General features: G+C 43.8%; 1 protein-coding gene across 1 annotated transcript; it reads left to right on the top strand.

The window, feature by feature from the left end:
* The first annotated feature begins 27319 nt into the window (after positions 1–27319).
* STC2 (stanniocalcin 2) lies at positions 27320–116994 on the top strand. The gene is made up of 4 exons (XM_069244657.1): positions 27320–27587; positions 98307–98449; positions 108279–108490; positions 110662–116994. The coding sequence occupies exons 1-4, from the start codon at positions 27425–27427 to the stop codon at positions 111050–111052; spliced, it is 909 nt and encodes a 302-aa protein (XP_069100758.1). The 5' UTR covers positions 27320–27424; the 3' UTR covers positions 111053–116994.
* Positions 116995–144179: the final 27185 nt, after the last annotated feature.

The following is a 144179-nucleotide window of genomic DNA, read 5'->3' as shown; positions in this document are numbered from 1 at the left end:
GTATCTCAATTCTGCTTTGGTGTAGGATTCAAGTCTGTTCACACCAATAGTTCCTTTAATAAGCTCACCCACTTCCATTCCTAGGCTAGTATAGTTCTAGTACTCTTCTCCCCTAGGAGCACTTTGCAGGATATTCAGCTTATCTAATCATTCAGTCAATTGTTGGACAGTCAAGCCTTGCAGCAAAACGTTGTTGAGCTGAGTACTTGGCAATGGCTGTACATCTAGATTTGGAGACTGCGGTGTCAGTAACTTCAGGCTATGACTGATGTTTGACACTGTTCCAGTACCGAGGAACTCCGAAGGGACTAAGGTCTAGCAATGATCCTGTTCTGTCCCACAGGAGAGATTACTCTGGTATTCTCATTGAGTCCTCCCCTTGTTGAATTCTGACACAGGACTCCTTGTCCATTTGTATTGTTATTTCTCTGGGCAAACAAAGGTATGACTGGACGAATGGTATGAGGTACAGACACGACATCTGGACTAGGTCTAACGTTCGAGTTCTGTGGGTGCATAATTCCTGTATTCTGACCCATCAGTACGGACATATCTGTCTTTGTCCCTTTATAGGAGTGTACTTTGGCATTGCTTGTGACTGCACTTGAGGCAGTAAGAGTGGAGTTGGCTTTGCCTGAGCCAAAGTTTGTTTCGGGAAAACCTGTCCTGTTGGCACTATTAAGTTTGTGGCAGTTTCCACAATGGGCACCTCAGGGTAAGTTATTGGGACATTCCGCTGTGGCAATGGATTTTGAGCTGCCGATGTAGTAGGCAAGTTAAGGCTACTCTGCATTGGGCTCTGTGTCATGCTAGGATTAATCTGCACTGGACTCTTCGTCATGTTAACCGGTGTCGGTGCCGAAGGGTTTACACTAGTGCTTGGATCGTTACCTTGTGCTGCATATGGTGGGGGACGATTTCTCAGTAACTGTAAAATAAACTCATCATCATCTGACTCTTCATCAAGTGTTAAAGATCTCCTGGACTCTTTTGATCTCCACTCCCTACTCTCGGAGGGACTCCTGTTTGTCTTTCTGGTAGCTTTCCTTTCTTCTCTCTCGTTGTCCTGTGTAATTCCAGGAAACAACTTAATTCCCTGTAAAGTCTTGGTTCTCCAAAATGTCTGCACGCTGTCCAATCTAGCCTCCGCTAATGTCTTTTCTGCCTTTCTCATTCTACTCTCAAACTTCTGTTGCTGTTGCTGTCTGGTTACTAATTCCCAGATTGCTAATGCCTTGAACTGTGCTGGTCTCAGAGGGGGTTTCAAATCATATAGCACCCTCCTCAAATTCCTTAAGTTCCTCAAATTAAATGTTCTGTGGGCAGGAAACTCTAAACTCCCATCTTTCTCTGTCACTTTGCACCATTGTTTCAGCCAAAGACATGGCGCAGCACCCTTTTCTTTGATTACAATGTAGGCAGGCGTATCTTCTGGCTGTGCAATATCTCCTATACTCATTGTACTATACGTATCTCCCCTAAAGGCGCTCTTTAGAGCTTTGAAAAATGTATTTTCTATGACCTTTATGATAGTCTAAATCAAATCAGGAAGTGACTTTCAATCCCAGAATCCTTTTCACCAACCTTCTCAACCAATTGCACTTCACGGTTGTTCGCCAATCCACGCGTGACCCTTCTCACTAACCAACCAATCTCAGCGTGGCTCCAATGACATCACACATACAGCGGCTGACAAAGTCTTGCGGCTTGTCATCCTAAACTCAGATTCACACTCAACTAATGCAAAATTGTTGCGAGCACTAAACAAAATCAAAACCCAATTTGTCCATTTACTACAGGTAAGGTAACACAATCGCTTCAGAAACCTTACGGATTTTTCACTGACAGCATTTTGCTCTAGCACCTACTCTTTCTTCCTCAGTTTCCCTGATTTGCAAGCAAAATTCGACCAGCAAATTTTACTCTCAACTGATCGGTGGGTCTGTCCTGGTGTACATAGGACTCACCAGATCTCAGTTGAAAATTCTTTCACTCCCTTTGACTCACACTCTGACTTGTCGACCACGCCCAATCGACCTACTAAACCAGACAAATTACAACAAAAACCAAGTGTCTAATACACTTTTCAATATGCTCCGGAGTCTTAGACCTCGCAGGGCCTGTATACCAACAGCCACGTGGACAATTGTTTAGCACAAAGCGCCACACACATGAAGTTCAATGACTTCCCTACTCTCACACTTCGGAGTACGTAAAGTCCCTCCACAACTTCATTTGGAGTACGCAAACTCCATAAATCCTCACAAACATCACAATTCACCTGCGATTTGCATAAGTTGTGCAAGCGCAACACCTATTTCATTCACACTGTCATTAGAACACCGGGAACATCCTCAGAAAATCATTAGCAAGCTCCAAGGTTCGGGGAAAGTCATTCTAAATATTTAGGGATACATTTTCTCTCCACCTTGTATCATCAAATAAGAAAATCCAAACTTTCTGCAAATTATTTTCTCTTTAGGGGACAAACTATGTTCCGGGCCTTAATGATGGGCTCCTAAGGAGACTAACCATCCTCTGCTACCATCACTGTTAGCGCGTCTAAACTTATTTGGTTACTTATCATTAGCTTATAAGGGGACACGTTAAAAGTTCGATGGACCTTTTGACTGCGCTTAGAGTAGTTCCCACCATAATTCTCAGTTCCAGTGCAAATCAATAGCAATATCAATCAATAACATCAATAATCCTGGGAGTCAATAATTTCCATGCACCATGACCCCTTGGTCATGAATAACCACACCTTTATGTATCAAGTTACAATGTTTATTTCCCTATATTAACAATGCCAATATCACGTAACTTAGTCTCAAAATCAAATGATAAGCATACAGAAACAATCCTCATTACCCAAATCTTCTAAAGAATCTCAACTTAATCAAAGCTTGGATCACTACACATTCTAGAGTTACTGTACAAAGTAATAGCAAGAATAACTGTGCAATAGAAATGGCATACATTTAGATTCAGCAAAGAAAACGCATCAACTGTTGTTACTATTTAGCAAGCATCATCAGTGAGTATCCTAACTAACCTTCTGATTAGAATAGCATGTTTGGGCTTCATGCAAAACAATTTAGTCAGCACATATTTGAAAAAACATTTAAATATGTCTCGATCAAAATTAGCGGTTGGTACCTAAAAACAAAAGCAAATAGATATAGCAATCAGTAACATTGTCTTATACCTTGCCTCAATTTGGTTCAGCAAGCTGCGACGGTCTTCGTCAATTGGACATCTTTTCAGTCAGCAAAACATCGGAATACAGCAATAAAGTTCAAGATAGAAATATCTCTTCATGCAATTCGGAAAGAACAATGGCTAATGGCGCATCTCCTCTCGGGGTGGTTAGGAAAGAAAATGGGGGCCCTCCCCTCTTGGTGCAGCCTGGCTAATTTAGATTCCCTTAAACTACTTCCCACTTTGCGATAGGTCAAAGAATCATACGTTTATGTTTAGTCCAATGAAAATAGAGCCTTAAATCTAAGAGTTTACTAAACCATCATTCACATGTTGATGATTGGTTCCTCTTCTCCTGTTCCCATCATCGGGCTTGTCAGGTGACAAACTTGTATCAGTTTATCCACCAGTCAGTACATCCATTGTTAGTTCCCGGGAACTTCGCCTTTACACACACACAAAGTTTTACAAAGTATCAGTAGCTAGTACAACATATTCTAGCAAGCAGTTCTCATAGGAAAGAATTCTAGCTACTAGCATGCAGTCAACACAATGGAAAATTACAATCTAATTCTCTAAGCAGGCATTTTATGGTTTGTCTAAGCATTGCAACTTGACCTGCAGCTGTGAAACTAGGCCCAAGACCTCACTAAATTAAGGCCTATGATTACTAAAGCAAATACATAAAACTTGACCATTAATATTACATACTACTACATTAATCCAAACATGAGCACGAGATTTCACATTAATAAGCCGTTAATAAGTACACTTCGTGATTATCGATGGTCGCTCAAGTCGGCACATTTTCAAAGTTGTGTATTATTTCTCTGTGTTAACTCATTTTCTATGCAGATTTAACATTCAGAATACATTAATATTCATTAGTAAAATATCAGAGTTATCAATAGCGTCAGGTTCACACTGGCAAAGGCACTGCCTGAATAAACCTCTGACCTGGTGGCCCCACTGCCAAGGGACTGCCTAGCCACAATAACATTCAGCTAGCCATTTTGGAGGGTGGGTCAGCTATCAATCATTTTCCCTGTTCGAGAAAGCGGGAATGAATACGAATCTGCATGGCAGACACTGGATTTTCTTTATAGAAAACAACCTGCTTGTTTGGGAGTTTGCCAAGTACGTGCTTTAAACATGGCACACACTGGGCAAACCTTCAGTGCTGTGGAGGGAGTCGCCACAATGATAGCTCCCTTCACAGCACCTAGATCCTTGACAGACAGGCATGGATTTCTAAACACTGTGGACAGTCCTCTGCCAGGGAGCAGAGACGCCTCCTGGCAGACACATGGACTTGTTCACTAGGGTCAAAATGAGGCCCTTAGTACCTTTTCTTCAAGTTATTTCACATCACTCGGTTTTCAATTTATCTCTTCTCCCACTCCCCCTATAATGGTTAGATTTATTTCTGTTAATTTCTCCTAAACTATTTATCTGACAGTTTCTATTTTCTGTCCTCACATGCTCCTCACGTCTCTCCTGTCTATTACTTGCCTTACCGTCCTGTACCATCTTTTCTCTCCTGTACTCTTTAGCCTTTGCTTCTTGAGTGCCTAGTTTCTAGTGAAATTTCCCACTGCCAGAATGAGCTGTTTTTAGATTAAGGGGGTCATTCTGACCCCGGCGGTCATGGACCGCCGGGGCCAGGGTTGGCGGGAGCACCGCCAACAGGCTGGCGGTGCCCCCCAGGGCATTCTGACCGCGGCGCTTTGGCCGCGGTCAGAAGAGGAAAACCGGCGGTCTCCCGCCGGTTTTCCGCAGCCCATAAGAATCCTCCATGGCGGCGCAGCTCGCTGCGCCGCCATGGGGATTCTGACACCCCATACCGCCATCCTGTTCCTGGCGGCTCTGCCGCCAGGAACAGGATGGCGGTATGGGGTGTCGTGGGGCCCCCGTAAGAGGGCCCCATTTTGTATTTCAGTGTCTGCTTTGCAGACACTGAAATACGCGACGGGTGCAACAGCACCCGTCGCACATTCCCACTCCGCCGGCTCCATTCAGAGCCGGCGACCTCGTGGGAAGGTTGATTTCCAGTGGGCTGGCGGGCGGCCTTTTGGCGGTCGCCCGCCAGCCCAGTGGAAATCCCAGAATCACCGCAGCGGTCTGACGACCGCGGTGCGGTGTTCTGGCGGGGGGTACTTTGGCGGGCGGCATCCGCCGCCCGCCAAGGTAAGAATCAGGCCCTAAGTTTGGGTCTAAAGATCGAAGGGCCCACATGAGAAGCTCTAGTTGTAAAGCGCACAAAACAGAGGCCTGAAGGACAGATATGATTGGCAAGTTGATTTGACTTTTGACAACTTTCTCCTGTGCTAAATGTACCTTTTGGAAAGATAAAGGCATTGGGCTTAGAGACAAAGGTACCTCTAGATTTAAGCTACTGAGTGCATGTAGTGGAGGCTGCCATGCAAACCAGCCATTAAGCAGGTGATGGGAATCCTCCTCCTGCACTAGTCCTCAGACAAGTGAGGGGCCTGGGGGACCGGATCCCCCTATCCAAATCCGAGGCTCCTTCTCCTTGACTGACCGCTCTGGTGCTGTGCCTGCTTTCTGCTTCTGCCTCAGTCTCTCCAGCGGTGTTCCTCTGTCTTTTTCTCTCGCGCTATCTAAGCTCTCTGATCTCTCTAGCTCTGTTTTTATTCTTTGATCTCTCTAGCTTTGTTTTCTGGCTTTCTGACCTCTTTTGCCCTGTCCTTATCTGCTGATCTCTCTCGCCTCAGCTTTTGTTCTCTCTTGCTCTGTTCTCTGTATTCGTTCTCTCTCTCGCTCTGCTTTTACTTCTGCTCTTGATCTCCCTTTTTGTCTTTGATCTCTCACTCTACTTTGCTCTCCCACACTCTTCGCCCTTTTTACCTATTTCACTCTCTCTGCTCACGCATATCGTTTTGCTGTGCCTCCTCAAACTTTCCCTCTCAGTTTTTGTGCCCGTTTTTTTCTCTCGTTTCTCTCTGTCTTATCTGCTGCTGCTTCCTGCTCATTTTCTTTTTCCCATTCTTCCGTTTCCCACCTCCCAGTCTCCCACCCGTGCACCCCTCCCAGGACCTATTTAATGCGGCAGCAATAAGGACGTGCAGCAGTTGTGTGCAGTGAGTGCACCACTGGCACACCGAAGGTGCGTCAAAGGCAAGCTTGTCTGCGCCACTCTGCATCTGATCTGCATCCAGCACTGAGAACTCTAGTCTTCTTCCAACCCACCACTATCCGACTGTGCTCCTACATGCCCTCAACCTGGGCTGCCGATCTGCACTGTGCACAACGGCACACAGCACAACACAGAAGGAGCCTTCATCTGTACCTCCTGTCACCACACCGGCACCACCCTATCAGCCATACAAACACACACTACACGCTGCTCATAACTACTTGAACAGGCCAACACCAGGCATCGCAATATCATGCCTCCTACTCAACACTCGCTCCAGACCTCCTCAAGGAAACATGGCTCAACCCAGCATCACCCCAAGACATTGCAGTGGCCATCCCTGCTGAGTACATGATCATCGGACAAGACTGACAACACGAACAGGGGGAGGGTCTGTATTATCTACAAGGCTCAAGCAGAAGCACGCCTTCCATGGACACAGATACTAACTACATGGAGCACCTCATCTTCCAACTTTAGGTCAACACCATCTTCATCCTCCACAGCACCCTTATACCCGGGACCATGAGGCAACTTACCAAAACTTCTGACATTATTATACCTCTAATAATCAGATCAAACACCTTCATCCTTCTAGGAGAGTCAACTACCACATACAAGATCATTCCAATCCCAACTCATCAGACCTTTTGAATAGCTCAAGAACCTCAGCCCCTCCCAAACCATAACAAGACCCAGGCACACCGCTAAACACATTCTAGACCCCATCTTCTCCAACCTTCCCAAACGTTTCATCAACACACCCAGTACTATCACCTGCTCATACCACACACTTGTAACCCTTAAGATCAGCCATCCAAACCCCAGGAAAGCAGCCATTGGAACAAAGCAACAGAGGAAAACTGAGTAGCCATCCTTTCTGAAAATCCTCCCAACCAAACAGGCAACCTACATTCGACATTACAAACTTCAATAAATGGATGACTGCATATGCTAAAACACTGGCCCCCTTCAAACAAAACAAAACTACAAGATCACAAACCTGGGCCTGCTGGAACAGAAGAATTCAGGAAGTACAAATAACACCACAACCAGCTGAAGAGAACAATCAACCCATAATAGCATGGAAAGAGGCAAATCTGCTGTGCAGAGATGCCACCAACAGATCTGAGACACTAAAAGGAAATACCTTTCAGTCTGCATCTACCCAAGTTCCAATAGACGCAAGGAAATATTCTTTCGTGTGAAGAAATTCATCACAGTCGCCAGAAGTAACATCATCCCCTCCCTGGACCTCTGCGATGACCTCTCCAAATTCTCCAACAATATAATATTGTAAATTTGTTAAAGGGCTATGTATGTATTATAGATGTCTTGATGTGAATTAACATGTAGTTAAGATAAATAATCAAATGTATGTAAGGGGTCTATGTAAATGGTATAGCGCATATAAATATTGTATTGTTACATATGATACAGGAGGGTGACCAACTGATTTACTGTTACTGCTATTGTATTCCCCCTGATAGGGTTGCCATATCATTTTTACCAGGGGCCCTCTCTTTGTACTTCTATGTTTTACACTCAGTCCTAACCTGTTATCTGCACGAGAATGGCACCCAAGGACAAGCACTCCAGTGGCTTTTCCCCTTTATCATCTGTAGAACTCAGTCAACTTGCTTCTATATACATCAGAGACCTCTGAATTCGTCTGTTGGGTACCACAGGGCTCCTCTCTCAGCCCTACACTCTTCAATATGTACATGATCCCTGTGGCAGGCATTATTAGGGCCTACGATGTCAACATCCAGTCTTACGCGGATGACACAAAACTCATCCTATCCCTATGGGACAAGACAATGTACGCAATGGACAGACTCAAGTCACACATGACTGAAGTGGCCAACTAGATAAGAGACAACTGCCTGAAAATCAACACTGACAAAATGGAAGTGGTTATCTTTGGGAAGAAAACCTCACTTTGGGATCCCACCTGGTGGCCCTCAGGTCTCAAACCTACTCCCATCCACAGCCCACAACCGAAACAACCACTAAATCATCATCAACAACATACTCAACGTAGCAGTACCGGTCAATGCAGTCACCTTGCCCTATTTCCACCTGCTGAAAATTCTCAAAAAGATCTTCAAGTGGCTCTCCTACAACACCAAGCAGACATTCACCTTTGCCCTCTGCAGGAGCAGACAGGACTGTGGGAACAGCCTATATTTCGGTGTCCCAAAACCACCCACAAGCAGACTACAGAACATACAGAACACCGCAGCTTGTCTCACCCTCAATGTCTCTTGATGAGAACATATCCCACCACACCTCAGAAAGCTCCAGTGGCTACCAATACACAAAACAGTAACATTCAAGCTTCTCACCCACACATACAAGGCTCTCCACAACCCATGACTGGGATACCTCAGCAGTTGCATCCACTACCATCAACCCTCAAGATACTTCACCACATTCCTCGTATCCACAAAATGAAAAGCTGAGGCCAGACCTTCTCATACATCACCACCAAAGCCTGGAACAACCTTCTTCTACGCATAAGACCTTACTTTCACTCCTCGACTTCTGCAAGAAGCTGAAGACCCAGCTCTTTGACTAAATACCCCCAAAGTCTAGTACCACACCAGATCAGCTCTGGGATAACCTCACAGGTGCTGGAGCACTTTACAAATAACATAGCGTAGGTGGAGGGCACCGCTGCTCATTTTTGAAGGCCAGAGAATATTTTTCATCATTAGACTTTGACACAATGCAAGAGAGAGAAAGGAAGGAAGGGGAGAAAGAAGGAAGGAGGGACAGGAAAGCAATTTCAAAGGGATAAAGCAGGAAGTGGAGGGTAGGGGAAGAAAGAAACATGAGACAAAATCAATACTATGCTCCCATGGTACCCAGTTACCTTGGTATTCAGAAGCACCAGTGATGGGTTCTTAAGAAAAACTTTAGGCCCCTCATTTTTTTATGTAGATCAAAGTTGTTATTAGACCTGTCAGCCTTAGGGCGGTATTCTCCAAACTTCTTGCCTTCCTCTTAGATTTTAGCTGATCATGTTTTTGCTGGCCTTTGTACTCTGTGCACTTTAACTGCTAATCAGTGCTAAGGTGCATGTGCTCACTCCTAAAAACATGATAGCATTGGCTTATCCCAACTTACTAATAAGCCCCTAGTAAAGTGGTACTACATGTACTCTCGGTCTGTAAATTAAATGCTACAAGTGGGCCTGCAGCACTTATTGTGGCACCCACTTAAGTAGCACTTTAAACACGGCCTGCTATTACAGATTGGGTGTGTAATTTTAAACTGCCATTATGACTTGGCAGAATAAACCTTTTGTCAGGCCGAAACCTTCCTTTTTAATACATATGTGTTACACCTATGGTAGGATCTGGACAGCTCAGAGGGCAGGGTGTCGTGAACTTAAAAAGTAAGATATGTAACTTTCAGTTTTACATGTCCCGGTAGTGTAAAACTCTTAAATTTATGTTTCACTACTGCATGGCCACCCTCTCCCATATGATAACATCAGAGTTAACTTGTTACATTTAATAAGCTGTAACTGCCAAATGGGAACACGTAACCAGTTCATCTTTGGTGTCTTTGGAATTGAAATTAAAAATATTCTCTAATGGTAAATTCAAATGGTAAATTACAATATTGAAAATGCCACTTTTAAAAAGTTGCCATTTTCTTGCCTTAGCTTTTTAGTTCCTGTAGACATTCTCTGGGTCACATGACTGGGTGTAGCTGAGAGTTGGGCTTTGTGTATTCCTCCTAGACAGCCACACATAATAGAGCTTGGGTGTGCCTGGATGGGCCATCGCTGTTGGGATGGGAAGGCAGAGTTGGGCATAGCCCTATGTACACTTGAATAGGATGTGTCCTGCCTCCACACAAGAGGCTGCATACCCTTAATCTGGAGCAAGGGAATGGAAGGCAGGGTGCATGTGGACTTCAAAGGGAAACCTCTGGAAGCTTCTCCCACTTCAAAGTCGGAACTGGGTATAAATATTGTACCTCAGACACCAGAACTGCTGTCTGCTGTGCTAAACTGCTGCCTGTTGCCCTCTGCCCTGGGTGAGACAGACTAGACCTGCATCTGTTGAGCCCAGTACCCCAGAGTGACTCCAAGGGCTAGTTGTCTGGCCTCCTGACTAGAGCCTCAGGGACAGAAGGCTTCAACAATCTTAAGACCAGCACCTAGACTCTTCCATCGGTGAGCGCTACCTGGCCAAGCAGTGCCACCCATGTACTGGACCCTTGGAAGTGGGCCTGCAGAAGCGATGCATCACTCCTGCTGCACAGCACAATCCCAAGGAAAATCAGTGAATCGCTTCTGTTGAGAGAGTTCTCCCAGCACAAGGATTCTGCATCAACCTTGCACCCCGCATCAGAATGGTCACCAATGCAGGTTGTAGAATTGTAAATTTCTTGTTGACTGCAGCCTTGACATTGACGCCAGTGTTCGCATCACAGCCTTGCAGCTCTTTGGATCTGATGCATCGTCTCAACTCCGTGATGCACCCTGGACACCGGACTATGCATCGCAAGCCCTCATCAACAGAGTCCACGATGACGATGCAGGATCTCACAGCTCAGCAGTTCCTTGTAAGCGATGCATCTCCTTGGCTGTGCAACATATCCTCGACATGAGAGCTTCCAAAGCTCTGCAACCAGGATTTAAGGGAATCTTGTTCAGCAGGCCTAACTGGGTCCCTTTAGCCGGCCTGATCTCCATTGCAGCCGGCATGAACTTATGACATCGTTCTGGTTCGGCAGAGCCAAATATCTACAGTTAACTCTTTGTGCTTTTTGGTGCTATTTTCACTGAAACCTTTAAAACTGCATATCTCCAGTTCTACTGATTGTTTTTTGTCATTTTGATCTTGTTTTGTTTACTAAAAATTACTTTATTTTTTTAATTTGGTGTGGGATCCTTTTGTGGTGTGTTTTCACTATGTTACTGGTTGAAGTGCTTCAAAAGTACTTTACACAGTGCCTCTGAGCTAAACCTGACAGCCCTGTTCCAAGCTACTACTGGGAGAGCACAGATTAATTTAGGGTTTGCTTTTGACTTTACCCTGGCAAGAAATGTGGTTCCTGCTTGCGTAGGGTTTCAACCCCCTCAACTAGTAAGCCAATTTCTTACACTAGCCCTTATAGAATGGTTGGTGAATGCCTGAAACTGTCCCACATCATGAATGGCGATGACTAAATATTATCAAAATTCGACATGCATTGGCAAAAAAAAAATAGTTCTCAGTCTGAAACAGAGATAAAGCTGCTGACTATCAAGATGCGAATTCTTTTGGGAGAAAGAGGGAACCACAGCCAAAAGCAATGAGGAGGTTCACACACATAGGAAAGATGGAGCGGTGGAGGGTTGAAATGATATACAGACACAGGAACAGGAAAAAGAGGAAGTTGTTCTCTCCCACCAGGTGCTCAAAGTAAAATGGTATAGAAACATGCCAAAGGAAAAAGTTTCCTGATGTCAGCAGAGGAAAGATATAGCTAATCCAGTAAGAACACTGTGCGATCACAACAATCTAGGGTGGGACAAACACAGGAATAGAAAGGGATGACAATGAATCAGGATCAGAGAACTCAGACAGACAACAAAGCCATCCAATCATGAAAAAGGGGCTGACCCAAAAACCCACTGTCAGTATGTGCAATGTATTGAAAACAATATGTCTGTCAACAGATAGCTAAAGCTGTCTTTAGCTGAGACCAAACAATGTATCTTACATACACAAGTGTAATTATAACGTGAAAAGAAAGATAGAGCTGGAGAGTACCTAGGGCCTACACAGTTAAAGAATATAGACACATAGGCAAGCAGGCCAATCCTGGGTCAGTGCTTTATTTGAGCCAGTGTTTTCTGATGCTGGGTACCACCACTTAGATATCGACACCTGAGCTTTTTGATAGTCTGCCACAAGGTGCACGGTCTGGCTAATTTACAGATGATCACAACAACAGTTGAATATGAATTAAATATACATTAAAATTACTATTACCTCCGGCCCAAGCGATTCTTATAGCTTTTGGGGCCTTTGAATAGTCTGAATTGTTTCACTTTTAGGAGTAAGCTGGTTAGTAGCTGTGTTTTTACTATCAATGGAAGCATGGCCATGTCAATGTGTAGTGCAAGCTACAGTGGCCTCCAGAAGAGAGCCCTGGCACTTATGTTTTTTTTTTTACAAATTAAGCACTGCCTAGGGCCCTTGCTTGAGTCAATTATATTCCATCTTCAAAGATTACATCATTTAAAAGGTTTTCCTGGTCTTATAACCACCTTGACCATTTAATGTATTCTGAACCAAGCACAGCATTTGCCCTCAATCGCATCTGCAACCAATTAAAAAACGAGATGGTGGACAAGGGACTAAAATAATACTGAACGATGCTAAAATGTACTCATTTGTACACACAGTGGAAATGCCTGCTGGAGCACTTGGCAGCAAGCCTTAATAATGCGTCATCTCCTGTTACCCCGGACAGGAGCCTCTACTGTTAGTCTGGCAGCGCTGCGCACTGTTGGAGCAGTTTGTAATCACACTTTGGCAGCACTTTTGCTCTGCAGAAAGAAAAGCCTTTTGATTATTCGTAAGGACAATCTTCGGCTAGCACGTGGCACAGCAAGACGTACAGTAGAGTCAGTGAGCTGGTCTGTGACACATCACAGGAAAGGGGCAACACCCTTGAGCACTGGTGGAGTTGTTTAGCTTCTTAACCGCTTAGCTGCTGGGACCACCCCACACCCCAATGCTGAGCACTTGTCTGGCTATTAGGGGTAGTTTGCCCTTAGGCCTTCATAACTTTTTGTCCACCTAAGCTATCCACACCAAATTTGCGTCCTTTTTTCCAACATCCTAGAGATTCTAAAGAAAACAAGTGTTTTTTTCCCTGAAAATGACATCAGCAAAGGGTTTGTGGTGCTAAAATCACCATCTTCCCAGCTTCCAGGAACAGGCAGACTTGAATCAGAAAACCGCGATTTTCAACACAATTTTGGCATTGTACTGGGACATACCCCATTTTTACTATTTTTTGTGCTTTCAGCCTCCTTCCAGTTAGTGACAGAAATGGGTGTGAAACCAATGATGGATCCCGGACAGCTAAACATTCCTGAAAAGTAGACAAAATTCTGAAATCAGCAAGGGGTCATCCTTCAAGGTTCTCCTACAGAAAGTAACAGCAAAAAAATATATATATTGAAATTGAGGTGAAAAAAAGAGCAATTTTTGGCCACGTTTTCTTGTGTAACTTTTTCCAGCTATGGCAGATTTTTGAAAGCAATATACCGTTATGTCTGCTGGACTCTTCTGGTTGCAGGAATTATTATAGGGCTTGTAGGTTCATCGAGAACCCTAGGTACCCAGAGCTAATAAATGAGCTGCACCTTGCAATGGGTTTTCATTGTATACGGGGTATACAGCAATTCATTTGGTGAAATATAAAGACTTAAAAATAGGTATCAAGGAAACCTTTGTATTTCCAAAATAAGCACAAGCTAAGGTGTTGAGAAGCAGTGGTTATTTGCACATCTCTGAATTCTGGAGTCCCCATACAAGCATGTGAATTACAAGGCTTTTTTTCAAATGGCTGTGTTTTTTACACACTGTCTTACATTTGGAATGAAAAAATGTAGAGAATGACAGGGGGCAATAACACTTGTTGTGCTACTCTATGTTCCCCCAAGTCTCCAGATAAAAATGGTATCTCACTTGCATGGGTAGACCTACTGCCCTTGACAGGAAACTCAACATGGACACATCACAATTTTACATTTAAATCTGACGTATTTTTTGGAAAGTGCCTAGATGTGGTCTTTGGCCTCTAACTCAGCCAGCACCTAGGGAATCCTACCAAACCTGTGCATCTTTTTAAAATAGACACCTAGGGGAACCCAGGATGGGGTGACTTGTGGGGCTCTCACCAGGTTATGTTACCCAGAATCCTTTGCAAACCTAAACATTTGGCAAATAAAACACTTTTCCTTCACATTTTGATGCTGCAAAGTTCTGGAATCTGAGTGCAGCAACAAATTTCCTTCCACCCAGCATTCCCCAAAGTCTCCCGATAAAAATGGTACCTCACTTGCGTAGGTAGGCCTAGTGCCCGCGACAGGAAATGCCCCAAAACACAATGTGGGCACATCACATTTTTCCAATGAAAACGGACATGTTTTTTGCAAAGTGCCTATCTGTGGATTTTGGCCTCTAGCTCAACCAGTTCGAAAGGAAACCTGGCAAACTAATATATTCTTGGAACCTAGACACCTAGAGGAATTCAGAATGGGGTGGCTTCAGGGTCTGTTACCCAGAATCTATTGCACACCTCAAAATTTGACAAAAAAAACACTTTTTCCTCAGATTTCAATGCTGCAAAGTTCTGGAATCTGAGAGGAGCCACAAACTTCCTTCCACCCAGCATTCCCCCAAGTCTCCCGATAAAAATAGTACCTCACTTGTGTAGGTAAGCCTAGTGCCTGCCATAGGAAATGCCCCAAAACACAATGTGGACACATCACATTTTCCCAAAGAAAACTAACCTGTTTTTTGCAAAGTGCCTAGTTGTGGTCTTTGGCCTCTAACTCAGCCGGCACCTAGGGAAATCTGGCAAACCTGTACATTTTTTAAAAACTACACATCTAGGGAAATTCAGAATGGGGTGACTTGTGGGGTTCTCACCAGGTTTTGTTACCCAAAATCCTTTGCAAACCTCAAACTTTGGCCAAAAATACACTTTATCCTCACATTTCGGTGTTGGAAAGTGCGCATTGTAACAGAAGGCCCCAAACGCACCGCCACACAGGCTTTTATATCAGTCAGCAGAGGACATCACCAAAACGTCTTTGACACAACAACTTTGCATCCCTTCCCTCCAGAAGTGTGGTCTCATTAAATCCCAGGGCACCGCATAGAGCATCGGCCCCGCTGGGGTACCAGAACACAGGCATAGCCCCCAAAAGTTCCAACCAGGCATCCAGGGCAGGTCAAGAGAGTCCAGGGCCACCGGCAGGTCAACCCTCCTCTCTCGCCAGCCCAGTGCCCACACAAACCCGCCTGCTCCAGGGTCAGTCCAGCCAAGAGTCCATATTCAGAGTATTCCCTGCTATTTCCTGAACTGAGGGACGGGTGGGTGGGTTCGAAACCTGACTTCGGCACGACAATGACTGTCCTTCTGGGATCGGAGGAGCAAGGAGGGCGATTCGAGGGTTCCAACCATTTGAATACCCTCCTTGCCCCGGGTCCCCTGCACCCCCTGATGACGCGCTTCCGGGTAGCAATGTTGCGTGTACTTTGCCTCAACGCCACCGCCATGGTGGGAGGGGGGAGAAGGACTCCTGCCTGTGATGCGACTTAGGGCGCCTCTCCCCAGGATCGGGGGGGCACCTGGTCTGAGCACGTACCACCAGAGCTAAGGTGTGGTCAGAGTCTATCCCATTCATGTGCATTATATGTAGCTTTACACAGCATCGAAATATGCTCCTCCACGTGCATTTCCTCCATAGTGCTCTTGGTGCTTCCACTCAAAGCAATAGACAGTTTGGCCAGGAGGTTCAGCAGAGACGTTTTTATTCAAGCTTAAAAGACCTGATACCTTCTTCTCTCTTCTTCTACTTCTCCCCTCTGCCGATCGACTGAAAACCTAGACACAAAAAAGAGAAATAAACCTTACTAATCGTGCGACTTCTTTGTTTACAGTTTTCTGCCAGGCCCCTCCCATTATTCATATAATGCAATCAGTCCGATCCAAGTCACAGGCTACACAAAACACATTTTTTTTTTTTTGTTTAAACAATAAACTAACAAAAGTGTACATAAGCTTGAGAGGAGAGAGGTATGGAATTCCCTCACTTTATGAAAACTCTCATGCTTGGAGGCAGGGACGCAAAGCTCCGAGTGTCATTAGAAACAGTTTGCTCGTTTGGCACTAGCTGGAGTACTACTTCAGATTGATATTGAAACCGATTATATGGACTAGGACTTATTGTTGTATCCTCTTTCACCTGTTTAGATCTAGATAGAGGCTGCCTTTCTTGATTGGTTGCCGGATCTATCCATAGAGTCTGCCTTGGGTCAGCTCCCTGCTCTATTGGATAGCTGTGCTGTCTGTCTTACTTTCCTACTCTTCATTCAATGACTTTCATCCCTATTCTTATGTTAGTGCTGCTTGGCAGCATTTCACTCTCGAATTTTTCTGCTTAGGTAAATTGTATCCTTCCACTACATACCTGAGCCCCAGGGCAGACTCTTTTACTTCCAACCCTTTCCTTCATGGTCCCACCCTCAACTGACTCCCCATGCTTAGTCACTCTTTTATCTCCTCCGTCAAAGACTCCACTATGCTGCCTACCCCACTGCTCCCCATCTGGGTTGACGTTTTTATTTTTACTTATTTAAAAAAAAAATCGCCAGGCGATGGAAAGCTCTGCCGAGCTGTTTTCACACTTTTTTGCCTTTGTATGTGCTGTTTAGATTTGTCCCGCACAGTGAAAATGTGTGAGTACTCTGGAGGGTAAAGGGAAATCCAAGCCTCACACGAACAGAGGCAGCTTGTTTTTTCCAAGGGCAGGTCAATCACATAGCTCATGAAGGTGAATACTTTCAAGGAGCGTAGCCCACAATATTCCACTGTCTGATCAGTTATCTCACTATAGAGATTATTTTTTTTGTAATTTTCATTGAGTGACTGAAACATGCAATCTGGCACTGGTACTACGTGAGTACTGACGGTGGGGCAGTTACTACAAGGATCTAACAACAGCTCGGACGTGAGAAATGACGCTAAGGCATCCTCACTGATACTGGGTGTTACCAGTGCTTAATGTGAGCCGGTGGTTACCGGTGTGGGGCACCCACACTTATTTTTGAGGGCCGGCACTTATTTTCCTGCCTCAAGCATTTACTGCGAGCAAAAGACAGATATGGAAAAGACGGAGGAAGAGAAAAACGAAAAAGTGTCACACAGGGAGAAAGCAGAGAGCAGCAAGAGTAAGATGAAGGGGCAGGGAGTGGCTGTAAATGGATTAAAAAGACCCAAGATGGCATCAAGATTGCACTGCCTTGGTATTCCTTGCTCGCACATTGAACTGCAGCAGCGTGTTTCAGAGGAGAGCTCTGGGCACCGCCACGTTTTTATTTACAAATTAAGCACTGGGTATTTACACATGGTCTCGGACAGTCACTGACTTTAGTACCGGCATGGGTAAGGGTGATGCACATGGTCTGGCATACACCCTGATTTAAGGGCTGTGTGCGTGCCGAATGATTGAAGGGATATAGCTTTAATACAGGTATAAACGTTTGTATGACCTAGGGGACTGACATACATTCTGACCTGAAGGGTTCACCCACATTGGCATTATTTTCTATTTTTTATAAGCAGTCCCATGCCTACGAGGATTAAAATAGAGTCAGCACACTTGCAGAAGTTAAGAAGATAAATATACTTCGACAGCACGATTGAGTTTACACAGGTAACTCGGGAGACAAGGTCTGCAAGGAGCAGCCAGGACAAGAGACATCTGCATGAACCTCATATATCTTGAAAAAGGTTTTCCTCTATTGACCAAGGTTACTGATACATCATTCTCCTTGGCCTCCTAAATCCATCTTCCAACCCCTTGAAAAAGGACACAAGGTAGCCCCGGGTAGACGCTGCTCTTTACTTCATCTTTCCAGCTTCCCCTTTACCGACCATCATGGACGCTGTTTAACCTTCAGGGTTGGAAGTAGTAAAAGTTACTCTGAAAATTACCACTGGGCGTTGAAAGAGAGGGGCAAGATGCAGAATCGGTGCTTGTTGTATGCCCACTCTCTTCTTGAAGGCACATAATGGTTTGCCAACATTACAGACAGCAGGATTGCTACCCTACTAGTGATCGACAGGGCACACCCTTCTCAGCAGAGTCGCTATACTTTTAGGAGGACAGTTTTATCAACACTTGGAAAGTACCAAATCCCTAAATGTAACGGAGCAGTCCCAGCACTTCCCAGTTGGGATGCTGTGCATTTAGTTGGGCAGTACTAACTCTTATCAGCATGTGTGCTACACTAGTAATGGACAGTACCCGTTTAAGTCACGCAGACATCACCAGGGCCAATAGTGGATAGTGCCAGCTTAAGAAAGTGGGCAAAATCAGAACAATGGATAATGCGGGCTAAAGTCATACAGACATCATCAAGGCCAATAATGGATAGTGCCAGCCTACGTCATGCCTGCACCACCAGAGCCAGTAGCGGATACTGCAGGCTTTAGTCAGCTAACATCAGCAGAAATAATAATGGGTAGTACCGGCTTATGTCAGGGACCGTCACCAGGCCTAATAATGGATAGTGTTAGTTTATATCAGCAGGAATCATCAGGGCTAATAATGGATGGTGCTAGATTATGTCAGCTGGCATAATCAGGGCTGATAATGGATGGTGCTAGATTATGTCAGCGGGCATCATCAGGGCTGATAATGGCTGGTGCTAGATTATGTCAGCGGGCATCATCAGGGCTGATAATGGCTGGTGCTAGATTATGCCAGTTTACCTCTGCAGTGCATGTACAATTTTAATGGGAGAGTAGCAGCAGTTTCCCCAGATCTGCAATACTTGTATATGACTTGACTAGTGTTTACCGGCAGCTACAACTGCGGCAAATATTAAGTCATGAAGTAATTACATCTGTTGCCCATTGTCGTTGCAAAGCATGATCCAACATGCACCACTCTTACAACTGTGTAAATATTACTTGTCAAAACTCAGGGTATAAGAGCAGAAAGCCTACTGTGGATAGTCCTCTTCTGAATCTATACTTCTGAGCACCCAAGGAGCCCCATGCTAGACATGAGAAGGTCATTCAGTCGGGTACTGGGGTAGTTACAAATGCGCTGATAGAACAATAACAAGCACCAGAATGCATCTGGGTATATTAGCAGTAGATAAATTACTCGTACCTGGAAGGGGGTAAATTGAGAGCTCATTTCATGAAAGATTCAGATCAAGAAACCGGGAGGGACCCCCATTTTGCATACTAACCCAAAATAAAACATTGCATTTAGATGAGGGGGTTGGGCCCCGGCTTTTGTAGTGGGCACTGTTACCTACAGTGCAGCCTCGGCTAGGGTCACATTGTCATTTATGTCAGTGGTGTTGTTCAAGTTTGAATACAGCCAAATCGTATTCCTCCATAATGAAGGCCGTGAGTCAATGGATGCTTGACTATGCCTCATGAAATACCCTTCGTTACGAATAAAATCTAAAACACTATTCGGCTTCATTGAACCGCCTCAAAAGTCAAGTCTATTGCGTCCTGAAACCAAACCCCTTCTCCCACTGTAACAGCCTCTTTTAGAAAGATTCTGCACCAACCCGACAACCTTCAAAATGGACCCCAGACGCCCCCTTCGTCACATCAGAGGGTCCCTTTGTTGTTGCAACTCATTGTAATCGACATGTTGTGCAGGATACACCAGAGCATGGTGTAGTCTGTGATGTTCACAGTAACTTATGCAACCACGTTGTAGCGTCTCTTTCATTCCCCTGACTCCCAACACTTATCTCTGAAGCAGTGATGCGCGACGTCTTTATTATAAAGAGCGTTGTATAAAGGGCTCTGTCACTCTTCTAGGTATAGCAGAGCAGTATCAAAAAGGGTCAAATACAAAATCCTGACAACTTTCCTACCTGTAGTTTGCTGAGTTCCCACTTTTCAAACAGTTACACCTTAATGTAGTTTTCCGCACAAACTAGCAATATTTCTGCACAGTGCTAGCTGGAGCTGAACGGGGATGTGCCATTTTCTTGCAGGTTAAATTTAACCCTGTTTGCCGCGACTTTGAAACTGGATGGATGTTAGCGAGCGTTATAAAATATGCTTGCATCTCAGTTGTAAGTTGAGCCCACGTGCAGAAAACTTTGTGAATCGCAGGCAGTAGTCTTAATATTTGCAAGAATCAAGCAGTTTTACAAGATACATTATTTTCAACTCTGCATACATTTATTTGTTGTCTTCCACAGCTATTGTTCGGTGCACCGTATTATGAAAGCTCTAAAACAGTTGACAAGACACAGTCAAAAAAATTACAAGATCTGACATTTAAAGAAGTGATGAAATATGTAACTACTCTTACTGCAGAGATGCTGGGGCGCGGGGTGAGTTGTAGGCGGGCTGAGAGATTCATTGATAGGAGGGGGAAAGGGTGGGTGAGCTATTGCATCATGCAGCACGCGCCCGGCCTGCTGCTGCTCAGGCTGCAATATTTGGTGCTCATGTAACTAGCAATTATATGCAAATCTATGCTAATTATAAATGCCTGTGCATGTCATTGCCGGTTTATCTCCACTTGTATATCCTTGCTTGCGCATCTGCACAATGTTGGGTACACCCCAGTATTTAAACAGGATCGTGTGCGCATCTCCAAGTTTCAACTCATACTTTTTCATGGGTGCATGCAGGTTTGAAATATGGACTCGTTTCTGGAATGAGTAATCGGACATGGCTCGCTAACTTAAGTGCATAGGGTATAGAACGTGATACAAAGATAATGGTTGTCTATATTCTAGGTGTCAAGGCTGCTCGTCAGTGTTATGTGTCTTCTGGCATCAAGCTGAAACAAACTAGGAATATATAAAGTTTAAGAAACTCTCATCTTCCAACACTAGTGGAGTTTTTAGGTTGGCACAGCTATCTGGTAGCGAAAGACATATCGTGGGCTTACCAATAACAAACAGGGGTTTAGAGCCCACCCACTGCTTGCAATTGGTTGGTTTTCCTGTCACTCTTTTTGAATGGTTCTTATTCATGTCGCATCTTGTCAATCTTGTGTTTGTCCCTCTCATGGAGAATAATCTCTTTAGCATCTCTTTTGGTTGGTTGGCTTTCATGCTTCCACTGATTGCTTTTCAAGCAGTTTTTATTTTGTGTCAAGCACTCCATAGTAGTGTATGTGTTTTTCAGCTGTACTTCTTTCCCCCTGCACTCTGTGTTGCTCTCTGTTATCTGTGTGGTAATACCCATCTCCTTCACGTTGAGCTCGCCCTAGTGTACTCCCCCATTTTCTCACCCATGCACTTGTTCTCCGCCTGCTCCATGTTGCTATGTTTTGCCCGTTTGCTTCCTCAAGCACTCTACTTTGCTCCGTCTCCGCACCACTGTGTTGCTTCTGCTTCCTACCAGTAACCCCATGTGTTGCTTCCTCTTCCTGCGCAGTGTTAATTCCACCCAATTACTTATGCACCCCCTGTTGCTTAGCCCACTTCAAAAGCACAAAACAACGCTTTAGCACGTTTTCTTTATGTTTGATTACCAATTCAACTTGGATCAGTAACTTCAAATGAAAAAAAAACAATTGTGTCATTTTCTAGGTGCATGCCTATTTAATCCCAACTCCTACAAAATAACATGGTGGGCAACGTCAAAGGCTTTTTTATTAAACTTCTTTGACCATGTTGCAGAGCATTAGGAATGCTGATAAGCATGGCTAAAAACATTGGCAAAGCCTTTTGTTCCCAAACGCAACACTTATTGACTTTGCCAAAAAGTTGTAAAAATGGGTGATGAGAGTCTGTGCTGCAATAAAAATGTTCCTGCAGACACACAGTACTAGAAGAGCGCTGCTCGGCAGAGGCTTACCATAACTGTACCATGTTGCTGCACATCTCTCCTTTCCCTGCTGCAGGAAATTCCAGGATGGAACATCCAGCAGCTGTTGGGTTTCCCACGATCACTCAGTGACAGCAAGGAAACAAAATTTTATGTCAGGACTGAAGACTTCTGTTTATGTTTCTCTGTATTTACTACTTAAAACACAGCTGCCAATCACGTTACAAAACAAAATCATATTGACTACATATCCCATGAGTCACTGACCTATCATCGCACCCCCACCACCACCAATCATGGCCTATAGGCCCCTATAAGACCTGTTGTCTATGTAGTCCTACCTTTTTCTTTGCTTCTGAACAGCCACAGATAAGTGCTCCTTGTTTACTTATATTTCCCTGTGAAACAACCCATGCTAATTGTTCATAGTTATCATCTGTATTTGTTGTTTTTCCTTGACATTGATAATCGATTCTGGAGACGTCAGTCTCCATCAGAGGGCTGACGTGGAGTGGAAGGAGGCTTAAAGTGACACGTGGGCGCTCGATCCAGTGTGAAGCATAGTCCTTTTCCTGTTGCTGATTGCCGAGCATGAGCAGAACACCCGTGCTCATTTTCAAGATGGCTCGGTGTCAGGTCCCCACGTGCCAATATGCCCAACGGGCTGTTTATAAATGCTAGACAGGCTTTGTCATATGGGCTGTAGGTTGCCCCCTCCATAATAATTTTACAGACAATATAAAACGTTTAATTAACCTGCTCTGGGCCTCACCCACTCTTTCTTCTGCCTGAGAGATCAGACTAGGTGTATTGCTCCACAAAGGCACACGTTCTCCTCTGGGGAACTTCCATACAATTACCAGATAGAAGAAAGACTGCTGGATGCGCTGAATAATTCAGTGCAGGAAGCCATTAATAGAGCGCTAATTAACGTACTTCACCCATTTACTCAGCCCTTGAAATGCTATGGGCAAAGAAAGCTGGGAACAGAACACCCAGATACCCTTCCTGGAGGTAAAGTTGGTGAAATCCTCTGGCCTTCCCTCTCTGTAAAGAACCTTCAAATGTCTGCATTCTGAGGCCATGGAGAAGGTTTCCAGTTCTGTCGTTTTAGATCACTGATATGGGGCCATGAACATGCTTGGACCTTTGGGGTCTGCTCAGAGAGATGACTCTACCATGGATGACTCCTCCTCTCAGTCATCTAATTGTGACCTCAACAGACGGCAACTAAGTGCAAGAGAAAGTCGAATCATGTGTGGAGAATCCCGCAGAGCTCCAGAATAGAATGCTGGATTTTGATCCAGAGTATACTGTCCATCTGCACTCAACCTAATGGTCTCCTAGCTCAGAACTAGTGGAGTATGTACAAGCCAGTTTGCGCAAAGGATATGAAAGAGAGGTCCAAGCTAAGCTACTAGTCGAGTGCTCCAGTCTATTGCCAAAGGAAAATAGCATGGACACACCCATACATCATCCGAACATCTCTGTCTTCATGAAGAAATATTCCTGAGACCCAAAGAAAGGAATTGACCATCCATGGCACGCCTCCCAGGATGAGCTGCTTGGTCTTTCATGCTTGATCACTAAGATACTGGAGATGACAGTCCAGGCAAAATAAACAAATGCTCCTATTGACCTAGAATGTATGTAGGGTGGACCCAATGAGCAGTATGCCTTCTCAGCAAACCTAACTGTGCCATTTCCCCAGAAAAGCACAGATCACTGTTAATGCACATCTATCCTAAACTGGCAACTTTTGAAGCCAGTCCTATGGCCACCGGCCTCCTTTTTAGAGACATGTTTGTGAAGGAGCTCAGAAAGTATGTTGCTACAATTCTCAACATTGGATAAGGCCCAACCATTTCTCAGGAAGGTCTTTAGAAGTGCCCTTTTTGCTAGAGCCAGAAGCTTCTGACGTTGAGCAACAAGCTGTGGTTTCTACCAGACCTCCAGCTGCAGCTTCAATAACTCAGGTAAAGGGCCTGGTCCAATACCGGAAACAGTACTTTCTACCTTTCCAGGGCTCAAGGGGACTGTGACCAATTTCAGAGGAATGACTACTATGGTAGGAATGTTGTCCCATACTACAGGTATAAAGGCAAAGATTATATCAATTTTTGATGTGATTTTGGGCAGAAGAATGAGGAATTTCATCGGCAAGTGGGAAAAGATCATGCACAGGGCATGGGTATTGGAGAGGGTACAGTGATACAAGTTGGAGCGCTATGGGTTCACAATTAGGAGATATATCGGCAGCAGCAGATTGGTCGTTCGAGTCAACATTTAAGATATTTTATCACAAACCAATGGTAGATGTAGCCTCAATGGTGGTGGCACAACATTAAACAAGAATAATCTGAAGCCTGTTTTTCCTGACATAGAAGAATGCATTTACAAGATGATGCATCAAGAATTTTCAATTCTATTAAGGACACAGAGATAAGGATTATACCACCCTCGTGTATGCTGTATGCTTCATGACAACTATATGAAAGTTATTATGCTGATGAAATAGTTTGCCCACTCTTTGTTTGATACATATGTTTTTGACAGATATAGAGTCATTCTTTGCACGGGAACTCCTACCTTGCATCTCATTAAGGCAAGGTAGGTCTCCACTTCCAGAAAATGACTTTAACTCCATAACTTTGGCGCTAGACTGGTCTAGCACCAAAGTATAAATATGGAGTTAGTTTTGCACCGAATTAGAGTTAAAACAAATGGCGCTAATTTGGTGCAAACAGAGTATAAATATGCCCCTTAGTTTTCTGGAAGTAGGCAGTGGTTAACGGAGGGACTTCGGGACATCTCACAGGTCCTTAGGCCTGGGTCAGAGCCAGACATGTTAGCCTTCAGGGAAAAAATGCGAGCGCATGTAATGACGGAGTGTCTGGCAGATGAACAGGGCAGGTAGGACTATCATGTACCGAAGGATGTAGTGACATGGTGGGGCTTCAGGTAAATGGAGGCCAATGGCAGGCCGGTAGAGCTGGGGTCAGACACAGGAATATGTTGGTCTCCATGAAATGTAGAAATTACAGGGCATCATAGAGCATCTAATTAAAAATATGTTCGTGCTTTCTTAATTATTTGTATTTCAATTCATGCCATCCTGAGTTCGCCTCAGAGCGCTGAGAGTGACAGGAGAGTGAAAAGAAGCCCAAAAATAGCACAGTGGAAAGGGCAGTGCACATGGAATGATTAAGGATGCATATGAGCGGAGTGGACTTCACAAAGAGTTAGGATATCACCAGGAGAGTAATAGTGCCTGGGCCCTTAGGCATCTGACCAGCCGGGAGTGAGAGAGTGGCACAAGGGGAGATGTGGGCTGCAGTGGTAGAAGAGAACATGGTAATAGAAAACAGGGGCACATTACGGAGCGCAATTCATAAGGACTGAGGCAGAGAAGTAATATGACCAAGCTCACGCGATTTGATCAAGTTTTGATGCTGGGATTGGAGTTCAGGCTAATAATAATAATAGCAGTAATGATGGTGATGGCGGTGGTGATGATAATCCCAACACTACCAATAATAAACCGTATGATAATATATTAATAATTCAATACCAGAAACAACTATTTTTACACCGTTCTTAGCAATGTGTACATTAAGAATATGAATAATTAGATTAACGGTTATTATTATTGTTAATGTAATTAAACATGTGAACTAATAAGAATAGAAACAACAATAAAGATATCGACTTTTCACTCTGACGTGCTCCATCGGCAGTTTTGCAGCTAGCAAAAAAAAAACGCATACAGACTATAATCAAATCCTCTCGCGAAAGGTTACAAGGCACATGTTGTTTCACAAGCCCGCAAAAGCTCCTACAAAAGATGCTGGAAAACATAGACAGGGAGATAGGCGCTGGGCGAGCATTACCTATGATGCTACATGAAGCCCTGTTTGGAGCGCCCTCTCATCGTTGGTTGGGTAAATGACAAGCCCTCAGGCAGTACCATGCCGAATGCTGCAGCCACTTCCCCGCTAAGCCCTGCCGAGAGATGCTGTGTGCATGCTTGAGCCTGCCCTGCACCCGCAGGATGTAGCCTTGCTTCCTTCCATACACGTGTGTGCCGTGCCTCTGCGCCCCTCACCCCGAGCAGTCATGTGCGCGTGCGCGCGAGCGTCCCGCATCCTCTAGAATGCAATGCGGTGTGTTTGCGCTTGCCTGCCCTGCCGCTACTCCCAGCAGCGTACACAGGGCTATGTGTAGGGGCGCGTGTTCTCTGCGTTCCCTTCAACGCCCCAATTATCGTGAGGCTTGAACGCATTTAGGTGCCCTGTTCCTCCGTGCTAACAGCCGCTAGCATGCACTGTTATGTGCAATAATATCTGTGCCCTGCACGTGCATACATCCTGCACGTCCCGCCAGACGACACTGTTTGAAGGCACATGTGGTGCACATGTGGTCATTGTCACTTTAATATTGTAGATGGCGTTCAGAGGTCAACCGCAGACACTTGAAACACTGATATACCACAGCTGGTAGATTGGTCTGCTGAACAGGGTTATGAATGTTAAAAATGCAGGCGAAGCGCTAGCGCCTCTTGGCTGGGCTGACCCAGCCGTTTATCATTCGGGGGTCGACAGAATGAGAAGCATTGGGTTAGATAAAAGTTAAAACTTGGCATTCTGTTTTAAAAGACTGGAAATGTTAACACAATATATGAAGCGGCGATAGGAGTGCGAAACAAAAGGAGTAGACTCAGCCTTAATTGGTGAAACCCTCTCCGCCACCCTTATTTGCCATCCCCTCCCGAGCCCCACCCGAATCCTCTCCTGGGCTGCAGAGACTGTCTTTCAACAGAAATCGCGTCGACATCGGTAGTTATGTCAAATGTGCCTCAAAAACAAACCAAGGACGGTTGAAGCACACTCCCAAACCCTCTGAATATCCGTATTTAGCGGTGCTTTCGGGCAGGATACGGCGCTGGATGTAATTACATTTTCCCCCAACTACAAGGTCTTCACAGTACGCGATGGGTGTGCGGCATGAGTGGAACGGCTGGTGAGTGAGTGGTAAACCTGTGCTAACAAGAATGTGGCAAAGATATCGTGGTTAGGGTGGGAAGTCAATATACGTAAAGTTAATTTTAAAGGTGCAACCGTGTGTGATTGAGTGAGAGCGTGTGGCAGGGATGTAGCACGCGTTAATGCAAGCAAGGGAAATGTGCACCACCAGCATGTGGCGTTAGCATGAGGGTTTCGGCGGTGAACGTAATCTGGGTTTTGGGAGGGTATGCTGTGAATGGGGAGGGGTGGGAGCCACCATATCTCCGTGAGGAGTGTGTAGCACGTCCCCCGCTCTCTGATTGGCCATTTCAGGGACAGCACCTGCCCGAGCCCCTCATGGGCTGACACCAGAGCCCCTCACTATTTCAGGCTCTCGCGCGCCCGTAACTCAGTCTTTCCCTGGAGCCCTCCTGAGTGAGCAGCGAGACCACACTCCTCCATTACTCTAGCCTCCATCAACATGCGCGTCCAGGCGCTGTGCACTCTAGCTCCCGTGGCGCTGCTGCTGTTGGCCGACATGTACCTAGTGGGAGGCACAGACGGCACCGACTTGCCTGAAAGCCCCCTGGAGAGGGAGAAAATGACTATCCAGCAGAAGGGGCGACTTTCGCTGCAGAATAGTGGTGAGTAAGTGAATGAAGAATTTCAACTTTTATGTAATGCTCTCTACCAGTCCGGCAGTCTCGATGCACTAGTTTCTTGATAGGTCGCCCAGGCGCTTTACTGATGGAACATGTACGTATATATTCACGTCTGGGGCATCTCAGTCAGGCATACTGATTGACGCATACCTCAACAACAACAACAGACCGGTGCACAAGAACAGAGAAACCAGGGATCGCAGGCAGCACCTGCTGAATAAAGGGGGCGGTAGTGTGTCGGGGCATGACCACCACAGGAAGAGCACGAGTGATTTGTTCTTAAATTGCTAAATTTTGGGGGAAGAGGTTGTTTTTGTGGCGCGGTAATACGACGCCGAGGTACAACTTCCTTTGGATATGCATCCATACACTGGAGGCTCAGAGAGTACGGGTATTGTATTTATCATTCATTTCCATGAGCGTATCAGGCAGTTAGTGCGCAGGGCGTTCAATTATTCAGGACAGTCAAAAAAAAACACAAACCCCACTCTTAACATATGTTAGAAGTCAACACGCATCCCCCCCACCCACCAGAGACATTAAGATGCTCGGTGAGGTGCGGAGCGCACGTGCGTTCTGCTGTAGCAATTTGGTTTCGTGATCTCCCAGCAAAACATGAACACCGGAACACACTGGGTCAGTTGAATCGATACCCTCAGTCGCCGAATACCAGTCTAGCATTTCAGTTAAATCGCAACCTGTACTTTTTCCAATTCATTGTATAACATGCTCCGTGTAGCGCCAAGACGCAATCGAGCTCGCATTAAAGTGCTTCATTGACTGCAAAGTACAATAGCAACTTACACCTCTACACACCTCTCTTGCTCTTTCTCCGTCCCCTCGCTGTCTCGCACGTTTCCTAGCTCCTTCGTGCCCTCTCTCTTATTCTCTCATGCTCCATTTCTGTCTCGTTCCTTACTGGATTCCTCCATTCATATAACCTGCTCATGCTCGTATTATGGTTCTTTGTATAGCGCACACAATGCCGCTAGTGCTGCACCGCAGCGCTGTCGAAGTGCAGGGCTACCCAAACAATCGCAAGGTCTCCATTGGCTGATTCGGTTCGTGAAAGCGTGATTATCAGTCTCCTGGACGTATGTATCAATATTTCCGTGTAAGGTGAATGTGTCAACTTCAGTGAGTTGTGGGTGTTTCACGGGTGACATCGGGTGGCTGTACTGAGTCGCTTAATCATGCTCAAGGGCCAGTCCCTAGCAGAAGTGCAGTTTGTTAGCGCTTTGGACCTTAGTAAGTAAACTTACAAGAGGGCGCGAATAGGTCTATGAACCTTTTGACTTGTAATTAAGATGTTCCCACCATAACTCTAGTACATGCAGATCAATAATCAATAATTAATCATCAACACCAGTAATCAATGACATTAGTAATCAGTAGGAGTCAGTAATTTTCACCCAACATGACCTTTCAGTCATGAATAACCACACCTTTTAGTAAAAGTTAGAATATTTATTTCCCTAGATTAGCGATGCTAGGCCACATAAAATAATCTCAAAATCAAATGATAAACATACAGAAACATAACTGGTTGTCCAAAGCAGCAAAATAAATGCAATCTAATCAAAGCTTGAACTACTACACATTCTAAAGTTACAATGCAATATTAATAACAAAAATAATTTGCAAAGGACATCACATACATTTAGACTCAGCAAAGAAAATACATCAAATGTTACTCCATTAAGTGAACTTCATTAGTGAGGATCCTTATCTAACATCAGATTAGCATCAGCATGTTCAGCTTCATGCAAAACAATTTAGTCAACACAAATTTGGAAAACATCTAACTATGGCTCTATCAAAACAGTGCAGTTGGTACCTAGAAAGAAAAACAAATAGTCTTATCCTCTTCGCTGCCAGGCCTTTTCGACCTCAGGTGCAAGGGATTTTTTTGGCTACTTGGAGCAGTTTGCGCTTAGGACCTCATAACTTTTTGTCCCCATAACCTACCCACGCCAAAATTGCGTCCTTATTTTCCAACATACTAGGGGTTCTAGAGGTACCCATAGTTTGTGGGTTCCCCTTAAGGAGACCAAGAAATTACCCAAAATACAGCGAAAATTTCGTTTTTTTAAAAAAAATTGAGAAAGAGGGCTGCAGAAGAAGGCTTGTGTTTTTTCCCCTGAAAATGGCATCAACAAAAGGGTTGCAGTGCTAAAATCACCATCTTTCCAGCTTTCAGGAACAGGCAGACTTGAATCAGAAAACCACATTTATCAACACAAATTTTGGCATTTTACTGGGACATACCCCATTTTTACTATTTTTGGTGCTTTTAGCCTCCTTCCATTTAGTGACAGAACTGTGTGTGAAACCAATGCTGGATCCCGGACAGCTAAACATTTCTGAAAAGTAGACAAAATTCTGAATTCAGCAAAGGGTCATTTGTGTAGATCCTACAAGGTTTTTCTACAGAAAAGAACAGCTGAAATAAAAAAATATTGAAATTGAGGTGAAAAAACAGAACTTTTTCTCTACGTTTTACTCTGTAACTTTTTCCTGCGATGTCAGATGTTTGAAAGCAATATTCTGTTACATCTGCTGGACTCTTCTGGTTGCGGGGATATATAGGGCTTGTAGGTTCATCAAGAACCCTAGGTACCCAGAGCCAGTAAATGAGCTGCACCTTACAATGGGTTTTCATTGTATTGTAGGAAACTTTTGTATTTCCAAAATGGGCACAAGATTAGGTGTTGAGAAGCAGTGATTATTTGCACATCTCTGAATTCCAGGGTCCCCATACTAGCATGTGAATTACAGGGCATTTCTCAAATAGACGTCTTTTTTACAGACAGTCTTACATTTGGAAGGAAAAAATGCAGAGAAAGACAAGGGGCAATAACACTTGTTCTGTTATTCTGTGTACCCCCAAGTCTCGCTATAAAAATGATACCTCACTTGCGTAGGTAGGCCTAATGCCTGCGACAGTAATCACAACATGGACACATCACATTTTTACATTGAAAATTGACATGCTTTTTTGGAAAGTGCCTAGCTGTGGATTTTGATCTCTAGCTCATCCGGCACCTACAGAAACCTACCAAACCTGTGCATTTTTGAAAACTAGACACCTACGGGAATCCAGGATGGGGTGACTTGTGGTGCTCTCATCAGGTTCTGTTATCCAGAATCCTTTGCAAACCTCAAAATTTGGCAAAAAACCCCACTTTTTCCTTACATTTCGGTGACAGAAAGTTCTGAAATCTGAGAGGAGCTACAAATTACTTTCCAAATTACGTTCCCCCAAGTCTCCCAATAAAAATGGTACCTCATTTGTGTGGGTAGGCCTAGTACCCGCAACAGGAAAGGCCACAAAACACAACATGGACACATCACATTTTCCCAAAGAAAACAGCTGTTTTTTGCAAAGTGCCTAGCTGTGGATTTTGGTCTCTAGCTCAGCCGGCACCTAGGGAAACCTACTAAACCTATGCACTGTTGAAAACTAGACACCTAGGGGAATCCAAGATGGGGTGACTTGTGGGGCTCTGATCCAGGTCTGTTACTCAGAATCCTTTGCAAACCTCAACATTTGGCAAAAAACACATTTTCCTCACATTTCAGTGACAGCAAATTCTGGAATCTGAGAGGAGTCACACATTTCCTTCCACCCAGCTTTCCACCAAGTCTCCAGTTAAAAAAGGTACCTCACTTATGTGGGTAGGCCTAGTGACCATATCAGGACATGCCTCAAAACACAATGTGGACACATCACATTTTCCCAAAGAAAACAGAGCTGTTTTTTGCAACGTGCCTAGCTGTGGATGTTGGCCTCTAGCTCAGCTGGCACTTAGGGAAACCTACCAAACCTGTGCACTTTTGAAAACTAGACACCTAGGGGAATCCAAGATGGGGTGACCCAGCGTTCCCCCAAGTCTCCAGTTAAAAAAGGTACCTCACTTGTGTGAGTAGGCCTAGTGCCCGCAACAGGAAATGACCCAAAACACAATGTGGACACATCACATTTTCCCATAGAAAACAGAGCTGTTTTTTGCAAAGTGCCTAGATGTGGATGTTGGCTTCTAGCTCAGCTGGCACCTAGGGAAACCTACCAAACCTGTGCACTTTTGAAAACTAGACACCTAGGGGAATCCAAGATAGGGTGACTTGTGGGGCTCGCACCAGGTTCTGTTACCCAGAATCTTTAGCAAACCTCACAATTTGGCAAAAAAACACTTTTTTCCTCACATTTTGGTGACAGAAAGTTGTGTAATCTGAGATGAGCCACAAATTTCCTTCCACCCAGCGTTCCCACAAGTCTCCCGATAAAAATGGTATCGCACTTGTGTGGGTAAGCCTAGTGCCCGCGACAGGAAATGCCCCAAACCACAACGTGGACACATCACATTTTCCCAAAGAAAACAGCTGTTTTTTGCAAAGTGGCTAGCTGTGGATTTTGGTCTCTAGCTCAGCCGGCACCTATGGAAACCTACCAAACCTGTGCATTTTTTAAAACTAGACACCTAGGGGAATCTAAGATGGGGTGACTTGTGGGGCTCTCACCAGGCTCTGTTACCCAGAATCCTTTGCAAACCTCAAAATTTGGCAAAAAAACCTATTTAGGTGACAGAAAGTTCTGGAATCTGAGACGAGCCACAAATTTCCTTCCACCCAGCGTTCCCCCAAGTCTTCCGATAAACATGATACCTCACTTGTTTGGGTGGACCAGGTGCCTGCAACAAAAAAAGGCCAAAAACCTGTAGAGATTGGGGGGATAGTACGGTAAGTTGATAAGCACATATATTTCTTTTATACATCTTTAGGCTGACTCTGCTTTGGGGGCCCACACAAGTGAGGTATTATTTTACTTGGGACTCTGAGGGGAACACTGGGTGGTAGGAAATTTGTGCCAGAGCGGTGATCCTACAAAGAAAAGTGAGGAAAATATGTTTTTTAAGCAAATTGTGAAGTTTGCAGAGGACTCTGGCTAAGAAAAGGTTGGGGGATCCATGCAAGCCACACCTCCCTGGATGCCTTGGGGTGTCTAGTTTAAAAAAATGTCTGGGTCTGGTAGGTTTCCCTAGATGAAGGCCGCACCCAGGACCAAAAACATAGGTGTCCCTCCCCCCAAAACACAGGTAGTTTTGTAATAGATCAAAATTGTGAAAAGAAACGCACTTAGGTAATGTTAAACAGACCCCTCACTCACCAACCAAGTTGGTGGCATGCTTCATCATCGGGGTCCCACCTGAGACACATAGCATGTCACAGGTGTGCTGCAACGCCTGATTACAGCGGCGCAGGTTTTGTCATTTTTAACACATACTGGTTGTATTCGGCACGAGGGTGAGTGATGGTTCAGTAGATCACATTCTATTAACAAGAGATTTCACAAAAATGAAATGCACTGTTAATAACTGAAAGGCCAAAAAACTGAACCAATGACTCACAACTCGTGAGCTGTAAAGCCACGAAAAGACACCACCTGCTTTACAGTCCATTCACACACCCTTCATACATGACATGCAGAAGACCATTTGCACCGCCAGCCACGGGCTCAGCACATTACAACCCTCGCATCGACAGAAGCGCCACTCGAGTGCCCATCACTTGCATATGCCCATATGCCTGATACAGCAATCACACCAGCTGATGGGAGTGTGTGGACTGACGATTGGCTGGCACCACCAGCCAAGCACCACTTCACGCACACTGCCAGCCAAGCACCACACCACACCACACACACCGCCAGCCAAGCGCCACTCCACGCAGAGCACCAGCCAGGAGCCACCCTATGCACACCGCCAGCCAAGCGCCACCACCTGCACACCGCCAGCGAAGTGCCACCACGTGCACACCACCAGCCAAGCATCACCCCACGCACACCGCCAGCCAAGCACCACTCCACGCACACCACCATCACTTTTTTTGTTTTTAAACAACAAACAAACCATTAACTAATTATAAATAAGTACAAAACTACAAACACAAAGCTCTAACTGAATACATGACAGAAATGCCAACCGTGAAACTGAATATATGAAAATATAAAACAGGCAATTTACGCTCACAGTATTTCCCAGAAATTCTTTTTGGTGTGGTAACTCCTGAAACAGCTGGCCACACACAGCCCAGGCTTTGAAGGGCAATCAGGGCAGTACATCCGGCTCTCCTTCTGGATACCTATTTGGGCACAGACTCTACATTTCTTAGTGGGCAAGTCTTTTTTGGGAGTGGGAGGAATGTGATCAGGAAAGTGGCGATCTTTCAATCTAACCACATCCTCTACCACTGCTACTCTAGGAACTCCTGCTTGTTCCACCACAGTAAGGCTCTCTATCACTGACTCCTGAAATTTAACGAATTTCATCCTTAACTCAGGGGAACAATCCTTGAACACAATAAAAGCATTAAAAGTTGCCAAATGGAACAAATGGATGGGCAACTTTTTATACCACATGTGAGACTTACGAAGAGCAGTGTAAGGTTCCAACCTCTGATCTACTCTATCAATACCACTCATGTGCTTATTGTAGTCCAAAATGCACGCCGGTTTGCGCACTTCGGCAACCTGACCTCAAACTGTCACAAGGGAAGTATTCTCATCATGGATGGTAGTTAGCATGTACACATCCCTCCTGTCTGAAAGTGTCAGAGCTAGCAGCTCATCATTCCGCAAGGCACTGCACTGTCCCCTCTCAAGTTTTTTACAGACAAGCTCCCTTGGATAGCCTTTCCGGTTAGAACAGATTGTGCCACAAGGAACAGTGTCCAATCTGAACAACTCCTTGAACAACTGCACTCCAGTGTAGAAATTATCTACGTACAAATGATGACCTTTGTTAAACAGTCGTCTACCAAGTTCCCACACAATTTCTTGCTAACTCCAAAGGTGGGCAGACAACCAGGGGGGTCAATACTGGAATCCCTACCAGTGTAGACCCGGAAATTATACACAGATTCTGTGCTACTTTCTGACAGCATATACAATTTAATTCCATACCATGCCCTCTTTCTAGGAATGTACTGCTTAAAAACCAAATGCCCCTTGAACAGGACCAAAGACTCGTCCACACTTATTCCTTTGCCTTGAACATACACCTCTGAAAACCGATCTACAAAATGATCAAGGACAGGCCTAACCTTAAAAAGACAGTCACAATCAGGGTGATCTCGTGGCAAGGCTAAAGCATTGTCAACAAAATGCAGCATATGAAGAAGAAGCAAATAGCGATTATGAGTCACGGTTGCAGGAAATATAGCCGATGCCATCATGGGACTAGTAGACCAATAAGAAGCCAGCGACGGCTTCCTTGTCAACCCCATCAAAAAGTCAAACCAAATAACTTTTTCATCTTTTCCAGATTTGTGGGAACCCACTGGGTAGATCTAGACTGAGGCCTAAGTCTGGCAGCGTTGTCCCTCAAATACTGCTCTGCATACAAATTAGTCTGCTCAACAATCTCTTCCAAAAATACATTGTCAAGAAATTGACAGGCAAAAAGTTTTCCGTATTAACTCTACCCCCTGGGAGACCAGTAAAGGCAAGCAACTGTGGCTGATCCATGTTTGGGGCAACCCAGGTGTCAGGTCTTCCAAAGGGAAACCTTTCAGCCACAGGCTGCTGCACTGTTGGCACATCAGTGTCCTCCTCTAAAAACAGACCCTTCATCTGCACTCAGAGTGGCTTCCTCATTAGAAGATTCCTCTCGGACAGAAAACTCACTGTCAGAATCTCTCACTTCCTCCTCTGCCTCAGATATAGAGTCAGTCTCATAATCATGGTCAGAAGACGACTCAAAAAGCATACCAACAACCTCCTGAGCGGTCACTCGGCGGCTAGCCATGGTCCTTTCTAACAACAAATAGATTGCCAACAACAACCAGCACTGTCTAAAATAAGTAATAAACAAAGTGTGGCTTTATCACAAAGAATTATGTACTAAAAACTATACCACGCACTTGCCTGAAAAAGATAGACTCACCAGCAACTACTCGGCACAGACATAGCAAACACCCCGGTTAAGAAACACATTAGTAATAATATACCTCTCCTCAAATGGATCAGCAAGCTAAGGTAGTCTTCGTCATCAGGACATCAGTTCAGTCAGAAAGGCATCAGGTTTCAGCATCAGAGTTCAGAAAATGCAAAGTCTTTAAGCAGCTCGAAAGAACAGAAGTAAACCCTCAAGAAGAATAGAGAGAATGGCGAATGGCAAGTGGCAAAATGCTCTGTATCCATAAGTGCAGTCCGGCTAAGTTAGATTCCCTAAAACTACTTCCCAAGTCCCTATTGGTCAAGGGATTGCATGTTCACACTTTGTCCAATAAAACTAAAACATCAAATCTATAACTTCTACTAGTACGCCGTTCACATTTTGCTGATTAGCTTTTCTTGTAATGTCCTCATCATCTGGCTAATCGGGTAACAATATTGTTGTAGCTTATACTCCAGTCACTGTCTCTATTGTTCTTCTCCTGAGAAAGTCAGTCTTACACGCATTACACTTGCAATGTTACAGTTAGCAAGAACAGCATCATCTAGCAAGCGATTCTCATGAGAAAACCTTTGGCTACCAGCACATTTGGACAATACAGAGGAAAATCAAAATTTTTAATTCTCTAAGCAAATATTTCATTAATCGGTTTAGAAATACAGCTTGGCATGAGGCCATGCAACTAGGCCAAGACCTCCACTAACTTAAGGCCTTCAATTAATAAACTAATACATAATGCATAACCCTTATTATGATGTACTCCTGCATTAATCAAACATAAACTCCACATTTCATATTAATAAGCCATTAATAAGTATACTTCGTGAACATTGGCGGCCACTCATCGTGATCACATTTTCAAATGCGTGCATTATTTTTCTCTATAATATTACATTTTTTCTGCAAATCCATGAATCTGAATTCATGCTCATTAATAATTTTATTAAAACACCTGCTACAGCAATCCCTCCTCTGATCACTAAATGTGTCATCACACTAAACTATCACTCACAATTTTTTTTTGCATCAGCTAAAATTCTGTCAATTCAATCCCTTCATACTTTTGTTCCCTTTTCTAATTTTCCCTAAACAATTTTCCGTTTTCTCTTTTTCCCTCCTCTGATCATTCTTTGACTTCTTCAGTTTAATCCTTTTACACAATTTACACATTCCCCATTTTCCAGTTAGGCAAACCATAATAATCAGTATTCCCTGTATTATTTTCAATAAGATCCCATTCCAAATGTTGCTGAGCCGATTTCCCACTGAAGAAAAACCTTTACCAATTTTCTCCCAAACACCTGGTTCTTCCAATTCTTTCAAATCAGCACTTTCATTAGTCAAGTTAGTAAGTAAGCTCCTAATTTCTTTACTATTATCAGGAATGAACCAACAACAATGCCTAGAATTAACCATTCTACAAACTCCACCCTCCTTTGCTGAAAGAATGTCTAAAGCAAGGCGATTTTGAAGAGTCATAGCTCTTTCAGCAGCTAATTCAGTATCCATCAGGAGTATGGCCCCCCAAAAAATTGTCAGCATGTTATCCACACTAGTAGACAACTTTCAAATCTTTATCAAATTCAGACAACTCCCACTGAAGGAATTATTGCTCCAAATATATCTCCCAATATACCAGAAGGAGACTCTCTCCTCTGTCTAATATGATGTAATTCAGTCAATTTCTGAAACGTCTTCAAGTCATCCATTTGAAAAACCTTTGTGAAAACTATTCCCAAATACCATGTCCCATACCATCCTCTTGGAAGACGGTAATAAGCATTAGGACCACAGATGTAATATATCCCAGGAATCGCTGGGTCCCGTCCATTCAACATAAATGTCCATTTACTCTGAAACAAAAACGCATGTCTACATTCACTCGTTCCCACAAACAAAGTATCAGTGCAGGATTTAGGCCTATATACATAAAGTTTCCCTACGTGTTGCGCATCTAGAGCTAATTTCTCTTGCGTTTTAATTGCACTATAAGCATAATCATTCTTGTAAGCCCTTTTCTCCAAGCCTTTTTCTAAGTTCTCCTTCAAATTCTTTCTCCTGTCATCGGTGTGATCCAAAAAGTTATTCTCTAAAGATGTAAGCAGGCATGTTAGATTGTTTCTGTGAGTGTAAGCTATACCAAATGTTAATGTAGGTTCAAAGAAACCTTTAGGTACTCTACTCAAATACCTAATTATAGGGACAAACGAAAACACCATATCATAATTGGAGTAAAAGTACTGGCTGTACTCCTGGTTATAGAATCTTGCTAGTAGCAGACTACAACTTATTGCATACATTAGAGTCAAACTATGATAAGCAACTCCTTCAACTGATGAAGGAATCTGCGTACACACATAACAATTCCTTGCATCCATTGTCTCAACATACTCACTCAACAGCGATAGAAGACATTCGAAGAAAGTTCTCTTGGGCATTAGTACCCTCATGCAAATACTTCTCATCTAACCTGAACTTTTCTATTGCTGTTAGTGCAGTAGTTGTCTCAAAAGCAGAAGTGTGGTTGGCTTTGCTCTTATCAAGAACAGACATTCCCACAATCAATTCTACAAATAATATCCCACATACAATCGCCAAACCAATACTCTTATATTTACAGCACCTATTTTTCCTACCCTGCTGGCTAATATTATTCATGATCTGTAAAGTGTCAGAAAGCAGAAGAGAAAATTTGGGAAAAGCAGCAAAACAAAAACAAGACAAATTCTTCTTTTGACACTTATTTACATCTCTCAGTCTTTCTGCCAGGATCCCTTTATCAAAAATCGGTAAGCAGCTTGTCCAAATCAGGTTACAAAAGTCAAATCAGGTTATCAAGTCTTTTCCGGTTACTTTCAACAGTCTCTTCTCAATTTTTTTTTCTCAAATTGTTTCAGCAGTTCAGTTCATCAGCTTCCTTCAAGTGCCAAAATATTGACCCGGAATGTCTCCATCAAAACAAAAAGACAAAAATGATTACTGCCTTTCACTTGTAGTTCCATGTGCCCAACAGGACCCAAGTATCTTTGACTTGCTATTCTCTTTCTCCTCAATTTTCCATCACCATTCAATTCTCCTTCACTTAGATCTTCCCTCCTTGTTGTATCTACTTCTTCTTCGAATGTTGATTTGACAGCCACTTCCTTTTTCTCTGCTTGTGACTCCGGCCACTTATCTCCTTTCAGTGGACCCTTGGTCAGTGTTCTTTTCAGTGTTGAACTTGAAACATCTCCTTGTTCTATGGTGTCTTCTCTTGACAAACCTGCAACTGGTTCAGGAGGAGTCAAATCACAGTGACTTTGATCCACCTCAACTCCATCCCCCTCGGGGTCTGGCAATTGCTCTGTTTGTCTCTCAAAATCGTCTGCTTCTGGGAAAGCCCTCCTTTAACTAGGCTTTTCTGCTGCCTCAATTGAGATAGGCTCTCTGTCACCCTCCTGGAAGTATTCTCCTTCGTCTCTCACAGGAGTAGCTGACCTTTCCTCAATGGGCTCAGATCCAGTCTCAGTTCCTCTTTGTTCTCCTTCCGGCCCTGAGACTTGCTTTGCTCTTTGTTGGTACTTTCAACAACTCTACTTCTTCATCAGCCGGGCATATCACTTTCTTCGTGTAACTGGAATGGATCCAGTTTGAAATTCCAGTGCAATTCACAGCTGTGGTAGCTGTCAGAACTACCTGGAAAGGTCCTTTCCAACGAGGCTCCAAACACGTTTTCCTCATGTGCTTCTGGATCACAACTCAGTCACCGGCCCTCAGATTGTGCCCTGGGTGATGGATCGGTGGCAGTTTGGTGGCTTCCACTTGTTGAGAAAAAGAGCAAACTACATCAGCCAGACCTTTGCAGTAGTCCAACACCATATCATCTGTAATGTTGACAAGTGCATATGCAGGCACTGCCCCCAACCTCATGGCTCATCCCATAAGGATCTCAAGCAGCGACAATCCTGTCTTCCTGTCGGGTGTGTTTCTCATTGTCATCAGAACTAAAGGCAGTGCGTCGGGCCATTTCAGATTTGTGGACGCACACATCTTTGCAACTCTTGACTTCAAGGTACCATTCATTTGTTCCACTAGTCCTAATGCTTCGGGGTGGTAACTACAATGCAACTTCTGCTCAGTGTTCAATGCTGCACACAGTGATTTAATTACCTCATTGTTGAAGTGACTTCCCCTATCTGATTCTAAAGAGACTGGAAACCCAAAACGTGGTATCAGTTCCCTAAGCAGTAGTTTTGCTACTGTGAAACTGTCATTTCTTCATGTAGGGTATGCTTCAATCCAGATACTAAAGATGCACACAATCACCAACACATATCTCAAACCTCCACACACAGGCATCTCAATAAAATACATCTGCATTCTGCTGAATGGACCTCCTGCTCATCCAATGTGGCTCAAATTGACCACTGTCCCTTTTCCCGCGTTTATTTGCTGGCAAATGGCACAATGATGGCAAACTGCTTCAGCAACCTGTCTAAACCTTGGGTTGAACCAATCGTGCTTGAACAACTGAATCATGGCATCCTTCGCAATATGTGCTTGACCATGATAATAAGTAGCCAATTGAGACAACAGACTATTAGGTAAAACCGATTGATCCTCTTCTGCAACCCACAATTCATCTTTGTCATTGCACACATTTCATTTTGCTCCATGAACATTTTTCCTCCCTGTCAACAGTATTATGCAACATTTTCAATACCTCCAAGGTATCAGTTATTTTCAGTGCAAAACTTGGGCACGTTTCATCTTCTTCAGGTAACAATTCCCACTTAACTTTGAACAATATACAGTTCAACGCGCAAAATCTTGCGACTTGATCTGCATATCCATTTCCCAATGACACGAAGTCTTGTGACTTTAGATGTGCACTGCATTTCACCACGGCAGTCTTTTCAGACATTTGAATAGCATGCAACAGATCTTTAATTCTCTCACCATTTCTCACTGGTGTACCAGAAGAGGTCATTAAACCTCTCTGTGACCACAACTGGCCAAAATCATGGACTATTCCAAGTCCATACTGGCTATCCATATAGATGGTGACTCTTAGCTGAGCAGAAACATGTCATGCTCTAGTGAGGGCTACCAGTTCCACTACTTGAGCAGAATACACTCCTCAAAGCCCAAAAGGTTCCAGGATACCAGTAATTGTGCACCCGGCATATCCTGCTCTCAGTGTCCCTGTATTGTCTCTTAGACAAGAGCCATCAACAAAGATAATTTAGTCATTCTCTTCCAATCGGGTATCTCTAATGTGAGGTCTCGGTTTTGTGCACAAGTCAGTTACTTCAAGACAATCATGCTCAATGTCTTCCATCTTTTTAATTTCAATGTTTTCATTAGGAAGTAAGGTTGCCGGGTTCAGCACTGTACATCTTTTCAATGACACATTAGGTAACCCTAGAATACTCGTTTCATATCTGGTCAATCTTGCACCAATCAAATATTGGGTTTTCGTCTTTGTAAGTAGGATCTCAATAGAGTGAGGGACCATTATAGTCAAGGGATATCCCATCACAATGCCCTCACACTGTGTAAAGCTCTGTCCATCTGCTGCAATTCCACACAAACAACCTGGTAAGGCTGCTGCAACTGGGTCCAAAGTAGCTGAAAAATGTGCTACTGGGCGGTTTACACCTCCATGGACCTGTGTCAAGAGAGACAGAGAGCATGCATCACGCTCATGACAAAACAATGTGAAAGATTTTGTGTAATCAGGCATACCCAAAGCTGGAGCCTTGCACAGAATCTCTCTCAATTCAGTAAATGATTCCATTCCAGACTGGTCTAACATTAGGAGATCAGTGACTTGTTGTGGGTCAGCTTCTGCAATGGTCTCAAAATGACTGACAAATTGGTAATCCATTGGCAGGTAACCTACCATTCCTAGAAACATCATGACATCTCTCTGTGCGGTCAGGGGATTCATTTGCAATATGGTTGTAACTCTTTCTCTGGATATCTTTCTCGATCCCTTCTCAATCTGGTGACCCAAGGATTTTACTTCTTTCTGAAAGTATTGCAATTTAAGCGGGGACACTTTATGACCATTCTTTCCCAAATGGTTCAGTAAGGCAATAGTATTATACTTCCACTCGTTTCTTGTTTTGGACACAATCACCAAGTCAATAATATACTGTGCCAAGGTTGATTGGAAAGGCAATTCCAACAACTCCAACTTCTTTTTCAAGATCTGATTGAATATGGAAGGTGACTCTGAAAACCCTTGAGGAATTCTGCATCAACAATAAACTCGGTCCAAAAAATTGAAACAAAAGAGATATTGGCTGTCCTCATGAAGAGGCATAGAAACGAAGGCTTGCCACAAATTAATGACAGTGAGCCATTCAGCATCACATGGAATCTGAAACATTATCACAACTGGATTTGGTACCACAGGACAACATTTGACCATAATGTCATTCACTTTTCTCAGATCCTGAACAATTCAAACTTTCCCACAGGACTTTTGCAAACCCATTATCAGTGAATTACATGTGCTGCTCAACACTTCATTCGGAACCCCTTGTGTTACAAAGTCTGCAATTATTTGGGCAACCTTCATAAGGACATCTTGTGGCATGTGCTACTGGGGAATTTGAGGAAAACTTAATTCGGCTTCATGTCACTTTAACTGGTTCAACTCCCTTTATCAGACCTATCTCTTTTCCTGTTGAATCCCAAACCTTCTCATTAACCGTTCCCTGCAGGAAAGGATGAAGCTCATTCACTGTGAATACTGGAAAAAATAAATCAGAGGGTATTCCTCATTTGTTGTCTCACATTTTATCTCTGGGGCTTGGTCATCTTCATCGTCACTATTCGTCTGGATCTCAATCCCATCATTTTAACAAGTAATCGAGCATCTTGTTTTACACAGCAAGTCTCTTCCCAGTAGGGATACTGGACTTGAGTCTCAGAATACGAATTTGTGCAATCCCTGGAAGTTGCCTATTTTAACCTGCACTGGATCTGTAATCAGGTTGGTCAAATACTGATTCGCTACCCCTACAATCTGAACTGTGTTACCTGAAAGGGGCAAATTCGGAACTTCTGCACTTTTCACTATAGAGCGTGTAGCTCTGTGTCAACCAGGAATGAAACTCTGTGACCTATTACTTTTCCCTTCACATAGGGACCTCTCTGATCGACTGCTAAGGAGCTTACATGCACACATGGCTCCTCATCTGAACTTTCACTCCCCCAATCATCGTTAATTCCATTCTCACTATGTAACGGAAATTGGTGTACTGTGTTATTACTTTGGTTAAGCCTCTGACCTGTGGCCTGTTGAGAAAGCATCATTTGCTGCTATTCCATTGGGGCTTGAGGTATTCAAATTTGCTGTCTAGGTAACATGGGAACCTGCTGCTGCACTGGCTACAACTGTGTCATTTGAACACGTCCCATTTGCACTTGCTGCATTGGTTGAAAATTCTGCATTTGATTCACATTGTTTTGCAAATTTGGATTAGGGCCTCTCATTCTCGGTCCTCTCATGTTCTAGAACGAATTGATGTCATTACTTTGCTGAACAACACCTTCCTGCACTGACATCGGACACTCCCATTTCCAATGTCCAACGGCTCATCAAACGTGACAAGGCAACAATTTCTTCATTCCCTGCACATCATTCTGAACCAATACAGTACCCAAATCTGGACTGCGATTCACATTGCCTCCATGACCTCGACCTCTCATCTGGTGCTGAAATACCATGTTTCCCTGCTGCTGCTGTGGTAGCTGTTGTAGGAAATGTCCCTGCATGCCTGTCTGTGCAGCGTTAATCTGCACCACCATTGCCTTTTCTTTCAGCTTTCTCTGCTTCAACTCAATTTCATCACTGCAGTATTTTGCATACTGCAACGCCTCATCAATCGGCTTTGCTTGCAAGCGAATCAAATGACTCTTAATCATCTGACTAATTTCAGGTCTCAATCCTTCCACAAATCTGAACATAAAATTTATCATATCTTTCGCCTCAATAGTCTCTGTATAATTGTAATGCTTAAAAGCTTGTATTAATCTCTCATAATACGCATGTATTGACTCCTTTGCTTCCTGAGCTGTCCTGTCAATTCTCAGCGAATCAATGTTCTTGGGCGAAATTCTTGCTTTAAAAAATTCAATCACTTTATAGTAATATTTCATTACCTCGGGAGACGGTGCACCCGTAATTTTCTCTCTCTCTGGTTCTCTTGTTGGCCAATCTATACTCCTCTTACACTCTATCCACAGATCAGCTGGGACCACTATCTCTAATAATGAGTTCAAGTCTTCCCACAGGCACTTTGCAAGTTTCACAAATCTGTCTGTCATCTGATACAACTCTACTGGCTTTTCTCTCAATTTTGGATAATCATTTGTGAATGATAGAATGTCACTTCTGCTGCAAGGGACATGAAAAAAATTCCCTCCTGGAATCTCTCTTACTGGTCAAATATTCACTGGATCTTGGTCTTTCTCCACATTTGCAGTCAACTCCACAGAATCCCTTTTTCTTTTATCTGTTTTCTTTACCCATCTGCCTTCCCACTTGTCTAATGGTCCCCAAGTCTGGGCACATTGAAGTAACTCCCTAAGGTGTGCCTTCATTCCAGCAGATCTCATGTGTTCAAATTCTTTAGTCTCAAAATCTAATCTGTAACTCCTTTTCAAGTGCTTCGTTTTCTCTATTTCTATGTCATACTTCTCTGCCAGGTCTGCTAGCTTCTGATGCACATTACCCACTTCCCTTGTAATCTTCGGGCAAAGATATCTCAATTCTGCTTCTGTGTAGGATCATAACCTGTTCACACCCACAGTTCCCTCAATGAGCTCACCTGCTTTCATGCTTAGCCTAGCATAATTATGTCCCCACCCCATCGCTTTCTGTGTCATGACACCCTGCTCACCATACACCAGGTTTCTTCTGAGCAAATAGGGGTACGGCTGGACCAACAGTAATAGGTAAAGATATATTATCTGGGGTTGGTCTGGTACCTAAGTTCTGTGGGAGAGTAACTCCGATGTTCTGATTCCTCATTGAAGACATATGTGACTGTGTCCCTGTTGGTAGAGTGAATCTCGGCATGACTTGCAGCAGCACTTGGGGCAGTAAAAGTGGAGTTGGTTCTGTCTGAACCAACATCGGTCTCTGGTAAACCTGCTTTGTAGGCACCATTATGTTTGTTGTAATTTCTATAAGGGGTACATCAGGGTAAATTCTCTGGACCTGTGGGGGTTGCACCTGATTTTGTACCACTGGAGCAGTAGGCACGTTAAGACTACTCTGCATCAGACTCTGTGTCAGGCTAGCATTAACCTGTACCGGACTTGCTATTCAGTAACCTGTGTCGGAGCTGAAGGATCAGCACTGGTGCTCAGATCACTCTCATGTGCTGCACATGATGGTGGATGAGTTCTGTAAAATGAATTCATTATCATCTGATTCTTCCTCCACTGTTGAAGACTTTCTAGCCCCCCTAGTTTCAGATGGGCTTCTGTTAGTCCTTCTAGTATTTTTCCTTCCTTCTTTCTCAGTGTCTTTTGAAATCGCTGGAAACAACTTAATTCCATGCAAAGTCTTGTTTCTCCAAATTCTCTGAACACCTCGCCTCTGTTAATGTCTTTTCTGCATTTCTCATTCTCCTCTTGAATTTCTGTTGCTGTTGCTATCTAGTTACTAGCTCCCAAATCGCTAATGCCTCAAACTGTGCTGGTCTCAGCAGAGGCTTCAATTCATATAGCACCGTCCTTAAATGCTCTAAAAAACTCATGTTGAACGTCCAATTTGTAGGAAATGCTAAATTTCCATTCTTCTCTGTCACTTTGCACCATTGCTTTACCCAAAAAGATGGCGCGACACCCTTCTCTTCCATTACAATGTAAGCCGGGTTACCTTCTAGCAGTGTAGCTTCACCTATACTCATTGTAATGTATGTATCTCCCCTTAAAGCAGTCTTTAAAGCTTTGAAAAAAATCATATTTTTGACCTTCGTTATTCAAAATCAAATCAGGAAGTGACTTTTAATCCCAGAATTCTCTTCACCCACCTTCTCAACCAATTACCTCTCAGGGAAGGCTGCCAAGCAGTGCACGACCCTCCTCACTAACCGACCTATCTCATCGCAGCTCCAATGACGTGACACTCAGACATATTGCAGCTGACAAAGTCTTGCGGCTTGTCCTCCCAAACTTCGATTCACACAAAACTAATGCAAAAATTGCGAGCACTAACCCAAAATCAAAACCCAAATCTGCTGGTTTACTACAGGAAAGGTAACACAATTGCTTCAGAAACTTTACGGATTTTTCAGTGATGTCTGTTCCCGTACTTACAGTTACTCGTTCTTTCTCAGTCTCCCAGATTCACAAGCAAAATTCGACCCGCAAATTTTACTTTCAACTGATCAGTGGGTCTGCCCTGGTGCACATAGGACTCACCAGATATCAGTCAAAAAATTATTACACTCACTTTGACTCACACTCTGACTTGTCGACCACGCCCGATTGACCTATTAAAGCAGACGAATTACAAGATTAAACCAAGTGTCTTATACATTTTTCAATATACTCCGAAGTCATGTACCATGGAGGGTCTGTATATCAACAACCACGTGGACAATTTTTTGTCGCAAAGTGCCACACACAGGTGAAGTTCAACGACTTCCTTACTCTCACACTGCTGAGCACACACACTCCTTCTACAACTTCATTTGGAGTATGCAAACTCCCTATACCCTCACAAACCTCACAATTAGCCTTTGATGTGTATAAGCCATGCAAGCACAAAAACCTACTTATTCAGACTATCACTAGAATGCCGAAAACATCCTCAAATGACCATTGGCAAGATCCGAGATTCTGGGAAAGTAATTTCTGGACTTAGGGGAACATTTCCCCCCATTGCCATCATTGAAAAATAAAATCCAAATCTCAGTGATAATGAACCCTCAAACGACCAAATCATCAAGCTACTACCATCTCTGTTGATGTTTATGTCTTTCTGCTACCATGCATGTTTTTATACATGAACTTAAACTTGCTTTCAAATGTGTACATATTCATAAATGTTTTCATGCATATCAAAATAAATATGCCTGTCATATGTTTATATACAATTATTAAGGCATGCTCTCATACATTTGTTTCTGTACATGCATTTAGGTAAGCTTTCACTTATGTGCATTTGTATGTGTGTTTAGGCATGTATTAATAATTGCTTGTGCATTTCTTAGGGCATGAGTCTGACATATGTTTATGCATATTTCCATACACATTTTTCCAACATCCATTTTCTCTTTTTTCAATCAATATGTTCCAATAACCATATTTAGATATGCATACACATGTGTATTTTCACATCTAGGCATGTGTCTGCTCAGATATGTCTAAACATTTGGGCACGTGACATTGTGCTTTTGCTTCCTTAAATGTTTTAACATGACCATGTGTGTGCCCCATTCATATGTATGTATATGTGTATATATATATATATATATATACATAGATAGATAGATAGATAGATAGATAGATAGATAGATAGATAGATAGATAGATAGATAGATAGATAGATTACCTACTCCTCCTCACTCTCTTTTCATGCAGAGAAACAAGACACTCCAGATTTATTCACTTAACAATTCAGGTCTATTGAACCTTCTGCAGAAGTTTTCTATATATCTAAACAAGACCCTTTCAGGGTTAGAGTGACCCATAAATTATGCAAAACCCAAGTGAGAACTCTGGTTAGTTCCCAAATTTAGGTGGAGAGCACTACCAATAAGGAGCACTCTACAACACCAGCAAAACTCTAGATTTTTTCACTTCAAATATCTTCTAGCAAAGTTTTTAAGCATGGGAACAGCACAGTGCTATCCACGCCGTGCTAAATAGGGACAAAGGGGGTTATTACAACTTTGGAGGAGGTGTTAATCCGTCCCAAAAGTGACGGTAAAGTGACGGATATACCACCAGCCGTATTACGAGTCCATTATATCCTATGGAACTCGTAATACGGCTGGTGGTATATCCGTCACTTTACCATCACTTTTGGGACGGATTAACACCTCCTTCAAAGTTGTAATAACCCCCAAAGTCTTTTGTCATTTCTACAGCAAAATCTTTAAGCATAGGATTGACACAGTGTCATCCTCCTCGAGCTGTAAAATGACAAAAGCCATTTACCACTCCAGACACAGTATTACAACTTTAGAGTGGACAAATACCGTCCAAGCCAACCTGGAATGAGTAAAGCAACCCCTGACACGTGTTTCGCTCTCATTAGAGCTCTTCAGAGGGGTTTAGCTTTGTCCAGACACAGGGGAGCTCCCAGTATAAGTCAAAACAAGACCCTTTCAGAGTTAAAGTGTCACATAAATTATGCAAAACACAAGCGAGAGCTCTGGGTAGTTCCCAAATTTAGGTGGAGAGCAGCTCCAATAAGGAGCACTGTACAACACCAGCAACATTCTAGACTTGCTCATCTCAAATGTCTGTTTATCGAGCAAAGTTTTTAAACTTAGGACCTGCACAATGCTATCCACACCAAGCTAAATAGGGACAAAGTATTTTTCCATTTGTCCAGCAAAGTCTTTAAGCATAGGATTGATGCTGTGTCATCCTCGCTGAGCTGTAAAAAGACAAAAGCCATTTACCACTCCCAGCACAGTATTACAGCTCTGGACTGAAAAATAATTCCATTTCCTCTTTTAATCCCCATAAGGATTTTGAAAATGACTACAGCCCGAACCACTGGGCGGAATTACAACAGCATTGGCAGAAAGGTAGCTTTTGCTCTAGAGATCACACTTTTACTTGGCGTAAATCGACTGAGTAGTTTTCGAGATATTCAAGGAAATCCAAATTTGTATATCTGGATAGAGCCCAAGCACAGATCTCAGAGAGAGATCTGATTGGCTGTTAGCACTTCAACCAGGAAGTGCTGGCAGAAATCCTGGGGCCAATATACTGGACAGCACCCCAATGAAATGCATTGTGGTGAATGGCAGGTTTTGAGGGTCACAAAAAGGAGAATATATAAATAATCATAACAAATGTTAGTTACAATATAAACCATTTGTTTACGGTACCATAATAATTTTAGGAATTGCGGTGTGTTGAAATGTGATTTTACCCTGATGGGAGAAAACTATTTTCTCATGATTTTCCCATAGAGGTTACGGAAGGAGCTCCAGAAGCTAAAATGAGAGCATATTTTCTGGAAATTAACAGAATCTTTCTCAACCATATGAGTCTGACATTCTCAGTAATACATGTGCTTCCCACCGGAGCAGCCTGTCAGTTGATGATTCCCTTGTGTTCTACTTCAGCCTCCCAAAGTGTTCTAAAGGACAACTAGAGCTCTAACAGCCCTACATATTCAAAGTGTGGCACACCTGAAGCCATCTTGATTGAATCAAACTTGTAAACCTTAAAATATTTAGGGGCATATTTAAGAGCCCATAGTGCCTCCTTGAGCCACATTTGCTTAATTTATTTGACACAAATGTGGCCCTTCAAGGCCAAAAACGCCGTGCCATATTTACAAAGTGGTTAAATGCATGCATTTTGCAACTTTTAACACCTGCTCAGAGCAGGTGCTAAAAGAAGGCTTCCATTGTTTTCAATGGGCCTCTGGGTGCTTTGCAGAATTAGTGTTAACGCGTCTGTCCTTATTTGGTCTCTTATTATTTAATTTATAAGGGGACGGTCTAGAGGTTCGACAGACCTTTTGACTTCACTTAGAGTGATTCCACCATAAGTCCCAAATACAATACAATTACTTCTTCATTATCAATAAACATTATTGAATATTCTTCTGAGTCAGTAATCCCCACACACCATGACCCATTTGGCCTCAAATAACCACACCTTTATGTAAAAGTTAGAACGTTTTTTCCCTGTATTAACAATGCTAACTTCACATAAATTAGTCTCAAAACCAGATAGTAAACATACATAAACAACACCAGTTGACCAAATCTTCTTAGCTAGCCCATTGACAGTTAAGCATTCAAGAGTCACAGTACAAATTAAGAGCAAGAATAACTGTGAAACAGAAATAACATACATATAGATTCAGCAAGTGATCAAGATCAATTCTTTGTCCATTACAATTTGTTAACATTTCTGGGTCTCCCTAACTAGCCTTCTGATTAGAATAGCATGTTTGGGATTCATGCAAAACAATCTTAGTCAAAGTTAATTTGGAAAACATCTAGCTATGGGTCTTTCAAAATAGCGGTTGGTACCTAGAAACAAAGAACAAAACCTATAGCAAGAACAATAGCATTTTGTTCTACCTCTCCTTATATACATTGGCAAGCTGCGATTATCTTTGTCAGTTGGACATCAGTCCGCTCAGCAACGGGCAGTGGAAAGGAATGGTTCAGACACTGGGGACTCTAAGCTATCTAAACCATTTAAGAAGCCGTATCGAAGGGATCAATATTCAGCACCGGAAATGTAAGCAATAAAGTTAAAGATAGGAATAAAGTCATCAGGTGTTGTTCAGCTCTTCAACAGAATACAATGAACCCAATTTAAATAATGTTTAATATGCATTCAATAAAAGCATTACGTATTTTTATGATGGCCACTCAAGTGGGCACTTTTTCTAAGTCACACATTGTTTTCTATATTAGTCAAATTCTATGCAAATTCTTAACGCATAATATATAAAATTCATTTGTATTAAATTCTGTGTTCACATCAGCGTCAACATTTTTTACGCTAATCCTGCAAAGCACCGGACTAGGGTAAAAAATTATGACACTAGTACCCCTGACTATCGCCATGGTGTGCCGTATTTTAATTACTACGTGCAGCAACACTTTCCATAAATCTGCCCCTTAATTTAGAAAGGAACAAAACAAAGGGGTTCTTTTTGTCACAGAAAATTTGGTTTGTACTGTAGAAAGAAAAATTAGGGCATGTTTTAACTGAGTTCTCAGATATCTTCCTTTTCTGTCCTGTTGAAAGATTCCAACCTGCAGGCTGAACCATGCACTTTCATCACCAGCAGTAGACTGCAAGAGAACTCCTTAGTGATCAGCAGCTTCTCTCCAGAGTTCTAATATGCAACTAGAGTGCTAACATTCTGAAATTATGCCAAAAGTGTGCCACATCTGACTGCCATCTTGATGGAATCAAAGTGGAAAACTGAAAGGAATTTCTACTGGGGATACTGTAGTATGGAGGAAATTAGAGAGCTTTGTAACAAAAAAGTCTCCCAAGATGGCCACCAAAGTAAAAAAGGGCCCACCTGTACCACAAATATCACCCAAGCGTAGCCCAAGTATAGCCCAATGAGTGTGCAAAACACTTTTTTTGTGCTTTTTTGCTGTTTTATAAGCACAGACTTGACCCGAAGTGCTTTACATGAACAAAGAATGAGGCGGTCAACTGGATAAAAAAAACATGAAGATAGAAAATATTTTAAACATGCTTTGTCGCCAATAGGGAACTTAGAAAATATGTCCTCATTTTACTTTTTTCCAGCACTAACCATCCTGCCTCCTGCCTAAAATATCCTCTTTTTCAATGTAAGTCAATGGGAAAAATCTATTCCAAGGTTTTTATTCAAAATCTCCCTCTTACCAGGGTCAAAGTTTTGGCAAGTATGGTACATTGGATCACGGAGGGCAGGAGGAATGGGGTAGGGACATGGAGTAAGATAACAGAGGGCAGGAGGGAGATGGGCAGGGGCACCAAACTGACATTACAGAGCAAGCATCCGGGGTTGCAGCAGCATAATATACCACACAGGGTACTCAGGACAGCAATGCAGCACAACATATCATGGACAGCAATAGGAAGGGAACAGGGCCATGCACATGGACAACAGAGAGGAGAGAGGCAAGGGCAACAAGCTGACCATACTGGACAGACAGGAGGGAACGTTGCAGCATAATGGTCCATGAAGGACAGGAGGGATGGGGTAGTGGCAGCACATCGGACCCTGTAAGGCAGGAGGGAGGGGGTTTCTGCATGGACTTGGACAACAGAGGGTAGGGAGGATGTGAATGTGACAACAAGCTAACTGTTCAGGGCAGGCGGGACAGGCAGTGGCAGAACAGCAGCCTGACAGGGCTGTAATGAGGGAGTAGGGGCATGGCCTTGGACAATAGATGGCAAGAAAGAGAGGGGCAGGAGCAGCAAGCTTGGGTAAAGGAGCAGCACAATACAAGGCCAAGCCCTGCATCTAACCGTCCCCACCGTGCATTGTGATGGGCTTCTTACTTAAACATTATAAAAACCCTAGACAATCACTCAAAAATCCAAAGATTACAAGGACGTTATAGTTAGGAAATAAAATTTCAAAAAACGTAGAAATTCACTAAAAAGAACAAGGTTACAGAGACATTATAGTTAGGCTCAGATTTTACACACACAAAACCATGGAAATTCAGCTGTTATAGTTAAGAGATATTTCAAGTAACTGTAACTCGTGCCCTAAAGTAACGATAACTCACGCCCAGCTGATTGATGTGACAGCTGCTTCCAAGAAAAAGATTAAGGGGGTCATTCGGGCTGCGAATGACGGAAGCACCGCCAACAGGCTGGCGGTGCTTCCCTGCCCATTCTGACCGCGGCGGTTTCCCGCCGGAATTCCCCCGGCTGGGCGAATCCGCCATGGCGGCGCTGCAAGCAGCACCGCCATGGGGATTCTGACCCCTTACCGCCAGCCTGTTTCTGGCGGTTTACACTGCCAGGAAGAGGCTGGCGGTAACGGGTGTCTAGGGGCCCCCTAACCGGGCCCCAGCCTGCTTTTCACTGTCTGCCTAGCAGACAGTGAAAAGCGCGACGGGTGCAACTGCACCCGTCGCACACCTGCAACACCGCCGGCTCCATTCGGAGCCGGCTTCAGTGTTGCAGGCCCCCTTCCCGCTGGGCCGGCGGGCGCTAACAATGTTAGCGCCCACCGGCCCAGCGGGAAGGTTGGAATGGCTGCAGCGGTCTTTTGAACCCGCCCGCCGGGGTCAGAATGACCCCCTAAGTCTGCTTCTAGCAAGTTGGAGCTGTTGAAATGCTCCCACTTACTGAAAGCAGAGCTAGGTATTGCTCCTGCGCGCAGGTAGCTGCATTTCCAGAAGCTCCCTGCATGCAGAAGCAATGCAGGCTCCTGCAGCAGGTGGGGAGTCAGCTGGGACTGCGGTGGCCTTAAGGCACCCCTGCGGTCCCTGACATGTTTTTCTGAAAAATGGTGGCCTCTTTTTGGATAAGTACATCAGGCCGGGATTGATTCTGGCACATGCTCATTTACCAGAAATTAAACCTCGACGAGAAGCGCTTACAGATTTAACAGAGCAGGTGCCCAAGTTGAATCTCCACTTCTATAAAGTAATAATCATCCTAACTTCTAGTGCATGACCAAGGCAAAGCAAGTGTTTTTCTCTACATTTCCACCTTGAAAAGTTATCTGTAATCCTTGATGGAGGTGTTTGCATCCTTTCTTTTTTTTCTAGTGCAATATCTTAGGTACTGACTGTCACTAGTGGGTTCTTTCTCATCATCTGCTGCTCAGACAGAGATCACGTTCTCCCTTTTGAAAACTACAGTTATATAAAATGGTGCTGAAACCATTGCCGTTTGGCCTGGCCCCATATGCACTGTGGAATGCAACGTCTTCCCACTATTTTTCTAGGATGATGGAAAGCTTACTAAAAGGACCCACCGAGTGCATTTCCAGCCGACTTTGGAGACACATTCTTGATGCACAAGAATATGATCACATCGCCACCAAACAAAAAAATTCCTCATGCATCGCTTGGGGTCGTTGGGTGGCTATATGGGGTAGTCCAGAGGGGTATTCCTACCCTGTCCCCATCTGTTTTTTTTTTTTTTACTTTTGTCTTGGGAATCGATTAAGTGCGAGTCCCAAGATGGCAGCCGGTTAGATCTTAGCATGAGATCTGTTGGATTTGTGGAGGATCCGCGGCCCAAGATATACAAATTTATTTTTCTTCAATAACTCCAAAAGTACTTAATGTATTTACACCAAATCATAAAAAAATCTGTCTGAACCAAGATCTAACTTTCTGCCAGTTTTGGTGTAACTCAGTTCAGCGGTTTGGGCTGTAGCCGTGTCTAAAATCACTATGGGAAATAACGTGGGAAACCCACATTTTTTGACCCCCAATTTTTTCTACCCCAACTTCATGGATCTCACCGAAACGTCCCATGTAGAACTAGACAAAGTAGGACACGTGTTTTGAAAAATGTCATGAAGATTCGTTTACCGGTGCCAAAGTTATAAGCAAACAAAACAACATTTCTTATGGGAACTAGGTCCTAACTAGAACTATCTACTTATGACTGCTAGCAGGTTTCATATATATATATCACTTAACGAATCCCGGAACAGCACGGCTTGCCGTGTGGCGGTCCGACCATGGAACCAGGAGTTCCATATATCATATATCAACGTTACCTTGCCCAATGAAAGGAAAAAGGTTAGGACTCTTTCGACGAGAACCTGGTGACAGTAAACATTTTTGCTTTCGACGAGAACCTTGTGACAGTAAATATTTTTGCACTCGTCGAAAGTGTCCTGACCTTTTTCCTTTCATTGGGCAAGGAAACGTTGATATATGATATATATATATATATATATATATATATATATATATATATATATATATATATATATATATATACATATATATATATATATATATATATATGAGAAACCTACTACCGGGCACCAGGACATAGTTATAGTTATTACCTAGTTTCCATAGGTAAAGCATTTTTCATTTTGTCTTGCCTGTAATTTTAGCTCTATTTGATGGATCTTCACAAATTTTTCAAAACTAGTTTGTCACTCACCTTTGCTTCTATTTGGAAAGCTTCGGGTGATTCATTCCGCAGGGGCTGAGGAAAAGGGGGGGGGTGCCAATAAGTGTTTTCCTCATTCAAATTCCCATAGGGATTTTGGACACGACTACAGCCGGAACCGATGGACGGTTTTAAACTAAATTTGGCAGAAAGCTAGATCTTGGTCCAGAAAGAGCACTTTTTGTAATTTGGTATTAATCCATTCAGTAGTTTAGGAGTTATTAAAGGAAAAAGGAAATTGTATTTCAGGGGACGCAAATCCTCTGCGGATCCATTTGGCGGATGATCCACAGAGAAATGTAAGGCTCTCATTGGTTGTCGGCAACCTGACTGGAAAGTTGCGGCTGCCATTTTCTTTCCTGCTTGGGCCGGGAGAGAGAAAAAAGGAGAAAAACACCTGAAACCCCATGCGACACATGGAGGGGTCCCCCAGGATACCCTCATGGGCAAAAAAATTGCACTTTTTTTCTGGCCATGAAACATGGATCCGCAAATCCACCGCAAGGGCTCCGCGCAACCCCCAGTGTAAATCTGCGAAGAATCGGCAGACCTAAAGCACACTTAAAAAAATACACCCATTCATAAATGAAACCCCAGCCTCGCATGACCAAAGGCCATGCACTGAGTGGGGTTCGTGCATGTGGAGGTGTTGGCTGCTTCGCCCATGCACATCGGTGTTTCTATTAATGTATACTAAATATATTTTGCTTTAGTTTAGAAAAAAACATAGAACTTCACTAAGAAAACCAGAGGTTACAGGGATGATATACTTAGGATGACATTTTACCCACACAAAACCATAAATATTCAGCAATTATAGTTATACTTGTCTGAAGAAACTATAACCTGTGCCACATTCACGTGAGTATGTGCCTTGTAATATTCGTACCCAGGTTCACGTGAACATTTTGGGTTGCTCTTGCTATTGCTTTTTGTTAACGTCAGGCCACAAACTATAGTTTCTCAACATAAGTATAACTATAAGTATAACTACAACTGCTGAATTTCTATAGTTTTGTGTGGGTAAAACACAAACCTAACTATAACATCCCTGAGTCGTCACTGTAACCTTTGGTTTTCTCAGTGAATATATATATGTGCCTATATATATATATATATATATATATATATGTAAATATATATATATATATATACAGAGAGAGAGAGAGAGAGAGGGGGGGTTAGCACTGAGACATTGAGACAAATTACTCTGTTTGAGATGGTTCAGTGCTTGTTTTTTTTTATGTGCAGCCTCTTTGCATGATCAGCGTCTGTGGTGGGGGCTAGGATAAACAGGGCAGGAGCACAAGCCTCATCTGCCCTCCCCGTTACTTGCAGCCTAGAGACGCTAGTGCATGCATTTAGGCATGTGCCTAAGCAAGTATTGGGGATAAAAATGTCCACACCTGTTAGTTGGCATGCCTCTAGACCAGGCTTAAGGCATGTGTCTATGCATGTCTGATACCCCTTTGTCTCCAGATACATTTCCTGCGCAATGAATCCAGTGTAAAACAAACCGCTCTCTGACTGATTAATCCACAACCACTTCTGGGTCACTGCTCTGCAGCTAATAATAGCCGCCGACGTGCTCCCAGGCCGGAAGATTTATTGCACGTTTGCTACGAAAACTGCATAGGAGAACCTCAGGAACAAAGTTTCGAGGCATTGGGGGCTTAATTCCAAAAAGACTGTACCTGGGGTAAAAGACATGTATTAGAAAAGTAAATGAATCGTGTCTCTACACGTTATATGTGTTCTTTCCCTTTTAAAATCCCTGCTTTCAGGTAGCGCAAGCAGCTACGACAAATAGAGCAGTGGCGTCTAACCTTGTGCTCTGACGCCCGAGTCTTGCGGATGATTAGAACATGCCCCTTCTCGCTTTCGGTGCCTCAGACGTACGCTGAGGTGGTGTGGTGGACTGTGTGTGCTGGGCTGTGTTGTAATGGTGGTCAGTGTGCAGCAGCAGGTACGCAGGGCTTCCCTGTCGGGGTGGAGCTTGTGAACTGACTTCCCAAGGCTCTGCAACCTCAGTCATTCACGCAGACTAACCTTTGCAAGCACGAGGAGAGTAACTGGCTGTTTTTCTCGCATTACTGGACGAGCAGTGGAGCAGCATTAACTTGGGCTCAGCTGAAGGGTAGGTGAGTTGGACGTGAAGAGAAGTCAATGAAGGCGGGTTCTCCCATACTCTTTCTCCAGCAACATTGATGGTGGAGTTTTGGGAGTGAGGCAGGGAGAGGGCAGCGGGTGGCAGTCTTCTCCTACACTACCCTTTTCAAGTCAGCCCTGCCAAGTACCACCCATCTGAGGTTAAAATTACGCATTTTATTGCAGGTGACCTCATCACCACACTAACATGCATTACCTCTTCGTTCGTCTTCTTGAATGCAGTCCTCACGCTTGAGATCCTTCTCAACTCCGGCAGAACATATTACCTAGCTGAAAACCAAAAGTTCCTCCAATACGGACGACGTTACCCACCACAAAAGGGGAACCCACCTTGTCCCATCCTGTTTTTTTTAATCTTTCTGGTAATAGGAACCTTATGTGTTTTTTTTATCCTGTTTTTAGGAACCATCCAATGTTTTTTGGTTGTGTTTAAACGTTTCCGTCCATAATGCTCTGTTTTTTTTAACGGGTGGGGCTTATTGTGTCTCTGTGTACTCGCGCAGCAGTCCATTTTTGGAGCCTTTCACTATTGTATGCCTTCTCCCTCGCTAAGTGATCAGGGGGTTCTGGCAGCAAAGATAATATTTTTTTGTTTTGTAGAGCTCATAATGTTGCGCCATAGCAGGAGGGGCATGAATGACTTGACATGGACTCGCGAAAAGGTCTGTTTTGGAGGTGTCCGTATTCCAGAATTTCAGTTGTAAACTGGACAGCGCAGCTTCCCCTGTAGCGCTTCTTGACACCAGCCCGAGTCCTGCGATATTTAGTGCCATAATAACCAACCTAGAACAGGAATTTTTGGTCAGTGTCCTTTTGAGTTTTTGGCACGCTGGGAGGTCAGTGTGGAGAAAGTTGTTCCTTCCTCGTGGAATATGGAGGCTTCCTCTGAGGAGGCTGTGCCCTCCTCTAGGCCCACTTAGCCCTTAAGGACTCTATCCAGGCTATGATGAGGCTGCAGTGAAAGTAGTTTTTAGGGCTCATAATGGGCAGCCTCCTCCAAAAATCCAGAGACAAGAAGTAGAGGAGAGTGCAGAGCCTGATGAGGACATCAAAAAGGGGAGACACATGCATTGCTCTTACCTGGCAGACCTATTACAGCAGGTGAGAGATAACCTAAGTCTCCCTTCAGCCGATGAGGATGACTTTTTTGCTCAGTATCAGTATGTCGAACCTAAGACTGCACCCTTACATAACACTATCAGGCGTGTCTCATGAGTGGAAAGAGGCTGACAAGACGTCTTTTTCCAGGTTTCTTTCATATCGGTATCCTGTGGATAAGTTTGCTGATGAGTTCCCAGCAGTGATGAAAGTGGACAATCTAATGGCTGGTTTGTACACCCAGAGTAATGTAGTGTCAGAGGATGCCTCTCCGCTGACGTAGTAGACAAGAAAGTGGAGGGCACGGTTAAATGTTGTTATGCAGCTGCCAATTTTTCTGTTCGTGCCAACACCTACACCACATACATTGTCTTGAGGATTCTTGAGGATTTCCAGGCCTTGACTGACCACATGGTTGAAGGGTTGGATTGTTCATCACTGTTATCGCTTATGAAGGTACAGATTTGTTTTTTTGCAGACCTGTCATTTGACAATCTTTGTCCCTTTGCAGCTACCTCTGGAGCCTCTACTGCTGCCCAGCGACATGTGTGGATGCTTTCCTGGAAGGCTAATGTGGCGCAAAAGGCATTCTTATGAAACTTTTGTTTGAGGGTGCCAATCTTTTTGGTCAGCAACTGGGGGATCTGATCAAGAAGTCAGTGGAAAACAAGAAGCTGATGACTCCTTCTTGTCCATTTCCTAGGGACTGAGGGTTTGCGTATAACGTGGATTTTCCACCGGGATGTCCCCGAGGGATATTGCAGCCCTTTTGATGTAGGGGTTGCAGGCGGGGTACCCTGAGCTTTGACAAATCCTGGCTCCAGCCTGCCTCCTCTACCTCCATTATGCCTCCCAAGGCATGACTATCTGTGGTCATCCCCAGTCAGGAGGTGCCTTCTGAACATTCAAAACTGTTGGCAACAGGGCATCTCGGATCCATGAGTAGTTCAAGTTTTCTCCAAGGGGTATCAGCTGGAATTTTTGGGCCCTCCTGGGCAGCATTTGTAAAGCACTCCTCTCCCGCGAGACCCAGTTCGACGTCCGGTGCTTTTTCAGGACATTCAGCAACTGTTCAAATAGGAAGCCACTGATCCTGTACATCAGGGGAAGCAGGGGCAGGGCTTTTATTCCACCTTATGTCTGTACAGAAGGTGTCAGGGGAGTACCATCCAGTTTTGTATTTGAAGGCCCTGAATTAATTCCTGGTCCACCACACATTCAAATTGATCACTCTCCTAAGCATATTTCCTCTACTCACAAAAGGACAGTATCTGGCGTTTTGGGGACGTGCAGGACCCATATTTGCACGTTCCCATTTTTCCTTTCTGCCAGCAGTTTCTAAGTTTTTCTGGGGGTAACCAGCATTTTCAGTTTCGGGCTCTGCCATTTGGTTTCACTTCGGCATTGAGAGTCTTCACAAATCTTCTTGCTGCTCTGGTGGGTATTTTGCATTCCTGGAGGTATTCAGATTTTTCCATACCTCATGACTGGTTAATTTCCTTTTCTTCTATCTCAAAGGCTGTGAAGGATATCAAGGAGGCATGTGCCCCTTCGCTGGAGTATGGCTTTCTACTAAACTACACCAAGTCCCACCTACAGCTTTCCCTGTGTGTGCAGTTTCTAGGAGCGTTTTTGGATGTGTTTTGGATGTGTTTGGGGAGGTGTTTCTTGCTCGGGATCGCATTGATTGATGCATCACCTCTCAGTTCTCCTGGTGCTCTCCTATGTACCAGCAAGGCAGTCGCTCAGGAGCCAAGGCAAAATGGCATCAACCCAGGCGCTTGTTCCTTGGAGTTGCCTACATCTTTACCTCATGGTACATTATATCTTTTGGCACTGGAACCTGGCTTCACAAGACTATGATGCTCAGATTCCTTTTACCTCTCAGATTGTTCAGAACGTGCAATGGTGGTTGAATCTGGTGAATGTCAACAGGGGCCATCCTTTGTAGCAGCTCCCGTGGTCCTCTTAGCGGATGCCAGCAGAATAGGTTGAGGGCAGTCCTAGGAAGTCACACAGCTCAGGGACTGTGGGACAAGTAGGAGGTTCTTCACTCCTCCAGTTAGAAACAGTTATCTACAATGAGGATGGCTGTGTTTCATTTTCTCCCTTTTATTCAATTGTAAGAAGCTGGCTCTCTATATGATGCTCTAAAATGAAGTACACAGTGCAGAGAGTCTAGTGGATCCCCAAAGGTTTGCAGAGGAAGAAATAGATAAGTCTAATGCTCTATTTGTCGTAGTGTGGGCGAGCAGTTAGGCTTATCAAGGAGTCGTGTTAAGCATTTGTTGTACTCACAGAGACAATAAATCCGAGACCAAATTAGAAAAATAACATTTGCTTTTATATAAGCTTTGAACCAAAGAGTGTTGTTATTAGGGAAGCAGTTTTGAAATTAAAAATACTTGCAGTTTCAAAAATCGACAGTGCAATTTTCATTCTTCAATGTTAACCTATGGGAGGAAAACAAGAATGCAGTTTTGCAGGTAAGTACTCAACATACAATTCCAGTCTTAGGGGTTTTAGGTCAACACCAGGCAAGTTTCAAATCAGCACCAAGAGTGCACCCGCAGCGGCACAGGGGCGGCTGGGTGCAGAGGTCAAATTTGGGATCAGGTTCCCAATGTTAACCAGTGGAGACTGGGGGTGAGCGAAGATGCGCGTCTCACAGGCGAGTGAAGTGGTGTCCGCGGTTGTTCTCCTGGGGTTGAGGTAAGTACCAGGGGGGCCACAAGGCAGAGCCAAACTTACATCCTCAGAGGCACAGGGAGTCCGGGTGCAGAGTGCCAACACAGCGTTGGGCACCCAACGTTTATCAGTGGAGACTGGGAATTACCAAATATGTGCTGCTCACAGGTGTTTAAAGCGATGTCAGGGGTTGATCTCCTGGAGTTGAGGCAAGCACTGGGGGAGGGCAACAAGGCAGCACCAAACTTACACCCTAATCGGCACAGGGCGGCCCATTGCAGAGTGCCAGCATGGTTCGGGCGCCCAATGCAAGTCAATGGAGGAGTTCGGTTTTGGAAAAAGGCTGCAGGCTCGGACCAGGAGACTGAATGAAGAAAACCCATAGCTGCCCAGGTAAATTCACATATTGAAGGACTCGGCGACCCCATCAATTGAGCTTCCCAAGGTCCAGGGGCTCCAGATGCTGGGGTGTCCTATGACATTGGAAAACAGCTTACTGGGCAGTCGTGAATAGGGGGAGTTTTCAGAGTGAGGCTGCAGGCTTCGATGCAGAGTCAGGCAGGGGTCAACCCATGGTGGACTCAAGCTCAGAACCATCAAACTTCAAGCTGGAGAACCTTCAAAGAATTGGTGGGCACTCGGACTCGGGCCACGGGCGTCGGTGCAGAAGTGGGCCTGGGTGCAGTTTTGCTGCTCCTCAGGGCAGAGTTCTTTTTCTTTAAAGTTGGTTTCTTCTGGACAGGTACCTGTGCTGCTGCCAGAAGTGGGGTCAGAACAGGGGGGTTGGTCTTCTCCACCATGTGGAGAGAGTTGGGTTGCATTACAAAGGCCGTAACACCTTTGAATCTCCCAACCCTGTACTGTCTATCCTGCCTGGGAGAAGAGGTAACACCTCTGCCCAGTGCAGGTTTTTGTATCTGGGCCTCAAGAGCACTGGCTCTTTCTGGGGGAGTCCAGAAACATTTCTTTGGTGGCTAAACTGGTCAGGACCAGTCAGTCAACACACTAGTTGCTTGTAGGTTTTCAGGGGCACCTTTAAGGTGCCCTCTGTGTCCATTTCTTAATAAATCCTTCACTGGAATCAGCGAGGGTTGATTATTCCAAGATGTTTGATACCACAGTTCCCGGGGTTCAGAGAAGCCATCATGTAGCTGGAATAACCAGTGTCCAGCACATGCATTTAAAATAGCTTCCCTCTACACTTACTATGTCTAGGAATCGACAAAGACATAGTAGGGGCATATTTGTTCATGCATATATGCCCTCATGTGTGAAATATTGCACTCTGCCTTAGGGCTGTAAAGACTGCTAGTGGGGTGGGTTACATTCATTGCATGCAGGGTTAGGGGACATGGCACACAGGCTGTGTGCAATGTTGTGTTTTCAATTTTGGGAGCATCTTGTCACGCATCCTGCAATGGCAGTCTGTGTGCAGTTGGGGCTGGGTCCCTCAGAGTGGCACAAGTTGTGCTGCAGCTCTGAGGGCCCCTCTTCAGTATCCACACCCTAGGTATCGGGTACCATTTACTAGGGACTTATAGGAGGCTGAAGGTCCTGGTCACGTCGGGATCAAGTGACCAGGTGCCTTGTTCTAGGGAAGGAGCACTAGCACTGGGGAGCTGTTAGTAGGAACCTGTGCACTTCAGTTGAAAATGCATCTAAAAACCAGGCAAAAAGTGGGGGGGACTGTAACCAGAACCTAGCTCCCTACATCAATGGTCAGGGAGTTTGTGTCCAGACAGACAATCAAGTGACAAGATCTTACTTGTGTCATCAAGGAGGGTTGATTTGATTTCCAAGTGGAATCTTCTGTGTCTGACTGCAGTTAATCTTCCAGGGAGGGAGCACGGGCCTTCTGGCCAGCTCAGTCAGAAGTTTCCTTCATCAATTTCAGTGTGTCTCTTTCCCTAAGTTATTTTCAGGAAAAATCTAGTACATTTGGGGTCCAGTGTTTGGACCTGTTTGCCACTGAGTACAATGCACTACTTCCTCAATTTTGCTCCTTGGTTCAATCTCCCCAGGCTTGGGCAACGGATGCCTTTTCAATTCCCTGGCCAGAGGGCTTGTGGTACCGCTTCCCTCCCATCTCCATGATTCCCAGGTTGTTGCAGAAAATACAGGTCGACCATTCTCACATTCTTCTGGTGGTTCTAGGATGATCTTGGAAGATCTCGGTACTCTCTTCTCCTTCAGATGGCTGTTTGTCCTTGGTTCTTTCCTCTCCACCATTTCCCCCCTTAGTCAACAAATTCTGTTCCAGGACTCACTGCGGCACCTTCTGCTGAGAGTCTGACGCTGGTGGCACAGGGGTTCAGTCAGTGGCAATGACGGAGTGAATCCAGTTGTCTCGTAGGCCTTCAACTCATTAGTCCTATGATCGCCATTGGGGTCATTTTGCAAGGTGATGTCTGGATAAGGGGGTAGATCTGTTTTCTTGTGTTCCCCTACACATTCTGCATTTTTTGCAAGATGTGTTTTGGTTGGGGTTGGTGGTTTCCCCTCTGAAGGCCCAGTGGGCCACAATACGAACTTTTAGGGGATACTGTATGCCAGAAGTGGTTTGTTTGACTTTCCACCTTCTTCGCAGTTTCTTTCTGCAGAAGCTGGTCTAACATGCCCTGATTCCCCCTGGGATTTGCCCTTGGTGCTAAATGCCCTGACTTGTCCTCCTTTTGAACCCACTTACCTCTGTTCCTGTCAGCTAAAAGAAGGTGGTCTTTTAGCTGACAGTGTGTTCAGATAGATGGGTAGGAGAAATTGGGATTTTGTTGTCAGTTTCTTCATTAGCATTTTTTCATGACAAGTTTGTTCTGCAACCCAGTCCTATTTTTTTGCCTAAGATTTCTTTGCAGTTTAACTGCTTGGGGGATATTATGCTGCTTGTTTGTGTCCGTCTTCAACAGAAGAAGTGGCTTTGCATTCTTTTGATCACTGTAGAGCTTTGGCCATCTGTCTGGAGTACATTACCCCCTTTTGGAGGGTTGACTCTCTGACTGCCACCTTTGGGATGCTGGAAAAGGGATCTCTCGCATCAAGTTCTACTATTTCTCAGTGGATTAAGTCCACTATTATGGGAGCCTATCAGGTCCCTGAGTTAGCTGCTCCTTGTCATGGTTCAAGGGCAGTCCACCAGGGTGTCTTTCACCAGGGCGGCTTTCGTCTTGGGCGGCTTTTAAGTGTGCATCCTTAAGGGATGTCTGTGCTGGGGCTACCTGGGAGTCTCCTTACATGTTTCTCTCTCACTATTGGCTATAGTTGGGTGGGAATTTTTTAGCAGCTTTTGGAAACAGTATGCTGCCAGCAGTTTCTGAAGCTTGATGTGTTTCGTGCGTGTTTTCTTTTCTTTGTATGATGTAATAAAATATGCGGATTATTTAATTCTAAATGTTGTGGTGTTTTACTGTGGTGACAGAAATTCAGCACTTTTTTTTGGCATGGGCAGTAGTATCTCAAGCATGAGGACTGCATCCAGGAAGATGGTTGTGGAGGTAATGCCTCAATTCCATACTAGTAATCATCATTACCTTGAGTCCTGGTCTTCCATGATTCAGTCCTGAGCTCCTCCCCTCCCTGCCCTGGGAGGTAGGCTGTTGTTGAGTTTCTGGCTATTTGTCTTTTTGTGTGGTATATGCAGGATGTGAAATGGTGGGTACACCTTTTGTTGGCAATGGCGGCTACCTTGGGGTAACTTTTGATTTTCAGATAAGAAATATGCTGTGCTGGAGGGGAGAAGCATCTCAACCATTAGGACTGCATCAAGGAGGACCAGAACTCGGAGATTACAGATAAGTAACTGGGGCATTAGTCATGCATTACCGCCCCTTGGGCCCCCCCACAACAAGGTACATGCTCAACAAGGGAGTTGTATTATTAAAAAGCCTACCTGCCCAAAGCCTGAAAAAATAAATTGTCTCACTGTGTCACAAAATGATTCATTTATGACACAGAACTGCACTGGCGGCCAGTGTGGTTAAAAGCAATACTGACAAGTAAAGTGTGACCAGGGCTTCAGACCAATCAGGCCAGGCCTGCCCTGCCTCTGAGTCTCTCAGTGGAGACCACCTCTCAAGTGGTGCCTCAACTACTCCTTCTCTTACATTAAAAAAAAACACACGCACAGCCGGATAAACCCTGCAGCATGTGGATCTCGGGTGGCACCTTACCTGTTCATTTTTAGCAAAGGCGCCACCCCACTGGTGACTGAATGGCACCAAAGGTAGCAGATTGGCCCATGCAGATAATGAGGCGGTGGAGGGCAGCTTTGTTTTTTGATTGCCATGCCTACCACCATCAGACAAGTGTATCCTTTCCGTCCTGCACACCGTTGCAGAGCTTTATCCTGTGAGGAAGGTCATACTGAACAGATTATGTTTTCTAAGAGGCCTGCTGTGTCTAGAGCTCTGCAGAATGGGCTCCTGCTTTCCGCAGCCTCTATGAAAGCCAGGCCAGACACTGCTATCATTGACCCACCATTGCAGATGCTGAAAGGCATTTGTTCTCAGCAGGCAGCAGTCAAAGCTCGAGTGAATATCCCCTGAATAACATGTGAGCTGTGCCCTCAAAGGGTCCAAGGAAATTGGAAAATTGTTTTTTCAAAACATCACAGTTTAATTTTAGGTACACGATTTGTCAATGACACTAATATGTTGCACAAAAAACAAGTCTGCTCCAAACAAATAGGGAAAGTTGGTGACATTACTGTCAGCTGCTGACTTTGGAACTGGGAAGGTTTGGGGTCTCTGAACTCACAATTTAAAAATACATATTTTAGTAAAGTTGGTTTTGAGATTATGTGTTTGAAAATGCCACTTTTAGAAAGTATACATTTTCTTGCTTAAACCATTTTGTGACTCTGCCTGTTTGTGGAGTCCCTGTCTGGGTCAGTTTGACAGTTGGGCCGTTTGCACCTCTCTCTAGACAATGACACAAAGGGAGCTGGGGTGTAGCCTGCATATCCTGATGAGCCATCTGTGCTAGGAGGGAGGGGAGGAGTGGTCACTGACACCTGAAAGGGCTGTGCCTGCCCTCACACAATGCAGTCTCCAACCCCCTGGTGTGTGTCTGGGGCTTTGCCTGGTCAAGGCAGGATTTCACAAACAAGAGAGACTTTCCTTTGAAGTAGGCCTACTTCAAAGGTCAAAATGGGTATAAGAAGAGCACCCAAACCCCTGAAAAATTAGATCACTCCTGGACAACAAGAGGAACCTCTGCCTGGAGAAGAGCTGAGGAGAAGTGCTGCCCTGCCTGCGACTGTGCTTTGTGGTGCTGTCCTGCAGTTGCTGCTTCTGCCTGTGCAAAGGGACAAAGACTGGACTTTGTTGTGTATTCCTGCTTGTGAAGAAATCTCCAAGGGCTTGTCCTGAGCTTGCCTCCTGTTGTTGAAGTCTCAGGGCCATCAAAGACTTCCCCTGCCAGCACCTGGACTCTCTGCTGAGACTCCGGTCCTGCCAAGTGGTGCCCTATCCAGTTCCTGGGCCCTTGAATGGTGAAGCTGGCAGACCAAGACTGAAAATACACGCACAGACCACTGTGCGGGGAAAATTTTGATGCACCTTCCGAGACACAGATGAGAAACGATGTGCCGCCAGCTTCGCAGCTGAAATCTACACTCCACCTGCATCGCAGCTGGAAGATCGATGCACGCAGCGAGAGAAACGACGAGCAACACCCGCTGACGGAGGCTCATAACGTCGCAACCCTCATACTGCGTTTTTGCTGATACCATGTGGCAGGATTTTCGACGCAAACCTCGCTAGGCGTGGAAAACAACGCAAAGCCTGTCTGGACCTGAGGTGCTTGTCCGGATCGACGCATCGCTCACCAGCGGAGATAAGAAACGAAGCACGCCGACCCGACGACGCACGGTCTCGCTTTCGGGTGAGAAATCTACGCATCGCTGCCCTTTTTCGATGCGCACTCATCCGTACGGTATTCTTTTGACGCTACCCAGGTAATTTGAACACTAACAGTGTTATTACTGTTTTCTCAAGGATTTAGACTCTTTTTGCTTTTTAACTCATAACTTGACTTGTGTATGGTGGATTTTTGTCGTATTGGTCTTGTCATGTTTACATAAATATTTCCTAATTTTCTAAACCTGTGTTGTGTCATTTTGTAGTGTTTTCACTGAGTTACTGTGTGTGTTGGTACAAATACTTTACACCTAGACTCTGAAGTTAAGCCTGCCTGCGTGTGCCAAGCTACCAAGGGGGTGAGCAGGGGTTAACTGAGGGTGATTCTCCTTTATCCTGACTGGAGTGAGGGTTGTTGTTTGGACCGGGGATAACCTGATTGCCAACCAAAGACCCCATTTCTAACATGGGCCTTGATGCCAGTCAAGAACAGCCTGGCCCACCGAGTCTGCCAGGTCCCATTCCTTTACTATTCATATATAGCAGTAAGTCTTACCCATGCTTCCTCAACATAAATGTGATGCGTTATGAAGAATTTCTGTTAATGAAAAGGGCCAGTGTGCATCACCCAACTTCGCCATCTTCCCTTCCAACCAGACATGTAAAAACATTTGACCTAATACGACAAATTTCAGTGAAAAGGTAAAGTTGCATTTTTACATGGACAGGTAAGAATATTAAAACTGAAGAATAAAATTGCCTATTTCTTTCTACTCATCCAAGTGCAACTTTTCATTTTTCTCAAAGTTTATTTCTACTTTTCAAGTGTGCATCACTTTATAGCATATATGTTACATGCAGTTTTTCTAACAACAAAATCCAAATAAATTGAGATGACCGCTTCGATGGGCACTTTTCCTGAACAGTGGATACACAGTTACAATGGTGATAGCTCACAGCGCTGTAAAGTGAGTTACAGAGTGATAAGGACATTTGGCCTAAGGTTTACGTTTTTAGGTCTCCCTTGACAGCACTGTTGTCAGCATTATATATTGTTACAGAATCTGTACATACAATCAGAGTGGGCAGTGGCTTCACTGCACAGCATTATAACTGTCTAACCTCATGCAATTGACTCTGTTATCACCTCCTGTGGAGTGCTTGCATTGCAATGCATGAGGAACTATTTTACTTTTCAAAAGTATAGTGAATCATCACTCATTAAATTCTGTCTCACGGAGTTGAGTTCTATACCGAAAGCAATCATTTCCTGTAGGTTTTTTTTGTAATATTTTAGACAGGTATCAAAATGTAAGCCAGTGCTGTTGGTTTGCCAGTGCTTGTTTACACTGGAATTAGGAAAATGAGTGCTGGTTTATCTGCTTGAACAATTCTGTGTGATATGGGACCCTTTGTTTTATCTTCCTCTGTGTCTTAATTCTGTTGTAAAAAGATATGGGCTGCACACAGCCTGAACACTATGCTTCAGCAGTTTTTACAAACCCCTCAAACTCTTTATTCTGCCTTGAAATGGTCAAGCTGATTTCTGCTCATGGTTTTGTATTATTTCAGTACCTTCACTTATAGAGGGAAACCCAGCAACACAATTTCTCCGCAAGACAACACACAAATTATGATCAATGGCCACATCTGTTGTGTGTTTTGAGATTAAATCTCAGGCCATATTTGTTTCATTGCCCACAAAAGGTGTTCAACTCGAAAACATTGTTATGCATTTTGATACAATACACAGTATTTTACCAAGAAAAATAATAGAGAAAACATTATTATATACACTATACACTGGACAAGAAAAATCCATGTCATGTCCCAAGGTCGAAACAATAAACTAATGGTTGACCAACCAACCAGTCTTCATCTCATAATTGGGCCTCTTGTCTAAAACCAAGGGAGGTATGCCACATTCCTAATGGAAAACTCCATACTACCAAAGCAAGGATTAGGGCCGGGCCAGCTCAGCTACAGACCTGAAACTGTGACAGAGGTATTCCTGTCAGGAACCCCTGGCACCTGTCTGGGAGATGCGCCTTGGTACAAGTCCTGTCTCCCGCAATCCCTAGGGCATTAAAATGGAAAACTCATACAGGGTTGAGAACAGTTGTGTACGTGTCCCCCAGCCTTCTGTTACCGTTAGGGCCCCAAAGCCCATGCTTGGAGTAAAACAACCAATTTTTCAGAATATTACTATTTTTTGATGCAGAATGTAAGGTGTTTATCAGTCTTGAAGACAACCACAAGCCTACTTCGCCCCACATCACCAGATTGGCCACAAAATAAGTCAAAACAATCCAAATTCCCCAACCCACAGATACAACCAAATCCCCTCCACCCTGCCAGAAAATTAACCACAATCTATTCCTTGTTGTTGGGTGGGTAGAAAAAGAAGACAAACTGCAGCATGGTGTGGCAGGAAAGTCTGGGGTTCAAGCAGACAAAGAGGCTGCTTCACGCTGATACTGCAATTTTAACCTGACGCTGGGCATGCCCCCAGCTGGCCTTAGACAACTTCAACCCCCCTTCGAATAACATCTAGTGAAATCCCACTTCACAGCCTGCTGCTACAAAACAAGCTGTGTAACATGACAGCTTATATTGAGGCCATACCCTACAAGGCCCCGTTCTAGTGGCAGAAAACTCCAATTTGGCCCTAGAGGGGGCAAAAGTGAACCAGTTGACCCCCCCAAGACATGACACACAATTATAAACTAAGACAGTGCCTGTGTTTGGTATTGAGAGTCAATCTCTGTCATATTTATTTCATTGCAAAGTGTTTAACTTGAATACATCATCAACTAATGTGGGATCAGAATCCTGAGCCCTAAAAATAAGTTGCCCCAAAATATAACACAACCAAATTTACCATGGGCAGTTCTGCTCTGAGGTTTATCTGGAGCTAAACGGCACTCTCCCCATCAACAAACCCAATATTAGTTTAGCAGAGTAGCAAATAGGTAACCAAGGCGATTCAATAACTGAGTTCTAGTTTGGGGAAAAGTTTAAAGGGTTTTATTACAAAATCTCAAAAATCAAATTGTACAGAGTAAATGAAAAATACCATAAAAGCTCAAAATGCAAGTATATACACAGAAATCAAAATTATTTTAAGTCCCAGTGAATAGCAATATCATAAGAAATCAGCTAGCATCCCTAGAGGAACAGAAAAGTATTCTCAAAATCTATTACACAAAAAATAGGACAGCATTTCTAGTGGACAAGGAAAGTCATCTGGCTCACTCCAAAACCAAGGGGTTCTTATACACAATTCTTCCATAACAAATGAGAGAAAACAGTAGTTGCATTGTGGCAGGACTAAAAGTAACAAATATTGAGCATATCAAACTGTGCCATGTCATTATAATGTCTATAACACTATCCCATTTATGAGAAAACATAGAGCCTTTACTTTATCATGTTGTCATAGGAAATTCAACTAAAATGCAACATTTCTAAACAGTGGACTACACACCAGTGGAAAAGTGCTAAGTCCAGCAACCGAAGTTCAGCAAAAGGACCTTAGGAAGAAGCAGCATAACAACATGGAAAACGTTAATTCACAGTACATGCCTGCGGTAACTTCCTATTACATCAGTTTTCTTCACTATGCTGAGCCTGTAGGGAACGAAGATGCACAAGGGGAAAAGATGTGTGGGGAAAGAACAAGAGTGAGATGACAGTGCAGCATCCACAACATTGAAAATTGAGTTTATAGTCAAATGTGGCTCAACTAAAATTCAATAATAAACACATTTCTATTATATTAAACTTGCCTAATCTATAATAGTCTTAATTAATTATTTCCATATGCAATCTAAACCGTTTATCATCAACATTAATGTTTCAAAAAATATATATCTAAACAATATTGCAACAGATCCCCCACTGATTTTATTTCTATATATTACAAGCACATTAATAAAACGTTATTAATCAGGAACCTCACTCTCAGCTGCTGTCTAAATTTCTCTTGCGCCATCTTCATCTGGTTGTAGACACAATCCTTAATGCACTATGTTCAAATTCTTCCTTATTAGATCCTTTGTCTTTATTCAAACTACTATTTTATTGGTTCCTGTTTTTTCTAAATAAGCACTCATAATTTTTTAGAAAGTGAAATAAGACAATTGCACAAAGCGTTGCAATTATTACAAGGGTTAGTATTAGTTTTAAAGTTCTACCTCACAAATTATTCAGCCATTCACCAAATTTATTGAAACCCTTGCCAATCTCACTAAACCAAGAACCTACAGCTTCCCATAACCAAGGGTCTTCAAGCCAGTTAATAGCAAGCAAAATATTAGTTATGTTATTGATGTAAGAATCTATGATTCTAATATTATTGGACATGTAAGAACAACATCTTTTAGCCTTAACTACCTCACAAACTCTGCATTCCTTCACCACAAGAATATCTAATGCTAATCTATTTTACATAACCATAGCTTTAATAGCAATCATTTCTGCATTTACCTATTTCAAAACTCCTGCTGTATCTATTGAAAGTCCATCTTCTAAAGAGACAAACACCTAATTTTCACATCATTCATTTCCACTCTTATCAGAGGAATCATAGCTTCTAAGACAACTCTACTAAAGCTTCTTTTAACTTTGTCTAGGTTTCCTACTTCATATAATTCTACAATATGATAAACTCTCACAAACACTAAAGCTAATTAGCAGGATCCAGCCCAATTAAGTGGCAGCTTGAAATGACCAGGTATTCCCTGAAAGATTGGTTCACCTTCCAATAAATAGTTCCTACTCACCTCATAACTTCTTTCACGCTCACTTTCTCTACGTAGTCAGCCTTTCCATTCTTTGATGATCGATTTTATAAGTATACACAACTCACCTCTTTGCTCCTGCGCCATCCTTAATCCTTAATCTAGGATGAACCTTTGAACATCTAAATTCTTCTTCTTCCTGTACTTGCCCATCTACAGCTTCCCACCCCCAAAATCCTTACAAGTTTGACTCCTTTCTCGTTTTATTCTCTAATAAATTTATTTTCCTGCTTGCCCAATTCACACACGTTATCCCACATTTAAGGACTCTTCCATTTCTCCTCTAAGCAGCTGTTCATCACATGTTTTTGAATAGCTACCCTGTCCCATTAGCTCTAATTAGCTCTACTTATGACAAGGAATATCTTTTATTTCTTGTGTTGCCACATTCACCAGATGAGAGACAGATTTCACCATATCAGCCAGGCCTTTGCAGTAATCCAGCACAATGTCATCAGTTATGGGAACTAGTGCAGCTAATAGAACATATGCAAGTCTCATTACTCTCCCCAGAATGATCTCATGGAGTGACAAACCAGCCTTTCTACCAGGTGTACTTCCCAAGCCAATCAAAACAAGAGAAAGGGTATCAGGCCATCTCAAAGCAATTGGAGTATAAATATTAACCAATGTATTGGAGTGGTTACCATTGGCTCTCTCAACAACACCAGAAGATTGTGAATGATAGCTACAGTGGAACCTCTGATTAATCGGCACTGCAGTGCAGATAAACTGCAAAACCTGATTTTTAAAATTGGTGCCATAATCTGTCTCAACTGAAGTGGGGAATCCAAACCTCAGTATTAATTCCTTCAACAACAATTTGACAGCTATAAAGCTATCTGATCTCTGGGTGCAGTATGCTTCGACTCATTTAGAAAGCAGGCAGACAGTCCATTGTAATTTGGCATTTGCCAGTATGGTTCATAATCATTACAGTCTTCCTTACTCTGATTATTTAAACAGCATATCATGCACCTGCTACAAACATCCTCAGCAACAGTGTGAACTTTTGTATTCTCCCAGTTCTTACAAGACTATCTCTCCTAGCATGTGACCTGATTGTTCAGGTATTTCACATTGGATACAACATCAAATCTGTAAGGACATATTTACTCTCAGCAATGAGGAGCAAATCTTGATAATTTTTCTTGTAACCCAGTTTTCCAATTTTGCTTTCTTGTAGAAATAGTTTACAATTTCTGCATTTTGTATAGTACTTATTCTTCACTCTTCATCTTCATTTTAGTGCACAACGGTCTCATCTTGTAATGCACAGTTATTTTCCAGCCAATCAGCATCATTGTTTCTAAGTATGAGTACATCCTTTCCAGTCTTTTAGGCAACAAACTTGACTGCAGCAATTTCTTTCTTCTCTTGAATTGCTTTTAACAATCCATTATATAAGCACTATTTTAGACCAAAATCATGTACAACTCCAACCCCATACTGGCTTTCTGCATATAAAATCACATTCAAATTGTGTGATAGGCAACAAACCCTTGTCAGTGCAATTAGTTCTGCCACTTGTGCTGAAGGAAGTTGCATTTGGCAGAGAAGATGCTTCTAAAGTATCTGAAATGGAGCATACTGCATAGGCAGCTCTCAGTGTACCATATTGGTCTCTGTAACATGAACTACCAACAAATAATGTTAGATCAGCCATTTCAGTGGAGTTCTTTAATATCAGGTTTTGGTTTTGTGCATAATTCAGTCACCTACAATCTTATTCAGATTCAATTTTAACATCATCAAGTTCCCTTTCTTCACAATTCCTGTCTGAAATTAGAGGCAGGGTTGCTGGATCTAAAGAATTACACCTCGTCATAGAGATGTTTTCAGCTGCAAGAAAAACCTGCTCATAACAATTCAGTTGGCTATTGGTCACATTCTGAGTCCTTTTTCTAGTCAACAAGGTCTCCTAAGTGTGGAATATATATAATTACAGTCTGTCCCTTCACTCTGTTCAGTGTGAATGCAAACAGTTGCAACTGATTTTTAAAAACCTAGAAGACTTACAGCTAATGGATCCAAAATGGTTTACAAAAAGGCCACTGGGCACATCAGCCACTGTGCCTTTGTGTTAGAATTGAAACTACACATCCACATTTTTCATGACATTATAGATAAAAGACCCATAATCAGGCATACTGAGAGTCGGTGCATTACATAAACAGTTTTTCAGCTCTTTAAAGGGATCAGAACATTTTTGTCAAATGGCACTAGATCTTGAATGTCACTACATGTCAACCTTACTAAAGGTCTTGCAATCAAGGAAAATTTTGGAATCCACTAACAACAGTAGCCAACAATTCCCAGGAACACCCAAACCTCCCTATGGGTGGTTGGGGGCTCATATTCCGAATTGCAAAAAGGCATTCTTTTGAGACTTTCTTCACATCTTTTATCAGTATTGTAGCCAAGATCGATCATTTCTTCCATACGGTAGTGCAGTTTAGTTGGGGAAACATAATGCCCATTCTCAATTAGGTGATTTAATAGGGCAGTTGTATCAAGTTTACAGTCTACTTTAGACTTAGACGTAACAAATAGGTCATCTATGTACTGCACTAACACTGAATTACAAGGCAGCCTCAAACACTCTTGATCTTTCTTCAAAAATTGACAAAAAATTGAGAGACTTTCAGTGTACCCTTGTAGGATTCTACCCCACACAAGAACTTAATTCAAAAATTGGAAAGCAAAAAGGGATTGACTGTCGTCATACAAAGGGACTGAAAAAAACACTTGGCATAAGATGATAACTGTATATCGTTCTGCATCTGATGGAATTTAGAGCAAGAGTATATTGCCACATTCAGTACTGCTGGATTACATGGAATTACTGTTTTATTATTCTTGCCCGCAACCTGAAGTATGCACTATTTCCATTCAGCTTTTGAATTCCCATCATTGGAGAGTTACAAGAACTACCAAGTACTTCCCTTAGGATTCCCTGCAAAATTATTTTTTCAATAACGGATTTCATTCCCTTTTCTGCTTCTTTTGAAAGTCTATATTGTCTTGTTATAGGGAATATTGCATCTGGCTTCGTCTCTAGCTTAACTGGTTCTGCTGATTTTTTTTATCAATCCAATTTCTTTTCCAGAAAAATCTCAGAACTCATCTTTGACATTATGTGTTAAATCCAAGAGGTGCATCTTCTTTTATTAAGTCAGGGAATAATGGAATTCTAGTATCTGTTTAGTTTATTTTAAACATTGAATCTTCTTATTGTGTTTCAGTGACAACATCATCCAGTGTGCAGTAGATCACACAATTCATTTTGCAGAGCAAGTCCCTTCCCATCATATTCACAGGAGTTGAATCACACAAAATGAACTGGTGCTTTTACTCTTTCTGGTCAATGTAACTGGGACATCTGCAAAAGTCCTCATGTCAATCAAAAAAAGAAACAGGATAGCTATTGTCTCCTCTGTCATCATATGGGCCATGTTGGACTACCTCTAGAACTGCTCAAAGTACGTAAACCTCCTCCCCCGCTCGGGCACCACATTCTGATGACACTCCCTCTTCCAGTGCCCTATCGTCCCTGAGAAGTGTTAACCAGTGTTTCTTTTTTCATGTCAACATTCACATTTGGTCCACCATTTTCATCATTACTCCTCAACCGCCTTGCATTTGCATTACTCTATTGCCCAGCTGCAAAGATTACAAATGATTCATCCCATTTATTCCAGGCTCAACAAAATTCATATTTGAACTCATATGGTTTCAGGACCTTCTCACAAATTACTTTATTTGAGCAATCATCCACTTCCCCTTAATATTTTTGTGCTTCGCATCAAAATAATCACTACCTTATTTCACCAGATTAAGGATTTCATCAATGCTTTTAGTCTGCCACCACAACTCACTCTGTTGAATGTTGAATGTGAGTCTAAACTCTGGTCTTGAACCCATCTCAAAAGCAGATACAAATCCATTGACACCATCGTTCTCAGAATCTTTGACTCCACTGTTTCTTGAAGAACTCCATGAGTCTCTCATAAAAGCCATGCACTGACTATCAGTTCTTGTAAAATCCTCAAAATCTTTACCTAATGTTTATCTCTCAGGAACGTGTTTCTCCAAATAATTTATCACCTGTTTTTATTTTTCAGCTACTTCCCCAGCATGAGCATTATTAGGAACTATCCTTTCAGGAGCCTGCCCTGGCCATCCAACTACACCCTTACATTCTGCCCATGAATCACTAGGTACTCTCCTTGCCCCACATTCAGTCCCTTTCAGTTTCGTTTTATTAGCTGTCCTGTTTTTTTCCATCTTTCACTATATTTCATTAAATCACTTAATTCTCTTGTTTTTCCAATTAAATCTTCGATGTTGACTTTCAGATTAATCAAGCCAATCTTTTTTATTTCCATCATGAGTCAAATCAATTTTGTATGTTCTTTTAATATTTTTCATCTTGCTGATGTCAACTTCACTTTAATCTGCTAATTACTCTTTTTTATCATGTGCTTCATTTGAACATCTGGATGCTTCTTTGATCAGATATCTCATTTTGTCAACATTGTAAGTCAACCGCCGGTTTAAATCAATATTATCATGTAACATTTCACCAAATTCATTTTTTAAATTCTACTACTAATTCTCTAGGAGCCTCTTCAACTATTGCTGCCATTACGGGTACAGCAGCTTTAATCTGATACCCAGGTTGCAGATCTCAGATTGTAACAGGCAATGCTGTAATTTCTGTCTCAGTTGGTGCAGTTGGTTCCACATCTGTAGGAGCTTGGACAGCAGCACCCTCTTTCCCAACACCCATATCAAGTCCTGAACTAGTAGCACTTTTTCCTGTTACTCTGGTTGTGTAAGGAGGAGGTCTAGTATTTAAAATATAATTTAGAAAATTGTCCTCCTTATCAGAATCGTCAGTATTTTTTTCTTTCTCCCTTACATGTTTCTCTTTAAATATAGCAGGAAAAGCCTTTATACTCTCCATAATATCCTCCCTCCAGTGTATCTTATGTCATTCTGCCCCACTCTCAATCCACTGTCTAATTCAACCCTTCGCCTGCTTTCTCATTTTCTTTTTCTCCTTCTCTGTTGACATCCAATTCCATTTATTTAGCATGTCAAACTGAGTAGGTCTGGGCATCATTTTCATGCACTTGTGGTTTGTCCAAGGAAATACAGCTTATTAATATCAAAGGTACCCTTTAAAGGAAATTGTAAGTCTTTGTTCAAAGCAGTATGATCATGCCATTCAGAAGTCCAGGTGAATATGTGAAACCCAATGTCCCTCATTGTTTGAAATGTAGGCGTCCCTTCAGCAGGTATTTTCTGTCCCTCAATAGCAGTTACAATAAAAAGTTCTGGCTTTTTCAATACATTCCACATTATTTTCACTTAAAACAACCTCAAAATCACAACAAATGAACTAGTGAACAATACCCAATCTAAATGTGGCTCTATCAAAGGTCAACCTATCATAGCCTGGCTCTATCCAGAGCGTGACTTTGTGGTGACGTCTCACCAATCCCAATGCTGACTAACCAATCACAGTGAGATATCTTTGTGAACAGAAAGACAGTGATAAAACCAACTAAAGCCTAATAAACTAAATAGACCCTTGTCTGTTGAATCTAGACAGGAAGGAAAAGTCAGTAAATCAAGTAAGACAATTCAGTTGTAAATCAAGAAACTCAAGAAATAAGATAATGAGCATTTGTACCAAAACAAACAGAAGGCACTGTTTAAACTGCAATTCACACCAGGTAGACACCATCCAGCAGCAGTATACCCCAAACAGTGCACTCCACTCCAGTCTACTTATGAATAGAGTACACCAACCCTAACTATGCATTCAGTCCTAGAAAGGAAAACTTGTTATTTCAGAACCACTGTCCATGTGTACGTGGTGCCTCTGGCTACACTTTACCTCATGCAAACAAGTAAGACCAAATATCTTAAGATATAGGATTTCGATGATTCCAATAACCAAACTAACCAACTTCAAGCCAAATTAGTTTGCAAACATGAGCAATACATCAACAACACAGAAATCAGTCCACCAATTGAACCCACAATGAGCATCGCATAACCAAACAGCTCACATAAACAACAGAAATCCATTTCTTAAACACAGCAACTTACAAATACATTCACATCCAGAGAACAATTTACTTTGTTCTTACTTACACTCCAAATTGTTCAAGAACACACTGCAAGTCAATTCTCAGGCACAGGAACCTTTGGCAAAGTTCCAGAAAACCCACTATTTTCCCGGCCCGGAAGACCAGGAAAGCGCAACCATCCTTTGCTACCAATTTGTGGTAGTGGAGACCCGAAATTATGACACCTCATAATATAAAATAACCAAACTTGTCAGAAATGTTAGCCATAGAAAGTTCAGTTGAGTGATTTACCAGGTCATTACCACCAATATGGAGAATGATGGTGTCAGGCAACGTAAGCCTCCACACCCAGAGTCCTTTCAGCACCTGTCTCACTTGACACAAGCGTAGTACACCAAACGTCAAACAAATACAAATGTCAAACCAATTCACATGGCCTGTTGTTGAAATTGCCCTTGGCAAAACATCATAGCAGTCCTTTGGATGGTAGAAGGGCATAGGATCTACCTGGCTGGGGTTATATCACTTAATACACAGATGAGAAGGATTAAACAAATGTATTGATAACAAGCCAAATCAGCAAAGCAGATGGATCCCCGGTTTACCCCTCCTACCTGCCTTTCAGATTAGGTTGCACATAACAATTTTAGTCCGATTTTTACCTTCCATTCATCTTGCCTAGGTCAAGCTCCAACCCGAAGCAGAAGTAGCAACTGAAATCCTGAACGAATGCAAGCTGAAATCAGAATTGTCAATCCCCAGCAGTTCGTAGTGCCAAATAAAGACTCTGCTGAATTGGAACCTTTGACAGAAGCACCCTGTTAGCATGCACAAACTAAGCAGTAGCCTGACCTGCAGGGAAATTATATTCTGGAATGCAGAAACAGAGCAACACAAGAAACCTAGAGGTTGCCTAAGCGTTATATGCTCCTCTTTCCTCAACTGGCCTATCTGAGAGAAGGGAAGAGGGGATGCATGGAATCATCATAACAGATAATATTTTTAAGGAGCAGAACACCCACTCAAGCTTGAAACCAGATACTAGTTCAAGAACTTTAAGCATCCTATTAAGACAATGCAAAAAGCTGCCTCAAATAAGGCTGCTTCATAATATGGTATAGAGACCCTTGGGAGGGACCCCGACCATCCTGATTAATTTGTCCAGATCGGTGGACTTCCTTACATCACCTTTAGCTGCCTTGAGCCTTTCCCTACCTCTCAGTGTCATGCGTGAGTGGAAAGAATTAGAGTGATCTTGCTTCCTTTCCACCCAGCAAAGAAAGCTGAGACGTGTTTCCTAGCAAAAGCTGCTGACCTCCCTTTGCTCTGCAAGTGCTTCAGGGAACCAATCCAAACAGCCCTACGCCTGAACCCATCCCCCACAAAGGCCAAAAAACGAAGGGAAGTCCCTTCATTGACCTTGTTAGCTTTGGTGCTGATACAATGTCTGCCAAAAACTGTGCACCAAGATTCCAGCGATGTGTCAGGAAAGTATTGGTGGATCTGCTGCCCTGGGTAAAAGCCTCAAAACTAATGCATCTTGAAATGAGACGACACATCAGCAGCATTATTCATCACACCAATTATGTTTTGTAGGATGTTATTCATTAATTAAATTAACTAAATCTCTTAACAGTAGCAGCGCCATCTTACACTTGGTATGTTGAAAATTAACGGACTCGACTGCAAACATGCTGTCAGGAGCAAAACATTACAGACCATTCATGTAAGCAGGCGAAAGATGAAGGGCTACCAGAATGAGGACAACCTTGAGGAATGGCACGTTCTGCACCAAACCCCAGGCCACACTTGTGCACACCATTCAGGTCCTAAAATGGCCCCAAAATGAACACTGCCTTCTGCACCTCTGAATAAAACCATCCCACAAATAGAGACAATTGGTGCGGCCCACACCACATTAAATCGATATAGAAACAAAGCCCAAAGTAAAAGTTCCTGCTTAACCTCAGCCTTAAGCAGGGTCCTGTAATGTTTCTTCTGCACACAAGCCATGCCCTGCGCAATTGATCTTTTGAAGGGGCAACCTATAGGAACAATGTGAAGGATGAAGTTAAACTGTCCTGTTAATAACTGGAACTGATGCATTGGGACTTTGCATGCCCACAAGCACAACCTTATTGAATCTTTAAATGCCTCCACCTTCTCAGGGGGGATATGTCAAACCCAATTCACTGTATCAGTCACAATGCAAAAGAAGACTGAAGAGGTGGCCGGACTGATGGTATTATCAGCTGCCAGGAGGACCCCAAACGTAGCTGTGAGGTCAATGAGGCAAGACAAGGAATCTGTACAGTAGTGTGAACCCCACCTACACCAGCCCAGCAAAAAACAACATCCAAACAGCGAAAGACACAGCTGTTTTTTGAAGACCCACACCACGAAAGTGCTAAAATATTCAAAGTAAGGACATGGTACAGAACACCCACTTGCACAGGGCTACTGGAACGATGTGACTGTTGAGGACCAAAATATGCCCAGGATGACTAAGTTATGCAGCAATAAAAGACAAATCTCATGACCTAAAGCAGCACTTCAACTGCAACAGTATTTCACTATTGCCTATTTTAACACACATTAATTCTGTCTCTGAGCATATTTTCCATCTCATTAGTGGTAGTTTAGTACCTGAATATAGCAGTCAGGAGCTTAAAGACGATAATTACATTTGGCAAAGAGTATGTCAATGGTAGCCCAGCAAGGAGCCCGAGGGCCCTATGTCAAAGAAGAAAATTGACCCCTGAAGTAGTAAAATACAGTGACATCAAGTTTCTGTAGGCTCCAGTGCACCTGCTGCTACACCCCAGGTGTTGCTCCTTGTGCGCACTATATCTTACCAACTTTTGATTTGTTTACGAGAGAAATATTGTTGTTGAAATCTGCAAATTAAGAAGGAGGGTGTGAATTATCTAGAAAATGCAGTAAATATGTGATTATACAGAAACTACAGTGACTGCAGAATCTCAAGTTTGCTTTACCGTAAGTAGATGTCTCCAGTTTTGACAGAATTAATGCATTTAAATACAAGCTTAGAAGACGAATTGAAAGAGATATCTGTTTACCACTGATGACTGCAAATGTATGCTAAGAAGGAGACTATTGAAGGAAAATTGGAGATTGGTGAAGTGACAGCTCTCCATCAATAGCTGAACACACCATACTCTGTCTTCCCTCACACACAAGTTTGTGACCAGGGAAGAACCATACTGTGTTACGTGACTTCTGTGGCTCTGTGGACTAAAGCTCCCACTCCAGGAAACTCTACTTGACCCTATTGTTCAGCGTTCGAGTTCTGGCTGGCTCCTTCATCCTTTCAAGGTCGATTAAATGATCAGTCAGGTAACAATTAGAATCTGTTACTCTCGCAAAAGTTCCTGCCCCACCACAGGCGCTTTACAAACCCATAGGTTTGATCTCTTAGAGGAGGGGATTGAATGGTGAGGGAAAAGAGGGCTACCTTTAACACATCGATTTTGCCTTATTTCGAAAAAGAATAACAAGGACAGATGAGCAGGACTTTAAGTGGGCCGGGTCCTGCTGGTGCTTAGTCCCGGAAGTTCTAAAAAGCAGGTGCTAAGGCAGGTCCCTATCAGGCTCTCAATTTTTGCCCTCACCCTTAATGTGGAAAAAAACGTAACTCTAGCACTACCACCCTTCACACCCTTTGATGTAACTTCAAAGAGACTAATAGTGCTGTCATAGTCCCATAATTTCAGAACTGAAGCATTTTCAATATTTTATTCACCAAAGCCATTGTTGTTGCTCGTTTATCTCGTGCATCTAACAACCATTGACGAAGCCAACAATCCTGGCTTGTTGTAGGTGTAATGTTACTTGTTGTAGTATATATGTGGATGCATTGACAGAAGCAGAAAAATACCAGTTGGGTGGCACACTATGCTTAACCCAGATTTTTATTTTACGTGTTTTTAAACCAGTCCCTTAACTACATCGGCCACGCCCCTATGAGAGACCCTCCGTTTATTTATTCCCAGTTGAAGCCCTGCAGCTAAGGCAGGTAGGACAGCTCTAGTTTTGCACAAAACGTTTCAGGGTTATTGTAGAGCCGTGTGGAAAATGTCCACATCGGAGTGCATCGTAGCTTAGCCCTCTCTCACAGCGTATGGTGCTGTTTGGACTGTGTTGAACATTGCTCCGAAGGCCGTGCAGCCGAGCACGGACATCAATTGGAGACTCCCCGCTCCCTTTACCCTTTACGGTGGCACACTCGATCCTCGCGCTCTGACGTGTATGTACCCACAGCTTGTGGAGCTCTGCCAGAACTGCACCGTCCGGCGCCCTTTCAAAACATTCCATTTAGAATCCATTAAAAATGTCTTCACGACTTCACCGCGGCGCAGACTTGGCTCGTGAAAACATTGCGTAAGTTATATGTACTGCAGGGTGCACTGTAGACCTAACCCAGTCAATGGAACCAGCCATCTCGGTGCCATGTTGTGTAACTACGTGACATAATTCACGACTCATAGCGTCAGTAAGGATAATTATTAATTACACTTAAACGAAACAGTCAAAATAGTTAACTAGTTAATTAAACGTAAACTAGTCAAAACAACTGGAACACAAGCATCCCATAGACCTTTTCTCCAAATTTAGGGCTGATCAGTTAGCTATAGCTTGGTTCCAGTGCCACAGTGTGCACGGGAGCCACGTCTGGCATATCCATCCCACTTGGGGCGTGAAACAGAATTACTCCAGAGCCTTGTATTTCTTGAGAGTAGTAGTGACAGAAGGTGACAAATGCACATATATTTTTAGAGTATTGTAGAATTGTGGTATACGTGTAAGTGTTATGTGTAGAGGAGTGAAGCATTAGGGATAGAGTCTTTAAAATGTGATAAAAGTACAATGCAGAAGGAGGAGGGCTAAGACTGAACAGATGGGAATTAGGTGTAATGTAGACTAAGTTAAGCATGTACCATAAGATGCAAAAATCTCATTATCAAACATGGTATTTCGGTGGAAAACAGATTTAGACGCAAAACCAACAGCAGCGTGGTATGACACTTGTGTGCAGAAACACAGTTGAGTACAGTATAAACATGGTTGAGTGCAATATATGCAGCAAGGAAATATTGAACTCTACAATACAAATGTAGCTTTGAGGTCATGTTTACATGCACTTAACCCTTACATAGGGTACTGGCCCTCACATTTCTCGAACAGGCACTGTAAGGCGAGTCTCTTTGCAGTTAGCCCTTCTGTAAGATGCTTCTGCCCAGGACACACAGCCAAGGCAGTAGCCACAAAATGAAAATACCCTCCACTTTGAACCTAAGCACTTATGGCATCAAGCGAGCGAAGCATGTCATCACAACCCTCACCAGAAGAGCTTGCTTATCTCTTATATCTAGGCATCTATCCATCATCCCTCTATCCACCAGCTGATGGTCACCATTTCACTTTCAATTTCTGTCATTCAGTCAGTCTTTCATCCAACATTCAGTCTGTCACCATTCCATCCATCTGTTCGCCCATCCATATCCAAATCTATTCATCTATCTTCAAATGTATCCATCAAACATATACATCCTTTCATACAGTCATCCATCATCCATCCATCCTTTAAGACATCCATCCAGCCATCCTTCCGCTTATTCATCCACCCTTTCACTCATCCATCCACCTTTTCACTCTATCCATACATCCATACTCCCTTTCACGGATCGATCCATCCAACTTTTCAATCACCCATTCAGTCTTTCATTGATCCATCCACTCTTCAATCCATCCTTCCACTCATCCATCCATCCATTTGCCTTTCACTCATCTGTCCAACCTTTCACTCACTTATCCATCCATCCAGCCTTTCACTCATTCGTTCATCCATTCACCCATTCACTCATCCATCCATCCAACCTTTGATCCAGCCATCCATCTACCTCCCTTTCACTCACCCAATCATTTTTTCACTCATCTATCCTTACATCCAAACATCTATCCATTCATCCACCCATCCATCCTTTCACTCATCCATCCATCGGCCCTTTTACGCAGTCCATCCATCCAACCATCCACACATTGATTCATCCATTTACCCTTTCACTCATTGATCCGTACTTTCACTCACTCATCCATTCTTTGTCATTCATCCATTCATTCACCTTTTCATCCATCCATCTTTCCTCCCCTTCACTCATGCATTCTTACATCCATCCTCTCACTCCTTCATCCACACATCTGTCTATCCACCTTTTCACTCATCCATCCATTAACACTTTCACTCATTCATTTATTCATTCATCCATCATTCTATGCATCCATCCATTAATCCATTTACCCTTTTACTCATCCATCTATCCTTTCACTCACTCATCCATCCATTCATTCAACCTTTCACTCATCTATTCGTCCACCCTTTCATCCAGCCATCCTTCCAGCCCTTCTTTGTTTTATTCATCCATTCTTTTACTCATCCATCCTTACATCCATCCCTATACTCATCTATACATCGTCTATCGGTTCACTCATCCATCCTTTTAACTCGTCCATCCCTCCAGTCTTTCGCTTTATCCATCCATCCCTCTACCCTTTCACTCATCTTCCATCCTTTCACTCACTCATCAATCCTTTCTCACATCATCCTTCCATCCACCCTTTCACAAATTCATACATCCAGCCATCTATTCACCCATCCATCCATTTACACTTTAACTCATCATCCATCCTTTCACTTGTCCATTCTTTCTCTCATCATGCTACCATCCTCCCTTTCACACATCCATCCATCCATCCATTTATCCATCCTTCTTCCCTTTCACTCATTCATCCATACATCGATCCTTTCACTCATTCATCTGTACTTGTATCCATTCATGAACCATCCATCCATGTTTTCATTCATTCACCTTCCCACACTTTCACATTAATTATGAGTCTTTGTTTGCTGAGTTGCAAACAGAAGAGTTCCATCAAAAACCCCACCCTGCTGCAGCTGCTAAAGCAGGGGGTTGGCTACGCCCTTGAACACAGCTAAGAAGGAGAGAGCAAGGCATAGGTTAGGTGATGTATTGTTAGAAATTGGATCTTTGGTTGGCAGTCAAGTTACCCCCTGTCCAAACAAGGACCCTCTCTCTAGTCAGGGTAAGTCACACACAGTATAAAAAGACAAAGCAAAAGCAAATAGGAGGACAGTCATAGGAAATCAGCGCTCACAGTGAATCATCAAATCAAATAAACCAAAATTATAGCACGGTGCTCCTGGCAAGAGGATCTTCCTCCCTCCTCTAGTGTTTCCGCAAGGAAACCAAATAGTGATAAACAGATGTCAGGGCACTCATGAATCGAAATGCAATCCTTCATATATGTTTTTAGTCCAAGCCTATTGTTTAGTGCAAATAGCATCAAAATATCAGTCGGACCGGAATTTGTGAGCAAAAAACCTCAATTTAATCTTGAGATAGGAAGTCCATCAGAGCAACAATAGCCGTTACATACAATGAAAAGTGAATTATACAAATGTGGAACATCAAGGCATACATAATTCATATATCTAAGGTCAAAGTCTGTAGGCAAAGTCCATACGTCAAAATAAGTAAAACCATAATGGTAATGCAATATATATTCTCATATTTAAACAGATACTTAAATAAGTCCATCTCATTAGTGACAGTTTAGTAAGATTTACATGATATCTTGGAGACATTTGACTCATGTTATGGATTATAAGCTTCTGTAATGGTGGCCTTCTGTTGTTTTCTATGTGTTAATTTCATGTCACATAAAGTCACAAATTGTAATAGCCATGTTTTCACAAATATCACGGTGACAAGGGTTGAATCTTACAATGGGATGAGTGCATATTATAATTGTAGTCACTGTTTACATTTCTTACAACCCTGATGAAGTCTTTGAGAGTAACTATCTCATAGGACGAAACACGTGTTGGCTGTTGTTGCATTATGGATATTGGTTCCAAGGACGGCTATTGTTGCTCTAATGGACTTCCTATCTCAAGATTAAATTGAGTTTTTTTGCTCACGAATCCCGGTCCGACTGATATTTTGATGCTATTTGCACTAAACAATAAGCTTGGACTAAAAACATATCTGAAGGATTGAGTTTCGATTCATGAGTGCCCTGACATCTGTTTATCACTAAGTCACACACAGTCCAAATTATCCTGTGCCCGCCCTCTGGTAGCTTGGCACTGAGCAGTCAGGCTTAACTAGGAAGGAAATGTGTAAAGAATTTGTGCAATAAATCATGCAGTAACACAGTATAAACACCACAAAAATACACCACACAGGTTTCGAAAAATATAGAATATTTATCTGGTTAAAATAAGGTCAAAACTATCAAGATTCGATAAGTACAATTGGAAATATCACTTTGGTAATGATAAATAGAGTTTTTAGTTCTTTAGAAGCAATAAGTGTCTCTTGCAAGCACAAAATACCTGGTTTGCGTCTAAATTATCCACACGGGACCGCAGAGGAGGAAATATGTGGAAAACAGGGAGGTGTGTGTCGGTTTCTCCGGGCACACAGAGTTGATGCTTTTCCACGCAACAAGGGCTTTGCATCAATTTCTGGCACACAGGCTTGGATCCTTTTCAGATTGCAAGGTATTTGAATGCCCCGGGGACGATGCAGAGAAATCCTGGGCGTGCAGGACCAAGTCACAGGAGCTGCATCGATGAGGTTGGCGATGCAGGGAAATTTCTGTCTCACGGCAGGCTCTGTGTCGATTCCTCTTGCAGGAAGTTGGGCTGCCATGTTCCAGCATGGCTATGCTTCGATCCAGTGGGCCGTGCACCGAAGTTCCGGTCGCAACACTGGTGCTGCGTCGATCTCCAATATGGGAGCCAGGCTGCGTCGTTCCGGTTCGGCGTGCAGTGATTTTCTCACCCCGATGCAGACTGTGTGTCGATTCCAGCAAGCTGTGCATCGATTTTTGCCACACAATGAGTTCTTTGCAGGGATGAAGTCTTTTTGGCCCTGAGACTTCAGAAAACAGGAGGCAAGCTCAATCCAAGCCCTTGGAGAGCACGTCTCAGCAGAGCCAGAGGACAGCAAGGCAGCAGGGCAACAGCAAGGCCGCAGTCCTTTTCAGCAAAGCAGTCAGGTGAGTCCTTTGGGTAGCCAGGCAACTTCTCTTAGCAGGTTGCAGGTTCTGGTTCAGAGTTCCTTTCCCAGTAGGTATCTTGTCAAGAAGTATCTGAGGTGGTAGGTTGAGAGGCCCTGTTTATATACCCAAATGTGAAGTGGGGGGACTTCAAAGAGTGATTTAGAAGGGCACACGGTTCCCTTTCAGTTCCACCCTGTCTGCCACGGTCCCAGTAGGGGGTTTAGCAGTCCATTGTGTGAGGGCAGGCTACTGTCCTTTGACATGTAAGTGTCAGGCCCTTCACCCTCCCAGCCCAGGAAGACCCATTCAGTATGCAGATGTGTGCAGGTGTGACTAAGCATCCTGTGTTTGGGGTTTTCTGAGTGAAATGCACAAGGGAGCTGTCAACTAACCTAGCCAGATGTAGATTGTAAGGCACAGAAGTATTTAAGTGTAGAGAAATGTTCACTTTCTAAAGTGGCATTTCTAGAATAGTAATATTAAATCCAACATCACCAAAAAGCAGGATTTTCCATTACCATTCCGGCCATACTAAATATGACCTGGTTACTCCTTTCAGATCAGAATCTACCACTCAAACAGTATATGAGGGTAGCCCTAATGCTTTCCTATGAAAGGAGCAGGCCTCACTGCAGTGTAAAACTAATTTAGGAGTTTTACACTACCAGGACATATAGAACACACATGTTCTTGTCCCGCCTTTTACCTACATAGCACCCTGCCCTGTGGGCTACCTAGGGCCTACCTTAGGGGTGACTTATATGTACAAAAAGTGGAGTTTAAGGCTGGGCATTTACTTTTAAATGCCAAGTCGAAGTAGCAGTGAAACTGGACACATAGGTCTTGCAGTGGCAGGCCTGAGACATGGTTAAGGGCTACTTTTGTGGGTGGCACAAACAGTGCTGCAGGCCCACTAGTAGTATTTAATTTACAGGCACTGTAAAGGTAAAGTGCGCAGAGTCCTAAAGCCAGCAAAAATGAAGGCAGAAGAAGAGAAAGAGGAAGGCAAAAAGTTTGGGGGTGACCCTGTAGAAAGGCCATTTCCAACATGTATGAAATGCCCAAGCAAAGAGGGACACTTTTTTCATAGGTGAAAGTGATTTCTAAAGTGTGTAATGACTGATTTTATGAGTTTTTGTTCCAAACAGAACTCTACCCCATTTTTTATTAGGTCGAAACTACTAAACCGCACAAGATGTCTCTTTGCAAAAGACATGTGGTGGGCTTACCAAGATTTTAACGAGGCTTACAGCCTGCCCTCTTTTTGCTATTGGTTGCAAATGCAAAAAGTTTTTGTCACTCTCATTTGCATGCATCTTATTGGATGTCTTTCCTTGACCCAGCTCTTGGTCGATCTTGTATTTGTCCTTCCTCTGAAGTATACCATTTTTACCATCTCACTGACTGGCGGATTTCCATCCTTTCACTGTTTACTTTCATGGAGTGGTTTTCTTTTTGGTTAAGCAATCTTTGAAAATGCCTGTGTTCTCCAGATTTTCTCATTCTCTCCCCATGTGCTCTCCCCAGTACCCCCTCTATGATTCTCTCTAGTCTACTTCTCCCCTCAACCACTTGTACTTCATGTTATTCTTGCCCTTCTATGCTTCGCGCCTTTTTCGTGTGCTCACTTTCTTAGGTGCTTCTCCCTTCTGTCCCCCACCCTCTGTGCTCTTCTCTCCCCCTTGATGCTCTGTTTTATTCTCTCTGTATCTGCTTCTCCCTACATCCTCCTTGTTGCTCCCTCCCTTCGTGCGACCTTTGTCCCGTCCACGCAACCACCCACTTCTCAGTTCTGAAACATCCCCACACCCGAGGTCTTTTTTTAAATTTACCAATCCAAATGACGTCCACCATCTTGAGTCAATAAATACAAACTCAAAGAAAAAGGCCCCACATAATTTCTCTGACGTGCTGTGCGCACGTATCAAGTGCATATGTCAGTACACATGCACGTGCTGGTGGAATAACGTGACCACCAGCAGTGGTCATTTCATTGCAATTTCTTTTGCAACTTCAGAGTCTAGAAAAATGACTGATGCTGTAGAGCATAGATAAACGGTATTGGCAAAGCCAATAGGTCCCAAAGGTCAGACCTATTGGCTTTGCCAATGCTTGTTCAATTCAAATGACTGCATATTTATATTTATTTTATGTTTATTTTTAGAGTGCTGCAGCCAAAGGTATACACGCTGTTTTATTCAGAATTCGGCATTCTTAGCCTTTTTAAAGCTGACCCCTCGCAGATTATAGTGCACTTTTGTCTTTACAGTTCTCAATCTTTCAATTCACATTTATGTTTACTTTTAGAAATCTGCACTTATTTACTTTCTATATTTTGCATACTTTACCATTCACATTCGTTGCTTTGCACTTAATGTGGAAGGTATTGCTCATGTGTTAGTGTTTTCCTTCTGTAACCGTCATCTTTTAGCATTTCTGCATCATTTTCAATGGACGCACTGCTAGGAGGTTGGTGCTGAGAATGACTAACCCCACTGACAACCTCTGCATTGCTCAGACTCTCCCTTCACAGTCCAAGCAAGTGGGTTTTGGGAACGAGGCTATACCAGTGTTATTGCCAGTGTTATTTAGAACTGAAGCACTGCTAAGATTCCCTTTCCACAGACATGATAGAAGTAGGGTTGAGGTTGAGCGGAGAACGTACATCTTATAATTAAGTTAATTAACACTCTCAGTTTTCCGTTTTTACCGATTTTTACAGAAAATACAAACAGAAAACAATGTGTTTCCTGCCTGTACTTATATTTAAAAGTGGAAAAATACTGAAAATGATGCTTCTAATGAGTGACTTTCCATGCTGTCCATTGTAAATTCCAAGACAACCTATGAGCAGACAGACAGCATAGGTATGAACAAACAGATTCAGGTGTCTTTAAATACAGGCATATGTTAAAATATATTTGTAGTAAATTGCTAAGATTTACCTGTGGGTGTACTGTTGTGCTATATTTGGCTGCTAAATTTGCTAAAACGCGACAGGTGTCCAAGTATGAGTGCATGTTTATCAGTTGAATATATGTGGAAATTAACCATTTTTTACTCCACTTTTTCATAAACCACACAATGCATATGGATAAATAATAATAAGATGGCCGAAAATAAATATGGATCAATACAGGCTGGAAATGTTAAAACAATGAATACCATAAAATGGTATCCCTAACGTAAATTGGACAAAATTAGCAGTACCTGGTAGAGAGAAAATGTTGTAAGCATGGCAGCATTCCATTTTCCTGACTGGATTTCACCTCTCGATTCCAAAGGATGCATGAAAGGGCAGTGTTATTACGGAATTTACACAGTGTACTCCTTACTGTTAACGTTTCCCTATCTTAGTATGATTACTCCTGTAATGTGGAGCAGGATCTACAATTTCAGTACAATATGAACTAACTGTACTGACTTAGCCAATAAGATAGGTTGGTGTGTTGTACTGTAGATCAATGTATCACCTTATACCATGGATGACGCCACCTGTGGCTCTACCTTGCATCAGACTTGTAAGTGCTGTTTTTGAGTGTATGGTTGAAAGGATATTAGATGTAGCGTGCACTTTATTGGGTTAGGTGGGTGATGTGTGAAGACATCAAAGACAGTGTGGTGTATGTTGCTGTTCATAAGCATGAAGTAGAGCGAAGCATGTGAAAATAGACATTATCATGCATTACTGCTTTACAACTTACAAAGCTCATCTGCATCTTGTGATGATTTACGCAGAAACAGACAGTTTTTCATGTTTTATGGATTCGGAATGCTCCATAATTGCCATAGTATTATCATGTGCACTAAAGGCATACCTTTTTGGCACAACCAAGATGGGAGAGTACTAGATGGATGGTAGCTTAAACTTTTTGAGGAATGCCGAAGAGTGGGAACATTTGGCAAAGGTAGCTCACCAGTATATGGAAGGGTCATTTAGTGACTTCATTTACTCGCATGAGTTGGGAGGTATGGTGGGGCATCCTAGTTCTATAGACCACATTGTTGAAAAGTCAGAGTTGGTCCATTTGTTACATGCAAGTAGACCGTTTTTTTAGGTAATCAGAGCGAGCAGTTGGCTAACATCCAGTGGGAATTGCTTATAAGCAGTGTCTGATTGTGCCCAATATGGCAGGAGTCAAAACCTGATGTATTTTGTAGTTTTAGCATGATTTGCATGTGATCAACGTAGTTGTAGCACTTAAAATTAAACAAGAATATGATATCTGGTAGCAGTCTGATGTATACATTGAGGTAGGACAGGAGCAATGTTTCATCTTTGGGGCACACATTAGGCTTGCATGGTGAAGTGACATAATGATCAAAGTAGGAGGCAATCAATTCAGGGCAGTTCCTTTGACTCCTTTGTCATCAATTCTGTACATACTATATGATCGTACAAGAAGAACTATTTCTGCTCCTTTTGAGTTCAACAGTATTTCAGACATCATCTTTTGAGGATATCAGTGCTGCTTCAGTGCCACAGCCAGGACGGAATCCATTTTCATAACTCAAGTGCAAGTTCATATCCCCAATTAATGTCGATATTGATTAGATGCACATCTTTGTGATGCAGGTGCCTAAAAAGGCTCATTTGATATTGATCCATTGTTGGTAGGATTAAGGTCATTTTTTAAATTGGGTTTGATAAGAAGATTTGAGCTGGCCTGAGAAGCTTCTGGTCTCTAAGGACTAATTGATTTTGGCTCTGGCTGAGAATGCAACATGCCTAGTGAGGAGGATGCCTCTGAATATGTTAGTCAGTCACGAGGTAGCTGCTAATCTGGATGAATCACCCACTCTTGTGGTACTCAGGAAGTCTTCAGGGACAGGTTTTTAAAGAGGAGCAGCTTGGGACCTTGATTTTTTGGTGTGTTATTGTGGGAGTGAGATAGGAGGTCAATTTGTTTTCTTTTTTAATTAGCAAGGTCATTTTTCAGGTCTTTTAGTTTTGTAATGAAATGTCCAGCCTTCGAATCACTTAGTTTCTGTAAGTAGGTCGTACTAGCTTTGATGCTTTCAGAATTCTGGAATTTATCCAATTATTATGCAGCTCTCTTCATGAGCAAAATACATCTGTCATAGGACACACACGCATTGTTTTCTTTTTCTTTTTAATGGAGTCATTATAGACTTTGAAGTGGTGCTGGAGCGTCAGCTTCTTCCAGAGTCTGTCAAGTTTCTTCTATTTGATTTTAGTAATTTTACACTAGGTGTCAGCCAGACCTATCTCCTAAAGGATTTAGTGGCTGACATGTATTTGAATAAGAAATGTTTGTCAAAGACAGTTCTCAGTCAAAAAGTAAAATTGCTGATCTGTTAATGCCGAGCTGGTGATTACAGAAGCAAATATTAGCAGTCAGAAAGCAGGTACGTCCAATTTCTTGAGCATCTAATATCTGATATTTAATATTTTTCTGTGGTGTGTGAAGTTCCTGGAATTCATAGTTGAGGTAATAGAATGGTTGAATATTATCACATAACGATCACTCTAGGTGACAGGATGGATCTTAGGTTTTGAGATGTTAGAAGAGGCAAAAATTGCATTGATTGTATGTCCCGAAATATTGGTGGGTCCACATATAGGTTGCAGAAAATTGATTGTTTTTAGTTTAGAGAGTTGGCATTTAGCTTGATGTGAGTCAGGCTTGTTAAACCATGTATCCAACTCTTCCAGGTTGCAGCAGTTAGAATGAGTTAAGGTAGTTTGTAAAGGCTGGTGATGCAGAGCATTGGTCGAGTACAGATTCACATTCAGATTAGCATTCAGTGATTGTATTGTTAGTGAATACACTGCTTGGATCTGTGAAACACTTGCAGATCACATGTTTGAATCCTGTCAGTACTTACTCTGCCTGGCATCTTTCTGAGGTGATAAAGCCATTTGCTGCTGCAGCACTTCAAAAGTGAAGCAGAAATAAAGTTTTCCATATAGCAGAACATGTCATTAAAATATTATAAAGCAATATTATATGTCATGCTACGTCTTGAATAGTTTCCATCAGGACTGGCATTGACAAGAGCATTGCGATGACCCACTAGACCCTCTTGTGGCCTCAATACACATTCCAGTAACTAGAAGTTCAAGTTTATCATGCTGACTCAGACACCATTGCTGGCAATACTGAAAACATTATTTCAGGCTTTGGGGGGGAAGTGTCTTGTTTCGTCGAAGTCTACCTCTGTTCTTGATTGGTAAAATAGTACTGGCAAATGAGATGGCACTAACAAGGCTTCTCTATTGCATATTTCAGCTGCCGTGTGCCACGCGTACTCCTGCGCGCCATAGTGATAGGGTGTGTGCGTGAGTCTAGCATAGCTTTGTACAGGAAGGACATCCTTCCTGTACAAAATACTATGCCTAGACAAGTGGAAATGCTTTTCCTAATTTGTATTTGTGCTGTACAGTGCAGCACACATGCAGTTTCTAAAACGAGAATTGAAAACATTTCTTTATTTAACGCCTGCTTTTAGTGGCATTGATTTTTGGTGCTAAATCTTAGTGTAAAGAAGCATGGGTGGTAGCACGGACATGCCCATGTACCATCTATATAACGCCCCCATGATGCAAAGCAATACAAAGCAGCATTTGTGCTGCTTTGTGTTACTTTGCCACACAAACCAATGCGAATACCAATTTGCGTTGGTTTGTGAATCTCAAAAAAAAGTTTAGCATCGGTTTGCATTTTTTTTGTAATGCTAAACATTTGAGTATATGGGACTGAGTGTCTAAAAGCCCGCTCATTGCTTACCATTGATTGGCTTTATTGGCACTTCCAATTGCTTGATTCTTATTCAGTGGGTTTGCTTGGCCCAGCGTTTCCATCTTTTGTCCCTCTCCTGGAGCATAGCCTCTTTACTATCTAGCTCAGTGGTTCCTAACCTTTTGACTTCTGTAGACCTCCACTTAATTATTACTTAAATCTGGGGATACCCACAGAATCTTTACTAAAATCCAGGGATCTTCACTGGGTCATTTCTGATCCTAGCTTTCTTTTTGTTTAAGCACTGCAAGAGAGTGAATTTGTTTTCCTGCTCTCACCTCTGCCCCGCGTGCTCCTACCCCCTATGCTCTGTGATTCTCTTTTGTGTATTTATACCCTGCTTCCCTCTTTGTTTTTGTTCTCACACTTGTGTTCTTTGCCGCCACTCGCTGTGTTGCTATCACTTTCTCTCTTGTGTATTTATAACCCGCCACCCCTCTTTGTGTTGTCCTCACACTTGTGTGCTTCGCCGCCACTCGCTGTGTTGCTATCACTTTCTACAGTTTCTTTCTCTCTTTTGTGCTTCCCTCCCCGGTGCTCCTTGTTATTCTTTACCCCACTGCCACACACTGTTTTCTTTTCTCCCCACCTGCTGTTGTGCTGTGTCCCCCATGGAATGTTTCTCCCCTCCTCGCAACCATCCCCTGCCTCTAGCCACTCCTCTTATACCCCACCCAGGCCGTATTTTTTAAAAGAAAAAATTAGCTTTTGCACCTAAAAAAAACAAACAAACTTTTTTTTAAATTTAACAATCTAAGTGGTATCTGCCATCTTGGAACAGTGAATAGAAAATTAAAGCAAATAGCTTCTGCCACATTTCGCTGGTAAGCGCATGTGTGCTGACGAATGCACACATATGTCATCATGGACGCACACTCTAGGTGAATGATGAATGACCCGACTGCCAGCAGCTGTTGCATCATCGCACCTTTTTTATTTAAATATTTATTTATTTATGGCAATACTGCACAGCAACTTGAGAAAAAACAGGCTTTGCCATAAGGCATTGGCAAAGCCAATATGTCCCAAGGAGAGACCATTGTCTTTGCCAATGTTTCTTTAATTTGCTAATTACTTTAGGATTAGGCAGCCAGATCCGGCGTGCAGTGAAGAGAGGTGTTAAGAGATAGCTCTGGTAGAAGAAGGGCTAGGTGCAGATCCTGGCCAAAGGATGCTCTCTTTGCATGGTCGAAGTCTTCCATCCTTTGTAGCAGGCTAGGTGAAGGCCATGGCTGAAGGCCAAGCTCTGTGTTCCAGGCTGATGCAGTCTATAGCCCATGGAATCCGAGCTTCCTGCTCATGTCCAGAGGCCCGCACAGCAGGCACTGGGAACTGGTTAACTACATGCATGGCTTGGTCGGAGACAATACCGATTAACATACCGAAACCAAAAATAGGCACTGAAAAATAGATAGTTGTACAGAAGTGATGGTTCATTGCTGTTGTTGCCAAACAGCGTGTCATAAACAAACACACACATTTTATGGAAAAAATGCAATCCCCTTGCCGCATCTAAAGGTGGAATCACTGTCTCGGAATCTTAGCATATCGCAAATCTGGTAAAGGTGGTGGGCGAAATTTGAGTTTTGCAAATCCTTTATGTTGATATATGTATACTTATGCTTTCAATGGATCAAGTAATCAAACACAGGATTCCTTTTAGTAAACCAGACTCTACGATGCTAAAGTAGCCATGTTTTTTTACATAATGTATGGGTCTTGTCCTCAATTTTTAAGGCATTCAGTTGGTGTAATGAAGCACTTTATTTGGTCCTATTTACTTGAAATATTTCATTTATATATACATCAGTGTGAGAAGTAAGGGAGCATATTCATGACTGGTCCCCTGTAGCACATTTCTTTTCTAGTTTCTAGTTGCATCCTAGCAGGTCGGTTGAATCTAAATATACATCGCATAGCTAAACATGTCCAAGGTTATTTAAAAATAGTATTGCGACTCCCTCTACATCCAACTGTAGAGGGAGTTGCAATAAAAGGGCCACCATAGTGTTGTCGCAAATACCCTTTTTTATTTTTAGCTATTTTTTATGGTTTTTCAAGGTGCCCTTCTTGTTTTTGCTTGCATCATGAATTTTGTGAGGTCCACCAACAGTGATATATGAATAAGTATAATTCTTCATTGGCCACTGCTCTCCAACTGTTTCACGTTATCAACGTGAAATTGGTTCCTTATACCTATCAAAATAGTGTTGTCACATCCCTTGAACTAATGCGACGTGAGCAATAATGTTGTAACATGTTGTGAAATAATGCACAGTGAATGCTAGTACTGTCCCAGGTTCTGAATTCAGAGGATGTAGTGCTGGGAGCAAACGAGAGATTAGGCTATTTCCAACAGTGCCCGGTACTAGCAGGAAAAAGTGGTGGGGCAGCGTGGAGGACATTAATAAAAAAAAAAAAAAGAAAACGTACCTGCCTCACACCGCCTTGCTGCCTCTGACTCCAGCTCCCGATAAACAGGCTCCCAGACTTCCCTGCGTCAATCCAGACGCTGCTCTGATGCTGGGAGTACCCAGCATGAGAAAAGCACTGGAACTGGATGGAGCGTGCTGTTATTAATCTCCAACAGGGAGTGGGAGCCTGTGCCTGCTACTTTCCACTCAACAAACCTGGAGCTTTCTAAGTGTGCATGTCGGTTTGGCCATCTTAAGACAGCTGGCTAAACCCACATGTGCCCTGGGCCCACCAGTTCTCCTGCTACTGTTGAGGGAAGGCCATGTCCTCAAAACTTGGCTCCGGTTCGGGCCCTGTCACGTAAAATAAAATGATAATAAAGCAGTTTTATTAACTGTTTTATTCTACATAGATTAATCTCATGGCTCCAACAGAGGGGCGATGCTCCTCCGCCATACGGTAGGAGCTGCTCCTGATTTCCAATAGTGTCAAATTCCATAAAATAAAGAAATGTTTATGCTTCGCTCACACAACTGAATGAAGGCAATGGATTCCAGGTCTCTGTTCTATATTAAAAAGCTTTACCATTTGGACAATGACTTTCTTGTCGTTGCCATTGTGTTTAGGAACCAAAAGGTTCTCTTTTAAAAAATGATATCACACCTTTAGGTACCTGAAGGTTTCATCTCTCTTTAAACATTTTTGCAAATGTCATTTTTTTATTGGAAACGCCGGACAGTATTTTCTGATTCTGTCCAACTTTGATAAAGTAAAGTTTTTTTACCTGCAGCCCCATAATATTAAGACTGCTTTACATTACAGGGTGTCCCAGGGTGCTGCTGTCGTAAAGGGTCACTGAATCTGCAACCCTTTAATTTGTTAACAGTGCTTTAAAATATACATAGAGTGGACTTTGGCTCCACCCAGAAGAGTAACACGCCCTCACCTAATGCTGTTGGCTTTTTGATGTATTATTCCGACTAATATGGAGTACTTGCTTTGCAGTGCACGAGGAACTACTTACATCTACAAAATAATAGACTACTATGTTGTTTCATCTATAATAAGAAACAAGGTCGCATATAAGGTACACAAGACAATGTACTTTTTTTCTGTTTCAGTAATGGCAGGGTCCTCAGGGCAGGAGCATGGCATGAATGTTTCTGAGTTTATGTTTAGAAACTATCAATGCTCTCAATCTCTCCATGCACTGGCAATCTGATGTACTAAGCTATATCAGTCCCACAAATTAAACAAAATACTTTTTTTTGTATTTTGAAGCGATAGCCTTTTTCTTACTTTTAAATGGTGGTTTTTTGTACCATTTACCTGGAAAACAAATTTCAGGGCTCCTGGAGCCCAGCAAGACCAGTGGTTTGTCTCTCCCTGTTATTTTCTTTTCTCGCCCACCTCTACTAAAAATGCACAGATTTTACCAATTTTACTATTATTTTTAATCCCTTTGTAAACTGCACAGCTATTTCCAGTTTCATGCATGCTTTTCTACCACAGAAGGACATTCCTACACAATAACACTGGACAAGAAGGCTGCTAACCTGATCTCACGAGGGCAATGGTGGGTGGTGAAATCCATCTCTTACACTTAGAAGAGCTATTGGTCGGCAACAGTGTGTTCTTTCATAATTAGAAGTATTAGGTGCAGTGTTTAACATAAACCTTTGGTTGCAGGTAGGATTCACCAGCACTTATTTTTGTGCACTGCCACTAATTTTTCCTATTCAGACATTGGCCCAAAGCAAGCAAGAGAGAAACACTAAAGAGAAAGAAGGAGCAAAAGGAAGATAAAGACAGAAAAAGAGTGACAAAGAAAGCAGGGATGAAAAAGAACCTGGAAGAGTGAGATAAAGGAGCACGGAGTGTCTGGTGGTGGATGAAAGAGGCCCTGGGTGGAATATGGACTATGCTGTCTTGGTATTCGGCACACTGACATTCTGTAGCACTGGCTGCAGGCTTGTGAGGAAATCTTTGGGTGCCGAGACGTATTCTTTTACACATTAAGCACTGATTAGGTGGTACCAGTTTACCCCTTCGTAACACTAGTTGATGTTGTGTAGGCTGGTAGTTATCCACTTCGTATAGAGGGGTATCCTCAAGTTAAGGGGGGGAGCACCTGCTGATATGTATAGCTTTATGCATTAAACAAGACACGGCTGTCAGAAGACTGCGTTCCACCTGGTGTTATCCATTGAAGAATAGAGATGTTATGGTTCTGGTGTCATTCCTCTGTAAGCGGTACCACTCTAAATGAATTTTAAAAAACAGTTGCAGCGTTCTAATCCCCTGCGTGTGACAAGACTTCACTGGGTAAAGCGAAATAATTTTAGAATGATCATCGAGCATGAATATTCAGGTTCTGGTGGATGATTAGTAAACGAAAGGTCAAAATCACACACATTTTCCCCATGAAATCACAACATTACCCGAGCCAAATTTTAATTATGCAAATGAAATTTGAGGAGCTCATGAATTTGGTGCTATCCCAAATTCTAAAATTTAGGTAATTTTGCTTCCTGCAATTTTAAATAACATTTTTAAGGAAGCATGTGCCTTGTGTAAAAAGTCTCGCAGGAGACTGGTTCTCACAGAAAAAAAAAAGTTCACGTTGCTTACTAGCAGAAAAAAAGACACATGAGATGCCTTATATGTCATTCACTATGTGCATGTAATTTAACTTAATATTAAAAACAATTTCGTGAAATGTCATGAAATTGGCAAGAAACAAAGTCGTGATTTTTCACACCCATAGTTGGTAACTAGTTCCTTTATATGAGGACAGATGCCATCATGCATGAGTTTAACTGCTAGTTAATAAAAAAGTGCAAATTCAATACACTGTTTCCATTTCGCACCATGATCTCCTTCAATTGTCGCCATTAACCGTATTTTATGCCTGTTCTCAGCTGAGATCCAGCACTGCTTGGTGAATGCCGGAGATGTTGGCTGTGGAGTCTTCGAATGCTTTGAGAACAACTCGTGCGAGATCCGGGGCCTTCATGAAATCTGCATGACCTTCTTGCACAACGCTGGGAAATTTAAAGCACAGGTAAAAGAAATATAGAATTATCTTGCAATAGAGATCATTGAGGTACCCGGGAACTAAATATATACTTTGAATTCAGCTAAAAAAGGAGATTGAGGAGCTTTTTAGAGTTTGGCAGACAGTTTACTCGTCACAAGTGTGGTGGTTGTCCCATTTGCTGTCTTACTAGCTTTTAAAAAAAATATTTTTATTCTATTGGTCTGAATCTTCTTAGCAAGTACATTGGGCAATGCCAAATATTGGTCGAAAAACAGAAGAATGATAAGTACAGTGCATAGTACATACATAAAGAAAATTCCCCTTAATAACCAGAAAAAGAAAAATAGGGGAGGAGTTCATAATCAAAGTTCACAAGTTGTCTCTTAGTTCCCAGTTGAACCCAGACCAAGTTCTATCAAACTTTCTAAGTGCCTGTGCCCCCACTAGCTCTAGCAAGCACAAGTTCCAGCTCACATATCTGTTGTATGTTTGCCCACTATTCCATGGCCCAGGGTGGAGCTAAGGATACCCAACATCTAGCAATGCAAAGTCTAGCTACCACTATAATAATAGACAACAGGCGCAGTAAACCAGCTTTATACCCTATACAAGTATATGCCATAAAAATAAAAAAGAAGACAAAATGCTGCGGACTGGATGTGCTTCTACATTTAAAAAGAATTAGCCAATACATATAATTTCAAAGCAACAGTATCAGCACTTCCCAGCATATAGGTGTACAGCACACAGGTATGGGAACCTTTTCTAACTGCATATCACAAAAGAATATCGAAATTTCTGTAACCAAAGGGCTAGTGTAAGCGTTGGTAAACTAATGGCACTAAAGTGCAAGACTTTTTAGGAGGATTTGCATATGTGAGGAGGTAAAATATAGTCACTCACAACTCATGTGATGAAGTGGCTGCAGTGGGCTGACCCACTGTTCCGTGTTGTATTCACCATAAATTGTTAGGTTAGTAACAGGGGCCTTATCACAACAAACATGCCTACTGTATATGCAGGGAACAGCTGTGCACCTGTTTCTATCTGAGTGCTCTATCTAAAGCACTCATAATTAACGTAGAGGTTGTTTGAGTTAGTGCATACAATGCGGATAGTCCAAAAATGTCAATACCCTTTCGTGTAGCGATATCCTACTTTATAATATGCTTGTAAACCAGGATTTACACGGTGAACAGATTATGGGGGTCATTCTGACCCTGGCGGTCTTGGACCGCCAGGGCGCAGAATGACGGAAGCACCGCCAACAGGCTGGCGGTGCTTCCAAGCCCATTCTGACCGCGGCAGTAAAGCCGCGGTCGGAAAACCGGGGCCGGCGGTTTCCCGCCGTTTTTGCCCTGGCTGGGTGAATCCGCCAGGGCAGCGCTGCAAGCAGCGCTGCCCTGGGGATTCTGACCCCCTTACCGCCAGCCTGTTTCTGGCGGTTTTCACCGCCAGGTAGAGGCTGGCGGTAAGGGGTGTCCTGGGGCCCCTGGGGGCCCCTGCACTGCCCATGCCACTGGCATGGGCAGTGCAGGGGTCACCTAACAGGGCCCCGGCCAGCTTTTCACTGTCTGCCTAGCAGACAGTGAAAAGCGCGACGGGTGCAACTGCTCTCGTCGCACGGCCGCAACACCGCCGGCTCCATTCGGAGCCGGCTCCTGTGTTGCGGCCTCATTCCCGCTGGGCCGGCGGGCGCTAACTTGGTTAGCGCCCGCCGGCCCAGCGGGAATGTTGGAATGCCGGCAGCGGTCTTTTGGCCGCATGGCAGCCGATTGGCGGTTCCCGCCTGGCGGGCGGTGGCCGCCTATATCTTTTCTTATTCAATATAGTTGACATATTTATAAGACGAATGCTATTATTTATGTTAAAAGAGTGTGTTGTCCCGCTAGATTCTTTGGATATATATATTTATTTCTGCACCAATAGTACATTTTTTATATAACATTTTCTTTATGAATTAAAAGCTTTTTTGTATTTTCTATCTAAGTTAGAAACACATCTTTAAATTTTATAGTACAAAAGAAGATTTCTCTCTGAAACATCACCAAATAACTTTTAAAAAAGAAAAAGAAAAATGTCAGTTGATGCAGCTTTTCAGTGGATTTCAAAGCTGGTGAACATCACCTTCTTAAGGACATACAGTAAAAACCATAAAGTACTCTCTATTATTTTTTCTTATTGCAGTGTTATCATTATAGAGCATGGGAAATTGCTTCCTCCTTTACGTGGTAAGTCATTAAAGTAGACCCAACAAGTTCACTTTAAAGATAAAAACATTCTTCTACATTCCCATGGCACCCCTTCAATTATTCCTCCACGTCAATATGTGTTTGGACCATATTCCAAGGAAGTACTTACTATCAGGGTTTCCTTTTTTTTTTTTTTCTTTTTTATAAACAATTTTTATTTATGATTCAAGGAAAACCAACACAAAGAAAGCACATCCAACCTCTAGACCCAGGCCAACATTAGATAAATATATGTGCACTACAAGTTTCAGCAACCCAATACATTGAAAGTTCTGAGACACAGGAACCTCAAACCTCTCATAGGAGTTGCCCCCAGCTGTTTCCTCCATACTCTGGCATGTTTTCGAGGGCATCCGCTTGCTTCATAAACTGGCTTTTCTTGTCTTTTGTCATTTAGAGAGGGGCGGCGTAGTCTAGGAGTTCCAATTGGTCACAGTGTCTCTTTTCATCACCATCAATGCAGTTCCAACAAAAGCGTGGTTAGCTTCTGAACCACCCACACCCTACATCGCACCCAACAGAACCATCTTTGGTGACATTGGGAGTGCCCTTCCCAGTACCTCCGCTAATTCTGGTAGGAGCACGACCAATACTGCGCTATGTGGGTCACTCCCAAGTCATATGAGAGAAGTCTGCAGAGTTCTCAAAACATCCAGGGCATTGAGAATTGGGTAGAAGTCCTACCCGGTATAGATTGGTAGGTGAAAGATAAGACTCATACAGATAATATACCTGTATCTGTCACCCCTATATAACAGATATTTCTCATAACTCAGAACCCCATACTGTTGAGCAGTGGTGGACCCCTCCATTACGTAGGATTAGAATTGATCATAGAGTAACATAAAGAAAAGTACAGTGGTAAGAGTAGTCTAGTTTTACTCAGCGGTTCAACAGGCAGTTCTGTAGATACCAGTTCACAGTGCTGGACTCCAGGATAAGTCCGTATCGCTGGAGGGCTCCACCCGGGCCATAGGATATAGTTCTGTTAGCAGCTCCCTCCCTATCTCATGAACAGCAGACACTGCAGCTTCTCCAGCCCAGCGCTCGCCGTACCTTTCCCTAGATTGGGGAAAAGGGGACCTCAAGCCGGATCCACTATTACTCGTTGGACGGATCCTGGGCTGCAGCTATATTGCTCCGCTCTGAGACCCTGAGACCCTCTCTGAGGAGGCCAACAGGCACTCATATATGAGCAAGATCCATGCCGCCGGGGTGTTGAAAAAATATGTTTTGTCAGCATATACCACTCGTAGCCCGGCTGGGAACAGAAGGCGGTATGACTCCTTCATTGTCTTCAACTTCTGTTTGACTTCTGTGTAAGATCTGCATTGCTGCTGGACTTCTTTAGTGTAATCTGCGAATAGGAGAACCATAGCTCCCTTGCAGCTCAATCCTCCCCAGGAACGGGCCTCCTGCAGAATGGCATCTCTATCTCTTTGGTAAAAGAACTGGAGCATCACTGGTTGCAGCAACGCTCCCAGAGGAGGTTTGGCCGTCAGGGTACGACGCGCCCTTTCAATTGCAAACCATGGCAAGAGACGATCAGGTGGCATCCAAGTCTTAAACCAGTCCTCCAGAAAGGAGGCCACGGTTTGCCTATTAGTCTTACATGGTTTCACCGAGAGACGTTTTCGGCATCTTTGGCTCTGCATTGTAGTTCTGACATGTGCATCAAAAGCTTGGAGACTTGAGATTTAAGGGTTTGCACTTCATCCTCCACCTCCATCCTCGGTAATCCTTGCTGTTGCACTGCAGAGGTCTTGGTGCAGCAACGCTACGTCAACTCTGACTTCTCCAATCTTTGTCTCCACTGCCATCTGAGAGGCCTGGATTTGTTGAGGAATGGTGGCCAAATGTCCTGAGGGCAGCAGTCAGTCACCCAGTCCTGATTCCCCAACTGAGGTCAAGGTGGAGCTGGTGGTAAATTGATCTACGTGTGTTTGCATCAAAATGGACCTGGATTTGTCCTTGCCCATTGTGATCTCTCTGTCTAATCAAGGAACTCCCATGATGAGGAGAAGGGCCACTCCTGGCAGAGATTGGGAGCCTTTTAATGATCCCTCTGAAGTGGCACCCCAGGTGGCACCCGCCAGTCGTGACTCACTCATGGAAAACAGCTCCCAGGCATAGATACAGGACAAATGTAGTCCCCTTTGTTGCACCTCTGCCGCCCGTGCCCTCACTTAATCACCAGCTTGTCTCACTGTTTGGTCATCTGGGGTCTGCTGAGATGCGGGGGCAGAGGAGGCCACCCAAATCAGCATCAGTGAGAAGGAGTAGGGATCGTCTCCAGGATCTCCCTGCTGAGCGTCCAGCAGTCCTGGGAGGTGCGGCAGCAGAGTATATATTTTTGTCCTCTTAAGTTTTGCAGCCTCTCAGCTACCAGCAGGTAGTTATGCTTTAGTTGCACACCCGTTGGCTCCTCCCAGGCCTTGTTTCTCATTGCCGGAGTTGTTTTGGCTCTTACTCCAGTCCCGGGCAGTCTAGTTCAGCCAGCAGGGGGGCCATGTAATGGCACAAGTTCCTGCGTGGGAGACCCCGAGAATCAGCCCTGGGCCAGTGTCTCTCTACCCCACAGCTACGCATCTGCTTTCTCAGGCAGTGCCACCTCTACCGCTGCCTCAGCCGCCCAGTTACCCGGGTGATGTCCCTCATGTCCAGTGCCCGCACTTCAAAAACCTCAGTCTCGCCACGTGCCTCTCCACAACTCCAAGGCCCGGACGTCCATTAGGCATCCCTTGTCCCCTCAGGTGCCGCCTCATTGTGGTGCCTCACACTCCCAGATCCAACACTCATCAGATATCATAGTGAGAAGGAGGTATTAGCAAGTTGGGTGTGAACCTGCAGTCACCCCCATATGTTCTGCTGCAATGGGGGTCCCAGTGCACACGAGGCATCCCTGGTATTGGTTCTCGGTGGACACCTCAGTCGCGTTAGACAGCAGTCGCTATTTTGAGAGGCGGCATGGCTAGTAAAGAAAATGCTTTATGGCGTCCTCTGCCTCCAGCACAACTGAGGGCAGCAACACAGGACAATGTACTATTGGTGCAGAAATAAATTCAGATATATTTCCAAAGAATCTAGCGAGACAACATGCTCTTTTAATATAAATAATAGCGTCCAACTTCTACGTATGTCAATTCTATTGAATGAGAAAAGAAAAAACCTAATCACAGTGTAAATCCTGTCTTTGTTTTCAATGGGCCTCCCTGTACTTTGCAGGATCAGCACCATATTTGTTGGCGCAAATCCTGCAAAGCACCACAATAGCAAAAAACATTCTTATGCCATTGTCCTAATGTGCACCTAACGTGCACCGTATTGTAAATACGGCGCACACATCATGTTGGTAGGAGGCGCAGGGCGACCCAAGAAAAGTCACGCATCAGGACTGACACTCCACTTTCTTGTAAATATGCCCCTTTCAGTTAAAATTACAGGTTTCAGATTGTGCCATTGCAGATCAACAATCACATATCTGTGGAATGCAAATGCACACACGTTTATGATAGTGCTGCAAATGTAGTCATAATAAACAGTTATAAAGGGTACTGAAAACTCACTATATATCTAAACAGTCCATTACAAATGATATAGAGCTTTGTTCATAAAATAATAGGTGAACCCAAAGATGTTCTTAAGATGTCGAGGCTGAACTTTCCTCTACAAGTGTTGTACAATGCCACAGTCACTGCTGCCCTTATTCCTTGGGTCCTTTTGCTACCTACAGCATTCCATTGCTTTCCAGCTAGATGTGTGCAACACTATAGACATATCTTGCATTTTCTAATTGTTTTTAAAGCGTTGCACTCTACAATGAAGGTAGAAAGGGAAATTCCATTTGTTGTATGCTAATGTATTGTACATTTATGTAGCCCTTACTACCCGAGTGGGTCACTTATCTTTGTTTTTGATCTTATATAGAAAGCATCTCCATATCATGCATGATGACCAGCGAAGTGCAGTTATTATGTTACGGGACACAACCATTAGCTGTGTGATAGATGAAGAAGTGTGAGATATAGGCACGCCATTTATGTTTGTCAGTAAGATTGCAGCTTTGAGCAGCTCTGCAATTTCATTTATGGTATTCCCTTACTTCACTGGGTTGTCTATTCTGAGATTTTTTTTATCATTTATGGTCCTGAGCAGGCATAGCTTGGAGAGAGAAGTGTTAGTGAGACCTGCTGGGATGGACATTGTTACAGTCATCCTTTAGCTGATTGTCTTTGTGAGATGTTAAGAAGCAGTCATAGTGTATGGCCTGTTGGAACCGGTCATACTATACTAAATTAAAGCCTCTGTTGGCCAGCAACATGTGGTAGATATCTTCAGTTATTCTATGACTGTTCAGTTGGTGATGGATGGTTTGTTGCTGTGGATTGGTCCAGTAATGTGTGATGGATGTGACCTATAGCAGTTTTGAATTATGTGAGTGTAAGGTGGTCAAGCAGAATAGGGCAATTATTATGCAGCCTAGATGAACCACAATCATCTGCCCGACCAATGGGTATTATGATATTAGTTTTCATGCAGGCCAGGAAGGTTACATATGCATTACCATTACTATATATTACCCAGACTAAACAGAGGTCAACCCTTCTTGATGTATCTGGACATAAAAAGGTGAATGATGGTTGGACTGTTCCCTATGTGTACTTGAAGGTGACATTATTATTCTGGGTTCTATTGCATTCTTGTGGGGGGATGTAGTTATCTTGAAAATAGCATTTTTTTCTACTCAGTCCTGAAGTGGATATGCTCATGAACGATTAGAATCTTGGCTAGTATTGAGTTTTAGAGCTTGGCAGCTTGTACTGAGACAGCAGTATCTCGGAATTCCTTACAGTAAGGTGATATAATGAACTGTGATGCAAGCTGGGAGTATAATATTCCTTTTTGTTTGTATTTCTTAAACGTAACTTTTCTGTATAGTTGTAGCTTTTCTTGAAATACTCTGTGGACAAAGTAAAGATCCTTTAAAATGGTTCTACTAGCAATAGGTAGCGAACAGACTGATTGCAGAACTGGAACCATGTATTCTCTTGCACAAAGGGGGGGAAGGAGTCTTACAGCAGCATTTTGGAGAATTGTTTGGCATATGATGAATCTTGAGCCACCAAGGTGTAGGCTTTTGGCATTATTAAGCTTGGAGATTAAGGGCCATATGTACGAGCACATTTTCCCATAGACACAGAATGGGCAAAACTGCTTGCTACATCTGGCCCTAAGAGTGTGAGGGTAGTTTGTAGATTTTGTTGGTATCCAAGATATAGGAAGATGCGAGGGATAGTTTTCATTGTGTAGAAGGTGATCTTTGTGATCTTGTTGCTAAGTAGTATCTCAGTCCATCGTTACTCCTTGGTTTCTGACTTTTTTTGATGGTGTGTAACAGAAAACGCAAAGGCAGTCCAGTCCTGCCAACCTCAAACCCTCTACCTTGGGAGCAAGCCAACACTTTATACACTTCAATCAGTTTAATGTAAGCTGAGGCTTTTGTCATTACCAGCAGCACAGGACACAACACACTTTAACCTCAGCAGAAAAGTGAGCACAGAAAAACACAAACACACACCACACAGACAGCATACATTTCTTCACACGGAGAGTTCCACATAAGCAAAACACGACAGGATAAATAGTGAAGCATCACAACTGAGCAGAAAAGCTCAGAGACATACAAGCAGTTTAATATGCAACACAGTCCCTGAAAAACTCTTATGGGTTGTGTGATGTGCACCCCCTCCCTCTCACTGAGCAGTACATGCAGTATCCTCTCCCAAAAGCCATGTGATGAGGTTGGATGCAAGGCAGGTGCAAGACCTAGGGCCACATGTACAAAGATCCGGTTTTGTGACTCGCAAGCTGCGAGTCTTAGCGACTCATAATTTGCGACTCGCAAAACTGGATGTACAACAGTGTACTTTACACTGTTTGTGATTTCCCAATGGGGTCGCAAATGACCTAACGCATGAATATTCATAAGGTAGGTCTCAATTTGCGACCCCGTTGGGAATGGCCGCCCTCACAGGGATGGTGGCCTGCTGGAGCCATCAGACCACCATGTCTGTGACAGCTTTTAAATAAAGCAGTTTTTTTTTTTTAAATGCAGCCCGTTTTTCCTTAAAGGAAAACGAGATGCATTTCAGCATCAAAAATGAAAAATTTTCTTTTCATTTTTTCAGAGCAGGGAGTGGTCCAAGTGCTATGAAAAAATATTTTTTCCTGCCATTCACAAAGGGAGACCCCTTCCCGTTTGTGAATGGGTTAGCACCAGTTTGAAACTGGTGCTAACTGCAATTATTTTGTGACCGTATTCACAATCACAAAACACTCCTACATCGCACTGCGACTCGCAATTAGGAAGGGAACGCCCCTTCCTAAGTGCGATTCGCACACCTATTTTGCGATTCGGTAAATAGATTACCGAATCTCAAAATAGGCTCTGTACATACCAAAATGTTTTTTTTCCTGTTGCAAACGGGCCGTTTGCGACAGGAAAAATGGTACGTACATGTGCCCCTTAGTCATTTCCTGAAACTCAGATATGTTTTTTTGAGATATTCATTCCATGACGCCCCTAACCGGAGGGTCCTTAGCTAGCATCCTCTATTCACATCTAAAAACAGACCTATAAATAGCAGGAGTAATTGTGGATATGAATATGAAACCAACTTCAAGCAAAATTCCTAGAAGTGTAAAAAAGAGGCGAGGCAACAGGGAGCCTTAAGAGAGGCAAAGTAATAAGCAGGGCTTTCCACTCAAGGGGCGACCCAGTGTATACTTCTGTAATTACAGCACGCCTTCATCAGTGGAGCCTATTATCTACCTTACCTGCAGGGTCTCTAAAGAAAGGTGGCTAGAAATATTCAGTTGCAATAACTGTTTGAGTGAAAGGGCTGTGCGTTTTCACCAGAAGGATCGTAATTTTAGAACAAATGTGTATTTGATTGAAGATACAGACGTTTCTGGTATGTGCTTGATTATCACCAGAGAGGGAGGGCTTCACAATAGCTCTTCTCCATCTAGTTATTTATCTAATCTGTCCTGGATTGTTTGCAAAGTTATTTGGTGGTTATATAGCTTCTTATCTTCAAGTTTGTTTTGAACGTCTGCTAGTGCACACCCTGCTCACTGCACCTCCGCACTCTGAGACGTTTGCATCCTACATTGTTTTCCCATCCCCATGTCCAACCTGAGCCTTGGAGTCCGGCACTCTGGTGTACACCTGTCTCAGTTTAGAATCCTACTGCATGTAGTGGAAATCTTTTTATGGACACCATTCTGCATTTTATGATATGCAGCCACCCTCTTGTGAATCTGAATCGAATATGCCCATCCCTGCGTATTTTCTAATCTTGGAAGCAGGCATTCTAAGGTGAACACCCATATTGGTCTCCGTTCTTGTTCTGTGTAGGTAAGAACAAGAAACCACTATGGTTATGCATGGATTTTTACGCCTTGTCCTAGCCTCAGGATGTATTGTCAAGCTGATAGACTTGGATGATCACAGACTTGTATTTTTTTAAACACTAGACATAGGTCCCACAAGTACACCCGAAAAGCTAATTTCTTTTTTCCTGTCCATTTTTCTCCAGGGTAAATCCTTCATCAAAGATGCACTGAAGTGCAAGGCTCATGGGCTGCGACACAAGTTCAGCTGCATCAGCCGCAAGTGCCCTGCGATCAAAGACATGGTGCTGCAGCTTCAGCGCGAGTGTTACCAGAAGCACGACCTGTGCTCCGCCGCCAGGGAGAACGTCCAGGTCATTGTGGAGATGATCCACTTCAAAGATCTCATGCTCCTCGAGTAAGTACGCTGGGAGCCACTGCTGCAACAACGATATTAACTTAAAATGTCGAAATTAACACTTCTAAAAATAACGACTTGCAATGTAATGATTGTATATAGGTTGTAATCAGAGATTATTGGGTCTTAACTGGCCATTTCTGTAAATGATAGCTGGCGCCCCATGTTTGTTTCTAGTAGACTACTGAAAAATCTCTTTATACTTACATATGCCCGGGAAAGATCCGTAACAATGCATCCGGAACCACGCTTGCATTGTTCATGCAAGCGGAACGACGCTTGCCTGAACAACGCAGGCCTTTTTCTCTGCCTTAACAACTCACATGCGTGGTTAAGGCAGAGAAAAAGGAAGATCCATCTGTAGAGCATGCGGACAGATAAGTGTGGCTGGCGCAAGGTTGGGGGTAGTTTTTAGGGGTGAGGGCTGGGGTGAAGGGGTTGGGGTAGTTAGGTTAATTTTTTTTTTTTAAGGGGTGGGGTGGGGGGTCGTTTCTATGGTTTTTAGGGTGAGGTGGGGGTCGGGGTTATTTTGTTTTCAGGGGTGGGATGGGGTCAGGGTAAATTTGTATTTGAGGGGGTTGGGGTAATTATGTTTTCAGGGTGGGTTTTTAGGGTTGGGGTTGGGGTACTTTTGTATTTATGGCGGGGGTCGGGTTTTTAGGGGTGGGGTAATTTTGTTTTTAGAGTGTGGAGGGGGTCAGGTTTTTAGGGGCGGGGTGAGGGGCACGGGGTAATTTTGTTTTTAGGGCAGGGTGGGTTTTTAGGAGTGGGGGTTTGGGGTAATTTTGTATTTAGGGCTGGTGGGGAGGTCGGGTTTTTAGGGGCGGGGTGGGGGGGTTGGGCTAATTTTGTATTCAGGGCAGATGGGGGGTTGGGTTTTTAGGGGCAGAGTGGGGGTTGGGGTAATTTTGTATTCAGGGCAGGCGGGGGTCGGGTTTTTAGAGGAGGGGTGTGGGGCTGGGGTAATTTTGTATTTAGGGTGGGTGAAGGGGCTGGTTATTAGGGGTGGGGGTAGAGGGGTTGGGATAATTTTGTATTTAGGGCGGGGCTGCTTTTTAGGGGTTGGGGGAATTTAGTATTTAGGGCTGGTAGGGCAGGTTAATAGGCGTGGGCATAAATTTGTATGAAGGGGGTCGGTTTTTAGGGGTGGGGGTCAGGGTAATTTTGTATATAGGGCAGGCTGGGGGTCAGGTTTTTAGGGACGGGGTCGGGCTACTTTTGTTTTTAGCGGTTGGGTTGTTTTATTTTTGGGGGTGGGGGTTGGTTTTAGGGCTCAGGGTGGTTGGGGGGTATTGGGGTAGTTTTTAAGGGTGGGCGGGTCGGGGTACTTCTGTTTTCAGGATGGGGGTGGCATGCGACAAGCATGCATGCCGTTTCCACAGATGCCTTTACTAGGCATGCCTTTACAAAAAAAAACGATCATTGTAAAGGCATGGGTGATAAAAACGCGGTCGTTGTTCCAACCGCGTTGTTCAGGCATGCGTGGTTCCATCATACAACCCATATGCCCACCTCTTGCAGCCACCAGCACAAATTAAGAACGTGCACAGAAACAGGGTTACACAGAGCCGACACTAACTGCCTCACTGCACATGGAGCCCCCACTATAAATTCTGTCTGTATGGCTTTACATTCAGGGGGCTTCAGTGATTCTGAAATCGATGCATACTTTAAAATATTTATTGCTACAATGAAAACGAAAGGAGCAACCTTCTATTTCTAGCTTCCCCATTCAATATGTTTTGCAATGCTGAGCAGACCACTTTACTTGTCCTGCAGAGTTCTCTTGCATGGTACAATTTGTAGGGCACAGAAACACGTAAATGCTACTAAATGTGCTGTAAAGTAACTGAACACTTAGGTTTACGAAAGGGTGATGGTTGAGATTCCATATGATGCTTCTCTTTCTTCCCATGTATGTTGGAAAGAACTCCCCCATTGAGAGGTGGCGCTTATAGTAGGGGAAACAGTGTCAGGGATCTATCGCAATATTTTTTTGGTGAGGGTGGGTGTCATTTCGCATTATGCTTCTATCTCAAGAGAAGTCTGTGTACTGGGTTGGCATAGCAACCCTTACTTGTTGTCATATGTGTGTATTGTGTTTTGAAACACCTGTTAGCAAGGAATTGTTAGCACAGTGACAGTAAAAGTTGTTTTTCTTTCACCCTCAGACCCTATGTAGACCTGGTGAACATTCTACTGACCTGCGGTGATGACGTCAAAGAAGCAATCACACACAGCATCCAAACCCAATGCGAGCAAAACTGGGGAAGCCTCTGTAGCATCCTGAGTTTCTGCAGCTCGGCTGGGCATGCAGATATCACACTGTCTCCAGAAAAGAAGCTTGGGGATGCCATGCGAAGCCCTCGCAGAGAAGGGGAACAAGCCCCCCAACTGGAGACAGAGAGGGAGGGCTTGAAAGTTGCCAGAGGAGACAAAGACAAGAGCGGACGGGGGCTGCTGAATGTCCGAGTCAGAACCGGAAGCCAAGTTCCTAGAGCATCCCAAGGGACTGGCGATCAAGCGGAAGAGCTTATCGAGGCTTCAGATATCCGCAGGTGAAAGGATCTCTGACTCCTCCCCACCACACTGGTCACTTACAAGTCCGTCTTTTTAACTATGGACATTCCAAATAATTTACCATTGACAAGGGTTTTGTCATACATGGTGCATTCTGGGATAGTTGGCCTTCTTGGGCTGCGCATTCAATATAGAGGAGAGACAGTTACATCCAGAGTTTCCATGCACCCAGCTAGCGATGCCAAATTCTATAGTAAATTTTCTCTTCCCATCCTTAAATTAGAGAAGTGCATCATAGTACTGTTGCCTCCCCACTATTCAACAAATTAACCTAATTTAATTATTGCAAAAATATTTGTATTTCCATTTCAACAATTTGCAATCTTTTTCTCAGCAAAATAATTTTCCTAGATAGGACTGGGATCATAAACTCGTGGAGTATTCAAATTCAGTATATATATATTAGACAAAGGCACATGTAACAAGTCTCACTGGCAATTATTTACACGTACAAGTCATTAAAAACCTTGATTGCTGTCAAATTTGGTGGCTCTACACAGCTCTCTTCACAAATATTTTAAACAATAGTTTTATAATTCTGAATATAACTATTTTGATCAAGAAGTAGGGTTATCTGTTGAACATGCTAACATTTGTTTACTAGTAAAACAATCACCCCAGTGAACCTACAATAATACAATGTATATCATGAAAACAGTTAGCATTAATCGTTAAAAGACGATGTCCTATTTAGCTTTAAAACATAACTGGGTCTGTTTAGCACCACGATATATACAAGCTATTAAAGAGATTAACAGAAAGGGGAAATTGTTTGTTAACAAACATAGTATATGATTAATTTTCAGTATTGAGCTTGTTTCCTGAATATTTGTCAGTATACTTTATGAATTAAAAAGAAATATCCACGGTGTAGTAAGAACACATTTTAGTGTGCTAAGCCCCATTAATTAGCAGAATCTCTCCGTGTGTTCAACTCTTATCCGGAAGTACCAAAGTTTATCTCTGATGTTTGTATCATCACTGGCCAGTATGTCCCAAGTCAAGTCTTTCTTCTTTGTTAGTATTTTCTTTCATGGATTGTAGCACAATAGGAGGTAGAAGGATGAGAGGACTGACAAGGAACACTGGATGAAAGCAGCAGTTGGGGACTGATAAGAGGAAAACAGAAGGTGAAGCCTGACAAGAAAGGAAGGTTCACCATGAGAATTAACCGACCTTGAAAATGTCGAGAATCAAAAATGGGAAAGAAAAACAAAGGGGTTATGTATCCAGATGAAAGCATCTTTGCCCTCTTCAGAAAGATCATTTGAATTTTACTATTGTGCCTCTGTAGCAACTTGATTTTTAGGCATGCACTCCCTCCCTCTGCCTCCCCGCTGTGAGCACAGGGTATATAGTAGTTCTTTTTTTTTAAAGCAGGCATGACGCGAGGAGACAACCGAATGATTGCACCCTTTGTCATTCCATGAAAGTTTCTTGATCCCATGATTCAGGTTTGTGAACCACTTCCTCCTGGGTAATTGCTTTCTAACCTAAAATTCACTATGGCGCCATTGAGGATACAGACCTCCATTTTGTTATGGATGCTTTCTCTTCAAGAGAGACATGACTCATAAAATCAGCCTTCAAAATACACAATTTCTCTATGGTCTAACCATTTTGGCAATTATGGCTGCCCTAGAAATTCCTTGAATTGCCTTTGATATCTTAGATGTGTAGTAGGATATCATAACAAGAGACAGTATTGCAGCCCTGTTGAACAGACGCAGTACTTTTCAAATACAAACAAGGCTTCGTCAAAACATCTCAGAAGGCCTGCAAGCAGTGCATTTAAGGGAGCAGCGTCCACTTATTATGTGGGTAGTAAATCTCTCTGAATAGCTACCTTAAGAGTTGGTCACCTGTGTCAAACTCGAACAATGACAGGTGGAATCCTCATACTCCCTGATGCACTTATACCCCTCTTTCTTTCACTGTCTTCACTCACTACATATCTCCTCCTCAAATAGCAAACTGCGGTTGTACTTAAAATAGGTGTGGCCGTGGTTCCAGGATGACATAACACAAGCAGCCCAATTCACTATAATTAATTCTAGGGCCTGACAGAGAGAAAATATGCAGATTCGATGATATTGGAGTAAAACATCTTTTTTTCAGTGTGCTGTATTATAGACCACCTGCTCAAGGTCAGAGTTAGTCCCTGAGTAGGCACCTAGACGGTGTGATCTTTCCAGACCAAAAAGACCCCCCACTTTCATTCCTTTACACAGTCCAGTTACCTTCCCAAACTTAGTGGTCCACTTCTTAAATCTGAAGGAAATGACAGGCTCCACAGCACTTCAGACATTCAGTCATCTCAAGAAACACAGTCCTTGTTCTTGAAAATATAGTTGTATTTCAAATTAACTCCCATGATGCACTTCCCTATAGCTGCCACTTATCCTGCAAGACTCCCCTCTTAAGTGTCAGTACCTTGTCAAACAGTAGATTCTGCCGGGGTGGGGGCAACAGGCAATGCCACCAGGATTAAACCCTTTGCTTCCAGGACTTTGAGAGGATTTTAATAAATTAATTTTCTCCCCCTAGAGCCACATTCACAATATATTAATGAGTCTTGGAACCAGCATGTTAACCTTCAACCTAAAATGTGTAGTTTTTCTGTTCTTCAACTCAGTTATCTTCTTTATAGGTAGACATCTGCTGCTAATTATTACATACAATATGTATGTGGGATTTAAACACCAGTCCTCCCTCAGTCTTTATACACCCTAAAAATCATGTCCAACTTTCTCATCACACCAATTCTTCGCACAGTTAAAGGCTAGATTGTTTTGTACCCATGCCAACATACCTTCTTCAGATCTTCCTCTGCACCAACCACAAAGTATTTGGCCAGGCCAATGTGAAAAAAGGTTCTTAAAGAAGATTTTGTATGTCCATGCAAGGCATCTCGGTTGGAAGAGAATGGTCTGCTGATGTGGACCATGGTGTTTAGTTTAACAATGCCCCGTTTCAGTGAATGCCATTTACTAGTATGACTCTCTGAACATGTTAACATGGAAAAGCTCCTGCCCTCTGTCATTTATTTGGTAATTCCTACCGCATTTTGTGTAACATGTAATGTCTGTAAGAGAGGTACTCTGTAGTCAGCTTGCCTCAGCTGAAACTGCTGCCTCCTACTGGTCCGTCTTGGTAGCACTCTAGCAAAGCTTTAGACAGGGTGACATTTTATATTATCTACAAGGCAGCGGAGTCAATTAGCTAAGATGGTAGAGAACGGAGCATCTTATAATTACTGACTTAGAACCTGATTGAAGTAAAAGTAAAGTGCATACTGGATTCTTCAAAAGTAAATGTTTTGACTCAGGACAGTAAAGTGGACATTTATTTGAGATACTCGCTGGTTTCCATTTAATTGACACCTTGGGAGATTTAAAAATCGTCCAGCCAAAAGGAAGCAAATGGTGTTTGTCAATGCAAAGACAGAATGTCCCCTTTGGGGTATGCTTTCCTGATACGCAGTAATAACTTGCGTGCATTGGAAAAGCCATTCGGAATCCAAACCCCCCGTCTGATGAATACTGAGCCAACAACAACATCTGGAATTATCTTTTGGCATCATGTGCGTAGTTCATTTAAGGTCACTCTTTCCCAGATTCCCATGGACTCAACCCTGGACTAGCAAATTCAACACCTCACCTCAGCATGCATACACGATTTTTATTATTTCATTATCATGAGGATGTTTTCTGTACATATGTGTAGCTAATGTAAATTGCGTATACTTTAGCTATTTTTTCTAATAAGTTGTAAAACCAGGGTTCATAAAACCACAGAGCATTTGTTGTCACCAATCCTACATTTTATGGACAGTTATGTTATTTCATAAATTCACTAGGAAAACAATGGGGCATATTTAAGTAAAATGGCGCTGCAACTATTGCAGCGCCACTTTCTTAGCGCCCCCCCCTAACGCCATCATGTGTGCCCTGTATCTAAGATACAGTGCACCATGGCGCAGGGTAGGGGGCAGAAGCTTCATTTTTATTGACGCTATTGATTAACTCTGCAGGTGTAGCGGCAAAATATTAGCGCTACTCCTGCAGAGTACATAGGGGCCAATTATAAATAATGGAAGCCCCCTTATAAGGCCTGCATTAAATTGACGTAAAAAAGTGACGCAAGGAAATCTGTTAGATTTCCTTGCACCATTTTTTCACCCCCCCCCCATCTGGGGAACGCCCCCTTTGTATACATTATGCCTGGCACAGGCATAATGTAGCGCATAAGGTTACAAAGTGGCAGAATGCATGCATTGCACCATTTTGAAAATATGACACGAGGAGTTTGGCCTCGTTGGGCCACATTAGCGTAAAAAAATTACGCTAAGGTTGCGCTAGGGGATTATAAATATGCCCCAATATATTTTATTTTTACAGTATTCATAGTACAAATTTGTCATTTGGAATTTCCTTCCTTCATGTTCACATATTTAGAACAGGTGTGGGACTTAATTGGGTATATGTCAATTATTTTGTAAATCCCTGTTATGTTAAAGATGAGTTCTGATGACTGACTCAATTTGTAAGGATTTGACATTCCTTTTTGTGTTTTTCTGCCCTTCAGGCAATGTAAAAGGCAAAAGCCTACTATGCTAAAATAGTCTGTGTTCAACAATTACAGTTCTGGGCTAATGACCATGATTAAACTGTAAACCCGCAGACTTCCATCAGGTGTGAACGGAATAACATAAGAAACTCAATGCATATTCACTGTGTATCTCATAGTGATCAGGAAGAGCACAGAAGGTTGGGATTTCTATTCCAGAACAAGAAAAAATAAAAGCAAAATGGTAAACCTGACAAGCCAATAACTATGAAAAGCCAACATAATTAGGCCAAAGTTATCAGAAACCGAGTATACTTTGTATTAACCAGTATATAGATGCAATTAGTAACAGTGTTTCAGCAAGTCAGCATCACATGTGACGACATTCAGGATACTGATTGTTAGCCCATCTTGCCCTGAAAGGCTGACACACTAATGTTCATTTTGTCATCATTTAGATTTCTCTTTTCTAACGTCATAGCCTTGATGTACAGAAACTAATTAAAATTGTTACCGCAATTATCAAGTATACTGAAACACCATTTTATCGTTTTCTACCTTTTAACCTTATTTTTTGCTACAATCAACTTCAAACATTACAATCAACTACAAACATTTTTTCTCACATATGCTTATAAAACAATCTACACTGTGACACGGTTGGGTGATGCATATTCCTTTTTGTTGCAGCATTCCACAAAGAAGTATTTGTGAGAAGCGCAAGCCTAAAAACAGTTTTCTTGAAATAAGTGGAAAGTACATACTAAATGCAATAAAGCAAAATAATGACATAGTGAACAGTAAAGAAAACGACAATATAACAGTTTGGGCCTCCTGTTTGGCAAGCATTATAGCTACACCCTAAATTCACCCAAGTGCCTAAAGGCGATCCAGGTCACAGTGTTCTTTACAATAAATAATACTCACTGCAGATTACTCTAGGTAAAAAAAAATCTTTAAAAGTCAAGAAAAACACAGAATATGTTCTTTAATTAAAGAAGCTGTTTATGTTGATCCCTGGGCATAACTTTCTGTATTTTACAGTATGTAGGTGTGAGAATGTTTTTGTGTTTATCTACTGATTCTATTTGTGCTATTAGTGTAAATATTTAACAGTTCTATTTATTATAAAGACTACATTTTAAAGGAGAGAGAATAAAACACAATTGCTGGATATGGTAATTTAAAACCTATGTCATGATCTGTGTTGTATATATTTATGCCACAAGTAAAAAAAATTGTTTAAACAACTAAATATAATTTTATACCATTGTATGTTACTGATAAGCCTCATTCAACTTTATTATTATTTATTGCTGTTGTGTTATTAAACTTGTTTTTATGTTTATCTGAAAGCCACGTGATCAGTGTGATTTTTTTAGTAACTCTCAAAATGAAAGGACTCCTTAACTCGCACCTAAAACAGTAGCGATTATACTTAGAGGCAGTTTTTAAAGTTCTGTCTTACTATTGCATGGCATTCGGATTCTGGAAAAACATTCAGGAAAAACGTTAATACTGTACACAATAGCAATATATTTTCAGCTTGTTTGTCAGCGGCATTACTGTTGGAAAAAATAAGGCACGAACTATGTTCACTTTGAGCACAAAGCTCAGAACTCTTTCTTTAAGTGGACATGTGCTTGGGGGTACTGATTAATTCAAGTGCTTTCTGGGAATTGTAGCTTTGGCTCAAATTTAAACCAATTAGATAGTAAATTCCTAAACAGTATTTTGGAAAAGGAACGCACACGGCTGCAAACATTGTGTACAGATAATAAAGGGCCACCTGTTAACCATTTTATGATATCACAGGGAAATTTGAAAGTGCAGCTATTTCTGCCTCTGTAGAAGTGCCAGATGAGGTTTTGACACCCATTATGTATGTACCGTGCCAGTGGCAAAATATGGATGGCTCAGTGTTTATGCTGCTCAGAAAGAGTCTAGGACATGTGATCAGCTCCTTTCTCGTAGTTATGCTGTTTATGATGGCACTGTGCCACATCTGCAATTTACAACAGCAATAATATTTCTGTGAGTCCTAGGACTGCAACAGTCAGAGCCATTATTACTGATGTCTTGGGTATTTACCCTATTATTGAGCCCAAAACTGAGCAGCAAGTGCACTCCTTTAGCACGTGACCCTTGGGGTAGTGAATCGAGCAGTCCAAGGCTTACTCAGAGATGTGATGTGCGAGCAGGTACTCAATAGAATATCCAATAATAATCAGCATGTTATTGTGCGGCAAGTGCTTTTACTTACAATAGAAAGAGAGTTTAACTTCAAACACAAAACTCAATACTGTATAAAAATCACAAGTTGGCACTTCAGTTGGAAACCCGACATCTCAGGTAACAATTGTGGTGGTGTGGGAGGCACTCTCTCTCGGGCGGCTCCTCCTCCCTGGCTAAGAGCCAGCAGATGAAAAATAAAATGATTATTTACTATTGTTTTGTTTTTCTTCTGCTGGTCCAGCCAGCAGTGCAGGGATGGGGGGTTGTGCCACAGGATGGGGAAGAGGGGAGTGCTAGTGGAGTGCAACTAAGTGAAACACACATGCGCACTTAGGTTTCTCCAACAATGCTGGGATACCATTAGGAGCAGATGAACGTGGCTGCAGGATGCGACCGAACGGTGACTTGTTTTTTTTTAATAGTTTTTCCAGTCTCTCATCCCCCCCTTGACATTTGCAGTGGCCACCGCTTCTCTCTCCTCCTTCTAAAGGGCAGAAGTCAAGTGGTAGCTTAGTGAACATCAGACATTAGCTCTTACATGTAATTTTGCCACAGTTTCGTACAAAGTCTGTAAGTCATGACTGCATTACTTTACATGAAAAAGTAACACCATTAGTGAACACAAAAGAGTAATTTGGGATTATAAATAAATATGTGATTGTGCCAGATGGCATTAAAGTACAATGTGATATCTGGGTCAAAAGAATACCTGCACCAGTTTTTACAAAGAATAATTGAAAGTCGCTAACTCCAGATTGTTGGAAGTTACTTGTTTTCAAAACTGAAACTGCAGAATGGGTAACATCAGATTCCATTAGGAAGGAATGCCGCCACTGATCTATTAAAATAAACAGATGTCCAAAGGCCTCTCTGGAGCTCCGGCAACTTCCAGAGGCTGAAGCACACACAGCGGGAGACATCATTCTACTAGAAGTCCTAATGTAGCCTAATGACATCAGTCTTCAGAAAGACAGTGAAGAAACATTAACAACAGGTGGTGAAAGTTATCCACCAGCTGTGAGAACAAGGTCTCAAGCTGCTTCTTGACAAATGCCATTCTAGTACTCCAGTGTCTATTACAAAAGTCAGATTGTATCAAAGCAAAGCATTGACGTGGATGCAGGGAAAGTAGACACTCTTGGGATCCGTTAGTTTGAGGATGGGGTTGTGCAACTATTGCTGCTGCTTAATCTACATATAATCTACATATAGTCAAGATCCGCTTGCCATAGCTCAATATTAAAGACTGCTCGCTACAGTAGTCCTATCACATGGTTCAAGTGCCACTTGGGTACAAAAATACTCACAATCGTGAATCAGATTTTAGTAAACTCGAAAACATACTTCCATAATACCTGTGCAGAAAAGCAAATACCTTACAAAGACAGGTAGATGCCAACCTTAAAAGGGCTTAAAGAAATGGTCTAGAGCATTCCAGCAAAGACCTACTGTGTCTGCTGTCTTATGTCCCTCATCCTGAAGTGGCTTATTACCACAATGTTCCAGCTCGATCTGTTTAATACAAAGTTCAAATTCACAATGAGGAATGAAAAAAAAACTACTCATCTACATAGCAGCCAAGGTAAGTGATTGCTAGCTGCCTAGTCCATGTATGAATTCTAAGCAAAGTAGTGGCCTGGAAAGATGGACATTGACATTAATAATCTCTCCAGATGCTTTCATCCAGAGAAGCAGAAACATATTGTGTGTAACTATCTGCCACATTGGCCACAGCATGCATTGCGCCACTTTGTAATCCTTTGTACTATATTATGCTTGTGCCTGGCATAATTTATGCAAAGGGAGACTAAATAAATGGAGCAAAGAGATTTCTTTGTGTCAGTTTTTTCGGCACTTTTAATGCCTGCTTAACCCCATTGGTGCGGGCTTCGGTCAGTGGCTGACGCCCGCACACCCTCCCTGGTGCGGGTCATGACCAGTGGCCGACGACAGGGAGGGGTTTGAATAATCCTCTGGTGCGTTGCACCGGAAGATTTTAATTTTTTTTTTTTAATTTAAACCTCTCCTTGAGAGAGACACAGAAGAGCTTCCGTGTCTCCCCCCACCCGCTCCTCGAGGCATGCTGGCGTCACACTTTGTTTTCCCCACCGGAGCAGGAAGCAGCAAGTAAGGCAGGTTTCAGCTCCAGTGGGGAAAAGGGGCCCGAAAGGACCTCCCTGTCATTTGGGAAGGCCTCATTTGAAAAGGGAGATTCACCCCTTTCAAACAAGGCCTTCCTGAAATGGTTTCCTGGCCATGGATCACAGTCGTGCTGCAATCCACGGCCAGGAAACTCCACTAGACACCAGGGATTACAGTTGGGGGGGTCGGCCCCCCTCTGATTACGGGCAGCATCACCCCAGGGGCATTTTTTTTTTTTTTAATGTTAGTTTACCCCCGATCGCCTTCCCCCTCCACCCCCCCGGGTTAAGAAAGAATTTAAAAAATGTAGATTTTCTTTTTTTTTTAAATGAAACTGACAGGGGGTCGTCAGTGAGCAGGGCTCAATTTTCTTTAAGAGCTGTATGGTTTCCCTGGGGGCCACGAGCGCCCCCTCATTGAAACCATACAGCTATTAAAAATATATATAGATATATCTATATATATATATATATAGAGAGAGAGAGAGAGAGAGATATGAATATCTATATATATAGATATGTCTATATATAGATATATCTATGTATCTATCTATCTCTATATATATATATATATATATATATATGTATGGAGATCACTTTTGACAATGCGTGTCTGGTTTCCCTGGGGGCTGCCATCGGCCCCCCGGGAAACCAGACCCACATATAAAAGTGATCTCTTTACATGTATATATATATATATATTTATATATGTGTATATAAATATATATATATATATATATATATATATATATATGTGTGTGTATATATATTTATATATATATATATATATATATATATATATATATATATACGCGTCCAGTTCTCTTGCAGCTTGCACCTTTGAAGCAGGGCACATACTCCAACTGACGCATTTCATTTGTAGCTTTTAGGCAGCAATAAAAAAAGTCAAGCTAACTCTTGGGATTATGTTTATGCTAAAAAAGGATCTGACTTTAGTCTAGTAGCAGTTTTGATGCTATAAAGTAGCGCAGAAGATTTATATGCCTACTGCAAAGATCAAATCTGTATTTTATGTGAATAGCTGAGTGGATTAGTAAAGCCAGAAATTACCTGCGCTATAATATAAATGAAATGTGTGTGCGAGGGGGGATATGGAGAGATGAAGGGCACGTTTTCTGGGTGGTAGTGAGGGAATCTGAGGAGGAGGTCATGGGAGTGGGAGCACCAATAATGATTGTTGGACTGGGCGCTAGAGGCGCTAAAGCCTGTGATGATTGGTATGAAACGAGGTGAAGTAATAATCTTGCTTTTTTGTTTTTTTGAGTATCTTGAGAGAACACGCTGATTGAGGGAAGAAGCAAATGTAAGGTGACCTTTACTGTTGCACGCATCACACACACACCAGCAATTTTGTGACTGTCTACGTAGGCTAGTGTTTTAGAGGGACAGTTTAGCCAGTAGCAGAAACGGCGCCTCGTTGGATGACTGCTGCTTAATACCTAACTCGGGTTATAGAGGACAACTCGGATGTAGGATCAGAGACTGAGACAGCAGATACTGAGACAGCATCTGAGGGATAGGACAATGGCGCAGACTCTGGGAGTGATTTTTCAGTCGTCGGAGTCCCATCTGACAACTTCTTTTCCAGTGATTCTGAGGGAGGTGATGAGGGTGGTCCTGCTGTCCCTTCTCGAACACAGTCTGTGCAGCGAGACAATAGCAGGTTAGCCCAACCCAGAGAGCATGTGCATGCAGCGGCAAGCACAGTGAGAGTGCTCTCTTGGGAGCTCCCCAATTTAGTTTAGCCCCAAATTCCACCACCCAAATCGTACTGTGGAGACATCAAAATAATCTATCACGAAACAACCTGGTTTTGTATGGCAGGACCTGCGTTTTTGGTCCTGGGCTCGGCTGCTATATGGAGAAACCTACCAAACCGAGACATTTCTGGAAACTTGACTGAAGGAATAATACCCAAACATTAATGTCCTTACATCAGAGGTGCAGGATTTAGTGAGGGCCTTGTTTAAAAGAAACTTTGGGGATTGTACTATTGTAGGTAACATGCAATACATGAATATGAATTCAATGTGAATATAAATTAAAAACTAATGAGGGCCCCTATATTTTGTTAACACACCTCAGAAACTGCTTTGAAGTCTCTATTAGTCACTGAAACAAGATTTTATGACATATATTTAAAAATAATTTGATTCAATGAAATGCTATAAACTATATATACCGGAATGCAATGTGGAACTCAGTGAAAAACACCTTGGATTGTAGTTAAAACACTGTCACAATTTGGTAAATATGCATATAGAAAAACGTTTAATTATTTTTCTTTGTTAAAGTGTATATATTTAGTGATGTTATGGAGTAACCCTTGATAAGTGGTGTAACTTGAGTATTTTTTCTGTTACTTTGGAGTACTTTATTTAAAGCGCCAAAATTAGCACACAGGAAACACCTGTGAACAAGGTCCGGTGAGACCGAAACGCGCCAGGGGATTCCTGTTTGTTTGTTTATGATCTCACTAATGTATTAAAAGTTAAGGTATTTTTGGCACAACGACAGAGTGCGGTTTTCTCTTGCTAAAACAGAAAGAGAATCTTGTTTTCTGAAAATATGGTTGTCCTGCCTCAAACCAGCACCACCGGAGAATTAAGTGCGCCGTAACACGCAGATCAGGACATCTTTTCTTTCATATATATATGTGTGTATATATATATATATATATATATATATATATATATATATATATATATATATATATATATATATACGCGTCCAGTTCTCTTGCAGCTTGCACCTTTGAAGCAGGGCACATACTCCAACTGATGCATTTCATTTGTAGCTTTTAGGCAGCAATAAAAAAAGTCAAGCTAACTCTTGTGATTATGTTTCTGCTAAAAAAGGATCTGACTTTAGTCTAGTAGCAGTTTTGATGCTATAAAGTAGCGCAGAAGGTTTATATGCCTACTGCAAAGATCAAATCTGTATTTTATGTGAATAGCTGAGTGGATTAGTAAAGCCAGACATTACCTGCGCTTTAATATAAATGAAATGTGTGTGCGAGGGGGGATATGGAGAGATGAAGGGCACGTTTTCTGGGTGGTAGTGAGGGAATCTGAGGAGGAGGTCATGGGAGTGGGAGCACCAATAATGATTGTTGGACTGGGCGCTAGAGGCGCTAAAGCCTGTGATGATTGGTATGTGACGAGGTGAAGTAATAATCTGGCTTTTTTGTTTTTTTGAGTGTCTTGAGAGAACACGCTGATTGAGGGAAGAAGCAAATGTAAGGTGACCTTTTCTGTTGCACGCATCACATACACACCAGCAATTTTGTGACTGTCTAGGTAGGCTAGTGTTTTAGAGGGACAGTTTAGCGAGTAGCAGAAACGGCGCCTCGTTGGATGACTGCTGCTTAATACCTAACTCGGGTTATAGAGGACAACTCGGATGTAGGATCAGAGACTGAGACAGCAGATACTGAGACAGCATCTGAGGGATAGGACAATGGCGCAGACTCTGGGAGTGATTTTTCAGTCGTCGGAGTCCCATCTGACAACTTCTTTTCCAGTGATTCTGAGGGAGGTGATGAGGGTGGTCCTGCTGTCCCTTCTCGAACACAGTCTGTGCAGCGAGACAATAGCAGGTTAGCCCAACCCAGAGAGCAGGTGCATGCAGCGGCAAGCACAGTGAGAGTGCTCTCTTGGGAGCTCCCCAATTTAGTTTAGCCCCAAATTCCTCCACCCAAATCGTACTGTGGAGACATCAAAATAATCTATCACAAAACAACCTGGTTTTGTATGGCAGGACCTGCGTTTTTGGTCCTGGGCTCGGCTGCTATATGGAGAAACCTACCAAACCGAGACATTTCTGGAAACTAGACATCCGGGGGAGTCCACAGAGGTGTGGCTTGTGTGGATTCCCCCAAGTTTTCTTACCCAGAATACCCTGCAAAGGTGAAATGTTGAATAATACTATTTTTGTTGCATTGCTGTGTCACAAACTACATGAATGTGCTGGGATCCGCAAAATTCCTACCACCCAGTGTTTCCCCACCTGTCCAGATAAAAACGCTACTCCACTTGAGTGCCTGTACCTAGTGCCTGCGTCAGGAATGGATCACTCCAGGGTCAATAGTTTCCCTCATGTAAGGACTAACATTGACCGTTGTGTGATCCATTCCTGACACGGGCACTAGGCCTACCCACACAAGTGAGGTACCATTTTTATTAGAAGGAAAGCTGGGTGGAAAGAAATTTGTGGCTCCTTTTAGATTCCAGAACTTTCTATCACCGAAATGTGAGGAAAAGTGTTTTTTGCAAAAATTTTAAGTTTGCAAAGGATTCTGGGTAACAGAACCTGGTGAGAGCACCACAAGTTACCTCATCCTTCGTTCCCCTAGGTGTCTAGTTTTAAAAAATGCAACGGTTTGGTAGGTTATCCTAGGTGCCAGCTGAGCAAGAGACCAACATCCACAGCTAGGCACATTCCAAAAAACACGTCAGTTTTCAATATAAATATTTGATGTATCAATGTTGCGTTTTGGGACGTTTCCTGTCACCGACACTAGGCCTACCAACACAAGTGAGGTACCATTTTTATCAGGAGACTTGGGAGAATGCTGGGGGGAAGGAAATTTGTGGCTCCTCTCAGATTCCAGAACTTTACATCACTGAAATGTGAGGAAAAAGTGTTTTTTTTTGTTGCCAAATATGGAGGTTTGCAAAGGATTCTGGGTAACAGAACCTGATGAGAGACCCACAAGTCACCCCATCCTAGATTCCAATAGGTGTTTAGTTTTCAAAAATGCACCGGGTTGGTAGGTTTCCCTAGGTGCCGGCTGAACTAGAGGCCAAAATCAACAGCTAGGCACTTTCCAAAAAACACATCAGATTTCAATGTAAAAATGTGATGTGTCCATGTTGCGTTTCCTGTCGCGGGCACTAGGTCTACCCAGACAAGTGAGGTACCATTTCTATAGGGAGACTTGGGGGGAACGAATAGAAGAATAAGTGTTATTGCCCCTTGTCTTTCTCTTCATTTTTTCCTTCCAAATGTAAGGCAGTGTGTAAAAAATGTCTATTTGAGAAATGCCCTGTAATTCACATGCTAGTATGGGGACCCCAGAATTCAGAAATGTGCAAATAACCAATGCTTCTCAACACCTTATCTTGTGCCCATTTTGGAAATACAAAAGTTACCTTGATACCTACTTTTCAGTCTTTATATATCACCAAATGAATTGCTGTATACCCGGTATACAAAGAAAAGCCATTGCAAGGTGCAGCTCATTTACTGGCTCTGGGTGCCTAGGGTTATTGATGAACCTACAAGCCTTATATATACCCACTACCAGAAGAGTCCAGCAGACGTAAATGTATATTGCTTTCAAAAACCTGCCATAGCTGGAAAAAGTTATAGAAGAAAAGGTGGGCAGAAATGGCTCTTTTTTCACCTCAATTAAAATATTTTTTTATTTCAGCTGTTAGTTTCTGTAGGAAAACCGTGAAGGATCTACCAAATGACCCCCTTGCTGAATTAAGAAATTTTGTCAACTTTTCAAAAAATATTTAGCTGTCCGGGATCCAACATTGGTTTTACACACATTTCTGTCACTAACTGGAAGGAGGCTAAAAGCACAAAAAATAGTGAAAATGGGGTATGTCCCAGTAAATTCCAAAATTGTGTTGAAAAATGTGTTTTTCTGTGCCTGTGTTTAAAAGCTGGGAAGATGGTGATTTTAGCACTGCAAACCCTTTGTTGATGCCATTTTCAGGGAAAAACACATGCTTTCTTCTGCAGACCTTTTTTCTCATATTTCTGAAAAAAAACTAAATTTTAGCTGTAGTTTGGTTAATTTCCTGGCCTCCTCCAGGGGAACCCACAAACTGTGGGTACCTTTGGAATCCCTAGGATGTTGGAAAAAAAAGGACGCAAATTTAGCGTGGATAGGTTATGTGGACAAAAAGTTATGAAGGCCTAAGTGTGAACTACCCCAAATAGCCAAAGGGGGGGGGGAGGAGGCCTAGCAGCTAAGGGGTTAAAGCAGATGTTAAAAGGAGGGACACCTTTGTTTACATGGGCCGCTATGCACTGTTCAGGGTTAGGGTCAACATTTTGGCACTAACCCTGAACAGTACATCAACAGCGTCAGAATTTTAAATACGGCGCACACATGGTGACAGTTGGGGGGGTTCAAGGGGCTGCAAGAAAAGTGGTGCTACATGTAAGGTAGCGCCACTTTTCATAAATCTGTCCCTTAGTGTTTGTCCCTCCCCTGGAGCCTGGACGCATTGCTTTTTTCTTCCACTATGGCTTTTTAAGCAATACTTTTTTCTTTTTAGTTAAGTACTCCATGGAAGAGCATTTATTTTCCAGCTGTTCCCTTTGTGTACTTCTCCACAACTCCCACTCCATGTTGCCCTCTGTTGTCCATATGCTTTTCCGCTGCTTCACTGCATGATGTGCTTGCCCCCGTGTGCTTCTCTCCCTTAGCTCCCTATTGTTTTCTCTTGCCCATTTGCTGTTCTCTCCTACCCGCTCTCCAAGTTGTGTTCTCTCGCTGTCATTCACTTTACCCCACCTGCGCCCTACAAAAGTTTCCTTGATACCTACTTTTCAGTCTTTATATTTCACCAAATGAATTGCTGTATACCCGGTATACAAAGAAAACCCATTGCAAGGTGCAGCTCATTTACTGGCTCTGGGTGCCTAGGGTTATTGATTAACCTACAAGCCTTATATATACCCACTACCGGAAGAGTCCAGCAGACGTAATGGTATATCACTTTCAAAAACCTGCCATAGCTGGAGAAAGTTATAGAAGAAAAGGTGGGCAGAAATGGCTCTTTTTTCACCTCAATTTAAGTATTTTTTTATTTCAGCTGTTAGTTTCTGTAGGAAAACCTTGAAGGATCTACCAAATGACCACTTGGGTGTTGGATCTCCCTACTTGCATCCTATGTATTGCTTCCTCCCCTCACCACTTCTGTCACTCACTGTTGCCCCCTTCACATGCTTTGCAAAAAAATGTTTTCTCCCGTTTATTTCTTTTCATTTGCTATTCCAACTGAAATCTGTAAACAAAATGATTAAACAATTCCTGGTCATATGCTTTTTTAAATATTATATAGCCATGCTGCACAACATTTGGCATCCCATACAGCATGGCTCAAGAACATTGACAAACCAATGGGCTCCAAAGACCAGAAATATTTAACTTTGCCGATACTTGTTTACTTATTTGTGTCAAACAGAAGTAAAGGAGGATGACAAAGGTCACTGGGGTGTAATACTGTCAGCAGTGTCAAGTCTCATCATGTCCCAATTTTTAGAGCTTTGTTTTCTATATTATAAAGGGATTATGTTTCCCATTCGCACATAATCATAATTTGGGGTGTTTCCCCCATCTAAGGCACCACATGAATTTTTAGAAAAGTAAAAAATACAAGTCGTTTTCTCAAGCCTAGACACTTTGCCCAGGCCCTGCCCAATACGTGGGCAGTATCGCCTCACCACTTTCTGTCTTCACCAATAACTGGGATGCAAGGTCAGAGAATAAGGTCAGGAGGTAGGCAGCAAGTATTAACAGGTGGAAGAATAATCAAGTAATGAAGATTACTGGTAAGTAATTGCTACATTACCACCTTAGTCTGTCCTAATCCCAGTCTTTAAATAATGTGAGTATGCACCAAAATAGTAAGAACCGGGCCTGGTCCTAAAAAAAAGAGAAACTCCAGAAGTAATGCTACACTTCTAAAATGTTTATAGAAATTGCATTATCGGAGAACTCAGTGGGGAATAACAGCTGACAAAACGTTTGTCCCAAAATCCAGGGACCCTTTGTTACCCACATACAATCTATATTGAAAACTGAAGGTGGATGTGGTTTCACCCAGGTGGCAGCATGATCAATATTTTGAGCCTCTGCCGCAGATAGTCATTCCACAAGTGAAATGACCTGCCATGGTGCCTGTAAGAAAAGCACCATGTGCTTTATATGCAATGTAAATTTTAGACTCAGGGCCTGATTTAGATCTTGGCGGAGGGGAATACTCTATCACAAACGTGACTGCTATCCGCCTGCTGTATAACGATCCCATAATTTCCTATAGAGATTAATATGGTGAATAAGAAAAGAAGTGGAAGCCCTGCATCCTTGTTGAAAAACCCCAATGTTATATGTTCAGAAAATGCCCTCACGACATCATTATGAATTTGACAGATCGTTTTTACCATCCACCAAACTTCCGATGGAGAAGCTGCTGCCACACAGGCTACCTCCCCGCCAGCCCCATTAAGAGTTTCCCCGCTAGGTCAGCAGGCGGAAACCATTGGCCTAGTGGGAAGCAGGCTTCAGCATTATCTCCGCTCATAATCATACCGATAAAAATGCTGTAGTCTGCAGGGTGCACCAGAAATGCTGCTGACCAGGGGGGCCCTGCACTGCCCACACACATGCCAAGTGCATGATCAGTGCAGGGCCCTCCCTGGGTCCCCTGCACCCTTTCTCCTCCAGCATTTTCATGGCGGTGGTGCAGCCATGAAACCGCTGGAGGAGAAGGGGGTTGTAATTCCCAGGGCAGCGCTGCTTGCAGCACTGCCCTAGCGGATTAGGACTGCCACCACCTCCAGACCACCAGGATCTCTGATCCTGGCAGAGCTGGCAGTTCCCTGGCGGCCCAACAGCCAGGGTTGTAATGTGGCGCTCGAACCGCCGCATTGGCGGTGGTTTGACCGCCATTTGCGAGTCTGGCGTTCTCTGGCGGTCTAGTGACCGCCAGACTCGTAATGACCCTCTTAATGTTAATGTCTGTTGTAAGACTTGCAGGGACACTCCACTGACTCAACAGTCTCTCAGCAATCCAGTCCCACATTTGATTTACAAAAGCACCAGAAAAGAGTTCCTCTAGATGGTCCACAAAAAGTTAGTTCCGAAAAAGGGTGTATGTTAAAATTTTAAATAAAAAACGTATACTGATAGAAATATATATAACATTTAGTCACACTTACAAACTCTACTCAACTGAAGAGAAAAACAATTATCTCAACATCATAACTGCCAGTCGGGTGGACCAAAACAAAGTGAGGGGTACAGAATAACAGGTGGAAAGGTGAAATGTACCAATGCATGCATATGCAACTCATTTTAAACAGTAAAGGATGCTATATACATACTGAGTTAAAATATCTAACAACAAAGATTATAACAGATATCCCTCTCTTAGATGGAATGGGAATAAAAAGGAAAGAACACATTTAAACGAACAAGGCATTACTTCATCAAAAAGTCTTTGTGCCACTTCAGTGTCAATCAGCACTGTTTGGTATAGGCTGAACCATTCCCTCCAGATGCTTCAGTAGATTTTGATGGAACTTCTTCCACTTGGTCCTGATGCTCACCCCAAAACTTGGCGTGTCTGTCAGTACTCCATATTTGACCATTGTTTACCCTAACAACATTGTTCTTTGTCTCTACAATTCATACTTGACAATGTATTCATTTTGTTACCTGTAATTTCAGCTCTTTTAAAAATATCAGTGTTCCTTCGTTGCATCTTAGGACCAGGTTTGGTACCATACCACACATGGTATTTGTTTTGGTGACCCAGAACTATTTTCACACACATCACCATCTCCACTTGAATGTATTTCCCAGTACCTAAAAACCAAGGCCATATTTTTGTACAAGCTATACTTCCCCTTAGGGCTGTAAACAGGAAGAGACCTCTTACTAGGTTAGGGGCAGTATAATATGACAACAATACCTTTTGTAGAAACTGTTCTACTGGTTGATCATTATTGTAAGCCAACTGATTTCCCTCTTTTCACAAATGGTTTTCCCCCGCCATCAGCCCATTAGCTTTTGGACAATATAAGGCAGTCTTTTCATGTCTAACAGTCATTTAGTAAGATGTAAATTGGACCCCATTGTCTATGACTGAAACAGAAGGAATCCCCTCCAAACAGAAGCTGTCCTATAAGAAATAAATTAACGCTTCGGTAGTGGTTATGTTCCCCATTCTTGTGACTATCGAGTTTGAGTTACAATTAATCAAAACAAACATACTTTTTCGTGATATCCCTACCTTTCATAGGACCTACTATTTTTAAGGTGAGTTTCACCCACAGTTTACCTGAAAAAGAAACTAGTGACAGAGGTGCATTCCTTGAAACTTTGGGGCAGATTTAAGAAAAGCGGGGCTGCACCCAGTGCAGCACCACTTTCCTTGCATACCTTAGTGCTCCCCTTCCGCCACCATGTGTGTGCCATATTTAAAATATGGCGCACTGTGGTGCAGGGTTGGGGGCAATAGCGTCAGAATTTTTGATGCTATTGATGTACTGTTCAGGGTTTGCATCAAAATTTTGTACATACAGTACATAGGGGCCCATTGTAACCAATGGTGTGTACACTTTCCACTTTTAACGCCTGCTCTAAGCAGGCGTTAAGATGCAGAACAAGTTGTTTGTGGTCTGTTCAGATAGTGAATGGCAATGCCCATAGATAAAATTTGAAATGCACCCCAACACCTCTCTTTCAACTACCAAATATTTGCTGTCCGCTGTAGCTAACCATCTAGATGGGAAGGCACCTACCTTCTCCTTTCCATTCACAATTTGCGAGGATGCACTGACCCCTTTAATATTAGCATTACTTGTGAGAATAGTTTTCCGTTTGGTGTCAAATGCCACTTGAAAGGGTGCATTATTTATGTCTTCCTTCAAAAGCCTGACCACCATCACTCCACTCAAATTTGGTGCATTTCCTTAAATTTTCACGTAGTCCATCACATTTTTACAAAAAATCCTTTACTTACTTGAACATATACTCAACCAGTCCCAAGAACTACCTCAATTCATCCTTATTATAGGGATGTGGCATTCTTTTCACAGTCAACCTGACTCAATTTGAGCTTTAAACCTTCTTTGGAGATTGCGTGACATAGATAATCAACTCAGCTTACCCCATTTTACTTTTACAACTGTAAGGTCTGCATCATTGGATCTGCGTAGAGTTTGTCTTAAAATCTGATCATGTTCTTCAACCAGCAATCTATCAAGATGTCTTTCTGGAAACACAACGTGTTTCGTACTTCCATCAAAATTTGTTGCATGATTTTCTGAAACATACATGCAGAACATACAAGCCCCAACTGGGCTTATGAATGCAGCCAAAGCCATGGACTCTGTATAATGCTCTTCCTGGGAATAAGGCATAGATAAATCAATTACCCTAATACAGCAAGCTTCATCTATTATACTTAGCATCTTGTTTAGTCATGGCAAAGGATGTCTTTCCACCCCAATATTTTCATAGAGATTACGAAGATCCCCACATAAACGTAGCCCATTACCTTGGGCTTTGGTGGCTCAAAATACAGAGGATACCATTCTGAACATTCAATTTGTTGGATGATTCAGTGATCCAATGTAGATTGGGTAATTTCCCCAGCTCGTTTTTTAAAGGCTCTTTCACATGGTTAGGTAATAGATAGGGTTGTTGGCACTGAGATCAACTCCCATACATATATATAGAACATTTATTTTCACCTACCAACTCTCCTCAACTGAAGAGAAAAACAACCATCTAAACATTCCAACTGCCACTGAGGTAAACCAATACAAAGTGAGGGGTATAGGATAACAAATGGAATGTACCAACACATGCATATACATATACATTGTAAGCAAAAAAGGAGAATATGTACAATACCTCGTGGAGAACAGCTGTCCATAACTTGTTGGCCTTCAAATCTCAAAGATGAATTTTAAACTGGATTGCTGCTTCAGATACAGAGGAAAGTGCCAGGTCCTTTAAACTGTAACACAAGCCATATCTCACAGAAAGTTGGTCTGTACCTCCATGACTGCCAGAAGTTATACACAATCTACACAAGATTGCAAGGATGATGCAACTGCTTAGTAGACCATCATGAAGAGTAAACTGCATATAAACCTGTTCCTGTGGCTAATTTCAGCATTAAACAGTTTGTCAACATGAGATCAATAGTCACAGAAAAAGGAAGGTCCAGTTCCTCTTCAGCCAAAGAGTACAATTTTGTGAGAATCCTAGGCAAAGCTTATTCTCAAGTTCTCTCCATTTGTTAAAAGGAGAACCCGAATTACTCTGTTGATGGGCAATCTGGAAGGAGACAAAACCTGGTACTGTTGAGGCATTCTAGAACTGGCCCTGTGGAGATCATCCTCTACAGGTAAGTGGAGATTCCTAAGTTAATACTGAAAATGGTAGACAGCTCCGATCTTTAGATAACTTTGACAGTGGGAGCCAGATGCAGATCAAGACACTCATCTTCACTACCATATTCAGGTGAGGGCCAAGATGATATGGGGGAAGGAGAAGAGACACCACAAGAGAAAACTAACAAAAGAAGACGACTTAGCATCAACCAGGTGCTTTGCTTCACAAGGTCCTTAGCTCTGTATAGGGCATCAGAAATGGGTTTAATCAGAGCAGTGTCAGACACCACCCTATGCCATTTTCCTTCCACAGCTTCATGCTTAGTGGAATTTTGATGCTTAGAAGTAAGCTTTTTGTGCTCCATGGTCACTCTGCAACAGAAATGGACCAGATCACCACTTTGCACTGTATGTGCATTAAGACATGATCGCATGGTGGCTAGAGCAAATGTCTGTGCCCACTAAATGATTGGAAATCTCCAATGCAACTAAGGTTAAATCGATAAAAGAACTATTCTGCACATCGGTGTATATGTATCACACCTGCAGTGTCTGCATCAGTGCTATATCACAAACTCCATCTTGTTGGAGAATTGGGGGATTTCAGTAACACACCTGCCAGCTGTAGTCTGATGTGTGACTGACTCTGGCCCGGCCGTTGGGAAGCAGTAGTCTGTTCTCACAGCCCTAGGCACACAGGGGCTACTGGGCCCAACCATAGAGGTGTCCCAGTGCCCGACCTACTATGGATCTTGCTCAACTGGGCCAAGTACCCCTCCTGCACTTGACTGTCAGTGGTAGTTGTGGTCATGCAGTCAAGGCTCCCTCTGGGAGGATGTAAATACAGGTAAGTGAGCACGACTCATAACTCAAAGTGCAAACAGTACAAACAATAAATCGATGTCAAGCCAAACACTTGCTTTTATAAGAAAAAGTAGTATTTAATTTCCAACTCTACCCATGCAATGTAGCATTCAAATGTAACAACACAATACCCCTTGAGGTCGTGACTCTAGTAGTAGTCCCACCCTCCTTCACATGATGTTTTTAAAGGTTATTCCCTATATACTAGTGACCGCATCAGCGAATGCAAATTACTAGGCCTTACTCAAGAGTTCTCCCTCTTGACCCTTTTGGAACATAGTCAAAAGTGTCTATGGTGCCACAGCACAATTAGCAGCGAGTTCCCCAGGAGCCCAACTGGCACAAATCACATCAATCTACACTTGCAGCACAGAGGAGTTCAGTGTTGCAGGGAGCACCTTCAAGCACACACATGCTCACTATGTATTCATGCTCTTCATGTATTGTATTTCACACAAGCACATAAACATCCTGCACATGCTTTCCCTGCACACACACTGCACAGGACTATATCTCTCATGTTATGTATTCCTCTCAGATATACATACACCCAGCACATGTACTAACCATATATACATTACACAGCACTGCTCCATCCTTGTACTTTACCCATCCCACGCACACATACAACCAACGCAGAGTCACTACTCAGCTGCACAGCACTTAGGCTAAGGGTGAGTTAAGCACACAGCAGAGGATCTTTTGAAACATTGAATGAGCCTATACAGGGTATAGGGTAAATGATACAGGGATCCAGTGATACAGGGTAAATGTTCCTGTTCACTATTACTGATCACTACACAGTATGCTGCCACCACGGCGCCCATGCTGCTTAGCTCCTGGTGAATGCAGTAGCGTTCCAAGACTATAAGGGCAGCGCTTTGGGCAACCCTGGTCCAACAAGACTGCAATCTGTGAGACAGCCTTATGTCATGGCGCACATGCATATCGGTGTTCACCCTTAACAAAACAAAAATCAGCATTAGGGCTCCAGACGTCAGTACAGTTGGGCACTCAGTACAGTGGTACATGTCTACCATACAGATCGCTTTTCAGTCCCAACACTTGTAAAATGTTCTAGTACTTTCGTGCGCTTCTACATTAGTGCATGTCTACAGGGCACCCAACGGTGAGTTCATATGGAGAGACCTCACATTCCCAATTAAGAAAGTTGAATATAACTACGTGTTGGGTTCTTGCAGGATTTTTTCCGTAGTTTTTGAAATCTAAGAAAGCAATAAGTTTTACTTTTCTCAATGGTATCCTATACTTCTGTGAGGTTGTTCGTAGAATAGTGGTGGTTGCAGTGTCATGAGGACCCAGGGGCATGACGGGCTCACCACAGCCAAATTATGGCTGTTTTTTGTACCCAACTAGAGATGGTTGAAGAACCAATTTTCATTTATTGCTTGAAGGCTCAGGACACCTTTTTGACCACGGTACATGGACAACCACTAACAACAACTAGAAAGAATATCCCCTGCAATTCTTAAGGGATGTCCTCCAATTACATGATTACTTTCAAAGATACCTTAATCCTAATCCCAGTAAATGTTTTAGGTTCACTAGAAACATTAACCCAGTAATCTCCTAAGGCAACATAATTAGCACACATAGTGAATATGGGCCTCATTACGATTTTGGCGGTCTCTTCGGAAGACCCCCGCTGTGGCGGCCGCTAAAAGACCGCTATGTTGGTGGTCATCCAACCGCCGTATTAAGAGTCACACACTGAAGACCGCCACTAAACAGCCACAAATCCGACACCGCCAAGACACAGATGGGCGGGCAAGAGGCTGTTCTTCCACCAGCACCGACAGCCCAACAACTTAGCATCCACCAGATTACAAGCCACAAATCAGCACAATGGTACTACCGCGGTGGAAAACCATTGGCGGTGCGAACTGCCGCACACTAAAACTCACCTCAGACAGAATACGACACCACATTGGCCAACTCGAAAGCCCTACAACTGACACACACATACACACAGCAGACACACCTACCCACTACACTATGGGGGTGATTCTAACCCTGGCGGTCGGTGTTAAAGCGGCGGCCAACCCGCCAACAGGCTGGCGGTAAAAAATATGGAATTCTGACCCTGGCGGGAACCGCCAACACAGACAGCCACTTTAACACTCCGCCCGCCACGGCGGTACAAACAAACAGCGCGGCGGTCACCGCCAACAGCCAGGCGGCAGACAATGTACCGCCCACACTATCACAACTCACCAATCCGCCACCTTTTCCGGGGCGGGAGCACCGCCGATATAAACACGGCGGAAACAGACTACGAACGGGAAAACGCACACCACTACGCACTCCAGGAGGAAGGAGGACAGCATGGAACCCGAATTAAACATCCTACCTGCTCTCGTCTACCTTCTCATCTACCACGAGTACGAAGTCCGGCGCAGACGACAACGGTGAGTACTGCACCTACGACACACGGGAGGGGGGAGGACGAAAGGTTACGGCCACACACATATGCGACCCCCCCCCCCAACTATGTACACACCAATGCAGAGCAACAAGTCACAGTGACACCACCCAAACACCCCTGAAAAATGCTAGGACATAATCAAAATTGGAATAAATATTTATGTACCAAAAAGCTCCTGAAAATTATCGTACAACCATGAAAGATATTCACAAGAAAACAAATGACATACACATCAGTGTATAACTGAAGTAACAAGTCCTGCACATCCTACGAATTCATCATGTCCGTGAGCCAAAGTTTTGAGAAACAAGGGCAAAGCCCACACAGGAGAGCTGAGTCCTTTGGAGAGAACACTGCAGGGGCATCAGATGTAAAAACTACAGGCACCTCAGGGGGAAGGGAAGGGGGGGGCACCACAGCCACATGAGTCCATGACGCCAGATCCACGAGGAGCCACCATGCCCACTGTACCATCCTGGGGAGTGCAAAGCCACAGTCTCTCAATGTCTCTACAGTGGGTGGGCTGCCCACTGTACCATCCTGGGGAGTGCAAAGCCACAGTCTCTCAATGTCTCTACAGTGGGTGGGCTGCCCACTGTACCATCCTGGGGAGTGCAAAGCCACAGTCCATCAGGTGGATGACAGTCTCCACTGGTCAAGGAGGAGGCATGGTGGGCACAGTGAACCATAAACAGTGATTGAGACGGCGGTGCCCAGCGGAGCAGTGTTTGAGAAGAAGGGCCCAGCGGAGCGGTGCTTGAGATGAAGGGCCCAGCGGAGTGGTGCTTGAGATGAAGGGCCCAGCGGAGCGGTGCTTGAGAAGAAGGGCCCAGCGGAGCGGTGCTTGAGATGAAGGGCCCAGCGGAGCTGTGCTTGAGATGAAGGGCCCAGCGGAGCGGTGCTTGAGAAGAAGGGCCCAGCGGAGCGGTGCTTGACAGGAAGGGCCCAGCGGAGCGGTGCTTGAGATGAAGGGCCCAGCGGAGCGGTGCTTGAGATGAAGGGCCCAGCGGAGCGGTGCTTGAGATGAAGGGCCCAGCGGAGCGGTGCTTGAGACGGCGGGGCCCAGCGGAGCGGTGCTTGAGATGAAGGGCCCAGCGGAGCGGTGCTTGAGATGAAGGGCCCAGCGGAGCGGTGCTTGAGACGGCGGGGCCCAGCGGAGCGATGCTTGAGAAGAAGGGCCCAGCGGAGCGGTGCCTGACAGGAAGGGCCCAGCGGAGCGGTGCTTGAGATGAAGGGCCCAGCGGAGCGGTGCTTGAGATGAAGGGCCCAGCGGAGCGGTGCTTGAGACGGCGGGGCCCAGCGGAGCGGTGCTTGAGAAGAAGGGCCCAGCGGAGCAGTGCTTGAGATGAAGGGCCCAGCGGAGCGGGGCTTGAGACGGCGGGGCCCAGCGGAGCGGTGCTTGAGAAGAAGGGCCCAGCGGAGCGGTGCTTGACAGGAAGGGCCCAGCGGAGCGGTGCTTGAGATGAAGGGCCCAGCGGAGCGGTGCTTGAGATGAAGGGCCCAGCGGAGCGGTGCTTGAGATGAAGGGCCCAGCGGAGCGGTGCTTGAGACGGCGGGGCCCTCTTCAGCGGTGCCTATCCTCACGGCGGGGCCCTCTTCAGCGGTGCTCTTCTGCACCGCGGGGCCCTGTTCAGCGGTGCTCTTCTCCACGGCGGGCCCTGTTCAGCGGTGCCTATCTTCACGGCGGGCCCTGTTCAGCGGTGCTCTTCTCCACGGCGAGCCCTGTTCAGCGGTGCTCTTCTGCACCGCGGGCCCTGTTCAGCGGTGCTCTTCTCCACGGCGGGCCCTGTTCAGCGGTGCTCTTCTCCACGGCGGGCTCTGTTCAGCGGTGCTCTTCTCCACGGCGGGCCCTGTTCAGCGGTGCTCTTCTGCACCGCGGGCCCTGTTCAGCGGTGCTCTTCTCCACGGCGGGCCCTGTTCAGCGGTGCTCATCCAGCAGGTCAAGGGAGCCGGACCTGGCCTGGACTCCCTGCTCAGTCGCCCTCGGACCGTGACGTTTCTGGACCCTTCGGGGACGGACTCCTGGCCTCCTTAGTGTCCTCCTTCCCAGCAGGGATGTGACATGTGGGGTCCACCTTCTCCGCGCTCCTGCTGCCCTTCCGCTCCTTTGATGGGGCTCTCGGGCCCTTGCCTCCCCTAGATGGTGTGGCTGGTGAAGTGGCCGCACATTGCTCCTTGGGGGCAGCCCTGTCGGTCCTCGCACGGCGGCCCTTGTTTTTGCGGGTCCTCTTGCCGGGGGGGGGGGCTGGACGTGTCCTTGCTGCTGATCGATGTGTCACTGCTGGCAAAGGGTGGACTCCAGATCCCATGCACAACAGTGACACGCGAAGCTGGGCTGGTGGTGGCTGCGGTGCTCTTGGGACTCTTTGCAGATGGAGGGGGGAGCTCATCGGAGGGAAAGAGGTCAAGATTAGCCATGAAAAGTTTTTTAGGGCCAAGGTAAAGGGTAGGAGAAGTGGTGATGGGAGTGGAGGAAGAGGAGGTGGTTGTAGGAGAGTCAGGTGTGCTGTCATTGGGTGAAGGTGCTGGTGCTGTAGGCTGTCGTGAGGTGGATGTCTGTTGGGTGGGTGGCTGCCTGCGTTTGTGTGTCTTGGAAGAGGGGCTGACAGACACAGTGGGAGAGGACACAGGGGACGTGTACATGGCAGTGGGGGTGGTGACTGCACGAGTGTGGACTGTACTGGAGGGTGAGGTGGTGATGGAAGCACTGGCTGATGTTGGGGTGCATGCAGGTGTGAGTGTAGACGTCACAGGGAGGGAGGAGGGAGAAGAGGAAGAGGGGGACACAGAGGTGGTTGTGACTGTTGGAATGTCTGCATCTGGGTGTTGCTTGGGTGAGTGTTTGTGGGATCTGTGGTGCTTGTGTCTGGATGAGCTGCTCTTGGGTGTTGAGGTGTGTGCAGGCTGGTCTGATGGTGTGGATGGGATAGGCTGAGGAACAGGAGACAGAGAAAGGCTGGAGGCAGTAAGAAGAGGGAGGCTGGAAACAGGGACAATGGCTGCCGTCAGTGCTGAGGCCAGAGCAGTGAACGCTCGTTGATGGGCAGCCTGACCCGAATGAATGCCCTCCAGGTACGCATTGCTCTGTTGCACCTCCCTTTGCACACCCTGGATGGCATTCAAAAGGGTCATCTGCCCAACAATGAGCGTCCTTACCAGGTCAATGAGCTCCGCACTGAGGGCAGGAGGGGCAACAGGGGCAGGGGCTGAGGTGCCTGGGGCGAAGGAGACGCGCGCCTTCCTGGGCGAACGGGCACGAAGCGAAGACTGAGGGGCTGCTGGGAGGGCGGGGCTGGTGCGCTGGGTGGCGGCTGTACCTGTAGAGGCGGGGGGCACGGATGTTGCCGCCACCGCTAGGGAGCTCCCATCCGAGGACGTGTCGCTGTCGCTGCTCTCACCAGCGGTCCCCGTCGTGGTGCTCCCCTCGCCCTCCGGATCACTGGTGCCCTCGGTGTCTGTTCCTGGGCCCACCGGGGCCTTGTGTCCTGCAGCTCCCTCGTTCTCCGATGCCAAATCTCCTCCGCCTGATGATGCTAATGCACACATCCACAAGAAGATGAAGAGAAAGGGTGGGGGGAGAAAAAAGAAGACCAGGTTGAGTGCATGCAATGTCAACACCGTTGGCGGAGAGGACAGACACAGGAGCCTAATGCACTAAGCCGCGCATTCGGGGTACACTACTCAGTACTACTGACTAGGACAACAGGCCAAGAGACGTCAAACGTGCACATGGGAGATGCTGGACCTTCAATGGCTGTACTTGTCACCCTACAGAGGTGGGGGCCGGGGGCACAGGGCCATGCCTAAGGGAGAGGACTACACTACAGAAAGCGCCCTGGCCTAATGTCACCCACAGCCCTCCTCCCCCACCCAGACGCCTCCACTGCGCAGAAAGATAGGAGAATGTGCTGATACTCACCCCCTTGTGTCTGCTGTGATGTCTTAAAGCGCCCATCCAATTCAGGGTAGGCCACCGCCAGGATCCGGGACATCAGGGGGGTCATGGTGCGACTGGCACCCCTCCTAGGTTGGGAGGCCATCCCCAGCAGTGTTTCTGCGGTCTTCCTTGTTCCGCGGCGGATGTCCTCCCACCTCTTGCGGCAGTGGGTGCCCCGTCTGTTGTGGACCCCCAAGTTCCGGACTTCCTTGGCGATGGCACGCCAAATCTCGATCTTCTGATGGGCGCTGACCTATTTGACATGTACAGGGTGGAAAGGAGGAAATCATCAATGACCTGCATGTTAGATGTGATTGGCCCCCCCCCACCAACTTTGCCATATGGCACATGCTCTCATCTGTCGTGCGTTGCACTCCTCATTCGCCCCCCACCCCACCAATTTACATCCACCCCAATCCACACAGGCATAGCCCATTCCATGTGCACCCGGTGTACTCACTTGTTGGTCTGGAGGACCGTAGAGTAGCGCATACTGGGGGAGGACCCCATCCACGAGCTTCTCCAACTCTTCAGACGTGAAGGCAGGGGCCCTTTCCCCAGTCGCAGCAGCCATTGTCACTTCCAGACCGAGGTCACAGCAGCACTTGCAGTATAGGTCCTCTCCTGTGGATGATCAGGTCTCGAGTGATCAATCAGCTAGGAAATGGCGGTCACGCCCGCGGCGGTGCGTACCGCGGCGGTGCGTACCGCGACCGCCGGCGCACATCGTCATTGGCTCCTGAAACCCATAGGGTTCAATGTTAACCAATGCGGCTTTGCGCCGCGGTCTTCGACCGCCTACCGCCACGGTGTGCCCCGCCAGCGCATTGACCTCACATCCCATTGTCCCACTTCACAGGTCAGGCAGCCGCCATTTCAAGGGCCTACATGGCTTAATTTTGACTGCGACACACAGGCATAGGCCTTGCATTGCCACACATACACGCCTTTCAACCCATTGCCATTCTTTAACTGTGCAAGCTGTCTGTACGTACCTGTGGTTTGCCTGACTCTGTGCTCCATGTTGTCCTTCCTAGGCACCGTCCGCTGGGACTTGCGAGGAGAAGGACGAATCCTCGCGTGTACCGACCGCTGGTGGACCTGTCGACAATGGAAGAACGTCATATAATACTTCGATACAGACTTGACCGTGCCACTATCCATGAACTGTGTGCCCAGCTGGAGCCAGCCCTGATGTCCCCCATCCGCCAACCCACAGGGATTCCCCCTCTGGTGCAGGTTTTGTCAGTCCTCCATTTTTTGGCAACTGGGTCATTCCAGACCACAGTGGCCAAGTCATCTGGAATGTCTCAGCCTATGTTTTCAAAGATTTTGAGCAGAGTGTTGTCTGCCCTGATGAAACTCATGCAGAGCTACATCATTTTCCCAGAGGAGGGTGACTTGCCTACAGTGAAGGGTGATTTCTATGCCCTTGGACATATCCCCAACATCATTGGTGCCATTGATGGGACCCATGTGGCTTTGGTACCCCCAAAAGACGATGAGCAGGTGTACAGAAACAGAAAAAGTTATCATTCGATGAATGTCCAGGTGGTCTGTTTGGCTGACCAGTACATCTCCCATGTAAATGCCAAGTTCCCAGGGTCAGTGCATGACGCGTATGTGATGCGAAATAGCAGCATCCCCTATGTGATGGAGCAGCTACAGAGACAACGTGTGTGGCTAATAGGTGACTCTGGTTACCCCAACCTGCCTTGGCTACCGACCCCAGTGAGGAATCCCCGGACCAGGGCAGAGGAACGGTACAATGAGGCCCATGGGCGAACTAGGAGGATCATCGAAAGGACCTTTGGCCTCCTGAAGGCCAGGTTTAGGTGCCTGCATATGACTGGGGGATCCCTGATGTACTCACCAAAGAAGGTGTGCCACATCATCGTGGCCTGCTGTATGCTTCACAATCTGGCATTGCGACGTCAGGTTCCTTTCCTGCAGGAGGATGGTGCAGATGGTGGTGTTGAAGCAGCTGTGGAGCCTGCGGAGAGTGAAGAGGAGGAAGACTCAGAGGACGACACAGACAACAGGGACAGAGTAATAGAACAGTATTTCCAGTAGCACACAGGTAATAATCACCCATGCCATTTTACATTTCCTGAAAGCCTCCTGCATCTCAACTTTGTCGATTTCCCCCCAGAACTATAAACATGATGTTTGATTTTCCCTTCCCTTTTCTGTGCTGTATGAGCCACTGCGTGACCTCAGCTTGGTTGGCCCATGGACTAATGCTAAGTTACCTCGGTATGTGTAATTCACAATGTTAATAATACGTAATTGATATTTAATGTGTCATACATTTGTAAATAAGACAGGCTGAGTCCTGATTGATTTCAGTGCAATGTGTGATTTATTATTAGTGCATAGATATTGGTACATGATAGTGAAACAGTGATGGGTGGGGGTGGAGTAATGTCCATGGCGGAGTCCAGTTCTCAGTCTCACAGGTGCATTGTCCATATGCCTGTGGCAGGATGGAGCAGGGGCAGTTCAAGGTTTGACAGGGTGGCAATGTGGAACAGTGGGAGGACTTCAGGGGGTATGTGATGCTGGCGGGGGACTTGACATCCTACTCTGTCGTTTTTTTTTTATCTCAGGCTCCTTTTGCGGGGCGGTTGTTGTTCAGCAGGAGGTGGGGTTCTGGTGGGCTGTCGTTGTGGTGGGGCCTCCTGTCCACTAGCGCCGGCGGAGGTGGTAGGCTGTTCCTGTTCCTGGCTAGTGACAGGGGCCCTGTGTGATGCCACATGGTCCCGAAACGTGTCCTCTATACGGTTCAGGGCCTGGACTATGCTCCCCATAGCGGTTGAGATGTTGCTGAGTTGGTTGCTGAACCCCATGTAGCGTTGCTCCTGCTGTGCCTGGATCTCCTGGAACCTGGCCAGTACCGTCGCCATCGTCTCTTGTGAGTGGTGGTAGGCTGCCATGATGGTGGTGAGGGCCTCTTGGAGAGTGGGTTCCCTGGGCCTCTCCTCCCCCCCCTGTCGCACAGCAGCCCTCCGAGTTGCCCTGTTTCCCTGGGCCTCTGTCCCCTGGACGGTGTGCCCACTCCCACTGCCCCCAGGTCCCTGTTGTTGTTGGGTTGGTGGGTTACCCTGGGGGCCCTGTAGTGGTAGACACACCGCTGCTTGACCTGTCCTAGAGACAGAGGCATGGGCCCGCTGGGTGGGAGCTGTGCTGTTGTTCCCAGAGGGGGTTGGGTCTGCAGTGGCCTGTGTCTGGGTGAGGGGAACCGACTGCCCAGAGGTCCCCGATGGTCCGGGCTGGTCGTCAGGTTCCAAGTCGACAGAGCTGCTGTCATCACTAGGGGCCTGTTCCGGGGGTGGGATGGACATTTCTGGTCCCTCCTGACCGGTGTGTTGTCGTTCGGGTCCTGCATGGGGTAAGAGGGTATGGTTATTGTTTCTGTGTGTGCATTAGCTTGCGTTTTATGGGTGCCCTTGTCCCCCAGTGCTGGCATTCCCTTGGGGGAGGTGTTGTGAGGGTGTTTTGTGGGGGGGGGGATGGGTATGTGCAGTGGTCATGCTTAGGTGATGGGTGTCCATAGTTTGGGGGTGGCATGCAGGGGTTGGTGTTGGGTGGGTTGTGCTGGGGAGACATTCTCAGGGAGGATGTGTGCTGGGGGGTTGGGGGTGAGGGTGGGGGTTAGCATGCTGGGGGGGGGGGGTGAAGTGGTTGGCCTTGTACTTACCAGAGTCCATTCCTCCGTGTACTCCAGCGAGGCCATCAGGATGCAGGATGTTTAGTACCTCTTGCTCCCATGTTGTGAATTCGGGTGGAGTGGGTGGGGGTCCCCCGCCAGTCTTCTGCACTGCGATGTTGTGTCGCGAGACCATCGAGCGCACCTTCCCCCGTAGGTCGTTCCATCGTTTGCGGATGTCCTCTCGATTTCTGGGATGCTGTCCCACCGCGTTGACCCTGTCCACGATCCGCTGCCAGAGCTCCGCCTTCCTTGCTATGGTGGTGTGCTGGACCTGTGAGCCGAAGAGCTGGGGTTCCACTCTTATGATCTCCTCCACCATGACCCGGAGTTCTTGGTCCGAAAAGCGTGGGTGCCTTTGGGGTGCCATGGGGTGGTGTGTATGAGGTGTGGGGTGGTGTATGTGATGATGATGTGTGTGTTGGTGTGTGGTGCTTTGTGCTTCTATGTGGTGTGTGTGATGTTGTGGTGTGCCTCTGTGTGTCTGGCTCTCTATTCTCTGATGTGTCTCTCTCTCCTTCGTCTCTGGTTTTTGTTGGTAGGGGTTTGTGGGTGATGTGGGTGTGTGTTTTATATGGTATTGGATGTGTGGGAGTGGTGTGTGTATGTGTTTCAGGTGTGTGCCTTTCAAATTGTCCAATGTGGTAGGGGTTTGTAAAGGTGTGTGTATTTTGACCGCGGCGGTGTGTACCGCCAATGGAATACCGCGGTTGAATGACCGCCGCGTCGATTTGCGGGTCATAATGGGATGGGCGTATTTCTGTTGGTGTGGCGGTGGAGGTTTGGTCTTCTCCAGTTTACCGCTGGCCGCTGATGTGGCGGACTGCAGTGGAGGGCGGATTTTCGGAGGTTTTGCAGTTGTGGGTCAGAATGTCCGTGGCGGCTGACCGCGGCCGCGGCGGTATTGTGGCGGCCTTCTGACCGGCGGTAAGCGGCTTTTACCGCTGAGGTCAGAATGACCCCCTATATAACACTCCCCTACACAACCCAAAATCCTTTGCTGCCAAAATGACAATCGTATACACTGAGAGCAG

Source organism: Pleurodeles waltl, chromosome 7, assembly GCF_031143425.1.
Source record: "Pleurodeles waltl isolate 20211129_DDA chromosome 7, aPleWal1.hap1.20221129, whole genome shotgun sequence".
Lineage (NCBI taxonomy): Eukaryota > Metazoa > Chordata > Amphibia > Caudata > Salamandridae > Pleurodeles > Pleurodeles waltl.
Note: the sequence above shows the minus strand (reverse complement) of the source record. Positions and strands in the feature narration are given on the sequence as shown.

What these genes read in the sequence shown, in the direction of transcription:
- STC2 (XM_069244657.1), top strand. Translation starts at nt 27,425, where the DNA reads ATGCGCGTCCAGGCGCTGTGCACTCTAGCTCCCGTGGCGCTGCTGCTG. An exon ending in ACTTTCGCTGCAGAATAGTG is followed by an intron (nt 27,588 to 98,306) that starts GTGAGTAAGTGA and finishes GCCTGTTCTCAG; the next exon opens with CTGAGATCCAGCACTGCTTG. An exon ending in CTGGGAAATTTAAAGCACAG is followed by an intron (nt 98,450 to 108,278) that starts GTAAAAGAAATA and finishes ATTTTTCTCCAG; the next exon opens with GGTAAATCCTTCATCAAAGA.